The sequence below is a fragment of the Zophobas morio genome, unplaced genomic scaffold (assembly GCF_036711695.1).
Source record: "Zophobas morio isolate AGI-343-1 ecotype UQ-CSIRO unplaced genomic scaffold, CSIRO_AGI_Zmor_V1 ptg000017l, whole genome shotgun sequence".
Classification (NCBI taxonomy): domain Eukaryota; kingdom Metazoa; phylum Arthropoda; class Insecta; order Coleoptera; family Tenebrionidae; genus Zophobas; species Zophobas morio.
The window spans coordinates 15,079,666-15,187,525 of NW_026972122.1; the positions used below are offsets into that span (position 1 = coordinate 15,079,666).

General features: G+C 33.0%; 2 protein-coding genes and 3 long non-coding RNA genes across 5 annotated transcripts; 2 read left to right on the top strand and 3 right to left on the bottom strand.

Annotated features, from left to right (window-relative positions):
* The first annotated feature begins 1,858 nt into the window (after window positions 1–1,858).
* Window positions 1,859–87,403, top strand: LOC135130693 (leucine-rich repeat-containing protein 43-like). The gene is made up of 7 exons (XM_064058126.1): window positions 1,859–2,312; window positions 10,941–11,157; window positions 67,201–67,358; window positions 85,943–86,125; window positions 86,200–86,598; window positions 86,651–87,022; window positions 87,074–87,403. The coding sequence occupies exons 1-7, from the start codon at window positions 1,869–1,871 to the stop codon at window positions 87,401–87,403; spliced, it is 2,103 nt and encodes a 700-aa protein (XP_063914196.1). The 5' UTR covers window positions 1,859–1,868.
* On the bottom strand, window positions 51,994–52,479 carry LOC135129845 (uncharacterized). Its single transcript, XR_010280651.1, has 3 exons — window positions 52,421–52,479; window positions 52,146–52,309; window positions 51,994–52,093 (listed from the first exon to the last, which is right to left on the bottom strand). It is a non-coding gene; the product is annotated as an uncharacterized LOC135129845 (long non-coding RNA).
* On the bottom strand, window positions 58,057–58,774 carry LOC135130425 (uncharacterized). The gene is made up of 2 exons (XR_010280764.1): window positions 58,656–58,774; window positions 58,057–58,106 (listed from the first exon to the last, which is right to left on the bottom strand). It is a non-coding gene; the product is annotated as an uncharacterized LOC135130425 (long non-coding RNA).
* Window positions 59,100–59,556, bottom strand: LOC135130426 (uncharacterized). The gene is made up of 3 exons (XR_010280765.1): window positions 59,511–59,556; window positions 59,373–59,438; window positions 59,100–59,320 (listed from the first exon to the last, which is right to left on the bottom strand). It is a non-coding gene; the product is annotated as an uncharacterized LOC135130426 (long non-coding RNA).
* Window positions 87,404–87,641: 238 nt separating the features above from the next.
* On the top strand, window positions 87,642–101,603 carry LOC135130695 (sodium- and chloride-dependent glycine transporter 1-like). The gene is made up of 12 exons (XM_064058129.1): window positions 87,642–87,900; window positions 87,951–88,082; window positions 88,136–88,290; window positions 92,956–93,062; window positions 93,112–93,379; window positions 93,426–93,529; window positions 98,017–98,254; window positions 98,306–98,434; window positions 99,073–99,273; window positions 99,609–99,779; window positions 99,829–99,928; window positions 101,364–101,603. The coding sequence occupies exons 1-12, from the start codon at window positions 87,756–87,758 to the stop codon at window positions 101,432–101,434; spliced, it is 1,821 nt and encodes a 606-aa protein (XP_063914199.1). The 5' UTR covers window positions 87,642–87,755; the 3' UTR covers window positions 101,435–101,603.
* The last annotated feature ends 6,257 nt before the right edge of the window (window positions 101,604–107,860 follow it).

The following is a 107,860-nucleotide window of genomic DNA, read 5'->3' on the forward strand; positions in this document are numbered from 1 at the left end:
TAATTTCCAAAAAAAAAAATAGTCTAAAGTTATTTAGACAGAACATCTCTCACCCTTGAAATACAGACCAACAAAAAATACAAAAATATTTTTCGAAAAATTGTAACATTTAATTTTGCGAATTTAATTTTCTGTTAAAGTAAAGCTAAAGGAGCATGCTGTGCGTATGTTTCAGGTGAGTTTTTTCATAATAAAATTTTGTAATGACGTCATCAATGCTATATTAAGAACACATATCTATATCAATTTGGATAGATGCAGTGTAGTATCAATATTAACAGTCCTGTGTACTGAAATTTTCGAAAAAACGGGATGCGCCGTTCTTAATTTGATGAATAAAATAGATTGCCTCATTAACTATTTTTTTGATTCACCCTGTATGAGTAATTCTAAAAAATAGGAAAGCATTCATAAAGCACAAGTGTGGATTCATAATATATATTTTACGTATTTTAAATAGACAACGTCATCAATTTTTGATTAACGATTTACAATGCACACAACGCTTGCAAATTTCAGAGGTTTAACAGTTTCAAAGTTAAATTATAAAATGTTGTTACACAATTTTAATTTTTTTCCAAAACTGAATGTCTAGACCCACTTTTTCGCACTCTAAGGGAATTGTAGAGAAAACATGAAAGTAGCTATTTGTTGTATGGACCCTATTATTTACAATACTGCCTTAGCTTATGCTCGGGAAATAACAAACACACTTTGGGTATATAATTCAACCATTGATTTCATCATTAAATAAATTTGTATTGTTGTGTTAAATTTTATACAAGTATTTTTAAAACAATATGGCTTGATCCAACACGGTTGGATGACGTATATCTTCAGGTAGTAACGGAATACAGAGCTTAGTCTAGGGAAAATAAAATTTGTAATATTTAGTTTCGTTTGCTGACGTTATTTTTACGACATCGATTTTATCATCTGCGTTTAATGGGTTACTTTATCATTACTTTCCATTTTTTGCACGGACAGTAGATTAAGCAGCACCGGTCCTGCATACTACTGAATCACTATTTGTTACGACAAGATAAAGAAGTCTTCCAAAGATTGCAATCGGATGGGGGTCATGTGGAGTGACATTCGCGGCTGGATTAGCATAGGTTCAATGAAATCAGATAAAAATAACCACTGATACTGGCACTCAATACACCCGCCAGCCACAATTGATTGGGATACTCTATCACGCTGACGATACCTCCCTCTTTAGCGACTATTTTAAACCGATTGATGGTCCATCTAGAACACAGAAGGGACCTGAGATAACACTGACAATTTCCCGAAGATGATGAGTCATGGATCGACCGAACTCTTCGTCCAATCTCACACATTGTTAAATTAGGGGACGTAAAAAGTAGTGGCGGATCGTCTGCCAGAGATAAAATAAAGACATGTGGTTAGGATATTGGCCAATGGTGGAGCAGGCAGTAAGCCCACCCTGAAAAACCAAATTTCCCGATTCTTTTCAGCAGTGGTCATTATTAAACGCTTTGTTCAGCAAGAAAACCCAGTTAGACCCAATAGCTGCCGAAATCTCTTGTTATATGATCCCGACAATCGTCTCTAAAGCCAGAAGATGTCGCCAAGATAACAAATGAAACAAGCTTCCGGAGGAGGCGGAGACACCAAATGATTGAATTCAAAGTAGAATCGAACCGTTTCCTTTTATTGTAGCCAGTTTTTATAAGGCCACTATTTAAGTATCGCATGCAATAAAAATCTTCCGACGAACTGATTATTTCATCGAGAAAAACAAATTGTTAGTTTTTTTACTCGCTTCCTGCAGTTTATCAAAAATAATACATTTGACAGAAATAGAAATATTTATGTCAGTAGTTGTGACAGTTTAAAAAATCATGGACGAAATTAAAATTGAACAGCCTAAAGTACAAACCAGACTTATTATTCCGCAGGAAAAATATGATTTACTTGTGTGGACCGAACACGAAAAATTATTTCGCGAAAGAGCTGCGTTTAGAAACAAAATCTTGGCTGAAATTCTTGTACCGTTTACGATAGCTCTCCAAGTAAAGCTTCGCAGATCTCTCCTAGGAACTTACTTGGAACACATGAATGAAAATCAGTGGCAAAATGAATTTCTTAACATGAATAAATTAGCTGTTACGGATACGGTTATGGAAAATTTTAGTTCAAAGCAGTGGAAAAAATTTGAATATAATAACAATTATTTACTTGATGAAGTAATGGATGTTTTAAAAAGAACCGTTACAGAAAGTGGCAAAGTGGATTGCCGATTTATTTATGAACGTGCTACCTTTCTCAGATTAGACGATTACCACGTAAGTGTTTTGTTGTTACTTTTAAACTTGTTTCCCCAATTTTACGGTGGTTGTTAAAACATGTCAATACTATTGTATTTGTATTTTTTAAATATACTAATGATGGCATGGTAGTCTATCAGATAGTAATAAGTACCTGAAGCAAAAATCAGTCGGAACGTTATACTTTGCAAACAAATTCACAAGAAAGACATTTACGTCCCGAGCGCGTAAAAGTTAAGGGAGGTGTTGTAATAGAGTCAGAGTCAATTGCATTACTGTTTGCTTATTCGATGAAAATATATGCAGCAAAACACTGAAAGCCGAAACTACGAAAATGGGTTTTCTAAAATTTCTCCAGATTGTCCTGAAATTGCTAAAACACTAATGAAAGTTGGTTGGCTCTTGACATATAGCACATGATATATGTTTAGTTAAACGAAAAAAAGTTTGAAGCATAAAATTTTACAATTTATCCCAAACATTACCTAACAGATCTCTTCGAAATTTTGGTAAAACACCAACTTCGATTTAAATACTACAAAACATTGGCAAAATTATTTGCGCATAACTTCTCACCTCTGAAACAGAACCTTATGCATGTCGTGGTATCTTTTAAATAGGTGCATGTTTAATATGTATTTTAAGATGACTGAATCAGTACAGGTATACTACTAAGATTTAATAAATCTATTGTTTGATTTTTGGGATAGCTTATAAACTGTATGAAATAATTAGAGATCGGATTATATGCAGTTTGCACATCTCATATTTTTGATATGACAAATAAATGCTTTAGTGTATTGACGTAGATTAATTATTGCTTATTTTCCATATTTTGACGTTACCTTGCATTTTTTGTCGATTGGAGCATATTTATGCATATTTATGTATGTGTTACTTTGTCAGTTGAAAAAAAATCCAAACAACTTCTTTTCTTAAAATATTCAGAAAATCCGAAATTGGGTCTGCTATTGTCATAGTCAGCACTTTTTACAGGTCGACGTGAATTGTTTATTAGGAGGCCATAAAATTTTTTTATTTTTCACTCGTATATAATGTTTGTTTTATATCCATGATTTGATAAACGTAAAGCGGCATCTTATATCCGGGGCACAATGAGCGGGCATAAAGAGTTATTATGCCCTCTCATTATGCTCTATTTTGCTAAACCGAATTAAACAAAAATTAAAAAAAAATATTGTTTATTTTTAACTGCTTATTTATTTTTTGACAATTTATTTAATAACGAAGATACAAATTACAATTTACAAACTTGCTATTCATACCAAACTATTCAGGTAAACTTAAACTTTTCGGAGGTGCCTCTGTTGGAATTATTTCTGCCTCTGCTTCCATTCTGCTAGCACCGAATAAAGTATTATATAAAAATCTTGAATTGTGTTCACTCATTCTCCAACTACCTTTACTACATGAAACATTCGTATTTAAATTAATTACAATCATCAAAAAATAACTTAGTTTATCTTCTGAAGTAAATGTCTGTTGTCGGAAGCATCTTTTAGAAATTGCATGACTTGTTCGCCAGTCAAAACTCGGGATTTTTTTGGCACATAACCTTTTGGGTTTTTTATAGAAATATGTCAAACGATGATAATTAGAAATGTCTATGTTGTCGTTTACTCTTAAAGTTGTCTTGACCATCGAGTATTTTCACCATAAGGAACTGGGTGAATATTTTTCTGACTAAAAATGAAGAACACAGTTAAATAATTATTTTATAAACAGAATAACTCACCAATTCTTGGAAGTAAGCCACTTCTTAATCTTCCAATTAAGGAAAATTTTGTATTCTTTTTCATATATGGATCCTGATGTTCCAGGTAACACATTTTCATTGGCTTTTTGCGCTTTCTTCACAATGGTTTCTGGAATTTCACAATATGCACCACGGGCACAACTTGATGTTTATAAATCTCGGGCAACTTACAAAATCTCGGGCCAGAGGCCCTCGATTTTGTAAACGTTGCCCTCGAATATAAACATCTTCTTTGTGCCCTTGGTACATAAATAACCATTATGATTTCTTTTTGATAAAAGTCAAAGAACATCTGACTATCTGTTTGAGTTTTTCTGGTATTTTTGTAAATAAATGTACCTGAAGATTTGTTTGTTGCAGCTTACATCGGTTAGTTTGACTAATTAGAAGGGTGTTTTGTCTGAAGTTATACAAGTTTAGCTAGGTACATGTCGACTAAGCATACAATATCTTATACCTAATATTAGCAAGAAAGATGGGGAGAATCATTTGACAAAATATTTCTAATTCATTCATAAGTAGACATTGAAAAATACCGGTGATAGTAAATTTTGTGAAAAATGTCCAAAATGAAAACAGTTTTAATAAATTCATGGATAAAAGGTTATGATAAATAAACAACAAGTACTTAGTTCAAATTTATCTAAACCGATGCTTAGTGCCAATTGTTCTTCATAAAAAGTTACAAGAACCCTTGTTTCAAAGCGTTTTTAAAAAAATATTGTAAAAATATAATACCGGATGAAAGTAAGCTGGAAAAAAATTATGTACCAAATTTTTACAATGAGACAATTTGTAGTACAATTAAAGAAATTGTAAAAAAACAATTTATATATTTTGTAGTGGACGAAATGTTTGATACTCGCGGGCGTTATATTGCCAATCTACTGGTAGGTTATTTAAGTGGTAAAGAATCGAGTAAATCTTACTTATCTGCGACCTACATGATAATCACTTATTATGACGACTATTTGAGTTATATAATCTTCAATATTGTTTCACTAGTGGTGTAATGAAATTCATTACACAACTCATTTTGATCTTCAAAAATAAATTTATAAATATAGAGATGGAACATCATTTTTAAGTAGGTACATTACAAACAATAAAACAGTTTAGTCGCAACTTTTTTTATTTTCTTTTAATGTATTAATGTACTCCTCCTCCACTGTATTCGATTTCAAGCCTCCATGGTGTTTTACGGGTAAGAGGTCTAGTCCAGAGTCTGCAAGCATCGAAGTGAAAGAGCGTCTGAAGCAATACCCAGTGTACTCTTTAGGATCTGATAAATTAAAAAATGTAGCGATGTTTTTTAACGTATTATTGTACGTTGTATTGTACAAAAACCTTTCCTGTATCCAACAAAAAATCTTCCATGGTAGGTATGCTGAGGACGTAATGCGAAATACTTCCTAATTATTTCCACCATATCAAGCTCCTGGATGCCATCAAGCTTTACAAAAAATTCTCTGGAAATTTTGGTTTTGGTGTTCTGGATTTGTTTATCGAAAACCAATATTTTCTAGTAGCGAGTTAGTGAACTGTTCTTTTCTGCAAGCTCCTGCGATGCCTGTTATCAGTGCAACGTAAGAAAAATATGAATTAAAATAATTTGAGGACATTTTAGGCATATCCTACCTTAGTAAGCAACAACTGCTTATCGTCAGCTTCTTTCAGGAACCTTCCAGTCTCATTTTTCGTAAATATTTTTGACTTCTTGAGTCTGCACATTTCTGATTGCTTTTTAAAAATGCAATCAATTCCTTGCATTTGCTTATGTCAACATTGTTTTTCTTACAAATCGTCGCCTTCAGCATTGAATAGCCCAAATACTGAAGGATTTGTACTTTTTCCACAGATTGTCGAAGTACGCCAGCAAAACCTTCATACTGGTTACATTTTGCATTTGTTTCTAGTTACACCATTTCAAATACCGCTCCTAAATTTTTTCATACTTCAATTTTGATTTTGCTGGTAATAACGCAGATAGACCACTGGTCGCAGCTTCTCCTATATCTGAGGGAACACTCCGCGAGTCATCATAACGTTCGTCTCACGAAAAACGTAAAATTAAGCGTTGTTAAAAACATCCAACTAGTCACCATGGTATCAAAAAATTTATTGCACTTTAATGCCAAATTTAAATTTTTTATAAAATATTTATTTGTATTAGTTTTGTGACTTATCTAAACGGTCGCAGATAAAATGTTGTACATCACTCGTGGGCTAGCGCATATTATACTCTCGTGTGGTTACCACGACTGGTTCTACGCACTCGTAGCACTTGTAATGTAAATAACTAAGTATTATTTGCATGTAAACAATTAGAAAAAAACAACCACCTGACTGTATTAAGATTTATTAATGAATCTTTCATGAGTTTTTTCCTTCCTGATATTGTGCCGACGGAAGATTTTAGTTACCTTGTCCGATGCAGCGGCATACAGGTTTGATTAAGGCCGGTTTTAAACTTAAAATTCTATACCCTAATTTGATTCAAATTACTTGTTTGACGCACGAATTAAATAGAGTTACTGAGAAAATTCTGCAACAATTTTCAACTATAAATTCTCTAATAAGTAATGTTAAAAAAATATTTGTAAAGTCACCTTTGAAGGTGCAAATGTATAAAGAAAAGTTGCCAAGAACTCTACTGACAATCGGACCTGAATCCGTTGTTACCCGATAAGGTACTTGATTAATAAACGTCGAAATTTTTTACGCGGAATATTTCGAACAAATAAAAAATTTGATTTTAGAATTTTTATAAAACATTTTTTGCTGAAGGAATTAGCATTTATTTAAGTGATTATTAATTTCTTTCGGCGACGATTACAAAACTAGAAACATAGTACATGCCCTTGATTAAATCTGTGCAGTTAATTAAAAATTTTAGAACCATTAGTTTATATAAATATTTCAGAAAAATAGGCAAGAGGTAATTAATAAAAATACTGGTTACAAGCTCTTGGAAAACATCGTTTTAATCGAGTCATTAGATACTAATGTACAATTAGGTCCGAATATTATTAGTGCGTTAAAGTACACTACACATATCTGTTGATGTAGAAAGAAGTTTTTCTTCATACAAAATGTTATTGACAGATAGAAGACAAAATTTTACAATGGAAATTTTGAAAAAACATCTGACTATTTGTGTAGTTCTAGCGTATTTATGTTTTATGTAAAAATATGTTATAGGTAATAATTGTAATAATACACATTTTTCGTATTTTTTGTTTATAGTTTATTGTTTTTTTCTTTCCAGATTATCGGAGGTAAATTGCATATGTGCATAAAACCGTTCCTACTTAGTAAAAATTGTGTATATTTCGAAGAAATTGTGTGCATATATGTATATGCGCGTATTTGTGTTATAAATCCGCTCTTTATCAATAGTAGTTCGAAATTCTTAAGTCTGTTTTAGTCTAATACCTAAAACTAAATATAAATTGGCGATGGTTTGCCGTATCATTTGTTTTTGATTTAGTGTATGTTTAATTTTTTGTCATAACAAAACATCATCAATTTGTGTTTAATTAGAATAATTAGGAATACAACAGACTTAAAAATGAAACCATTAATATATAAATCATTCCAGTAGGTTTCTCCCTTAAACGTAATGTTGAAAATAAGGGTAACTTAATGGTACATACACCGCAAAATGAGTATGTCACGCTATATATTTCTAGTACGATATATACTTAAGACAACTCTGAGATGACGTCATAATTTTTTTGAAAAGAAAGAATGAATAGATTTTAATTAACTTTTTTATGTCCATGACAATTTTACTGTACATTGAAAATGTCACTTTTTTGTTTAACAACGAATTCAATAAAAAACAGACTATAAACGACAAAATAAATAAAATTGGAGGTACAAAGATACATTTTTTTTCTTATTTATTTTTAATTAATTTATTAATCTTTTCAAATAAATCTAAAATATTAAAAGGGAACATGTGAACACGGATGCCGTTATCTAAACATTTTAAAATGATGAAACTAAGTGACTAAATGAATTACATATCGAATGCTAGACCATCGACAATTAAAAAAATTGGTCTAAAGAGTTTAGACAGTACTTCCCTCGCTGTCGGAAACTTGACGACTGCATGCCTATTGTGTTTTTTTTCTCATTACATTTTTGTAGTGGGAATTTAAAAAAAAAATGCGATGACGTCATCAACATTTTTGCAAGGACACGTATATCAGTTGGGATAGATGTAGTGTAATACTAAGAATAAAATTATTATATTCTCAAATTTTCGGGAAAATGAATTGGGTCGTTTGAATATTGATTTGTAATAATCAATAAAATAACGAAACAATTTACTCACGTATACCTACGTATCAGAGGCAACTGAAAATCGTGTATATATAAACATTCTTAATTTAAGATGACAGGCGTAACAGCATACGTGAGAGCCAAACAGAGAAACTGTAAACAAAACGACCGTCGGTTTTATTGCTTCGACTTCCGCTTATTATATAAAACATTGGGTTTTATTTTAATTCTTGACGGTGAAATTCACAATTGGTTGATTATAAACATGTCTATTTCACATTCGCGGAATCAAGTGAACGCATAAAACAAATGCAGGTCTGTAATGTTAAAGTCGATGTAAATAAGCGTGCTACCCTTATGTTTCAACCGAGTTTTTCCTTTAACAAATTTTGTGTCTACCAAATTGGGTTGGTTGGGGTGTAATACTAATAATAAGTGTTGCCTTTAATTTAATCAATAAAATAAATTGACTTCATTAATTTTTTTGAACCACCTCTTAAGAAAATCTAAAAAATATGAATGGAATGATAAATCACAAGTACAAACTCATCATATTTTTTGCATTTTAGATAGGATTTATTCAGCAAAATTTAAGGGTGACGTCATCAATTTTTTTAGGAGGGATGAACAAATACATTTTGAACAAAAGTTTACCATGCTTATAATAACTTTAAAATATTCCCAAGATTTCAAAGCATTCGGTTTTGTAATTCCTGATTAAATCGATAAAATAAATTCACGCCTTCATTAATTTTTTTGAGTCACCCTGCATATGCAAATCCAAAAATATGAATGGAATGATAAATCACAAGTACAGACTCATCATATTTTGTACATTTTAGATACGATTTATTCGGCAAACTTTTGAGCTGACGTCATCAGTTTTTTGTAGAAGATAACCAAATATATTTTGACTAAAAATTTATTATGCTCTTTATAACCTTAAAATATCTGCAAGATTTCAAAGCATTCGGTTTTGTAGTTCCTGATTAAATCAATAAAATAAATTTACGCATTCATTAATTTTTTTGAGTCACCCTGTATATGCAAATCGAAAAAATTTGAATGGAATGATAAATCACAAGAAGAGATTCACCATATTTTGTACATTTTAGATATGATTTATTCGGCAAATTTTCGAGCTGACGTCATCAAGTTTTTGGAGGGGATAAGCAAATATATTTTGACTAAACATTTATTATGGCCCTTTATAACCTTAAAACATCTGCAAGATGTCAGAACATTCCGTTTTGTAGTTCCTGATTAAATCAATAAAATATATTTACGCATTCATTAATTTTTTTGAGTCACTCTGTATATGCAAATCCAAAAAATATGAATGGAGTGATAAATGACAAGTACAGGCTCATCATATTTTGTACATTTTAGATATGATTTATTCGGCAAACTTTCGAGCTGACGTCATCAAGTTTTTGGAGGGGATAAGCAAATATATTTTGACTAAACATTTATTATGCTCTTTATGACCTTAAAACATCTGCAAGATTTCAGAGCATTCGGTTTTGTAGTTCCTGATTAAATCAATAAAATATATTTACGCATTCATTAATTTTTTTGAGTCACCTTGTATATGCTAATCCAAAAAATATGAATGGAGTTATAGATCACAAGTACAGGCTCATCATATTTTGTACATTTTAGATATGATTTATTCCACAAACTTTTGAGCTGACGTCATCAAGTTTTTGGAGGGGATAAGCAAATATTTTTTGACTAAAGATTTATGATGCTCTTTATAGCCTTAAAACATCTGCAACATTTCAAAGCATTCTGGTTAGCAGATTAAAAATTAAATTTCAAAATGTTGTTTTATAATTTTGATTTTTTTTTTTCCAAAAATCTGGACGTTTCGGGTGAAAAGTCGATTCAGAGTTGTAAACTACATGTGTAGGACTATGTTATTTTATACAATTGAAAACCCATTTACTATGTACAATTTTGAAGTGACGTCATCGCATTAGTGGTGGGGACGATTAGACAAATTTTGGTTAGCGTTTTACCATCTACATGATATTCTTAATATAAGTACAAAATTTCACAACAATCGGTCGAGTACTTTCGGAGATTATCTGTCTAATAAAAATCCGGGACAACAGACGGACAGACGGACAGACGGACGGACAGACAGACGGAAATGGGAGACCTATTTCTTCGTCTTCTAGGGGTCATGAAAGATCGAGAAAACGTAAAAGTAGAGAGTCGGCCGACGGACTCGATTACAATACTTCCTTTGCTTACGCTCGGGAAGTAAAAATCTATTTAATGTACTTTAAAAACATACTGCACTCTATTTAAAAAGAAAAAGTTCGTTCCTTTCAAAAAATGTCAAATGCAATTTAGTATTATATATATATTCACTTCAAATTGCAAACTTACGTCTCTTCAATAACTGAAAATTTAACACTTTTCCGCTGAATGGGAAACTAGGACACCGGGTATATTATTATATAAATCGTCAAAACTTTACTTTTTTCATTTAAGAGATGCAGTTCTTTAGAAGAAATCATATTGTGTTATCTTTTATTGTATATTCACCAACGTGTAAACATTTTTTTCAGATAAACATGGTCGACGATGGTTTAAGAAGTTTTAAGAATCTTCAAGTGTTGGTAATTTGTGGTAATTGGATAAACGATATATACGGTGTTGTACTTCCTCGAAGCCTGAAATTTCTGGAACTCTACGTAAATGAAATCAACTCGATGGAAAATTTGGCCCCAAAAGCCCCTAAACGTCTGGAGTATCTAGGCTTAGCCAGAAACAGACTAACAAACAGTAAGTTTTTAAATACAAATACTTTAATATTAAAATTAAAAAACTGAAAGCTGCGATTTCTTTCACAGTTGTAAACTCTCAATTTATCGTTACTGAAATTAATGACTCATTAATTAATACATCAAATTCACAATAACTAACACGTTTTCCCCTTTATGTTATGTCATCATAAAAATTATACGATGATGTCGGGTGTCTTATTTTCATGGCGAACAGCGTTTTCGTTTCAAAATACCAATGATATATTCCTCCGTCATTACTCATCATTTCTCAATTAACCAAATTAGCCGCCGCCATCTCTCGTTTGGCCATTACACGGATCCGTAATATCATAGTTCTGTTACTGCTGAGGCATTATCGAGGGTTGGATCGGACCGTAAAAGTTAACCATGCATTAGCCGAGCTTTGTCACTTGCCATAATAGGAAATACGAAAAGTTTTCCCATACTTATTTAATGATTGTTGTATCTACTTGGTCTCTAATTTAGAAAATTTCTTAGCTGTGTTTTTACGTTAATACATCAGTTATAATATCATAATGAAAATGGTAGAAAATTTTTACTTGAGGTATATTTTATCATGCTATGTAGTAGGTAGAACTTTAGTGCTAAAACCAGGATATCTGCAATAATAAAGCTATATTTTTTTAAAAATGTAGTCCTTCGCAGCTCGTCAGTGCAGTCCGTTAATGTTTACCTTTCAATCGAAGATGTTTATTGATTAAAATTAATTTTAAGTCGAAATTTAGGAAAATTACGTTCAAGAATTTGAAATTTATACTAATTGTTAATTTAAGCTCAAGAGCAATAACTGTAAAACACTGTATGGGTGGCAGAAAGTGCGTTCATTCGTGCATTAATATCGTCGGTATAAAAGCCCTTTGCTCATTTATTTTTTATTTTGAAAATATCCACTTTGGTAAATATGACTGTGGTCTATTTCATTTTAACTGTTTTGAGTAATATTCTATATTTTTTAACAAAAATTAATCGTGGTCCACCCTTATTGTAGATTTCTTTACATAAAATTTATGATTCCAAATAAAATGGTTTCCACAGCCGCCATGGGTGTGGTTCTAAATACTTGCGTAATGCTAAAATTAATTCGCTATTTAAGGCTGATTTTACAGATTGACATACTATATGCATAGACGTAACAGTACAATTTTTCGTAATAAAACTCATATATAGTTGCAAAATGGATAATTTTCGCAAAAATATTTGCAAGGTTTAATAACATTATACAGGGTCATTATAAAATACTGTAGTCAACTCACCTATGAAAAACAATTGAAATTTTTCTCGTGCCGCTAATCACCAAAATGATTTCAACTCTTTTGAAATGTCACGAACGTCGAAACAAATCTATCAAATGTGTCAAAAATTGATATGCCAGGTTTGCGGTTTAATTTCATTTTAAATAGACACGAAAATACGCCAGGCCAGAGCATTAAGGGTTGCAGTGTTATCGAGCATTTGTGAACGCCACTGCAATACATTTCAGTTTCAAAAATTGTAAATTGTCAGAAAAACGTTTAAGGGCTTTGTCATGAATTACACCTTGGAAAGTCGATTGGAGTTGAACAGAATAAATCATCTGGTCTGTTTTGCAAAGAAGCAATAATTTTTCAAATAATGAAATCCAAAAAGTGAGGTTAAATTTGCCGAAACCAATGAACACGGTAATTAATTAAAAAATTACATTTTTATAGGTACCCTGAAGGTAAAAATTGTGAAAAATCACGTAATGGACAATGGCAGAGCAAGTCTTATCACAGTTAACGAACACTACCACTGTTTTAAAATGACAATGAGTACCTAATGCACCCCACACATGGGGTAGCTTCGTACAGAGTGTGGGGTACATTCGTACTTAGTGGGGAACCTTCGTACCCTGTGATAAAAATGTCTTTTATATGATAAATTAGCGTTTATTGTTTATTTATTAATCAGTCTTAAATATAAAAATAAAAGTTTCTTCTTTATCTTTATAGGAATTAACTAACATAAGAGATACTATTGCACGTTGTATATAGACAAATCTTTTGCGAAGCTGAAGATTTTAGCCGTTCTTGCTGTTAAAGCAGATTTGGGTTGCGGCAGTATACATACAATATCTGATATGTCAACACTTCCTTCATCTTTAGTATCGGGAAAAATAAATTTCCAGGTACCCGGTTTCTTTCTTAAGAATGAAATGCTATATTCAGTAAGGCTGTATTTTGTTACCACCTGCCCAACATAATGTAAAGCGGTCTTTTTTTTTTCGAACTTTACCAGCACAAAGCATTCTTCTTTTATATCTTCCGATATGACTGGAGTCTCAGTCTCAATATCAGATCCTTCAGATATCTCTTCGATGGGAGAACAAGAACTTTCTCTGAAACTTACGTCAGTCTCATCATCACTATCCGTCTCTATAGTTTTCTTCTGTCTTTTTGATTTAAGTGTTAGATTTGCATCTGATAGCAAATTTAATGCGCGCTTTATCTCCTTAGCTCTTTGTTTTCTCTCTTGCTCTTGTTTTTTCAATTCTTTGGCTTTTTCAATTTCTTCAAGTATATATTTTTCGGGCGTATCTGTGTATATCCGTGATTTTCCTGGCTGTTTTCCTTTCTTCGACCTTGTGATCGTTCTCGTATCTACTTTAGGGTAGGGTCGGATAATTTCTGGCGTTATTAGTCCTACAACTGATGTAGATGGTGAATCAAGCGGCTGTGACAGCAAAGAGGGTGATGTAGGTACTCCTCTCGATGCTAGATCTTGTTGACCAATATCTATATCTTCAGATATGGATTGTGACATATTCACATCTTGGCCTGTGGAAGTATCAGAATGGTAAACCTGCACGGGTGTAAAATCCTCGTCACTAAAAGCCAGTTTGTTAAATGGCCATATTCCAATCTTTTCAAAGCCACTTATAATATTTTTGCAATTGAATGATTCAAAATAAGCTATTTTGGCCAGTTTGGGAATGTTATATATACTTAGCGTTTTACTCGGGTTATTCACATGCCAATCATTAAACGCTGTCTTCAGTTTGGTCTTGAATGGCCCAAATACTGCCACATCCAATGGTTGGAGACGGTGTGTTGTGTGGGGTGGAAATGACAGATAAATAATGCCGTTATCACGGGCATACTCCACTGCTTGAATTGTGACGTGGCTTTCGTGGTTATCGACCAGAAGTAAAATCGGGTTATCTTTAGAGCAGGATGTATTCCTTTTCATATGTTTCAGTACTTCCAAAAATATACTGGAATTTATCCAGCCACTTTTAGTAGCAACTCCCAGGCTACCTTCCGGAGCACCAACCAGAAAATAATCTTTGAAATGAACTCTTGGAAAGATAAACAGCGGCGGAATTGTGTTACCACTTGCTGCAATAATTCCTCCAAATGTGACAAGTTCACCTCTTTCCGCCGAAACAAGTTGGCCAATTTGCTTTTGCCTTTTCTCAGCCAATACCTTTGGCACAGTCATCACAGTAGATATCCCTGATTGACCTGATTCATCGAAATTATAAATGCGATCTGCAGTAAATTCATATTTTACTAAAACTTTTTCTAAGTTCTTGAAGAAGTCATCTACGGCAGTTTTGTTAAAGCCATACGATCTTGCTGCACTGGTGTTTTCTGGTTTTCTCAAGCTTAAATTTTTGTTCCACCTGCGAAAACTGTCCAGCCAATCTTTGCCTGCCATTCTATTACGATTCCAGCTAGGTGGATAATGCAGTTGATTAGCTTTTGCAAATTCGTATGCCAGTTTTCTCACTTGTGCAATCGTCAGGCCATAGTGCATTTTGGAGCAGTCCGTGATGTACTTGTTCAAGAGAGTCTCTTCTTCTGTAGTGAACACTTGATTCGACGCAAACTTAGAACTAAAAATACGCGCTGGCATGCTATCTTCTTTTTGGAGAGTAACTTTTTTATGGAACTTCGATAAACGAGTTGCCAGGGTTGTCGGTTTCACACCATATTTTTGAGCGGATTTCCTAATAGATAAAGTTTTATCTAAAACTTCCTTCATCGCTGACTTCATTGTATCTTCATCTACCTCGCCCGTTCTAATCCGCTTTTTTTTATATATTCGTGGCATTATTCTGTAATAATAATATTCTCCTTGTACAAACTTTTCAAATGCATCAGGGGTACATTCGTACAGTACGAATCTACCCCACTGGTAACAGTACGAATGCACCCCAAACCAAATAATCAACAAATTAATTTAAAATAAAAATTACCTTTAAGCATATCCCAACATGAATGTTTATATAATAAGCTAAGACATCTGTCCATAAACCAGTGTAAATTACGTTTAAAATTAGAGGAAAACTGTAAGATATATACGCAGTCAAAGTTGAAAGCAAAAAAGTGTATCACATTGTCGGTATCTAATCGTTTTGCTTCTGGTCAAAACAACATTTTGTAATTTAACGAACGGCACCGTGGTAAGAAATTTGAAGCATGTTTAGTAGGTTCTCTATCTACTACTCTATGTTAAACAGTGTTTTTACAACGTCCTCACATTTCCATCATGAATATTTGCTCTGATATGTAGAATAATCTCAGTAGAAATATATAGATTCATGTACCTCTATATTAAATAAAACTTACAAGTTAAAATTTGTTACTTCTTTTAATTAAAATAACAATGAAAAAAAAATACAAAAACAAGCATGGTCATCGAATTTCTGTAACTCGAAATAATTAAGAAATGTTCCACAAACAATTAATTAAATTGCCGAAGAATACATGAGGTTGGATAGAACATGTTTATGTAAAGGTGGAGCGTTAGCAGCAAAATCAACATTCCTACTTTTGTTATTTGGGTTAACTATTGAATTTTGGAACTGCGTTTTTGTACTTTTGATTTTAATTTGTTTTGCAATTTTAGATAATGTGTCTCCGTGTGTGGAATTCCCAGTAAAATGATAACATACGATTTGCTTCCATCGTAAGCTTACTAGTGATGGGAAAAACTGCTACTTCTCTGGAACGGTGACTGACTGTTCCTGTGACACCACAGTAACAGTTACAAATAGCAGCTACTTTCTGTCACTGTTCTTCGACCAACAGCGCTCAGCCTTATTGTTCCAAACGTTATTCTGGGAATAACAACAGCACGAAACCTTTATGTATGAAGACTTGAGGCAGAGTTTTAATGTATAAATCCGTTTTATTTAAGTAAAGAAAGTATGTTATACACTTTATTTTTTTCTATAATCAACACAAAAAGTAAGGTATTTCATTTTGTTATAAAGTATTTTTTCCACAGCACTTTTTATATTTGTTAAAAATGTAACCAAACGAAAACCAAAAACGTTGTTTAAAAATGTTTTTCATGGGCATAATTTAACTTGATGACATACTTGACTTAGATACTGGTACATTAGCGGACATTGACTATTTTTTCTGATATGTAATATATATAATAAAGCACGTACTGAAAGTGTCGATTACCATCCACATGTGATATCAAATGTCTGCAATGGTTCCAAGCCGTCACTGAATTGCATATATACAGTTCCAGCAGGTTAGGTCCACGTATTTCTGTGATTCGACTCCGCTGTAATACAAGTGACTGTTCCTCAGAGTAACTGCTACTTTTAAACGTGTGTCACCACGAGGAACGGTGACATGTGAGGAACAGTGACAAAGTAGCAGACTGTTCCTTCACAACCCAACACTAAAGCTTACACCTCCTAACATAAAAAACAAAACATGGGTAGCGACTTCATTTAAATTTGTTAATGTTGTTTCCCAAAAGTAATGAGGAACGTCGACAGTATTCTTTACCTGGATTGATTGCTGCTTCGTCTAAAAATAAACAATAATCTCTTTCCTAATCATTAAAATTTTGAATTTTGATTGTTAAATAGGTAAAAAGTTCATGTAAAACTCCTGGTAAAAACAGTATGTGCTGAATTTTACGGCACATGGTTCTACTTGAAGGTAACGGAAAATTTATATTCAAAAGATATAGTTATGTCCTGACGTTCCACAGACAAATTTTTGTTTTAATGGCTTCTTCTGTTGTTTTATTGTTCCAGCGTTTTGGTAGTGTACATTTCACACTTAAATTTTGAATTTGCTTTTCGTTGAGAATCCCTTTTATAGTTCTGTTTTATGCATCTTCCTTATTTTTGAAATTTATTACTTGCCCTTCTAAACTAGAAATGTTTGCTTTCAAAACATTAATTTCTTTTTCAGCACCACGCGTTATTTTTTCTTGTAACTTTTTTTCATTTGCAGTTTTTTGATGAAGTTGTCTTTTTCGAAAATAGTCTGTTGAACTTCATCAATAACATTTTTTTTTTGCCAAGAACCGGTCATTTTGACGTAAATTCAGCCACATCATAAATTGTTGGAATTGCGTTCTCACATATTTTACATTCACTTGAAAATATAAATATAAAATTCTCTTTTTTGAAGTGAACCTGTTGACCAAGGATTAGATGGAAAATACAATTTTGGACAACAACCTCGCAAATGTAAGCCCTTTTGCGAATTTTTCAAGATGGATGTTGCATGTGTTCTTTCCATTTGTTATCTAATATCTTGTTTTTGGGGCCTTTAAACAATGAGAAACCATTTCCTTCTGTATTTCTACAATTTCGTACACAACAGACGACGACTATTCTCTTCCACGTCTATGTACTAAATGACAATTACAAACTGTCAAAACATGACTCAAAAAAGGCATCCGTAGCCAGCATAGTAAAATAAAATTTACCATTAATTTTGACGTTTCGTGTCACAACTCTTTTCAATTATAATATAACAAGTGATATGATTATTATCGATAATATTTCGAGTGAAACCGAGCTGCAGATTCAACGAGTGCGAAGCACGAGTTGAATGTGCTGCTTCGGTTTCACGAGCCATATCTTCGATTATTAATCATATCACGAGTTATATTCAACATGAGAATATAATAAATGAACACATTTTTTGATAATAGAATTGATTTCATCGTTTTGAGCTTGCCCCCAACGTTGGCAAGCCATAAAAGACAAAAAAATTTATGAAATTCTAAAATTTGTCAATTTGACAGTTTTTAAATTTAGGTAGCAACAGACCACAATAAGGCAATAAAATTATTATCGCTGTGATAGACATGTAACTAAGGGCATGAACAAATTCTATTGGAAGAAATGCGATCATGTGATACATGAATTATATTCTCCAAAGTATATCTAGGGTCTCTAATCCCTACAATAGGTGAAAACATTACCTTCAGCTTTGCAGTTTTTAGATATCTGAAACATGCCAGATCTGCATAACAGGAATGTCAAAGAGGTTCTACCCAAAACACCCCCACATGGCGATCCTAATATCAAGATTTTTCAAAATTTTTATAACAAAAGATGAAAAAACCAATAAAATTTTAGGAGCATAGTGTTAAGAGTTCTGTAGATGATTACGAGACCTCTTGAAACAACAGAATGTTTAATAAAGATTTTTAACCTTCCTAATAGTAAAATTACAATTATTACTAAACAGTAAGTTGAAATAAGTTTTAAAATAAGAGAATGCAACTAACACCGAAAGAAAAATGAAAGTTACTGAAAATAAAAAACTTTAATGCAGTACCTACATACACTTTCTACATTTAATTTTGTTTATTGATCACATTCATTTACTTGAAAACGTATTGGGCCTATGAATCGTCGTCTGGAAACAGCTAACCACACACCAACCTTCATTGCGTGTGATGGTGTTTCTTCAAAAGCGTGAGTATTTTCTATACACCAAATTCTGAAGTTCTGTCAGTTGACATAGCCTAACAGATGAAACCAGGCTTCATCAGAAAAAAACGACAAATCGAGAATCCCGTTATCGTCCATATCAGCTTGAAACCAACGACAATACCCAACGCGGCGAGGAAAATCAGCTGGTTGCAGCTCCTGAACCAACGAAATCTTGTATGGATGCATATGTAACTTCTCTTTTACGATTTTCTGACATGTGCTGTATGGTACTCCGGACAGTAAAGATTTTTGACAAAGCTTTATTCGGACTTTGTTCCATTCTCATCCTTAAATCTTCAACAACGTCTTCACTAACTTGAGGTCTCCCCGTCGGTTTTCACTTAGAAACGCTACCAGTGTCGTTAAATCTGGCCATAATTCGCCGTATAGCGTCTTCAAAGATTCTTCATCAATGACAACAGAACATTTCACCAGATACTCGTTTTTAGACGCCTCCACAGAGTACACTCCATCCCCATCCTCATTTAACACCCCATTACGGTAATAGGGCATGATGATTGCTCCAAAGAACTAAAAAAATCATTTGTAACACTGGCCATAGTTATTCCTTTGTGTTCATTACCTGAGATTATTCCACAATGATCTGCAGTTTTGATAAAAACTGTTTTTTGAGACATTTATTAAAGTTCTAACAAAGGGGAAGACAGCAAAAATGAAAACAAGACAAGTCAATTAACGCACAAAATGTGGGAAAACGTACCAGTAATCAGTACAAACGAAAAAATTATTGACATCTGACAGAATTTGATGAAGCGTTGAAACAGTACAACCGCTAATGTCATACTAATGTGGCGTTAAAAATAAAAATTCCAGTATTAGTGTAATTCTTTCCACAAAACTGAAAAAGGCGGCACACAATGTCACCAAAGTCATGGCCTTCTTCGACTACAATATTTTATAATGACCTTGTATTACTTACCATTGCCGGATGATATCAACCTTCGTGGCGCAATGGGTTTCTGGAGAAACGGCGATCCGTGGGTCATGGGTTCGGTGTCGAACCTTTCCTTTTCATTTCTTTCGCTTACGCTCGAAAAGTATTGTAATCGAGTCTGTCCGCCGACCCCCAACTTTTACGTTTTCTCGACCTTACATGAACTCCTAGAGTACGAAGAAATAACTCTCCCGTTTCCGTCTGTCTGTCCGGCTGTCCGTCTGTCTGTCTGTTCGTCTGTCTGTTCGTCTGGCTGTCCGTCTGTCTGTCCGTCTGTCTGTCTATCTGTCTGTCCGTCCGTCTGTCCGTCCGTCTGTCCGTCTGTCCATCCAAGTTAATATACATGTCCTTGTTTTTTATTGCACTGGTAATACGCTGTGACTACTTGTCTTTTGTGCTATGACTAGTATTATCTATGTTGATGACGTCGTCACAAATTTTTTATTGATCAAATTAAGAACCAGTCACCCCATTTTCTCAAAAATATGAAGAATACGCACGTCTTTATATAATAATGATAAAATAAGAATTATAATATTCAGAACATTTTGTTCGATTGTGGTTTAATTAATAGTTTTAGTCCCGTGTTTTGAGAAGACAAACTCATTCAAATCAAACTAATTTATACGTGACATTCTTTCGATGTATATACATAAATATAAACATTTGAGCGTCAGAGTGCTATTACCTAGTGTTGAAGTACAAGGGTTGTTAGAAATTTTAAGTTCAACATAGCGAGTCATCAGGATCTGACAACGGATCGTCAGTCAGTAGCGTAACATTCACACTTAAGAAAGGAGTGATTTTAAAATTTATTTATATTTCCCGAGCGTAAGCGAATCGATCCAAAACAAATTCACGAAAAGTTTCTGCAGGTGCAAAATCTTCCTCTGAGGACTTGTTAGGGTCGTATGGATATATGCCGGCTGCCCTGAATCCTGAAATTCCCTTGTCCATCGTTGCCACCTTTAGATATGTATGCTTGATTGAATAAGCTAAGAACATCATACACCATGATTTTTTGATGAACAGTTGCGATCATATGAGAATCGTAAACTGCAAAAAGCGCCTTTTTTAAGCGTTCAAAAAAAAAATTAAATCCAATGGTTGAAGGTGATTTGAGGTATGAAGTGGAAGTGAAAAGAGGACGATGTAATTCTCCTTGCAGTGGCAATATCTAAAGATATGTGGCTTCCATGATTATCTAATATCACCAAAATGGGATCATCTTTACTAGCTGTAACATATCCTTGAAAATGTTTAATATCCTTTATCAGAACAAGTATAAAGGCAGCCAACAGGTCCCCCTTTTGCCACTTGTGGAGACATACGTTTCCTGGGATATATTACGATTGGTGGAACGTTGTCACGGCTTCACTATTAAAAGACATTATACGATTAATGCTAGTGTCTCCTGGCTGACGAAGCGTTATTTGGCGATTTTTTTTCAAAAAATCGTACCCAATCTTTCCCAGCAAGTTTCAGATCTGCATTAAATTTATGAGGAAGATGATTGGCTTCAGCATACTCAAATACAATTTTCCTTAACTCACGTTCTACCACACCATAAAACAGATTTCCCAATTTTATAACATATTCTTGCTCTTTGGTAAAAACAGCACTTCTACCTAAACAGTAATCTTCTTATCAGTCTTACGCTTGTAGTTTCGAACTATTTGCAACGTTGAAAATAAAAAATAAAACATTTTACCGTTTGGAGTAGCTACGGGGTAATTTCAAGAATTTCTACGTGATATTACCCCATTCGGAGTTTCTATTATACCGGGTGTCTAGAAAATGGCGGATTAACTCTCCCTACGCTCCTAACAATCAACTGGTGAGTCTGGGAAAAATAGTAAAAAAAAATATTGAAACGATTCGTTTAAACGTAGATCCCACGTCGGGCCCTAAATGGTAGTATATGCACAATTCCAAAATTATAAGCGAGCACCGCGAAAAACATATGCCTGGAATTAACTCCATGCGTGGCATTACCCTGCTCTCCCCTACTTAGCTACACATATGCAATTCACACTGGTCATGGCACTGGTAATTAATTCTTATACAATTTAGGCTTCAATTCAATACACTCACCCGCTTTACGACCTTTTCAAGTATTCAGTATCTTACGTTTATGACCACCAGATTCCCAAAAAAAAAAAATTGAAAACGTATCATTTTGAAACCCTGATGTTATTACGAAATCTCTAATCTCCAATTACAAACGGATTAGGCGGCATGACTCTGGAAAGATGTACTATTAATCACTGAACTATTCTAGCCATGTAGATTTGTCTAATATGTTTTCGCAGAGGCGATGTTAAAAACAAGAATCGCGAAAGCAAGGAAATAATAATTGAGTTTTGATGTTGGATTGAAGTTGATCCGGCATTAAGTTTGATTAGTGTCATTGTCTGTTCGTTGCATTTGTAACTAAAAGTGGTGGAACGTCACCCTTCTAATAATGTAAGCTGGAGTATGGCGTTATTCAGTACAAAAATTCGCCCGATCTAATAAATAATAATTAAAAAATAAACGAGGCGTATTATATCAAATGTCACCTGGGTGTCGGAAATTTTTCACAGAACATTTGCACACATTTCATTTTATGCGAACGTAGTGGCTTTCGGACACAACCCGGTGGACCAACAAAGTCTGACAAAACGAGATAAAAGTTTATACAACCCCTTTACGAGGCCATAATAATTAATAATACGGACATGCGGGTCCGCATTCGCAACATTAAATCATAATATGTTTATATGACCGTTGTGTTAATAAGTGTTAGTCTGGCGCCCGAACGGCCAATTCGTCGGTTACGTTCATAGGTGAACTTGTGGGTGGCTAATAAATCTGCACACCTGCCGCTGCTTGACGACAAAATATTTCAATTTTTATGATAATGGCCAAACCAATATAACTACTTATATGTTCTACTTTTACAACTTGGCATGACAATTTTTTTAGGAAATTTCAGGAGTTTAGAACGTGTATAGATGGTAATATTTTACGCTACACGCAACAATCAGGAAAATAAGAATTGCCAGACATTTCCCTGAAGTAAATAGTAGTTTATTTTGTACAAGAAAGATAAACAAATATATTATTATTGCTACAACCGGGAGCAAGTACCTACATGAAAATACAACGAAGCCATGCCTCTGTTTCGAACAGAATTGTTTATTGTAATAGAAAGTTTAACAACAACTTTTTTTTCACAATCGGGGAATAATATGTACGTACATTGATGGTAGTAATGATGTAATGGAAAGACGCTCTAAATGTTAGATTTGTCTGCTACTGGTCATTAATCTCTTCCAAATTCTACAAAACTTAGTGACTACTGATACACATACTATTCTGATTATCTTATTGGAGTCAAATTATCTCAATTAACATGATCAGACTATTCAAGAAACATACAAACAACATATGGAAAATTAACGACTCAGTTAAATTGAAAAATTTTAGATTTTTAGGTGGCTGAAGTCAAAATGTTCAAATTTAATTTTTATTATTAATTTCGTAGACAACTGCACCATTTTTAAATTTTATTTGATATGTGTGAGTTAAATTATTTGTATCAGAAGTGACAGTGTCAATGCTTTTCATATCATCAAAATTATGTCTGCTGATTGTAAAATTGAACTTTGTGAGTAGGTACTGTTCAGTCCCAGTATAATTTCTAATCAAATGGCAATAACTCCGATTTTAATTAAATCATGATTTGAAGACTCTGAGTAACTATATGCCCTGATGAAGCAATAAAACAAGATTCGAGATTCCAGAATAGTACTTAATTGTTTTACTATTATTACTGGCCGTGCCTGACTACCTGTCGTTAAATTTGCATGAAGATCACCATCATCATCATTATTATTATTATTATTTTATTATTTTATTACAACTACAATTTGGGGGGCATTTCACGTAATTCACGCTAGGACAATGTGGTACACAAATAGGAGTTAGTCACCAGACACACGATGTTTGATATCTCAGTATTATTACAGATACAAAAATAGGTCGAAGTCTAGTTCGACAGAACTTCCCTCGCTTCTAAAGAACAAGTCCAACAAATCCCACTTCCTTGAAAATTTATAAAATTAGATTTTGCTATGTTTGTTTTGTGATAACCTCTATAAAGTAAAACCAACGGCATAAATAACACTCCCACAGCCCCTAGTATGGATTTCCTGTAGAAGGCTACCGCTGGACACTCACGAAGAATGTGCTCAGCTGTTTCCTCTTGTTCATTGCATCCACGACAGATTGGATCTGTTGCCGGGCCGAAAGGTTGCAGTTCGGTGAAATAAAACAACGTTCTTTTTTGGGAAAAGGAGGCCTCTGGACCTCAGCAGAGTCACCGGCAGCGCCGGCGACAGCCGAGTTCTTCTTGTGGATCTGCCTCGGGTTGGGATTTTGTTTCTATAACGATAAAATATCGGTATTTACCGATAAAATGTGGTCGTGTTTTTCTTTCGCATCTAAAATTTATATTTTCGTCCTTGTCATTTATCACTTCGTTATCGCTTCGTATCGTATCGATAGAAACAAAATCCCATCCTTGCTCTGTTTCTCGGTTCCGACTGCTGCAAGTCTTTTTTTTTTTTTAGTGGAGGGGAAATGTCTACGCAGACCACCGTAATGGTTCTTGGCCTCTTCTGCGGCCTACGGTGGTACTGGGGGAATGGTTACCGCCCTAAAACCCCTCCTTCTTCTGCTCGGGTACCAGGACATTGTCCGTTACACCCATGACGCGCATCTCGGTAGACACAGCGAGAGCTGCGCTACCGAGCTCGGTTGAGCTCTTGATTGCCTATGAGTTGGCCCGCATCGTCGGCTTTTCCTCGCGGTTCCTGTAGCCGGTGGAGATCTGCAACAGAAAAAGTGCGCTATGCGCTGACGTTAGTTGTGCAACACCTTGGAGGCGATGCGGTCGGGGAGTGGGGGAGGCTGGGGAAGGCCGGTCGGTGGAGACGGCAGGTGGCGTTACTTGCCGATTTGGTCTTCAAGCAGCGCCCTACGGGGCCGCTTGCGACTGGGGGGAGCTTCTTCGTCGAACTCGTAGTCGACGGCTTCTCGCACCAGGGGGTTGGTGTGTTCTTCAGCTTTTCTGAAGGATCGGAGGGCGATTTCGTGCAGGAACTCCTTCAGCGGTGGGAGGCTGGCCTCTCGGAGCAGTTGGGCGTTTCTGACGAACCAGGGGGCTTTGAAAATCTGTCGGAAGCTTTTCGTCTAGATGACATCCAGACGGTGGAACTCTGATTTGGACGGTTGGTAGCTCCAGGCCACTGAAGCATAGGACATGGTGGGGCGAATGATTGTGCGATACCGCAACAACTTGTTCCTGATCGATATCTTACTGCGCCTGCCGATTAACGCAGACAACGAACCCTTTATCCCGTTCGTTTTGGCTACGACGTAGTCAATGTGCGGGATAAAAGTCAGGCTTTGTCAATGATGATACCTAGGTATTTTGCTTGGCTCCGCCAAGGAATGACCCGGTTAAACATCGTGACATTTCCTGCTGGCCCAATACGTCTTTTCGAGATAAGAAGCGCCGTGCTCTTTTCTGGACTGACTGTAATGAGCCAACGTTTGCACCACTCCTCCAGCGCTTCGACGGCCCCCTATAAGTAGGAGGTTACGAGATGCGGCGATTTGGAGCGTGCAAAGATAGCCGTGTCGTCTGCGTAGATGTCGAGGCTAGTTCGAGGGGGATTGGGTATGTCCGCGGTAAAAACCGCGTACAGGAGCGGGGAGAGCGCCGAGCCCTGGGGGACTCCGGCGCTAATTGGATGATCCGCAGATAAAGCGTTACCAATGCGTGCTTTAAACGTGCGGTCATCCAAAAAGGACTGAATGAGCTGCATCATCGCCAGCGGCACGCCTGCCAGATGAAGCTTGTAAACAAGTCCATCATGCCAGACGGTATCGAAGGCTTTGGTAACGTCGAGAAAGACCGCACCAGTCAATTGTTTCCATTCAATTGATTTTGCGGCGAATTCTGCTACTCGGAGGAGTTGGTCGGAGGTGGAGTGTTGGGGGCGAAAGCCGAACTGTGCATCTGGGATGACGCCTAGATCGTTGACGATCTCGGCTAGTCGTTTCCGAATCACTCGCTCAGCGATTTTTCCCACGGACGAGAGGAGGCTGATGGGGCGGTGGTTTTCCGGAAAAATGTGATTTTTACCGGGTTTCGGGATGAAGATGCTGCTGCGAGTCGCAGCTCTGGCGCTCTTTTATCCGTGCTGCCGCACGTACAAGAGCTGAATCCAGGCCGCCGATTGGCTGGTACGACTCGCGACAACAACTCCAACTTATTTCGCGCTTTCTTCCTCCGGTAACATAACAAAGTTCTACATTATTCCTTCGCATTACATACCGTAGCGTTTGTCTGCACTCCCAGCCCAGCCTGGATCGAACCATGCAGCTGTCCAGAGCTAGTAGTGCCGATTTGCTATCAGTACTTAGCCGTATTGATTTGTTGCCGATTTCACATTCAGCAATTATTCTAGCTTCCAGCATTATTCCCATCAGTTCTGTTTGTAAGACAGACGTATCAGTGCCGAGTGATTTGTGCGTACAGTTCTTCGGAGTAGATACCGGCTCCTAAAGCACTATCTGTTTTGGGATCATCGACATAGATATCGATGTCGACTCCTCCTTCTGAATTATCATTCTTTGATATTCTATATGTTTTCTCATATATTAATTTTGTGCCCAATCGGTCACAGCCCGTCTTTAACAAAGGTATTCTGTTGAACGCCTCTGTCAAGATACGAGTGTGCTTTGTTATGCGGCCTTGCTTGTTCCATACTCCCAGAGAGTCAAGTCTTAGAAACGTCCTCATTGCCGCTTCCTCAGTGTAAAGGTTAAGAGGTGCTAAGCAAAGAAGTGTCTCCAGAGCAGCTGTGGGCTGTAATACTGAGATACGCTATTCTCCGAACGTGTTCAAGTTGCAGGGCTGTTATTTTTTGTTTGGCTCTGAGTCCCTAAACTAAAGCTCCGTAACACAGTATCAGTCTGACTATTGCCGTATTGATCCATAGGGCGATCTTCGGGTTTAAACCCCACGACTTTCCGAGCCGAGCGTGTTTTTTTCCACTTTATCATCTACATGCTTCTTCCAGTTCAGTCACCAGTACAATACAACTCCCAGGTATTTGACTTCGTTCGAAAGTTGAAGCGTTGAATTAAATATTTTTGGCATCTGAAGTGTGCCAATTTTCCTTCTCCTAGTAAGCAGGATTAGTTTCGTGTTCTCTCCATTTAAGAAGAGGTTGGTACACCAATACTCGCCTATTGCTTTTGCAGCCTGTATTATTTCACATAATGTCTCTGCGTTTTTTCCTGTCAGCAAAATGACTAGAAGCTGACAACGACAGTGTCCCACAGTACAGGGGAAATACTTCTCCCTGGGGACATACCCTGTCTACAACAACCTCGATCTTAGTGCCACCTACATTAATCCGTACTTCCCTATTCCTCAGCATACCGGTCACCCACCTACTCAGGATGGGGCTCACGTCGTACTCTTGTAAGGCTAGTCCCATGCTTGTGACAGTCGTTTTATCGGACGCCTCTTCAATAACCAAGAACATTCCTAAGGTGGAGAGTTTGTTCTCCATCGCCCACTCTATACGATTTACAACTCTGTGTAAGGACGTATCCGTAAATCTTCCTGGGATGTAAGCATGTTGGTTCCGATGTAGAGGTTGGTTGTTTAAGGCGGTCTCCCGAATCTCTTTTTCGCTTAGTCTTTCTAGTAGTCTTTCTAGCGTTTTCAGCAAGAATAGTGTTCAGCTAATTGGTCTGTAGGATTTAGCCAAGGTGCTATAACATCATAAACACAAATAACACACAACGCGAGAGAAAAAGAAAGAAAAAACAAATGGCTATGTTGGGCATCGAACGTGGGACCGCCGGTCCGCATTTCGAGTTCTAACGCACTGAGCCACAATCGGGATATCATACGCTACTGGTAAACTGTTATTATACTGTGCTAGTTTTTTTGTGAAAATTTAGACGGTTCGGAAAAACTCAAAGCGAATTCGTATAGGAGTATATTAAGGTACTGTATAACATTTAAATAATATAAACATAGAATTATTTGAAATGGCGTCATCAAATTGTTGGTGAGGATGAGTAGCCAAATTTTGCTTAGCTTTTTACCATCTACATGATATAAACAAAATTTGATAACAATCGGTGCTGCAGTTCTTTTGGTGGTTTTTTGCATGCGCCGTTAGTCTAGTTCAAAAATAAAAATCAATTTTGGTATGTCTGTGAACAAGGGGTTTTGAAAGATTTTTTGGGTGCTTTTGAAACAATTATGCTTGATTTTGGATTATTTTCAACGATTTTTTCGTATTCCTAACTTCTGGTGGTCTATAGATTCTTTGGCTGCTTTTGGGGTGAATAAAATGATGTGATTTTTGAAGAGTTTTATGTCTTCTTCTCTTCGGTTGTTTATGTTTGGAAAAACAGCAAAATTTTTAAGGCTATATCCTGTTTTTAAGGTGCCAAATACCCTAGTACCATTCCTGCTTAATTTGGTATTGTTTTCCTTTTTTTTGCATGCGCCAAATGGCTTGGTCCAGAAATAAAAACTATTTTGGGGTGTTTAAAAACAAGTTATTTTGTAAATTTTTTAGAGTGCTCTTGAGGTAATTTTGCATGATTTTAGGTGTTTTTCAACGGCGTCCAATTTTTGGAGGTCTAAAAATATTTGGGTACTTTTGGGGTGCATAAACATGTGTGCTTTTTAAGGATTTTAGCTCTTCTTAGGTTATTTACCGTTGGAAAAGCAGCTAAATTTTGGAAATTCTGTCTTGTTTTTTAAATGGCCAAATACCCTGGACCACAAGTAACATTTTATATACTACTGCTCTATATATGTAAAAAGACCTTACAAAAAAAACAAATAATTACAAACTTAGAAACAAACAACTAACATTGTAGGTCAGTAACCTTAAATAAACTTAGAAGAGACAGTAGTGGAAGTCACTGAACGTATTCTACAGGAAAATAATATCACAATTAAAGAACTTCCTGGACGATAGTATTATAACTAGAGAGCGGATTTTATGAAATTTGCATATCCGTTATTTTTTGCATATCCTCGTAAGTCCTGATGTTTAATATGTGAACGAATCACGCTAATTAAAAATGAATACAGCTATAAAAAGTGCATATTTGCATATATTTGCCTTCTGCTGCATATTTCACATAACGAGTGCATATTTTGTATTTTTATCAATTTTTGTGCTACTTTGAAAAAAAAAATGGTCTAAAGAGTTTAGACAGTACTTCCTTCGCTGTCTGAAACGTGACGACTGCAAGCCTATTATGTCTTTTTTCATATTACATTTTTGTAATTCTTGATTTAATCAATAAAATTAATAGACTCAGTCATTAATTTATTTCAGACACCCTGTATAAGCAAATCTAAAAAATATTAATGCAGTGATAAATCACAAGTATAGACTCATCATTCTTTACACATTTAAGTATTTTTTCAGCAAAATTTTGCGGTGGCGTCACCAAATTTTTTTTTTTTGGATATACAGGGTGACTCAAAAAATTTAATGAATGCGAAAATTTATTTTATTGATCTAATCAATTACTACAAAACCGAATGCTTTGAAATCTAATGCGAAAAAAAACATAATAGGCATGCAGTCGTCACGTTTCCGACACCGAGGGAAGTACTGGCTAAACTCTTTAGACCAATTTTTTAATTCGTTCTGTTTACCTATATTTATTTTTTAGTACAAGAATATTATCTTAAAAAATCTGATTTATTTGTCAGTGAGATCTAATTAAACACTTTGCAATGTGATTTATGTATTTTTTGTAATAAAAGATAAGGTGTTTTTGCAATTTGTAAATAAATTTAGTTCGGTTATTACGCTTTTTTTTAATTTTTGGAGCATATGCAACTATATATCTCTGCATATATTAAGAAAGTTATTGCATATTTGCATAAATTTGATGCATATCATATCATCATATTATTTCCCAAAATTTTGCTGAATATTTTCCGCTCTCTAATTATAACGATAAACGTAACCTAACGTCAAAAAAAAAGGAAGTAACACGACTCATTAAGCCCTTAATACTAGATAACCATTCCTTTCAAATCATTTCCATTAATCAACTTGGCAAATTCAACGAAACAATTTTATATTTTCATTTTGCTCGATTATTCCACATGCTGTCTGATGCACCACAAGCCTACATCTTATTGTTGGGTTCATAGTTTTGTGTATTGTTCTTTAATTCGTTTTCTATATTTATTGCTAGTTTCTCCTTCAATAAGTTTATAATGTCTTATTACCACTTTATTAATATTATTCATTTTCGCTGCGACATTCTTCTTAAGGCTGTCTTCTTTAATTTTAATTATGCTGAGTATATTTCAAGTGTTATTTTAACTCTTATAGGTATCTTTGATATTTTTTTAATTTTCTGTTCCACTTTTAGCTACTTTGGTGTATGTATGTTAATCTTTGTGTTGATAGAAAGTGTTTGCTATTGCTTATCCAGTAGTTATATAGTAGCTGTATACATTATTATTTCTAAACTTCTCTCCAAATTTGCCTAATACTTTATCTATTTCTTTTGTGTTTTTACCAGTTCGTGCATTAAAATCACCAACTAGGTAAGTGTTTTCGCTGTAATTTTCATTTACTTTTGTAAGTTTCTCCCAGAATAGATCATTATTAGCTGCTCCATCATCTTTGTTTGGTGTGTATCCTACAATCATTGCCAAGGTTTCCTTTCTTATTTTTATATATGTTACAGATAAATCGCGTTTTCTCTAGTGAAAACTAGCTTTTACTGAATGCCTTTGTTACAACTAGAATTTACTGCTGTCATCAATTAAAACTAGTTCTAACCAGACATAACGCGTTTTACTTTTTGTTTTATGTTTGTTTTCTGTTGATATTGAAGCTATTTTTGATGTTCCTTTATCTGATTATTTTAGTTACTTCAAATTAATACCTATTGTCGCCATGGCACTAGTCTTTTGTCTGGTAAGAACTAGTTTTAACTGATGATAGCAGTAAATTCTAGTTGTGACAAAGGCATTCAGTAAAAACTAGTTTTAAGAAGAGAAAACGCGATGTTTCCACATTATCCACATTCTCATATTTATTACCTTTTCCTCTTCCTGTTCGAATCATCTTTTTTAATTGTTCTTGAAGGGGAACTCTCTTTTGTCTTTCTCTTTTATTACCTATTTCTAAGTTGCACCACATGATCGAAAAAAAGTTCTAATGTTAAGACAGGTATGTTGGCAACAGCAACACACTGGTGGTTCAGTTTGGCACTTACGGTCAAATAACTATCAAATAAAAAGGCAAATTTCTTCATAATCTAACACTCTGCGCTGGTCGAGTTTAAAATCTTCAGTAATAAAATGAGCAACAACCTCGCTTCCTTCAAATTTCAGTATAGATTATTTTATATACCCCAAGATCGAAAAAGAAATTAGTCAAAGTTGGCCATGCATGACAAACCGTTAGTAGTAATTTAAATTTTTTATTAAATGTCAAATTGACACTACTTTTAAAACACATAAAAATGAATCAAAATCACCGTTTTCCCCTTTTGTCCCATTTCTGAAGTACGATTCGTTTAATAAAAAATTATTTTAAACTAAGACAAACGGCTTTTCGTGCATGGCGAACTTTGACTAATTTCTTTTTCGATCTCACGGTATTTATATAAATTAATATTATGAAAATCACATGCTATATACAGGGTGTCCCAGAATTCGCGCCATTCCCGTGAATGACATGTTCCCTGTCCCGAACTGTGCCGTAATTCGCAAAAAGAATTGTCCAGGCTTTAACCGTGTGAGAACTGGAAGGCGATTAAGTTGACCAATAGAGAGGCTGCTTTTATATCCGAACGTTTCTATGTTCAAAGTTACCTATGCCAAGAACAAAAAATCGGGTAATACTAAAGTTGAATGAATTTTTTCCGAATCCCCCTCCGTCAACAAAAGGAAACAGAAGTGTGGTTATAAATTTAATCATTTTGACAATTGTTTGTCATAAACTGTCACGAAGTTTATCACTGACCTGAAGAGACGCTTCTGCGCCAAAGATGACTGATTAATGTACACAGAGACGTCAAGGTTTACTTTAAGGCAAGTAGCATGGGACAGAAGTTATTTCTGCTGCCATTCTAGTTAAATTGTGTTTAACTGGGCTGTACATGTCATAAGAGAAGCTGTTTCATTTCATCGTAGGCAAATAATACATTTATTACTATTCTACATAGAGTAGCTACCGAAGAGCAGGTATTAGAAGTGATTTTCTTAGAGCCCCGTGAATAATGTGTTGTTCTTTTTAACGAAAATTAGTACATTTTCAGAATGCATCATATGCCTGATATTAAGTTTATCGTTATTTCTAAAAAAGAGTACCACATGTCCATTCAAAGAACGTTATTAAGTGTATTTAAACATAAATATCGCTTTTGATTAATCAGTGATTATGATTTTCAATAAACAGTATCAATTTTTACTGAACAGCTTTGTTGCTGATACCTAATCTAAGCAACGAAAAAATAGACGAGACTCCACTTCTCTGGTGTATTAAGATCATAGGTATCTGCTGTGGTGTCAATCATGTGGGGGAGATACTGAAAACTGAGACTTATTCAAGAATAATATTGATGTTGCACATGATGATTTAAGACAGTTTCTTTAAAGTTGTGAGTACATACTTTCTAGAGATTGAAAAGATACGAATAAAAATTATAACAATAGTTGCAATTTTTTTTAAGAACAATACAAACAATTTATGGAGAATGTACACGCTATGCAGCCACTGCTGTGCGCGAATATACAGGTCTTTTCCCCAATCATCGGCTCCTTGACCAGCATGTGTTTCGTCGTTTGTTGCATCCAGCAAAAGAAGATGGATCTTTTCAGCCTATGCGGAAAGCCGTGCTGGGGCTCCACGGATTATACGCATAGACGGTGAAGAACAAGTGGCACAAATGATTGGATGCTCAAGATCGATCATGCATCGTATCCTTACAGAGAAAAATCTGCATCCTTACTATTGACGAAAGTGCAGCATCTGCGACGAGCCGACTGCGCGACGAGTGCATGTTGCTCAATGGTTACTGCGACAAAATGAACTAAATCCTGATTTTTCACGGCACATTCTTTTCGCCGACGAATGTTGATTTTCCCGAAAAGGAATATTTAATGCGCACAATTCACTTCTGGGCAAACGAAAATCCACATTTCGCTAACGTGAGAGCATATCAAGAGCAATACTATTAATCTATGGGCTGGAATCGTTGTACTGTAACGTTATTAAACAATGTGCTCAAAATGACCACCATTAACTTCAATGCAAGTTCTAGCTCGTTGAATTATGTTGTGTTGTGTATTATGTAACATCTCAGGAGTAACTGTAGCGTAGGCTTCGTGCAGTCTCTCTTCCAGTTCTTCTAACATATCTAGGGGTTCTCTATATACTTAATTTTTAATTTGATTCCAAAAAAAAGTCCAAAGCAGAAAGGTCTAGAGATCTAGGAGGCCAGATATTAGTACTGCCACGCCCAATCCACCTATGACGATACTCTTTTCAATGTTCGTCGTACAAGTATCGAATTATGTGGAGGAGCGCCGTCGTGCTGATACCACATATTCCGCCGTACATTCAAAGGAACGTCTTCCAACAATGCCGGAAGCTCTAGTCGTAGAAAATTAGCATATGCATCCCCATTAAGGCGATCAGGTAATCTGATAATTTTATCAGATGCATTAAAATTTTTACCACAGTAGTACCAATGATTCCAGCCCATAGATTAATAGTAAATCGCTCCTGATATGCTCTCACCCTAGTGAGATGTGGATTTTCGTGTGCCCAGAAATGCCAATTGTGTGCATTAAACATTCCTTCTCGGGAAAATGAACATTCGTCGGTGAAAAGAATGCGCCGTGTAAAATCAGGATTTAGTTCATTTTGTCGCAGTAACCATTGAGCAAAATGTACTCGTCGCGGGTAGTCGGTTGGTCGCAGATGCTGCACTCTCGTGTAATGGTAAGGATGCAGTCTTCTCTCTTGAAGGATACGATGAGTGGTCGATCTTGAACATCCACTAATTTCCGCTACGTAGAGGACACTTCTCCTAGGATCCGCTTCCATGTTTCCTAACACTTGCTCTTCAGCACCTACACGTACATTCCGTGGAGCCCCAGCACGGCCTTTCCGACTAGGTTGAAAAGATCTTCTCTTGCTCGATGTAACAATCGGTGAAACACATGTTGGTCTGGGTGCCGACGATTATTCACGGGGCTCTAAGAAAATGACTTCTAATACCTGCTCTTCGGTAGCTACTCTATGTAGAATAGTAATAAATGTATTATTTGCCTACGATGAAATGAAACAGCTTCTCTTATGACATGTACAGCCCAGTTAAACACAATTTAACTAGAATGGCAGCAGAAATAACTTCTGTCCCATGCTACTTGCCTTAAAGTAAACCTTGACGTCTCTGTGTACATTAATCAGTCATCTTTGGCGCAGAAGCGTCTCTTCAGGTCAGTGATAAACTTCGTGACAGTTTATGACAAACAATTGTCAAAATGATTAAATTTATAACCACACTTCTGTTTCCTTTTGTTGACGGAGGGGGATTCGGAAAAAATTCATTCAACTTTAGTATTACCCGATTTTTTGTTCTTGGCATAGGTAACTTTGAACATAGAAACGTTCGGATATAAAAGCAGCCTCTCTATTGGTCAACTTAATCGCCTTCCAGTTCTCACACGGTTAAAGCCTGGACAATTCTTTTTGGGAATTACGGCACAGTTCGGGACAGGGAACATGTCATTCACGGGAATGGCGCGAATTCTGGGACACCCTGTATTCTAAAATTTAAAAATTTATTTTTCTTGTAGACATTTCTGATTTGACGGAAACGTTCAACAAACTGTGAAATAAATATATAATTTCACTCGAAAGCTACCAGAATATGTTAGTAGAATATATTATTAAACGACCTATTTAATCGGAACCTGTCTAAAATTTCAATTCTCAAAGGACACAGTTAGTGTGAACCTATTAAAAAATCAACTACCGTATTGTGAATATGGTTAATTTTTTATTTATCGTTGTTCCTGTCTCTAAACGGTAAACAGGGAACGATTGCAGGGACAAGAGGATTAGGTCAGAGACGCATAGTGGCTGAGTTAAATTTGCAAATATGCAAATTTATTTTAAAAAGTTTTACGTTTAATTTGTGCGAATGTTTTAAAAGCGAGCAAAATGTTATATGAAAATTATAAGAGGAACATGTGGCACCGGTAAAATTAGACTCTTAACAGACGGATGAACAAAACTAATTAGGAGTAATGGCAGACAGTGTATTCTAAAATAAGTAAATGGACTAATGAAACCCTCACATGAGAAAAAACTCATCAAAAATAATGGCCGGTAATTCTCCTAAAATTGTTAAGCTAAATGTAAATTTGTTTTTCCAACCACCACTCAGTGCCTTATCTAAACAGTAGATTTTATCTACATATAAAAAAATTAAACAACCCAAACAGAGATAAATTGTATAAATGTATAAACAATAGTTCAAAACCAGAGGTTCTGCTTCCTGAAATACGTAAACCACAATAAATGTTATATTTTTGGAAAACTAATTTTTAGGTTTTGAATAAAACTGATAATGAAACATTGTTTTTAGACTAAGTGAGATTCAGGCTATCATTGTCCTTTATTTTTCCATTTATCTTAAGTAAAAGATTCAAAGTCTTAACACACTTAATGGTATCGTAATTTTCAATACGATAGGGAGATACTTTCAACTCTCACCCACTACGTTAAGCATTCATTGTCTTTTGTGAATAATGACACAACATAAATCACATGTCATTCGATGTAAAACAAGATACGAGAAAACAATGTTGACAAAAGCGGAGAGTGAGCAAAATTTTTCCAAATTTAATTTCGCCGTGCTAGAATCTGCATTTATTGTCTGTATGAAAAGTAACATAAATTATACGAAAGTTAAGCCACGCACACGTTTCTTTCAGTTGACACTGACACAAAGACTGACGTTTGGTCGTGGTCGACCATTGTTGTCTAAAATGACAAGTTTCTCTTGATTAATGACACGTTTTATATTACGTTTTCACAGGAAGTTTCAATTGGATTCCATCTTTCCTGGTAAAACCTTAAATGTATTACAAATGTGATGAAAACAGAAAGCAGTCCGAACCCACAATCGTACTCCCTGACAGTTATAGATTTTTTTAATTAATTGATTTAAAAAAATTAAGTTGCACTTTAAAAGACTAATTTATTCAGTTAAAAGCGTTATTTACTTGAGAAGAGATGACATGAGAAGAGCTACATGAAAAATAATTGCTGTCGTCCAGATTTTTTTCTGTATTATGATTTAAATTTTTGCTGCAAGAATTAAGTTGTTAGCATCTAACTATTGTACCAATATGAAAGTAATGCAAATGTTTTTTCTTAATTTCGTAATAGCGATATTTTTTATTGAAATTCACAATTTATTAACTAATGTTACTCAATTTGAACAATAGCTATTTATTTAATTTTCAATAGCACTAATTACCTACCTTTGTCCCTGATTTCATTAGATAAAATAATAACCAGTTAATGAAATTAATAGAAATCATCGGAATGTGATTACAAAATAACATTGAACATATTACTGAAAACTACATACATATATTGGATTTAAAATGCCTACTGCAAGCTTATGAATTATTACTTCATATTCAGAGTTCCTACATAAATAACATGTAATTTTTAAAAATTTTCAAGCGACCACTATTAACTATGAATAGACCCTTTTTGTTGTTAATGATTCCATGATTCTACAAAAATGCTCTGGTTTTTTTTTTCCGAGCGTGAGCTAAGGAAGTTTTGGAATAGGCCAAATTCGGCAAAATGCTACTTTTATGATTTTCCGTATGTCTATCGTCTGTCATCTGCCTGTGTCGATTGTTATTAGACAAATAATCTCCGAAACCATATGTGTCGCTAACAATGTGATAACGTCAATTGAAAATGTTTCATAGTAAATTTTATAAAATAACACACTCCTACAGGTGTACTTTATGAACCTGCATTGTTTTTCTTTACCCTAGACATTTAGAATTTCGGAAAAAAGATCTAAATTGTATAACATTTTACAATTTAACTTTAAAACTTGCCCAAAATTTATCCGTTTGGCTCTTTCCACCCCAAACTGGTATCTCAAAAGATTGTTATGTATTCATATTTTTTAGAATTGCTTATATGGGGTCACTCAAAAAAAATGCATGGGGTAATTTATTTCATCGATCAAATCAAGCTCACCCTATTTTTCAGTAACTTTGGGAATACGGTACTGATATTATTAGTACTACACTGCATCTATTCAGATTGATGACGTTGTCACAAAATTTGTAGCGGAATAACTCACTTAAAATACACGCGTACCATGATTCTTCATCTTATCTCTAACGGTGCACACATCTCTTTATTTTAACTTATAAGGGTTACTATCAAAATAAAATTTTATAATTTTTCGATAAACCTTGACACTGTAATTTAGAGGCAAGGAAAGTTCTGTCTAAATAACCTTATACCATCTGATTCGGAATATATAGCCTGTTCTAAAACCACTTGCACGTGATTCGTCACTTTCATGCTCCATTTGGTAATATTGTTTCTCATTCCATTAATCGCATTGTAAGAACAGGATCATTATTTTTTTATTGTTTTACTGTACAGGTGTCCCCAGATAACATTCCCCAGCCTTTTATCATGAGAACCAATGGAAATATTGAATTAAAGATGTATGTGGATCCAATTACACCAAGTGGAGGTTGTAGAAATTAAGGATATAGATCGTAGTCTGTCTCCACACTTCTTCAAATTCAATTTTATTTAATAAGGGAACCACATGTTTCGAGGACTTCAGTCCTCATCTTCAGCCTATAAAGTAAAAAATACTAAAAGAGCAAATTAATTAAATTAATTAAGAAATATTGAAATTTTGTAAACGCCATTGTTTTTAACTTGAAGGGAAAATCCCAACTGAGTAGGTACATTGCAAAATGACGCATATGTGACCCACTTGCCGTATAAGTATTGCCATGAAAACAGACTTCTTGGATTACTGCAATATTTCTTGCTGCCTACAGAAAATGGTCTAAATTTTTATTCTGAAAAGTATTTATTATAAAAATTATAACGGCAATAAAGGCTCTCCTAGATGGCCAACTGGCAGCCCGCAAGTACAGACAGGCAAATTCAGCTTCTTCGAAAAGTTATAAAATTGAATTTTGAGAAATTTCTTTTTTATGATATTCTATATAAGTTAAAATAAAGGTATGTGTGGACTACAGGTAAACAAACAGGCTATGCGCACATTTCAAGTGAGTTTTCTCATCGCAAAATTTTTGGGACCTCATCAACATTTTAGCAAGGCAGACCAATTTGAAAAAATGCAGTGTAATGCTAAGAATAATAGTACTGTACACTGTAAACTGCAAAATAGACTGAACTGCTGTTCTTGATTTGATCAATAAAATAGATTGCATTATTCATTAATTTTTTGAGTCACCTTGTCTAAGTAATTCTAAAAACCATGAATGCATTGATAAACCACAAGTATAGTATAGAGTCATAATATTTTACATATTTTAGATGGGATTCATTGGAGAAAAGTTTGAGAATATGTCATCAGTTTTTTGGGAGAGCGTAAACGGATAAAGTTTTATTCATGATTTACCACACTCACGATAACCTTAAAACGTTTGTAAGATTCAGAGCATTTGGTTTCGCCATTTCAAAGTTAAATTGCAATACTTTTATACAATTTTGATTTTTTTGTCGTCAAATGTAAATGTCTAGGGTGTGGAAACCAACACCGATTCGGATAGCTTTTTACCGTCTACAGGATATTGCTAAAATTCATCTGTATATCACAAACGGGCTAGGCATGTTATGCTATATTACAATGACAATTATTAAAGAAAGGGATTGTGAGTTTAAGAACTGTGCGGATCAGCACATGCGAGCACATGAACACCGCGGTTAGTTGTCCGAGTGTATTGCATTGGGTCGAGTTATTACCGCTTGTTTTTCAGGTGCAATAAGCGCTTATACATAGGCGTCGAGCACCCATTGCTTATGTGGAACACTTGTCGTGTATGCAAACGTGCGACCTTGATTAGCATTCAAACAGAGTGGTGCACACCTATGAAATAAAACCGCCTCGCTGATCTTTAACAATTATATGCATAAATGAACAATAAATATTGCAAACAAAAAATAACCGTCATATAAACACATGCTAAGGACCTGATTGTGACTACAACTTTGCTGACGGACTAATGAATAGCATTAAAAGCAATTTCTTTTTGTAACACTATTCGTTGAAAATATTCCACACAAGCAAATCTAGGTGAGTGGTGACTCACACCTAGATTGGCTCGAGAGTCGCTGTTATTGAGGCAGACGATTTTAAGTTTCCAAAACGTTGAATTTCCTTTCAAAGATTTGGAAAATTGTAAAATACTAGTTCAACCAGTTATTTTAACACATACGTATTCAAACAAACCAAACAATAAACACACCCTAGTTATTACATTTTGATCGCCATTTTTCAAAAAAATGTCTATGAATGTGACTAGTAAGTATATGTGTAATATTATACTGTCTTTTTAAAATCCAGCGTCTTCTAAATTTTCAAGGTATGGTATTACAACAGCACCTATCCTGTGTAATTTTTAGCGTTTCATGAATTCTGAATGAGACCCAGAACAAAATTGCCCCCGCAAATAGCATAGAATTTGTATTTAATACTAGAATATTGTTACGAAATAAATCCATACGCCGCCCCGGTACGACAACTATGAGTTTCCTAGTATGTGCGGCGATAATTCTTCTTAATTTCTTTTCTTTGAATGTTATCTTACTTTAATTGTAATATATTGTCCTGTCATTGGATAATAATCTGTTGGGCAATAAAGTCTTATTATTATTATTATTATTATTATTATTAATGTAAAAGACTGTACGCGGAAGTCGCGATCGGTATTCGAGAAAGACCTCGATCACGGAACATCTAGAAGGAAAGTCTTAGTTTAAATAGAGGCAATTTGGAGTGGAAAGAGCCAAACGGATAAATTTTTGGTAAGTTTTAAAGTTAAATTGTTGAAAGAAGCCAGTCTAGTTGCGCCGGAATTAATATGCACATAATTGCTGTGTAATTAGTCGTGCAAATTCCAAGTACTAAGAAATAAATTGTTAAGTTTTACCCACGCCAATTTTAATTGCCGATCAACGTAAGAGTATCTTCCGTAAGATCTGCATGACATCAGAAATTCATTTGATACAAAATCAATCAATAGTTATTACTTACCCCTAACCTAGACTTTTATCCCTACTAAAATTATTTAAAGCTTAAACGTAGTCCATCCTGATACACTAGCATTAACAACAAAATAAGATTAATAAAAGCAATTGATGTTAATTCCAAATTCTATAAATTTTGAACATTGAACGAAAACCGAACAATGACTAGGTATCTATAATGTTCAAAAATAGAAACAGAATTTGAAATTAACATCAATTGTGTAGCATTAATGCTGCATAAATAGTGTATCGTTATCGAATATGTGTTAACTTGTAAATTTATAGACCTGACGAAGTTTATGCTGAAATAAACGAAACTAGTCGTCGATTTTTAATGTTGAGTTCACGTCTTTTCTCAGCAGTCTTGTTTTTCTTCCTGAGCATAAGCTAAAGAAGTGTAGTAGTCGAGTTCATCGGGCGACTTGCCACTTTCATGTTTTCTCGACGATTCATGAACCCTAGGGTACGAAAAAATTGGTATCCCGTTTGCGTCTGCCTGTTCGTGTGTCCGTCGGTTTGTCATCTGTGTCTATTTTTATTAGACAGAAAATCCTTGAAACTACCTCATCGATTATTGTCAAATTTTGTATGCATATTAGGACTAACATGTAGATGGTAAAACGCTAACCAAATTTGCCCACCACCAATGGGATCATACCTGCACTTGCGGTACATGAATTCGTATTAAGTTTTTACCACAGATTTTTGAAAAAAAAATCACAATTGTATAACAACATTTTGCAATTTTACTTTGAAACTGCAAAATTGAATGCTCTGAAATCTTGCAGACGTTTTAAAGTTTAGGTATAATTAAAATTAATTTTTTTATTCTTCTTGAAAAAAAAATGAATAAATCCTGTCTCAAATATGCAAAATATTATGACTCTATACTTAAGAGTTCTTCAATGCAATCACAGTTTTTAGAATTACTTATAAAGGGTGACATAAAAAGGGATGAAGCAATTTATTATATTAATTAAATCAAGACTCACTACAAACAAAGCTCTACACTACAATGCACCAAAATCATTGAGAAAGACTCAGCAACGAAAAAATCAATGCTAAATCACAACTCACTCCATTTGTATAAAATTTGAGAATACACTAAATTTTTATTAACAATTTACTGTAACCTTAAAACGTTTGCAAGGTCGCAGATCATTCGGCTTTGCAGTTCAAAGTTAAATTGTAACAATTTTACTTTTTTTTCAAAAAATTTCATCATCTAGGATAACACATCAAGACGGATTCATAACCAACAAGTATACGAGTATGTTATTTGAAAAAAATTAATATCATTTACTACGCAAACTTTTGAAGTGACATCATCACATTTATGGTAGGGATGATTATACAAATTTTGATAAGCGTTTTAGCATCTACATGATATCCTTAAAATACAACATCTAATTTGTTAACAATAAGTTCAGTAATTTCGGAGATTATCTGTCTAATAAATATCTTGTAATTCAAAAATCAACCTATGGTGGTTAACCCTTAATCCATAAAGCGCGTATTTATTCTAAATGGAGCTCCCACAACCAGAGTGATGGTTGATATTTCGTTAACGACATAAATTCCAAATTTTTGAGTCCAACTGATACAATTGATTGTCAAGCAGGCGGTTCAACGATAAAACGAATCAAACGAGTAGTTATTAATTAAAGCTCGGACATGTGTACCCAAGAATAAAAGGACACCAAACTTTATCAGAGTATGGCAGGCGTTCAGCGTATACGAGAAAGCAGGTGTGTCTCGTGATTAACGTGATGTCGCCACACGGTAATAAATCAGAAATCATTAGGTGACAAGCCAATTATACATCACAGAACTGCACGATGAGAACTAGTGACATTCGCGTATGATCTAAGTCGAGTGAATCCCCATTTATCACGGCTGGCTCTCCCTCTTACTTCAGAAGTCCGTTAATTACATGTCCTAGTCGAGCCTGGAGTGATAGGGCGGTTTTATTACGTGTAATTATTAATTAGCACTCTAGGAAGCAGCAGTGTAAATAGTAGAAAATAATAACATCCGGGAATATATTTTTAATGACATGAGTGAATCAAAACATTGGTGTAACAAATATAATAAAAACAGTTGTGAAGGAAGTGATATGATTAAAATCTGCTTGTGTTAATTTCCTAATTAAAAAAAATAAATAACATATATACAAACTTAAACTATACTTATATCATATTATCTATTCAATAATTTAGATGTAACATCTGCTGACAAAATTTAAAAACCACTTAACTCGGCAAATATACGTGGCAATGCTATTTAAAATCTTTGAAAAATGACTAAGCTAAATTATGTTTTGTGTTAGTCTCTGCCATAGTTCTAAAATGTTTATTGCAGTCCCGTGGGTTCTAATGTACAGATGATCCACCTATATATAAGTAAATATAAAAGAAATGTACCTATGAGTTCTAGAAATATGCTGAAAATAATAAATACCATTTATTTTACACATTTATCTGATGATGGTAGTCTGTACCAAAACGCGTACGGTCGTGGACAGTGAATTTCGTCCACCCAATTTCTTAGACAGAAAAAAACTCTAAATTAGCCCTTAGATCTTTCTAACCTTTTTTTGTCATTTTGACATAAAGGGGCAAACATTTTTTAATACGATAACTAACACTAGTCCGCGATAAGCCCAAAAGTGTAGCGACATCCCGTCTTGGAAAAGGGATATTAGTTTACCTTCATTAAAATAACTAATCGATGGCAGGTTCGAAGCTAAATTAAATTTGACAATACTTACGTCAGTGATCATGACAATAAAGCACCGACTACAGTGAATTTTTGTAAATTCGCGTGAATTGTGTGGACGAAATTCACTGTCCGCGACTGTACCTGTAGTAGGAATCTATAAATTAATAGTAATTTACATGCTAAGTGCGGGAACAGTTGTTTTGCAGACGAGTGTGTAGCTGATTTCACACAAGTCGAGCAAAACTGTTCCCACACGTAGCATGTACAAAATTTTTTACGACAATATTTAAAAATTGATTTGCTAGAAATTTGTGACATTTTATTTGTCAAGTAAATCAAGTCGTCGATGACCAAAATCTACTCACCTGAGCAGCAGAACTGTCAAAGCGCGTCCGTGAAAAAAGCTAATTTGTAGAAAATATCCTCTGATGGAAGTTGCGCCAGAAATTAGAGAAACGGAAAGCACAGAACAAGCCACTTGAAAGCTTGTCACTTTGTCATCTGTCGAATGATGTAAGATGCATGTAAAATTTCCAATAGATGGCACTGTCCTTTTTCAAAAATTTATTTATTTCAAACACTTGTTGTTTTCAACATAGAACAAGTTGAAAAGTAACATTCAAGCTTATAGTCTTTAACTTTGGTATGATAGTTTATTTTTTGACGTTCTTTTAAAGAAGAAAAGGAAAACACACACCAGACAAAAAATTATTTTCAGTCTTCTGTTTTTGAGACATGGTACACAATTTAGATTTTTTGAAATAGAATAAGTATATCCTGTATATTTTTTTCTATTCTTACTTGTCTCTTCCTAATAAGCTTTAATAACTATAGTCTATTTTTGAAATTCTGATGCGACGTTGCCACGTTCATCCAGCTTTCTTCAACTTTTTTAACAATGCAAGGGTTCACCAAAAAAATCGCAATATTGGTATTTTTAAGATCTGCATTGCAATATTTTATAGAGAAATAAACAGAGGTCTCTTGAGATAAGCTTTTCGTTCCTACAATCACCGTTGAACATCGTCGATGTAATTTTGAAATGCCGTTTGATTCTTAAATGTTGGTCAGTTGGAGATTCAAATAATGGTTTACTGGTCTTGTCGCATAAATAACACTTATTCATTTTTGACGTTCTATGTGTAATTGTCGTTCAAATTAGGAAAAACAAATCAATGTCAATACATTAAGAGATCTATAATTAAAAATTAATATACATAAAGACCACTAGAGTTCGCTCGTTTGCGGTCATTCCATAACATGAATACTTTCCGTACTAGCCAAAAAATACCGAATGAAACGGCCATATCTCTTTAGAGATTAATAGAGTTGGCCATGGTTCTACTACATATGATAAATTTTCCATTAATTTTTCAAATTCACTTGTGTCCTGTACAGAAAGTACTACCGCAAGCTTATTGCAAATTTTTTCTTCTTTTCTATATTTTTATTGAGAAGTTGTATATTCATTTCAGTTATGTTTATTCTTCCATTTTCTGTTTCTATTTCAGCAAAGTTGTTTCTCACGCATACTTTGCAATAGTTTTGTTTAGTAGGTATATCTTTCATTAACTAATCTCTTATCAAATAATGGTGTCCCTTTTAAATTTTTGTAGGCTAGAATGCTAGAAGGCAGGGCAATTGTTCTGTCTGTGAAGTACATATACACGTTCGCATTAATTTTCATTTACTTGCAAGAAGTTTCTCTTTCTTCTATAAATTCCACTTTCTGGGATTCTCGAAGAGCTTTTTCAACCTCCTTAAAAAGATAAGGAGTTCAAATTCTGAAATACAAATCGCCTCCTGAATTTATTGCAAAATTTGTTACTGGTTCAATAAGGAGATCGTCATAGAAAGAATTTGTTACTACACATATACCGGATTGGTAAAAAGTATATACTAAATATTTCAAGAACGGTGTATCAGAACTCATTGAAATTTGGTAAAGAGGTAAGAACTCTATCCTTTGAAATGTTATTGAAACATTTGTTTTGGAGATAGAAAGCCAACTTGATTACATGCTTTCTGAGTGTAAGCTAAGGAAGTATTGTAATCGAGTCCATCGAGCGACTGGCTACTTTCATATTTTCTCAAAGGGTCATTACCTTTGGAGTTCGAAGAAATGGGTCTCCCGTTTCCGTTTACCTGTCTGTCTATCTGTCCGTGCGTCATCTGTGTCCATTTTTGTTGACAAATAATCGCCGAAACTATCGACCCGATTGTTCTCATTCATATTTTTTAAATTTAGTTACACAGGTTGACTCAAAAAATTAATGATTAGGTCAATTTATTTTATTGATTAAATCACAAAAAGATATAAGTATTTTAAGTCTTCCTATACGTTTAGGTATAAGAGTACTATTCAAATATAGCTTTTCAACTGAGCACTCCATAAATTGAATAGAAGTACGTATATAAAATAAATGGTTTTGTTTTTCATAATTCTATCAAACATGATTACTGTCCTTTTGATGTTTTTTATTTAATTTTTTCAAATGAATATTATTAATAATAATAATAATAATACTTTATTACGGAATTTCTCCAATTTACACAAAATATAACTACAATATGTAAGCTATAGAAAGAAAAAAATATATATATAAAAATAAAAATAAAAAAAATTATAAATACAAATTGTCTTTACACTCAATTCAAATTAAATTTAAACCCAAATATGAAATAACTAATAAACTACATTATATTATTCATCAATTTTTTAAACACTCCAAGTTTTGTATCAAAGATTTGAAATTTCTCCTCTCCAGCTAGATTATTGGCAGATTCCATCATTCTCCGAAGTGGATGATTAACTGCGTTGTTGGTAGAAACAATAGCGGTTCTAAAGATGGTACAAGTTCTAGTTGATCTACTATTTGAAGTCGGGACTCTGAATTTCAACTGAGATAACAGATTGCTACTATCTATTCTACCGTTTAGTATAGCATGTAGAGTGCATAAATCAGCCAGGTTCCTTCGCGCCAATAAGGATTTCATATTAAGAAGATTCATTGCCATGATGATGTATGTGGTGTTCCTTAAATTCAATGATTCTAAGAATTTTTTTTTGAACGCGTTCTAAAAGACTGATGTCGTTTTTATATATTGAATACCATATATATTGTTTATTAGCAAAATATTTGTTGTTTTTACTTGTTTTGACAATCTTCATTTAAAATACCATACGGAGACTTCAAGAGTACTTTAGTTAGTCAAATTTGAGAGAGTCCAGATTTGGATACTGGACCTACAAGACATACAACAGTTTTTCAAGGGCCGTTTCTCCACTACCAAGCAGGTTATGGATCAATGATTTACTGAGGATGGAAGAAATTTTGGAATGAAATCCGTCGTATCCAACTTTTTGGATTACGGAGTTGCCACTTACACTCAGTGTTACCGTAGACTCTGAAGCACAAATAAACGTCAGCGTTTAGAATGTTGTAGAGAACGTCACCAGTGGAATGAAGAATGGAACAATGTCGTCTTCAAAAAGAAGAAAATATTGGCATTCGAAAGACATGTTGTAGACTGCACTGTGGTGTTAATGACATGGGGTACTATTGTCACCTTTAATATTTGCTACATTGACGTTTTTCTTCGACCATCTCTGTTACCATACATTCAAGAGCTTCCAAAAACCCTTTTGGAGCAGGACAACGCCCGTCCTCATATTGCCTGACGCCTGAGTAACACTGAACTTTTTTCAACTTTCCACATAAACCTCTTACCATGGTCTTCGGGATCTTCCTATCTTCCCCCTATTGAACATGTGTGGGATGTGATGGGTGTAAGAATATCCCAGTTAACTCCCTCTCGGTAAACTTTAGCTTCTGTACAAGATGTTATGCTGTTCACGTAGCATGAAATGCAATACCTCAGACTGATTTAGGCAATTTAATTTTATTAATGCCAAAGTGAGAGCTTGAGGACCAGAGGTACTGCGATTTTTATCGTTTACTTGTTATATGTGGTTTAATAGATCATTAAAAAATGATCTACTAAAAGATAAAAAAAAAATTAAAAAATTTGCATGGGAATCGCCACTTCGAATGAATTTGAATAGTTGGCGTTCCTGACGGACCTGTCGCCTGACTGACGTGTCATACAAAACTATTTCTTCCGTGCGATTATGAAAAGTATTATTGCATTTCAAATCGTTCTTTGTTTTTTCGTAAAAAAAACGTCGTTTATTTTAAGAAAAGTCTTTGTTAAAGTGAATTTAGTTACGCATTGCAAAAGTGTCTTATTAATTTTGATCTGCCATTCTATTTACCTATGTTCACTTTGTTGGTTTCGACAAAACTTCAAACTTTACCGTTATTCGAGGATTTAATTTGAAGTTTTCAATATTTTAAAATTCTCAAGACAAAATTTACAGATTTGATTGACTGTGAAAATAATTCTGTGTCGTTTTATGGAGTTCATTACAATGCCGAGAAGACGACAAGCTGACATAAGTCCACGAAGTCAATCAAATGTGCGACGAACTACCTAAGGTGCAAATCGCGATGATTTATTTCATGGGTAATTCGGATACGGAAGTTGATCAGCGTTGTGCTCATAATCAACATCATAGTCAAACATTGAAGCGAGACATTGGACGGTATGAGTAAAACTGAGTAGATACTCATATTCGAAGTACGAAGTACCTACTTCATTATTACTCTTATACACCTGAGCATCTACCCGATGTACTGTGTATCTACTTACAAACATTGTATCTCCCCGGACACAAATTGAACATTTACGCGTTTTGTGAGCATTTAATCTAAAAATGAGCATCGGCGTGGCAAATGACTATTTGTCCTTATAAATGATAAATTAAATGTATTTTTTTTTTCCTTAAGAATATAGAGTTAACAAAGTTAGTTGAGTTACAAAAGTCTCTTTCGCTCCACGTTGGCCACCAACGAGCGATTTTCATGATTTTTGTTAAACTTTGCTGGTTTTGAATTTGAATTTTCTGTCCTCGATAGTTGATGCTCAGCAAGAACCACGGGAAGGTCTGGAGCAGATCTCGCTAGGAAAGGAGAGGGCTAGGAATTGTTAATGAGGGATAGAACGTTATACACTACAATACAACGGAAACACAATACAGGTACCTACAATCTAGCTACAATACAGAATACGCTACAGATACAGATACAATTCAGATACAATACAAATGCAAAGTTAGTACCCAATACACCACCGGAAGAAATTGCACCAAAAATTGAGAATGTTGCAAAATGAAAACCCAAGAAAGCACACCGATGGAACTCGGGGCCAAATCTATTGGTCGCAGCGCTCACACGCCCAAGGGAGAACGCAGCCGCATAAATCCAAGGTCGTCTTACCTCATTCTCAAAGAACGATGCAACCCAGCGTCTAAGGGCCAAAAGAACCCCCCCAGGCCAAAGCGTCTGACGACATGGAGAATTCAGTCTCGGAACCAAAGAATGCACTGTTGCAAAATTAAAACCCAAGCAAATGCACCGTGAAAATAAAGCATTTGCACCACTGGAGCTAAATTGGCAAGACCCAAGTTAAGTTAGTAATACATACAATATACAGTACAAAATGCTTCAATTACAAAAGTTACAATATACAAATTTCTCCACGTTTGCCGCCAAAGAGCGATGACTGTGCTCGCTCGTTGCTGTTGCCCAGCAAGAACCAAACAATACGAGGAGGTCTGGAGTGCGTCTTGCCATTAAAAGAGAGGACTAGGGTTTGATAGCATGGGTGAAGGACACCGTATTTTGTAAAGTTGGACGCCGTAGTTTACAGTATTTTGTGAATTATGAACGCTGCACTTTGTATATTCCAAAGCCGTACTTTATCAGTCCTGAATGCATGTTATTAACAACATATTTTAAAAAAATCGGGCATTTTTGGAAAAATATCCACTTTCCTTCGTGTTCACAGGACGTAACACAAAACATTTTCGCTAATATTTATTAACAATAAATTAGAAATTCGCGAACACGTGCTACTTTTAAGCCAAAACGGAGCTCCAGTGTTGCTGCTACCAGACCGGAATCAAAACTAAACACAGAGGATGGAAAAATTGACCTTTTATCAGGTAGCTCACGTGACAGAGACGTCATCGTACGTCACGATGAGATTGCAAAAATGATTTTTCATATTTTAGATCAGAAATTTTACATTTTCGGGGTTAATTTAAAAATGTTTAAACAAACTAATTTGTTTTTGCTAACCTCGTGTTCTTATTAGGAAGATGGATTTCGGTTTAATTATCATATATTGATAGTTATCATATTTGAACATTATGAATTCTAATAATTATGTTTAAATTTTATTTAATTATATCGCGAAAATGTATAGCTTTGACCCACCAACTTCAATCGTTTCGAAAATTTATCCAAAATGTAAACATTGTCGACCAAACGAATCACGGAATCCGATAAATTAAAACTGAAGTCGTACTTCCCCTGTTTTTCGTCTTTTTCGGAAAAATATCCATTTTCGTTCGTGTTCACAGCACTAACACAACATATTTTCCGTAATATGTATTAATAATAAACTTGAAATTCACTAAAACGTTCCACTTTTACGCCAAAATGAAGCGACGATCTTGCCGCCATCAAACAGAAATTAATACTGAACACAAAGGACCGAAAAACGTGACGTTTATACAGGTAGCTCAGGTGACAGTGACGTCATGGTACGTCACGATGAGATTGCAAAATTTATTTTTCATATTTTGGCCGGGAAAATGCACATTTTCGGGGATAATTTAACATTGTTTAAACAAATTGATTTGTTTTTAATAATTTCGGGCTTGTAGGACAACGGGTTTCGGTTTAATTATCATACATTGATGCTTATCATATTTAGACATTATGAATGATATTAATTATGTTTAAAATTTATTTATTTATGTCGTGAAAATGTATAGCTTTGATCAACCGATTTCAATCGTTTAGAAAATTTTCCCAAAATTTAAATATTGTCGAGTGAACGAATCACGGAATCCGATAAATTAAAACTGAACTCGAACTTACCCTGTTTTCGGTCCTTTTCGAAAAAATATCCATTTTTGTTCGTGTTCACAGTACTAATACAACACATTTTCACTAATATTTAAATATATGAATTAGAAATTCGTGAAAAGAGCCCTACTTTTAAGTCAAAACGGACTCTGATGTTGCTGCCACCAAACCGAAATCAAAACTAAACGCAGAGGACCGAAAACTGTGACCTTTTATCAGGTGGCTCACGCGACAGTGGCGTCATCGTACGTCACGATGAGATTGCAAAAATTATTTTTCATATTTTCGCTCAGAAATTGTACATCTTCGGGGTTAATTTAACAATGTTTAAACAAACTAATTTGTTTTTGCTAACCTCGTGTTCTTAGGAAAATGGTTTTCGGTTTAATTATCACATATTAATAGTTATCATATTTAAACATTATGAATTATATTAATTATGTCATTTCTGCAACTCCTGAGTTATTTTCTAAAATAAATTGACTGATCCATACATTTTTTTGTCACTGTAAAAGCAAATCTAAAAAATATGAATGCAACGATAAATTTACGAAAATATACTGATGATATTTTGCACATTTTAGATAGGATTTATTCGGCAAAATCTTGAGATGACGTCATCAAGTTTTTGGGCTGGATAAACAGATATATTTTGATTAAAAACGTACCATGTCAGTAACTTCAAAACGTCTGCAATAAATCTAAAAATTTAGTTTTGCAATTCTTGATTCAATCAATAAAGTAAACTGACTCAGTGATTAATTTTTTTTGAGACAACCCCTATAAGCAAAACTAAAAAATATGAATGGAATGATAAATCACAAGTATAGTCTCATCTTATTTTGGATATTTTAAAAAGGATTCATTTGGCAAAATTTTGGGCTGACCTCATCAATTTTTTGGAGGAAGTAAGTATTATTTTGAATACAAATTTATTATGCTTATCAGATGTTTAAAACATCTGCAAGATTTCAAAGCATTCGATTTGCAGATTCAAAATTAAGTTGTAGGTGAAACGAAGTTCACGAGGTCAGCTAGTTACATATAATGAGCAACACTAGTGTCACTATTAGCAAAATCAAATCTGTTTAATTTTTAAAAACATCTAAAATTAATTTAGACGCAGATAAATCGATACTCTGTGAAATCAATTCTCTTAATGATGCTTTGGTTAAGGCATGAATCCGATACTTCCGTGCTGTAGTGTAGAATGTTGTAATCTTTGAAAAATATAGGTTTCAGATGGTAAATAAAATATTCATTGATGAATTGGGGCTATTAGTATCTCGGGCAGCCGCGTTTTTCCCATAGAAAATCACCTGCAAAGTACTCGCATTATATTTATTTTCCTGCCATATCATTATCTGGCCAGAACACGCGTCCATAAAATATTCATTGCTGGCATTCGTGTCAACTGAACATTTTCGTTTTTCTACCAACAGTCGAAAAAAAACTGATAATTTTAACACGAATCCTTTCATCTCGTTGTGTTATATCTGCAGTAATTGAAGCGGTGTTTATTGCAATTAATATAGACACTTCATCTGTAATAAAATGCGAAAACAGTTTAAATTAGTTACTACTAAATTATTTGTCTAATTAATGCACTTTTCCAATGATTACATCGAAGACCACTTTACAGCTTGAATTAAAAACGACTTCTGGGCATTGCTAATCATAATTCGTATATAATTTTAGGAAAACTGCACAAAAAATTTACTATAATTTATTACGTATTAACAAATAACGTATGAGTATACTGGTACCGAACTAAACCTAAAACTTATAAAAACAACAAAAATTAGTGGCTGCAATTCCAATAAAACATCACAAAAAATAGAAAGAAATAATACAATTAAAAAATGATATCACTGAAAAAAAAACTTAATTTAATCAATAATGCACATACATCTGTATTTTCCAGTTAGTCCCATAATAACTGCTGGGCGCTAAATCTATTTGTGCATAATAATTCCGCATCAGTTTTGAAACTAGATCCATTAGTTCAGTTCCGTATTACAGGGTTGCATCTAAATTTAATAATTATTGCGCAGAATATACCAAAGAGGCTTTTAAGTAACCTAAAATAATAACTTTTTTATCACAGACAAAAGTTAAAGAAAAAACACTTACTAAGCTTCAGTCAACTGAATGGGAGTAACAAACGAAGTGGAGAGTGAAATTTGGGTCCATCGTTAAAATGTTACATCACTGATTTATCATTTTGTGATTATGTCGTGTGTATTGTTAGGTTAATTAATGTAGTACTAATGCTGTTAAGTAACTTTGTATGAAATCTAAAAATACAGCTTCATTTAAATTGGTTAATATCCTAAAAATTTTGGGAACCCAAGAAAGCCGTTGACAGCTAAGGAAAAAACTATAAAATAAGCACACGTAAAACTTACCGTTTTTCGGGTTGCTTATTTTCTCAAGTTGTGGCCTGAACAGAATTCTGTTTCGCTGCAAAGTTGATCAATTAATTAGCCAGACTTCTTCCTGCATACACAAAACTAAACGACGTAAAATAAATTGGGTTTATTTTATTTTATTTCGCAAGTCAGCGTTGTTTAATTGATTGCAGATGTCAATAATTATAATTAGTGCAGTTCACAGATGTATAATTTATTAATTAGGGTTACTGGTGTTTCGTTGTTGTGTCTATCGTTATGTTTTAAAACATTTACCTCGTCATTAACCAATGGAGTAAAAAAACAAGTGAGGAAAATAAAATAACTCTCTTAGGAAACATTCAGAAAAAAAATTATTGAAGCTTATTGTGACATAATTTCCCTCGCCCTGAAGTTCGACAAATGCCGTTTCTTTAAAAAATTATGGAATATGATTTTGTGATTTTTCGTTTTGTGATAACTCTATAAAGTAAAAACCAGTGGCGAAATTAACATTTAAAGCCAGTAAAACCGGAAAAAATGTAGAGATTCTCAATTTTTCAGTACATGCTTAATTTAGACTGTATATGCTCATACTTTGAAAGAATTCGACTATTAGCACGTTCAGATTGCAAGCATCAACGTACGGTTAGAAAAAAAGAAATTTGATTGATTTGTCTCCTCAACGCAGATGATGTCTAATTAACCACATTCAGTTTTTTTCAATTTTAATTAATGATTTACCATGCTTCCAATATCCTTAAAATGTTTGCATTATTTGCAACTTCAAAGTTAATTTAAAATAATTTCGATTATTTTTCTCTAAAATCTGGAAGCCAAAGGTAGAAACTCAAGTGGACGCATAAATGACGCAGTAGCACGTAATTTTATAAAATTTAAAAGGCACTATTCGACAGAATTGTATGATGACGTCATCATTTTTTGGGAAGGTCATAAACGAATTAATTTTGATTAACCTAATTGATTGCAAGTTTTCAGAGCATTCGGTTTTGTAATTTCAAAGTTAAATTTTAAAATGTTGTTATCCAATTCAGATTTTTTTCGACAAAAATTTAGATGTATAGGGTAAAAACTCGATACCGATTCACAAATTATAGATACAGGAGTACGTATTTCTATAAAATTTAAAGAACATTTATTTGCCATTGACACAACTGACATAAACGAAAAAATGTTGATTAACGATTATGATGCCATGCTTATCATAACCTTAAAACGTTTTGCAAGATTTCAGAATATTCGGTTTTGGAGTCTCAAAATTAAATAGCAAAATGTTATATTTTATGTTTTATAAAATTTAAATAATATTTACTAATGTAAATTTTGGAGATAACGTCATTCTATTGTTGGTTAAAAATGATTAGCCAAATTTTGCTTAGCTACAGGATATTCCTAATATACATATAAAAATTAGGACAGTCGACAGACAGACAGAAACAAGGAACCTGTTTTTCATACTCTAGGGGCCATCAAAAGTCGATCACCATGAAGGATTACCAAAAATCGGTCCTTTTCAGGACCATCATTTGTTTCTATAAGGAATAATCTTTCGCACTGACCTTTAACGATGGATGAATGAATGCTTGAATGAACGAATAATATGCAGCAAAAAGTCGGTTTTACTTTTAATTGAAACTGAAAGTGTTTACATCTTTTTTATTCGAACGTTTTTGCACCTACTGTTTACAAGGTGGATCACTGACTTCGTATCGAGGGTGGTTCATGGGGGTTATGCCCCATTCGATTTTTAATTTGTTTTTCTATATTTACACACTACTACGGCACGTAATGCCGTGGTTAAAATTATTGCATATATTTCGAAATCAGCCTGTATAATGCAAAGGCAGTTTGTTAACAATTTATCATCTCCTTTTTAAAATTTTTGTGAAATTTTTCATCACGTATCTTTACAAATTAATATCTCAGTTAGTTATAGAAATTTCGTTCACCACCGTTGTCAGCTTACAAAACTCTGTAAATCGTAAGACAAAACATTGTCGATTTTTTTTATCGGAAACGATGAAGCTTGTGTCGTAGAAGCTTATTTTTACTGCATGTTATTTCCTACAAAAAAATCGACAATCCGTCTGATACGATGTCTAGAATTTTGTAAACTGGAGACGGTTTTGAAAGCCGCGTTCCGAGATTTCGATAAGTAAATGAGATATTTATTTTTAAACATACCTAATGCAAAAATTTTACTAAAATTAAAAAAAGTTGATAAAAAAAAAACGTATATTACACACTACATTATTTCATAAAAATAAGTAACAATAAAGGATTTATTTTAATATATTTCCTATTCTAATTTTACTTTCCTCCTTTTATAGTCCTCGTTTATCGATTTTCGGTCTTGATTCGATATTACTTGAGTCATTTTTACTTCCCGAGCATAAGCGAACAAGTATTGTAATCGAGTCTGTTGGCCAACTCTTTACTACTGAACCGATTGTTGTCAAATTTTATATGTGTATTAGGAGTATGGTATAGATGGTAAAACGCTAACCAAAATTTGGATAATCATCTCTACCAACGATTTGATAACGTCTGCTCATTACATTGTATAATTCACATTACCGATTTTGTGAATCAAAAAAATCACTACATAATATAAAACAAAGTCGCTTATCGCTGTCTGTCCCCATGTATGCTTAGCTCTTTAAAACTACGCAACGGATTTTGATGCGGTTTTTTTTTAATAGATAGAGTAATTCAAGAGGAAGGTTTATATGTATAATAACATCCATTATGTAATAGAGAAATACTGTAATTTTTGAGGTTTCTAATGTGATGTCGTAAATAATTACATTTTTTCCGCTTACATTGCAAACGCAGGCTGAACCCTACGAGATTTATCAAATTAATGTACCAAGTATTGTACACCTTGAAAAGGTCTACAGAAAACTCCGCGATGGTATATGTCTATTTCTTATGGATAATCCACAATAACAATTTTTTGTCATTTACTCCGAATTTAACGCGTGCGAAGCCGCGGGCAAAAGCTAGTAATATATATGTATATATATAATCCTGTACTTGTGGTTTACGAAAATATCTTGATTTTATTTATTATTATTACTATTTTTTCATTGTTTAGATCACCTTGTTTTTTACCAAGATAGAACGTGACGCTCATATAGCAGATTTAGCTCAGTGGTAGAGTCTGCGATCTTTTGTTTAGATACAATAAATTTATTAAAATGAATCACTCTCTAATTTTTTATTGATCAAATTAAGAACGAGTCACCCCATTTTCTCGAAAAAGTGAAAATACGAACGTCTTTATTTAGTAAAGATTAATTAATAACAATTGTAATGATAATATTTTTGCTCGATTGCAGCTTACTAATAATTTAATCCTCTGTTTTGAGGCGACAAACTCTTTAAAATCAAACTAATTTCTACGTGACATTTTTCCGATGTGTAAACATAAATACGTTATCGAGCGTAAGCTAAGGGAGTATTGTATTCGAGTCTATCTGATCCGATTTTGTACTTTGATATATTCTCGACTTTGCATGACCCCTAGACAAGACCATAACTAGGAAAGTGTTTGCCTCTCCTAGACCTAGACAAATTATAATTAACCAAAAATGTGAATTACAACATCGAAAATCAAAATAAAATGCAATATTTTATGTAATAAGCAGAAGTCAGAGCGATAAAAAAGACTGGACTATCGGCATTGTGATCAGGTTATTGCAATTCATAGAAAGTATCTTTTAGTATAGTTTCTCTGTTTCACTCTCACGTACACAGCCTCCTCAATCGTTATCGTTATTTGTCTTAAATTACAAATACTTCATTTGGACCTCTGCTATTACATGTGGCAGACGTGATTAACTTGTTTCGTTAATTTCGCATCTACACATGTTCACATCAAATGGAAATTGATTCATTCCAAAATTGACTCTCAGATAATTCCAAAGACAGACAACCGAAGAAGAGCAGTTATTACTTTAAAGTATAAACATGCTGATAAAACGTTCGAAGACATTTTTATTTGATTTTTTTTTTTTGTAGTAATTATTGTAAAAATTGAATTTTTTGTTATTTGATAGATAATTGTAATTTATTTTAATACATTGGTCACAAATATTTTTGTCCCTTTCAGAAAAAGATATATTCTGTTGGGCCAATATATATTATTATTATTATTATTACACTGCTTCTATCCTAACTGTCCTTGCAAAAATGTGGATGACATCGCAAAATTTTGCAATAGAAAAACTAGCTGGAAACAATCGCGTAGCACGTTCCTTTAGCTTTACTTGAACATTACATACATACCTATCTTTATTTTAACTTATAATGGTTGTCATAAAAAACATAAAATTCGCAAAATCAAATCTTTTAATTTTTCGAAAGAGATGGATTTGATATACTGTATACATCAACCAACTTTTTGGACTCGAAATTACATTTACAAAGTGTCTGAAATGTAACAATAATGAACCAAAATCGTATAACGAATGCTAAAAAATGTAGTTACCTCTATCTTGAGTCCCGCTTTTTTACTCATCAAAACACATTTACTGTTTGTACGGGGTTTCTACAGGGTCATTATAAAATATTGTAGTCAACTCACCTATGAAAAACAAATGAAATTTTTCTCGTGCCGCTAATCACCAAAATGATTTGAACTGTTTTGAAATGTCACGAACGTCCAAACAAATCTGTCAGATGTGTCAAAAATTGAAATGCCCGGTTCGCGGTTTAATTTCATTTTAAATAGACACGAAAAGACGCCAGGCCAGAGCATTAAGGGTTGCAGTGTTATCGAGCATTTGTGAACGCCACTGCAATACATTTCAGTTTCAAAAATTGTAAATTGTCAGAAAAACGTTTAAGGGCTTTGTCATGAATTACACCTTGGAAAGTCGATTGGAGTTGAACAGAATAAATCATCTGGTCTGTTTTGCAAAGAAGCAATAATTTTTCAAATAATGAAATCCAAAAAGTGAGGTTAAGTTTGTCGAAACCAATGAACACGGTAATTATTTAAAAAATTACATTTTTATAGGTACCCTGAAGGTAAAAATTGTGAAAAATCACGTAATGGACAATGGCAGAGCAAGTCTTATCACAGTTAACGAACACTATGAGTACCTAATGGGTTTTTGCAGTAAATAATTTTGCCAAAGTTGTGATCCCGCGAAAGTTCTGTTTGTAAATTGTAAGGAATCGTCAAAATATTGGTGTAGACATGGTTTGTGACCGGTGCTTTTCTCTTGAAAAAACACAACTGAAATCCTTGATCTTCATCCCTACAATAGGTGAAAATTGCTATGTCCAAACATTACCTTCAGCTTTGCAGTTTCTAGATATCTGAAACATGCCAGATCTGCATAACAGGAATGTCAAAGAGGTTCTACCCAAAACACGCCCACATGGCCATCCTAATATCAAGATTTTTCAAAATTTCTATAAGAAAAAAGATGAAAAAACCAATAAAATTTCAGGAGCATAGTGTTAAGAGTTCTGTAGCTGATTATGAGATCTCTTGAAACAACAGAATGTTTAATAAAGATTTTTAACTTTCCTAATAGTAAAATTACAATTATTACTAAACAGTAAGTTGAAGTAAGTTTTAAATTAAGAGAATGCAACTAACACCGAAAGAAAAATGAAAGTTACTGAAAATAAAAAACTTTATTGCAGTACCTACATACACTTTCTACATCTAATTTTGGGTAAAATTTTACAAAGAGCACTTCTCGATTTCGCACAAACTGTTTGCACAGAACTCTTCTACAGGACCCCCTGATCACGTTCCTCACCTTCAAATGTTGTGGAAATGCTTACTTTTGCCACAAAAAAATTATTAAATTTCCTATTTGCACACTCTTCAATGGCAAGTCGTTTCGAACATAACCTAACTTTTTATAGTCAACAACATGGGTAGGTGTAATATCGGGTTTTTAGTGGAGGCAGGGCGCTTCGCGCCCTGCACCCCATTACAAACATACCCCTAAACGTGGCACTTCTTGCTCCGTGGATCATTTAGTTATTGGAATTCGTGCGAGTTCAACTGTGTGTGTGTCGTTGGTTGCCTACATGCGGCGCAACTAATAGGGTGCAAACCATAGGGCGAACACTAAATATTTTTTTCTGACACAAGGAAGCATTTCCACAACTTTTGAAGGCAAGGAACGTAATCAGGGGGTCCTGTAAAAGAGTTCTGTGCAAACAGTTTGTGCGAAATCGAGAAGTGCTCTTTGTAAAATTTGACCTAATTTTGTTTATTGATCACATTCATTTACTTGAAAAAGTATCAGGCCTATGAATCGTCGTCTGCTAACCACACACCAACCTTCATTGCGTGTGATGGTGTTTCTCCAAAAGCGTGAGTATTTTCTATACACCAAATTCGGAAGTTCTGTCAGTTGACATAATAGCCTAACAGATGAAACCAGGCTTCATCAGAAAAGAACGACAAATCGAGAATCCCGTTATCGTCCATATCAGCTTGAAACCAACTACACTACCCAACGCGGCAAGGAAAATCAGCTGGTTGCAGCTCCTGAACCAACAAAATCTTGTATGGATGCATATGTAACTTCTCTTTTACGATTTTCTGACATGGGCTGTATGGTACTCCGGACAGTAAAGATTTTTGACAAAGCTTTATTCGGACTTTGTTCCATTCTCAGTCTTAAATCTTCAACACCGTCTTCACTAACTTGAGGTCTCCCCGTCGGTTTTCACTTAGAAATGCTACCAGTGTCGTTAAATCTGGCCATAATTCGCCATATAGCGTCTTCAAAGATTCTTCATCAATGACAACAGAACATTTCACTAGATACTCGTTTTTAGACGCCTCCACAGAGTACACTCCATCCCCATCCTCATTTAACACCCCATTACGGTAATAGGCATGATGATTGCGCCAAAGAACTAAAAAAATCATTTGTAACACTGACCATAGTTATTCCTCTCTGTTCATTACCTGAGATTATTCCACAATGATCTGTAGTTTTGATAAAAACTGTTTTTTGAGACACTTATTAAAGTTCTAACAAAGGGGAAGACAGCAAAATTGAAAACAAGACAAGTCAATTAACGCACAAAGTGAGGGAAAACGTACCAGTACAAACGAAAAAATTATTGACATCTGACAGAATTTGATGAAGCGTTGAAACAGTGCAGCCGCTAATGTCAACTAATGTGGCCGTGGCGCTAAAAATAAAAATTCCAATATTAGTGTAATCCTTTCCACAAAACTGAAAAAGGCGGCACAAAATGTCACCAAAATCATGGCCTTCTTCGACTACAATATTTTATAATGACCCTGTATAAATGATTATAGGGTTGAAGCAGGTCATATAAATGTACCGCCTCTCAGTTTTGGACTTTACTAAATACCCAACAACTCACGACAAATACCATACGTATTTGTATAATTGATTGCCTAAATGCTTCATATTTTATTAAAAAATTAAACTAGTTCATTAAACAAATTGTTGCGGTTAAACATCACAGCAACTATTGAAAATGTCCACCATTTTGTTCAAGGCAGAATATTTTCATTCTCTTTTTAATTTCAAAAATCTTCTGTAACATCCTTTTGTTAATACTTTGGACTCATTGTTCAATTTCATATTGCAACAAGAACTCCTGACTGCTGAGGAAATCTTATCAAGGATGTTTGCGAATTCTCCTCAAGTCGTCTCAAATCATTAAAAACGTCCTCAGATACTGGAGGTCTTCCAAGGGGATTTCGCTTTATCGATATTGACAATTCGAACAAATCTATTGATTGCATTTTTAATATAAGATTCTAACGATGTTTCTTAAATCATTATCAAATCACGGTATTTGTCCAGATATTCTTACTTACAATCGGTTACAGAATACACTCACTCTCCGTTTACGAATGTATCATTGCGATAATAAGACAACAATCCTTTTCACGCTCTTCGCTTCCTGACATAAGAACAAAAAATTTCGTACGCAGGCACCAAAAGTTTTGTAAACGAATATTTTGTTGTTCTGAGCTTGGATCAACAGGAATTACTGTAATTCACATTTGAAAAATGTTAAAACAATAAAACCGATGACTTTAAATGACAGGTTACAAATGACATTACTGACAAGTAAGCACAAGAAGAGAATAATGAGGCGCATAATTTCAGCGAAGCCAGATTTTTGAAATCCATTGCCAACCACGCCCTTAGAATCATTTTTCGAAACCCTGTCTATTCTTTATCACTCACTCTTTTGCGTTTATTTTCTTTAACTACACTTTCGGTGCCTTTTGGTCACATTTTCCGACTGTTATTACAAAACATTATTGCCTCGATTCATACAATAACAGTAACAACAACAACAAAAACAATAACAACAACGTGAAATGTCATATAAGTAACCAAAATGACAGCTGTTCATAGCCCCCTATGTTAATAAATGTAAAGCAATGATGTCCAATAAAAATTAACTTCCACAAACTCTCAAATTAGCAAATCATATCAATCTTTCTTTTACTATGCCTACCATTCATAAATCAACTTGGTCGTTCCTGCATTGGTACATATGTAATTCTTTTTAAATACACTTAAATGGCATTTATATAATTTTTTACCCTTTTACACTTTTTAATTTTTTTCATGTTAGCTGAATCAGGTCTATTCTCTACTAATTGTTGTAATTCTGTACTAAAAAGCTTATTTCAACATCCCTTTCTGAAAAATAAAACTTATTTGAAGTCAACACCAATAATATTAAATGTCCGACAAAAATATTAACACAAAATTTCAAAATAGATCTTATTATTATGATTACTTAAAATATGTTTGAATTTTAACTTGTTGTACATTTAAAAGGAAGCCGCTCCGAATATCTTTCAGTCATTAACTCAGTATATCTGATACTAGCACTTAGACGCTTTCAAATTTTGCAGTCCTCTTTATTCACCAACAATTAAGCATTATAAAATCATGAAATGATAAACCGTCTTGTGGACATTTTAAATAATGGATTCCTGCATTACGTGTACTAGCGTAGAAAGAGTTGCCTTGGTGTGATATTTATCTCACTCACAAAGGTGATGTTCAACACAAAGCTTTTTACCGATATTATTTGCCTCATATACTATTCAATAACTTATCCATGAAACTGTGTTTTCACTTATTCGAAAATAATTTTACCCTCAACTCAACTTCTAATACTAATAACGATGCGTGCACTCTCTTAGACCAAGTTTTGCCATTTTCAGGTCGAACTGAATAATGGATTAAAACAAGTTCAATTTCAGACAGGAGACGTGCATGATCATTGTCGACATTGAAAAATGGCACATAACCATTGCTGTCCTAACTAAAATATTCAGCACACTACATAAAAATTGAGAAGTTCATTTTCCTGAAACCATCAAGTCGAGTCGGACTGGACGTTTACATTATTAAGGCTCACCAGGGAATGGATGTATACCGGAGGGAAAAATTACCTCGCGTAAAACTTTTACGCTTTTCTATTGACGAAAACCATGCAATTTTCCGACGATTGGTACTAAAATAATAATATTATCTACTTCTAAGACTTTGTATTGTGTACGAATACACATAGGCTTAGTAAAAAATTACTTCGATTGATGTATAAATAAATATAATGATTCCCAATATTCACTGTAGACGATGTAAGATAATAAGGGTTTGATTGAATTTCTCAATTATTTTGTTTTTTAAGATCAGTCAATTTATTATCATAATTTAAAGCAAGCAACTGAATATTCTGCAAACATTGTACGGTCTGCTGACTACAAAAATCAAGCATCTAGTAACTGAACTTTCAGATCTTGAAAGCAATACTAAAAACTTCAAATTTTAATTGTTAAATATGGTATAGAACAACAACATTTAAAATAATTTTTAAAATGCAGACATGATGAGGGAAACTATTATAGAGGGCAATTTCTGTAGCGAATACTTTCAGATTTTTTACTCCCATGTCATCATCAAAAAATTATTAGTATATTCCGAAACATCACTGATACAATTGTAACAAAATTCAACGTTTTAAGTTCACTCTATGAGTGAGTTATTTGAAGTGCTATGAAGAAATGGAACTATTTGTAATTGGAATGATTTGTAATTTTGCAGTGGATGTCCACCGCTCTTTCGCTTAGGTTTCCAAAAGTGGTTTAATTTCACATATTGTATGACATTGACAACATTATAAATTGTACGCTGCTAAGATGAATATTGTTTACGTAAGGATTAATTGCACCGAATAATTTTCATCCAGTACAAACTTGTTTGTTTCCATAAGAAATGTATAAAGTTTAACGTTAATAATGTGCTTAAAAACTTGTCAGAATGAGGCATGAATTAAAAAGTGGAGTTTAGGCTAAAAAAAATCCCGCTTACTTAAAAAATTAAAGGCTTTGATTTTGCGAATTTGTATTCAAAAAAAGAAATGCATATAAGAGTATGCTATTTTATACAATTTGTTATAAAAATTTTTAAGATATCATTTGATAGGGAGATTGGGCAGATTTTGGTTAGCCTTTTAACATCTACACGATATTCCTAACATATATAAAATACAATCGTTCCGGTAGTTTTGGAGATTATCTGCCTAATCAAAATCTGAAAGGACGGTACACAGACTGAACCAGGAGACCTAGTTTTTCATACTCTAAGGGTGATGACATGTCGAGAAAACATAAAAGTAGCCAGTCGCCACCCGATAGACTCGATTACAAAACTTTCTTTGTTTACGCTCAGAAAGCAAAAATAAAACTCGCAAAATTAAATTTCATAATTTTCTGAACATTTTGTATTTTATAAAAGGTTTTATTCCCACAACACTGAAAACACACAAAATATTTGTCGACGTATTTCGCCAACCACGTTGGCATTATCTAGACAAAGCTAAACTATATATTTGTTCGACTGTATTTCAAGGACGAGTTGTGTATAAGTAACCCTAGACCACATTTTTGTTCAACATTCGGTGATGTAACACACTTTTCTTCGCTACAACATCCACATCACGCTTGTTTATATATTTGGACGAAATGTTCATATGTCTGGGCCCGACGGCGACGGTCACGCCGCCGATAATCAACTAATATAGTAAAGGTTATTCTTGTAGTTTCCGGGAGAGCCTTTTTTATGCATTCATTAATCAATCATACTTTAGTTTTGTTTATTACATCCAGTGCATTGAATGATGTATCATACCAACAATATTGGAAAAATAGGAATGCGTTGTAAAGCACATGAATAAACAATAGAGTAACAGTAACAGTTATTTATCTATTCTATTATTGTATTCTCACAATGTGAAAATGGGATGTGCTCTTTCTGATTTGAAGGAAAAAATAGTTGCAAACGCCAGGAATCGTATCCGGGTCTTCTGTTTCGTCTTTATCAAACACTTGTTATATAGATTTCGTCTTAAAGCACCATCATTTGGTTGCCGAAAACATCACACTTTTGTAGTTGAAACAGCGAAACATACATAATTCTCCTCTTCTCTCCAATACATTGCGTGCTAAAATATTTCATCATTTAAATAGGAGACAGATATACATATTTTCTACTACGTCATGATCATGAAGATTAAAATTCATAAGTTTTTTTAGCTGTAGTATGTAAAACTTGATTGATCAACTTCCATCCCAGTGTATCAGCCGCATTATTTAGTTAGCTTGTAATTGAGTAACCTATTAGCTAATTTACATTAATAATAGTATCAAAGTACAAATCTCCTGCTTCATATTGTACAAAAATTTGACTTTTTCTGACAATTTAAGTTCTCATACGTTTTACAAATTTACAAAGGGTTTAGATTATCGGCTTCGTTTCGGCATGGTTGATTTAGATTTTAATACTTGCTGTAAGTTGCAAAATTCTAACAAAATTCGCGCCACTTATTTTGTTCCAAATAGCAATAAACATCTTCATGAAATTTTTAACTTCGAAATTTTTTATAATAAACCTAGATGTAACTAAAGACTGGTAAGAAAAAAATAACATAGGATTAACGTATTTCCTCTCATAGATTGGAAAGGAGATTTTCAAAAAAATATTGAAGAATAAGTACCATAACAAACGTGAATTACAGTTTTTGATATTCTTATGCATTGTGAATTCGTCCTTCGGCTACTTTTGAGATTTTTAACCTCTCCTGTTGCTACACCAAATAGTGTAAACAAATACTCGGCTTTAATATCGATTAGTTTAATACCTACATTTTTAAAAATTCTAGAAAAAAATATATACGATATGAATGCATTGTATATACACTAAGTTACAAAAAAAAATGGCGTACTCTAGTTTTGCCATGCCTGTTATGTGGATAATTATGCTTTGTTTTTGAAGCCAGAAAGTATAGTAACCGAATCCCTCGGACGAATGGCCACTTTTATGTTTTCTCAACGTATCATGACCCCTACAGTACGAACAAAGTAGTCTCTCGTTTCCATCTGTCTGCCTGGCGTCTACATTCATCTATATTAGACAGGTAATCTCCGAAACTGCTGATTTTTGTCAAATTTTGTATGTGTATTAGAAATATCATGTAGATGGCTAAACGGTAACCAAAATTTTGCTAATCATTCCCACCAAAATTTAATCATTTTAAAGAATTCTATGTGATTTAAATGTTCTACAGCAATATACTCCTATAGGTGTACGAATCCGCTTTGAGTTTTTTCCCAAACCATCTAAATTTTCACAAAAACATTTGCACAGTATACCATTAGCGTACGATTACGATACCCCGATCGTGACTCAGTGCGTAAGAGCTCGGAACGCGGGCCGGCGCCGGCGGTCCGTTCGATGCCAAACTTGGCCTTTTTTTTTCTTTTTTTCTCGCGCTGTATATTATCTTTGTTTATGACGTCATAACAATTTTTTATTTAAGAACGAGTCACTCCACTTTCTTGAAAAGGTGAGAATACGTCTTTATCTAAATAATAATAATAATAATAATATTTAGAATATTCTGTTCGACTGTGGCTGAGGCAATAATTTTAGTTTCTTTTAAATCACAGAAATTTATACGTGACATTCTTTCCATGTATAAACAAACAATTTCTAGTGCTTGTTTATATATCGGTAGAAACCTTGTTATTACTGCTGAGAGGCCATTTTTCCCGCTTTAAATATATTATAACATTGTAAAATCTGTCGAAATAAACTTTGACCAACTTTTTTATTTCAAAAATATGTAAAAAATTATCTTTATTAGTTTCACTTCTTAATATTCCTAAACTATTGCAATTTTTCTTAAAAAAAACAAATTCATTTTCTGACTGACGTTGTTCGCAAGTGCAACTTGACCTAAAATTTGCCAAAATGTTGGATTGGATTGTATAGAAAAGCATGTTAAATGAAATAATCCAATGAGTCTCAAAAATAAATTCTTCGTTACTTACGTGAAAACGCCTTTTAGAAAACGAAGCACAGAAAATACTTTAAGAAAATATTATTTTTCAAAAGCAAATGAATATCAAAAATAATATTATATGGAACTTTGCAGAATATTTTTTGGTCACAATTTTATAGTGAAATAAAAATTCAGATAAATTAAAAAATAATTGTTATGAGGTTATGACGAATCTTTTTTTTTAATATTTTGCTTTCTATCAATTATTTCATGTTAATGAAGGAATGCATACATAAGTACAAGAGAACTCATTCGTATAGTGAAATAAAAATTCAGATAAATTAAAAAATACTCATAATTGTTATGATGAGGTTATGACGATTTTTTTTTATATTTTGCTTTCTATCAATTATTTCATGTTAATGAAGGAATGCATACATACGAGTAGAACTCATTCGTCTTTATTTATAACTAAATTTCGTTAAAGTGGTGGTAAATTTTTGTTCCTCTAAAATGTCAACCATGAAAGTACGGTCTCAATCCAACACCAAAACGTACCTACAATGGTTTATACATAGGAAACATTGCAAAGAACATAGTGTCTAAAAGTCACTATTTAAATAATCAAAATATCTAAACAAATGCTAAATACATATAATGGTAAAAGAAAACAAAATCACTCCCTAGATAAATAATCATTGTAAAACCAAGTTGAAAACCTGGTGGTGCAGTTTGTTATCTAATTCAGATGAAAGACAAGAACTTTGTTTTTGTATTCCACCTATATTTTAAAAATATTTTTGTACGATTCAGTACGAACATACTTCTATTTATTTATCTCTTTCATTATTCTTACAAAATAACGTAGACGATTTAAGTCCGGTATAAAAATGGGCTATCGTCTTCTACATTTTATCTACACATTTAAATGCAAATATTATTGTCAGGTGGATGTAAAAAAATTGAGAAAGCTTTTAAAATTAATAAGTTGCTGTAGGCAGGAAGATATTCAAAATATATTCTTATGTTTGGAAGTCGTTTTAATTGCAAATTATTAAGGCAGAATTTTTTGTAATTAATGCGACATAAAAACATGCTGTGTTGGTAATGAATGTAGCCCTAGGTTTCAATTTTATTTAATTAAACATTTTTTAACACAAATTAAATATCTGATCTCAATTAACAATTAGATTTTTAAACTTTCATAAAACGTGTCCATAAATGATCTGGAAAGCTCTGTCATGTTTTAATCACTGTAATAATAAGACAAACAAATATTTAAGAAAAAATCTTCCGACCCACCCTTGATACCAGAATCATTTATGGATCCGTAAAAGCGGTTGTAACGAAAAATAAATATCTCTATGCTAGATTCACTAATACACAGTTTTATTGAATTTTATCGAACTTTTCATCATTTTTAAATTAAAATTCGTTTCTAGACAGCGCTCTCCATCTGTTAGGAGAAGCCGAACGCTTCTTGAATTTAAGAACTCTGGATTTAGGGGAGTGCGACATCTACCGTCTAGTCAACATATTAGAGTCTCTCAAGCAACTGTACCAACTAGAAGGTTTGTGTCTACAGGGAAACCCTTGTTCGGTAAAGTTTCCTTTTTATAGAAATTGTTATGTTAAAATAGAATACTAGTTTAAACGATGTTACGATCAGTGACTATAATGATGCTAGACAGAAAACTGACGAAAACATCGCTTGAAACTGCTTGAACAGAGGAATACGTCTGAAACATATCCCTTGCAAAATGATCACCACTACACAATGAAACTTCTGAATTCCATGCAGAAGTCTGCAAAACACTTGCAGTTCCAGACTGCTCACCATTCAAAACTGTTTTTTGTGTATATATTTTAGTTTTTCCAGCACAATACCCAATTATTGACCCAACATTTCAGTGCAAAATAGTACTTTACACAATGAATTCACCTTTTAATTAAGAGCACAAAGCCTGTTCATAATGTCGTGAATAAATTCGCCGAAAAATTAAAGAACGAAACCTGACAAAAACGCTCGAATAAGTCGATTAAAATTTTGCAAGGGCCAAAGTCAAAAATAACTTTGAATTTTTACTTCCCAGACGTAAGCTAAGCAAGTATTTTTAATTGTAACAGGATCCCCATATTTTCTCGACGTTTCACCAGTTCATGACCCTTAAGAGAACGTGTCGATATTTATTAATTAGGTAGATAGACAATTTTCGAACCTACCGGACTGATTGTTGTCAAATTTTATAGGTGTTAGAAATATTGTATAGATGATAAAACGTTAACAATCAGCAGCTTCATTATCCGACGTTGTTATAGTTAGATTTCTTACTTATTTTTTTTTAAGTTTTCTAAACTCTTGATTTGAGGGAGTTCTTCTATTGGGATGTTGCCTGGCGTTGAGACGACCAGTGGGATCAAAATTTTTGTCACACTTTCCCAATATTAATAACATATCTGTGAACAGATAAAATGAACACCTGTATAATACAAAATTAAAAAATATATATAACATTTTTGCAAAAACAGTCGTCGATCTCTTATCATTTTTCAGATGAGCTGGAACATTTATAGGTAAATTCAACAATTAATTTATGAAAAAATATTTATAATCTAATTAAATTAAATAGATATTTTGCTTTGTATATACAGTCATATTGGGTAATTTTTAAAATTTCTCCTCCAGTTACCTATGACGCTTACGTCAGTAGTTTCAATTCTGTTGCTGATGTAAGGGTCATAGTTAACTAAGACAGAAATTCAAAAAATCATCTATTATAATTTAAAAATAAAACACACTTAACAATTAAGTCATGCAAAAACATCATAGCAGCATATTTACAATATAAAAAAAACAACACAATTTTTCGAGAAAGTTGATAAATCTAAACGAAAGTATTAAAATTTTTAAACAGTTATTTTGTTTGCAACTAACATAATCTCGATAGAATAACGAGTGATATCGGTTCGGAAGATGCGGCTGGCTCCTCTATGGATCTTCGTTTCCTAGGTTATGTGTATAAAAAAATATTAACCAGAGAGTATCGAACTCCAATGACATGACTAGGCGAGCATCGTCTTGTTAGAATCAAATGAAACATTCGGATGGATGGCTATCGAAAAAGGAACTTAAAAACTCCCACTATGTCAGTACAACTGATCAAAAATTAAAACACAATTTAACAGAGTCATAATTGGAAAAATGTGTGAGTTTTATCTTATCTTTTTTTAAGTTAATATTTTTTCAAAGTAATAATAATTATTGATACAAAGGAGTATTTATCATTTTTGTATATAGTTTTTCTCTTCATTTGAAATGTGCAACGAAGAACTGTGAGTTCTTGTGAATTTTCATACTTAAATTGTTTATCGAATTTATTTCTACTTTACAGATACACCGTATGTATAGGTATGATCTAATTAAAGGTGTGAGTCTTGTTCAAGATTTCTCACGTAAATGGCTAGATCGTATATAATTATTTGCAACTGAGTTTCATAATGACACCACAACTGCCTAATTATATCCTAATTGGGGACAACCTGGGACAATTGAATTCAGAATTTCAAATTCACTGCCGTCTCAGGAGTATGTTTAACTGCTTGTCATGCATGAGAGGTGATTTCAAAAAATATGTTACACTACTAATGAGACATCTTCAGCACAATACTTTTTTCAGGATTTCACACTATTTTTAAGAAATATAAAATTCGATTTCAATTAAAAAAATTCACCCTCGGAAAAGTAGTTCAAATTTAAGGATTCTACCCTATTTTCAAAGGTATATTGAAAAAGTAACATTTCAAAGATTTTGCCTTGTTTTTAAGGTGGTTTTTAAAGTTTTCAGAAAGTAACATTTTATAAAGTACCTATATTAAAAATGTTAAAATCACCTCCGGCTCCTGAAACTATGCTGAATTTCAAGGCTTTTTGACCTGTTTTTAAATTTGTACTATATGAATCTGTTCAGCACAACAATTTTAAGGATTATCCCTGTTTTAAGGAATATTAAATCTGCAAAACCGAATGTTTTGAAATCTTGCAGATGTTTTAAAGTTATGTTAAATTATGATAAATTTTTAATCAAAATATATTTGCTTATTCCCTCCAAAAAATTGATTACGTCAGCTAAAAATTTTGTCGAATAAATTCTATATAAAATATACAAAATATGATGAGTCTGTACTTGTCAATTATCATTCCATTCATGTTTTTTGGATTTGCTTATACAGGATGACTCAAAATATTAATAAATTAATTTATTTTATTGATTTAATCAGGAACTACAAAACTGAATGCTTTGAAATCCTGGAGATGTTTTAAAGTTATCATAAGCATGGTAAATTTTTGATCAATATGTATTTGCTCATAACCCTTAAAAATTGATGACGAACCTTAAAATTTTGGCAAATAAATCCTATCTAAAAAGTACAAAATATGATCAGTTTATACATGCAATTTATCATTCCATTCATATTTTTTAAAATTGCTTATACAGGATGACTCAAAAAACAATTAATTAATAATTCAATACATTTTATTGATTAAATCAAGAATTGCAAAATTGAATGTTTTGAAATCTTGCAGACGTTTTAAAGTTATTGTAAGCATGGTAAATTGTTAATACAATTACAATCTATTCTTTTTTATTTCCAACTTTGCAGTTTCTTTATTTGATTAGATGATAAATATACTCTATAATCACTCATCGTTTTTGACTCTGGATTGGCGTTGTCAGTCATTTATTTAATTAAAACCTCGACAAAGCTTTGTGAGCCAAAGGGGAACTCGACTTCATTTCCAAGTAAATCTTTTTATCTGTGATAGTCACATTTACAGTTCTTTGAGATTCAATTACAGTATATATGTAGTAATTAATATTTTGATAATCTCTTAATGTCCATTTAACTTCTAGTTCAGAAAATTTTGTTTTTCTAAATAAATTTTTATCATTTTGTTTGTAACACACGTGCCTTCGCCTAATTTTTTTATAATTACATAAAAAGAATGCGACATGCAAACGATGTAAATCCGCACCATTCACTTGATATTCATAAGCAAGATGTTGAGTACCCCTGATTTTAATATTTTTATTGTTTGTTTGTCTTGGCAAAATTATCGTTTCGTTCAGCTCTAGAAAAAAAACGAGAAAAATTCTAGATATACATTTTATTTTGACTAGGTATTTACAACGCGTCAGTTTCCATTTCCAGAGGACTACAAATTACTACCTACGGTAACAGTTATGTACATTACAACCACAAAGAAAGTTAGATTTGCTAACTAATAGTGAAAATTTTTTTTTCACTCGAATTTTACGTAATACAATGCGAACTTTCAATTCAAAACTTTGTTATAGTCTCGTATAATTAAAAAAAATTTAGATAAAGAGATTAATTTTGTAACAGTTTTTCATCTTTTGTTAATAACCACCTCTCCAAGTATTCTTTGTTGAATGCAAAATTATTTGTAATTTTTTAAACAACTGTTTTTATATCAACATCTAAATGTTTAAATTTTTCAGATTTATTTTGGGCATCATATTTGTATTGAGGTGTATATGAATCTGCTGTGTCTGCATACCAACATAATTGTGATGCTGAAGTATCAGATACATTGCCTGAGATTTCAATCAAATTTGAAGTTGACGTAGCAATACCCCAACACCCACATGATTTGTTTGTTCTATTAATATCTCTTCATAGAAAAACTCAAAAACTCAAACTAATTTTAGATTTAACAAAAATATAAAGCTTTCCAGCCACTTATGTTACTTTCAATACACCTATACTATTCAAGTTCGTTCACATTGATATTATTTTCTCTTCTTTCATTGTAAGTATAAGTTTTTGTTGATTCATCAGTTACAAGGATTTCATCAATACGACATAAATTATCTACATGTTCCACTTCCATTTAAGATTTATTATAAAAAACCTTTTAAGAAACGTTAGCAATTTTAGATCACGTGAGTAAAATCTATATTTATTAATGAATTGGGATTGTATACTTTGGTTATGAAATCCAAGTTGCCTCAGGCAATTGACTCTTTCAGGGACGCTTTACCAGATTTGATTTGATTTCAATAATATCTGTTGATTTTTTTGTTAATCGATTCTTTGGTGAACTTTTCTTTTTTAATCCGTCGCCTCACAGATGTTCATTCAACGATTTTTCTTTCATTTTGTTTAGAATAGAATATGTAGTATATGTAGAAAGCGGCGGTGATTTGACATATGTAGATGCTGTATTTTTAAAAGACCTGAATTTACACCTTGAATGATATCATTTTTATTATTTTCCCAAAAATGTTGTAGTACTCGTATATGGCGATATAAAAAGCCTAATTCTGGCATTCCAATTTTTTTATAGATTCAAAAATATTTCCCTCTGTGATATTTAAGACCAAACCCATATTGTTTTAGAAATTATTGTTTTCTATGAACAACAAGTACCATTTATCCTACAAAAACTGCTCCACAGGCTGGAGGCAAAGACGATTACTGAATATTCAGAACAAAATTTAAACACTCATTGATTTAGCTGATTTGCAACGGAAATGCGAATATTAAATATATAATCCGTACGATTAATCGGTAAATATTATGGATGTGTTGGTTGAACATTATTTAAAGATCTAGGTGAAATATTTGGAGTAATTGCCTATACTTATAACGTCACTTCTAAGATTATTTTGATAACTAGACGAAACTAAGGAGCACTCTATCAAAATTTGATCAATATCTTTGGTGATATTATCAATTTTTGTTGAAGAGTTTATTTTTTTTAATTCCAAATCCTAAAACTCATGTAACTTACCATGTGAAAAGTCAATTTCATAATCTATATCACGTATAATGTATAATTAACATAAAACGATTCGTTGCATAATTTACATCAAAATAAAACTGGGATCCTGAGGCAAAAATTATTCTTGGAAAAATTATTTCATTCATTCTTATCATACAGACCGTTTGGTAATTTCAATATTTTCCAGTCCTGTTCAGCCACATCTTCGCCTATGGCCTGTACAGCACTGGTCCCTTTCAGGGACGCTCTGGATCGATTCTGTCGGTCTTTCCTAATTTCATTCTGTTTATGACCATCACCAATTAATTCGCCTTGCATGCTACGCACTAGTCCACTTTGTGGATGGTCACGAGGGTTTTTAGACCTGTATTTTATTTCATTATTTTTATTTTCTTCGGTAATATTATTGTCCCAACTATACCAGAGACTTGCTGTTTTCAAAACAACGTCTCTTTTAATCCAGATAAATTAATATAGTTTTCAGAATAACTACTTATTTCAAAATCATTATCTTAAAAAAATGTTTCGAGAATATAATAATAATATTTTTTTTCCGAAAACCGTAATACACTGTAGGATATCGTCAAAACAACCATGTTACTACATATTACATCTATTCTAAAAAACAACAACAACAAAATTGCTTCTGATTTTTAAACAAATTAAAATATTCATCAAATGTGTAAACTGGTGTTTTTAAGAGGAATTTCTTCGTTTCTTTGTTAAAAGTTCTTACACCGAGTACTTTCGTCTCATGTGGTAGTTCATTATCAAATTTGATAGTCCAGTATTGCAGACTTTCTCGTGTGCGTTTTATTCTGTGAGCTGGAATGACGTAGTCTTCCCGCTTCCTAGTTCTATAATCGTGACACCCATCCATTCGTGGTGTGTTTATGTTAATTTACATGTAAGTACTTCAAACAGGCCCATATCTACTTTTGTACAGACTTCCCCCTAGCAATATTCCATACGAGACTGTACTTTGAAAAATACGTCATCCTGGCCGCCTCTAGTGAGCAGTACATTTTGACTTTTTTAATGCAGAAAATGATATAATACAATTTCTCGGCCAGATGTACAAGATGAGTATTCCACTTCAGCTCATTATCCAAGTGTACTCCCAGTAATTTTATGGATTTTTTCTGTAGCTGCTGTAGTAAATTGATTTCTTTCTGTTTTCTCCTGGTTGTTAATTAAATTTTTTTGGCTAAATCATTCTTCTGTTATGCATTGAGCATTTTGTCGAAGTGATTCCAAGTTTTGAGTACATGTACCTTTTGCTACCAACGCTGTATCGTCGGCATACATACAGTCAGAGCTGTTCAAAGTACTCAAAAAAAGTACTTGAAGTACCAAGTACAAAGTACTACTTGAAATAATGTTCAAGTAAAGTACCAAGTACTTACTTTCAGCAAGAGTATTTCAAGTATCAAGTACTTTTCAGATGTACTTGAAGTACAAGCCAAGTACATTACTTCAAGTACTTACAAATACTTGAAGTACTGAAAATGCTTCAAGTACTTTCTAATTATTTGAAATACTGTAGAATTAGATAACTTTTCCTGTTTTTTTAAAAAAGCTTAATATATTTTAGAACCGAATTTTTTAATATTCAGAATTTAAGTATACAATAATACATATTTCGCCACATAAAAAATTGCATAAGCATCAACTTAAATGCAGAATGGTAGCTCACTTATTAATAATACTATGTTATTTATAAACAATATTCTTTTGAAATACTTTTACATCTTTCTGTTGACACAATGCCTTCGACAAAATTAACGTCTATTTCTAATTTAAAATTTAAAATAAAATACATGACGGCGTTGTCTATGTATGTTTACTATTAATTTACAACAAAAACATCGGCGCTGTATGGTATTTTCTCAGGCTTCTGTTGCCTTTTTTTAATATTTTGAATTTTGGTTTACCACCAAAACGTTCTGATTTTTTAATAAAGTTGTGTTAAAAATAATTAATTTTATGAACCGGTTCCGTGTTTAAGTTTGTGGGTAGTTTACAGCACCCTTAATCATTACCCATTGTGAAAGTGCACAGGGCCTGATTTGTGAAACTGAAATTTTTCAGAAAAAAATTTTAAGAGCAGTGCGATAACATATAATAAGCATTCACGTTCGGTAGAAGTAACTGACAGAAACTTTTCTGTGGTTAAGTTGCAATCTTAAGATCACTAGAAATTTAAGATTGGCATCAACTGTCTAATTTTCTAATTCAAATGTCAAATCTGAATTGTGTGGAAAAAAACGAAGTTTTTCTAATTTCAACACGCTTCGTTTCTAGAAAATCCTTAAATACAGCGTGGAAACAGTTTCCATAAAAGTAATCACGAGAAAGCTCATTTTAAAGGAAAAGAAACAAGAAATATTTCGTGGTTTTAAAAAAATTGGGTAAAACGGAAACAGTTAAACTGGTGGCAGAAATATTCTCCGTAAAGTTCGCTAGTGTTGTCGAGTGTTTTTCGAATTTTAAAATAATACAGATACAGCGGCGCTTGTGCCGTTAATATTATAATCAGAATCAGAAAGACGACTGCGCATATTTATATACCTACATGCTTTGTTGGTTCCGTTCTACAATTGGTTTTTAAGTTTTATATAATCGTTATTGTTTTGTAACAGGTAAAACACTTGGCTTTGAAAATAATTGTACATAATACACGTATAAATTTAGGTTTCCGAAGGCGAAGTTTTTCACATTTTAAACACGTTATAGCTGCCAGAATCAAATTTCTAAGGCGGTACCTATCTCCAATTGCGTGATTGTGGTGAAGATTTACTTTTCATTTTCTTGAATGAGACATGGATATACCAGAACGGATCCATGGTGAAATTGTGGATCCATGATGATGACATCAAAGCTTGTCCTCCTAAAAAAAACTAGTGAAGGGAAAAGATTCAAAATTTTACATGCGGGTTGCTCTTTGGGCTTTTAGAGGGATGCGATTTTCTCCTTGGTTCAAAAATAGATTCACCAGATTACCACAAAACCATCACATTTTCGATATTTGACCTTTACTTACTTACATGTCACATTTTTGATAGCTACTTTCTGACATTCCAGTAATACATTATACACTAGAACAATTATGTCCGCAGTTACACAGCTTAAAAAAAAAAGTTACCAAATGTAGTTACATCTACCGAACGTGAATTCCTTATACATGCTCGTGACATAAAAGTCACTATGTTGCATTTTCAAAAAAAGCGTATGAATTTTTTAAATAAAAAATAAAATGCCTAAAACGAGAGACCATTTTCAGCGAAAACTATAACTCTTGAAAAATATCAAGGTGATCAAAGTAATTAGTCGTTTTTTACTTCTGCGGTTACCAAAAATGAATGCCCCATATTCCTGAATATATCTGTCTACCACTTAGGTACGTATTTACTATTCTAAGAATTATTAAATTAACCTAACTACTACAGTGACTAAATAGTAAACACATGTTTGTCTAACTAAGTATGTGACTTTACACTGACAAATCACAAATAATAGATTCGTAATGCTATTCCGTCCATTTATAGAAAATTTTGTTCCTCTAATGACACAATACTTTCAAAATTTTCCTTTACATTTTCGATTGGCTTATTTTTTATTTTTACCTGAAAACCCAAAGAAGATGACATTAGTAACGGATAACTACAATGACTTCAGGGAATGCCTAACAACGGCTTTTGCGAAAATTCAGGTAAATATGTACTAAATTTATTATTGTTAAAATATTTCGTAGGGGTGTATTTATCTAGGCAATTATACTAACTAATCGCGAATTTCATTAACTTTGGATTTTTTTTTAATGTGAATATGTATTTTGTTCCATTTACGGAAGCGGCCACTGACCCTTTTGGGTATCTTTACCTGATATTGTAAATACAAATGTAAATTCAGTACTTCTGTAACCGTCCTGTATTTAAACATCGAAACCGAACGCTGTCTATTATTTCGCACACAACAAAACAAAGGTCCTTCGAGCAATATCAAAGTACAATTCGGTACTCATCAAAACCATACAATCATGGTCATATCAACTGGATTACAAAAAACATTGGTACTACGAGCCGAGTTTCACAAAACATATTTCATTTTGAACAATATTGGGTTTATGTAATAAGCGATGCAATGTAATACGTAAAGTTGTTGTACGGTAATAAATAAAATCCGCACAGGAAAGATAAATGACACTAATTAGTGTGACTTTTAAAATCATTGTTTTTCTGCATTACGTCTTTTTAAATTGTTGGTGTTCAAATAATTCATACAATTTATCAGATTATTTGAAACTGTAATGTGAGAAAATATAAGTAGTAATAACAAACTAAGTTTATATGGCTGAACCATGTATAAACAAAAAAAGAAAATTTGGTAAAAAACGAGTGTCTAACATGATAAAGAAAATTAAACAGCAAAATATTTAACATAAAATTGTGTTTAAATTCTAGGAGGAAGAGGCGAATATGAAAGTCTGTACCTGCCATCAGCTATTGCTATTATAATAATAAAAGGGATAATCCCCTGCCGAGTTCTCCGCCCTGACCAGGCTTCTTACTGACAAATACATGGCGGGGTTAAGAAACTAATGAAAGAATAAATATCTTTTTGAACAAGTACTGAATCATTTCTCAAATATTTTCAAATCCGACCTTGCACTTTAGCAGGTACGTCAACAAACCCGATTCCCTTTGGGGTACCGGGAAGGTACTGAAAAACTACCCGCAAAGTTAAGTTCCAAACCAAAATACAAAAAAGACAAATTTCGTATATTCACAACTTTACATTGCTGAAAATTTTACACAGATCTCCGACCCTTCTGCTGTCGTCATCCACTCTCAAATGACATATTTATGACATTAATTTTCTTACTTACCTATCTATCGGCATTATGCAAGTACCTATGAAATGTATGTCATATTGTAGGTAAGATATCCACAATCACAGATCAAAATATAACCTCACAGGAAACAAACACGATTTTACTATAAAAATACATCTAATCAAATAATTGAATTAATAACTTCAAGTATTGAACAGACCCTATTTTGAGATGTGAAAGCTTCGTAAAATAGAGACTAAAGTATTTGAAATTTCCACTTTCATACTTCAAGTAATTCAAGAGTATTTAAAATACTGAGTGAAGTACTTGGAGTAAAGTACTTGGCAAAATCAAGTACTAAACTCAAGTACATTTTAGAAATACTCCAAGTACCAAGTACCAAGTACCTAAATATAAAAGTACTTCAAGTAAAGTACTTGAAGTACTTAAAGTACTTGAAGTATTACTTCAAGTACTTTTACTTGAAGTACTGAACAGCTCTGCATACAGTATTGTGAAACCAATCTAGAATAGACGGAAGATCTCTTATAAATATTGTGAAGACACGGGGCCCTAAGATAGAACCTTGCGGAACCCTCTTTTGTAATAGTTCTCTTCCCGATAATGTGTTATTCTATCGCATTTCCTGATATCTGTTCCCCAAGAACGATCGTAGTATTTCCAGTAGGCTTCCCACGAAAACTGTTCCAAGAGGATTTCATGGTCCACTAAGTCGAAGGCTCTGGATAAATTTAGTGTGGTTGGCGCTGTAAATCTATCGCCCCTGTTATGTTATTTATTACCTCTACCAGAGCTGTCATTGTAGATTTACCTCCCATGTATCCATGTTGGCTAGCATTCCACAGCTCTTTGCTTTGAAAGTATTTTATTATTCTTTCTTTCAAAAGGTTTTCGAATATTATGGAAGAAACTGGGAAAATAGAAATAGGTCTATAGCCAGACAGGTTCTCCAATTCCCCTTTTTTGTAGTTCGGTACTACCTTAGCTATTTTTAGTTGTTCCGGAAATAGTCCTTCCTCCAAACATTTGTTAACGACGTCAATCAAAGGTATGATTTTGTAAGGAATTATCTTCAAAAATAGATTTGTATTAAAGCCAAAAATATCAAATGTCTTTTTCTTTTGAATTTTCTTGTCATAGTTCAAGACCTCTTCTTCTGAAAAAGGAACTAAAACAAAAGACCCGTGGTGCTGTGATTTTATGGTTCTTCGTGCCCCAATAGTATTATCCATGTCATCACTGACTTGTAATGTTGCAACGATATTCACTCCGATATTAACGAAGTAATTATTTAATTGGTCGCTAGTATTAGAGCGACTTTTCGTTTTTATTCCTTTGATTTCGTTACTTATGGACCAGACAGCCTTTTGTTTGTTGACAGCTTCTGCTATTCTTCCAGTGTTATAAGCTTTGTTCGTAGCTGTTATTGAAGTTTTATATTTACATCTCAGTGTATTATGTTTTCCTTCCGAGCGGATCTTGCGGCCATTTAATAATTGTATGCAAACAATCCAGGTGGTGTTTTAGGGCTCTCAATTCGTTGCTGAACCATTTTTTGTCTACTTTAGATAGATAGTATAGTCTTTGCCATTTCTATTGAAACACCACCTGTTGATTTTCCCTAAACTTTAGCAATTGCTAACAGTTTTCGGTTGATTGACAACGGCTTTTAATTAGAAAATTGTGTGAATATGAACGTTGCCAAATTTACGATCAACAAGTGGTGTTTCAATAGAAATGGCAAAGACTATATATATATATTGTTACACAAAGAAAAATGAGCAACTTAAAATTAGAGGATCGCAGCGTTATAAAGTTCCTCACAAAAGAAGGCCAGCAGCCAAAGACAATTCGTGAGATGATGGTGGCAGTTTATAATAATATTAATAATAATAATAATAATAAGACTTTATTGCCCAACAGATTATTATCCAATGACAGGACAATATATTACAATTAAATTAAGATAACATTCAAAGAAAAGAAAAAAAATTATACATAATTAAAGAAATAATTACAAAAATTACAAAATACAGTGCAGTGCTCTCTAAATCTGAACCCTAAATGTAAAATAAAAATTTAGTAATATACTATCATATTGCTTTAAACAGTACAGTTCACATCACTAAAGTTGCGTAAAATTGCACTAATACTTGAAACAAATATATCACAACGGTTTGCTACTTGATTCATAGATTTGCACATCCTGTATACTGGTGAATTTAACCCTAAATTAGTCCTACAATGGGGTAATTTGAACGGATCTGGATTTCTACTTTCTGGCCTTGGGATGTTAAACGATAATTGACACAATAAGTCACTGCAGTCAATGGTGCCCGCTAAAAGTTTTTTCAAAAAAATTACACCAGCAGTATTACGTCTGGAGCGAAGGGACTCAATATGATATTCCGCGAGCAACAGTTGTTGTGAATATCCATTTGGTGGATACACAGCGTGAGTTCGAAAATACAAATACTTTAAAAAGCGTCGCTGCACAGATTCTAAATTGAATGACTGATAATTGTAGAATGGCGACCATATAATAGATGCGTATTCAAGTTTGGAGCGAACCAATGAATAAAATAATGACATAAGAGCTTTAGGATCAGTGAATGATTTTGTATTTCGAATTAAGAAACCTAATACTTTAAGAGACGATGTAACAACATGATTCATATGGTCATTAAAACTTAGTTTCATGTCAAATATTACTCCAAGATCCCTTGCAAAGTCAGACCTATTGAGGTTTGCGTCACATATTAAGTAATCAAAATGTAGTACGTTGAGTTTGCGAGAATACGAAACTATATGACATTTATCTGTGTTTAATAGAAGATCATTATTATCACCCCATCTACTAACTCTGTTAAGATCTTCCTGCAATAGTCGACAATCTTCTTCACAATTAATAACTCTGTAAAGCTTTAAATCATCTGCGTATAAAAGACAGTGAGAGTTAGAGATATGAGCAGTAATATCATCTACGTAAAGAAGGAAGAGAAGTGGACCCAAGTTTGAACCCTGGGGCACACCTGATGATTGTAAATAATTAGTAGATTTACAGTTATTATAGACAACACTCAACTTTCTGTCATGTAAGTACGAAGTAAATAAAGATAACAGAGGAGTAGAAAAACCAAATTGATGTAGTTTACACAGAAGATTAATGTGATTTATGCGGTCAAATGCCTTTGAAATATCGGTGTAAATTACATCGACCTGTAAATTATTATCTAAACAATTTGATAAATACTGTGTGATGCAAGTGAGGTTACTGATTGTTGAACGGCCACGGATAAAGCCATGCTGTTTGACTGACAATAAGTTTTTTACGCAAGGATATATGGAACTGTAAATTACACTTTCAAAAATTTTTGCAAAATTTGACAATATTGAGATGGGCCTGTAATTACGTATATTCGATGATTCACCCGACTTAAGAACTGGACAAATTCTTGCAAGTTTCCAAACATCCGGAAATGTGCTAGTTTGAATACACTTGTTGAAAATAAGGGTTAGAGGCGCAAGTAGCGCATTGGAGCAGTCACTAATAAGAAATGCAGGAATACAGTCCAAGCCAGCACTCATGTTGGGTTTTAATTTTTTTATAGCTGAGTTAACTTCTTTATCAGATATAGTAGTAAGATTTATAGATGGCCAATTAGTTGATGTTGCAAAAGGATCAGTAGTAGGAATAGACGATGAAATGAAAACGCTGGAGAAGAAGTCTTTGAATGCTTCGACAATTTGTTTGGGGGTCGACAGATCTGTTTCATCAAACTGCATTCTACAGGGAATGCGTGTTCGCCCTTTTTTGTCATGAAAGTATTTCCAAAATTCCTTAGGATTATGTGTTAAAGAAGACTGCACCTGATTCAGATAAGATTTATAGTCTCTATTAACCAAAACTTTAACATTTCTACGAATGTTAGAGAACTCATAATAATGAAACTGAGATTTAGTTATTTTAAATTTACGATGAATTATGGTTTTTTGTTTAATTTGTCGTTTAAGTTTAGGTGAGTACCATTTGGGAAAACAATGTCGACCAGGTTTAAGTTTAGGAACGTGTTTATCAAATAATGAATGTATATATTTATAGAGTTGTTCACATAACACGTTGACATTTTGTGTTTCATCTAAAAAATCCCAGTTAGTGAAATGTATATCACGATAAAGGGAGATGAAGTCTGCTTTTTTAAAATTGTACATCTTGGTGTCAGATAAAAATGGATAGTTTGGAGGAGCTACATGGTCAATTAACAGTGAGATATTTAATGCAGGGTGATATGGATCTGGATGTACTAGTGGATTATTATCTTTTGTAACGATGCATTTATTTAAGGCAGGGTCGTGAAAAACTAGGTCTAGACATCGGTTGTCACAATTTTTTATGTTATTAACTTGGCTTAAATTTAAGAATGACATACTCTGTCTCAATAATCTACTTTTCATATCATTCAATGATTGCTCTAGAAAATGCGGAATGTTAAAATCACCAACTATGATTGAATTCTTATTTACTGAAAGGAATTGCTCAAAAATTTCCAGAAATAGCTGGAACATATCTGACTTAATTTTTGGAGGGATATACAAATTTACAATAATCAAAGATCGATTGAAGCACAGAACTTTGCAACAAACTATGTCAACATTTGGAACAGTAGTAAAAATGGTCATGTCCATACTATAAGCAGAAAACTTTGCATTGACGGCTATGAGAACACCTCCACCTTTGGAACAATTTGTTAAACTTTTGTTTCTATCACTCCTGAACACTGTGAAAAAATCTGGAAATAATTCACTCGAGAGAACAGAATCATCAAGCCATGTTTCCACTAAACATACAACATCATACTCAGAGATACAAATATTAGGAAAGAATAAATGGATTTTAGATTTCATACCACGCGTATTTTGATAATAAATTTTGATATCATTGGATTTGTTGGGCAAGGTTAGTTTAAATCACTGTTATCATTAGAAGAAGATTTAGGAGTATCTTGAACAATTCTGGGGATACCATTTAAATATTTAATTGTTAAATCGCTTTCACCACTGTTTATCCGGTTTTGAAGTTCAGATCTTAGTTCCTTTAGAAACAAATTTTGAGCATAGGTTTTGTCATCACGGATAACAACTTTTCGAAATTCTGTATTTTTCAGAACTTTTTGTTTTATCAAAGCAGACTTAGCAAGATCTGGAGAATTAAGTTTTACTCTTAACAACCGAGGACGACCTGGGAATGACTTACCTATACGTGAGACTCTGCCATCCACAACACTAATTAAGGGGTCTACCAAGGATAAAATATTGTTAGTCATAACAGTGTCTGACACTTCCGGATTCTCTGGAACATTTGAGAGAATAACATTAGCGGCACGTAAAGAACGCTCTACTGATTCATGTATTATTGTCTCCCTTGTAAAGGGCGAAATAGAGAGGTTATTAAAACAGCGTGTTCAAGTTTCGAAAAACGCTGATCTACAGAGGCTTTTACATCGGAAATAAGTTTTTAACTTCATTAAATCCTGAAAGTGTGACGTTGCATCTATTACAAACAATTTTGATGTTATCAGAATGAATGGTTCGTATGGTAGATACTTGATTGCGTGATAATCCGAGGCAGACATAATGTAAAGATAGTTTACAGCTACTACATTTGATTAAATCTGTATCATTGACTTCTTTAAAGCAATGACAGCAGGTTTCGTTGTTATCCATTTTGCAATAATAAGAATTAGTTGCATGAAATAAAGGAGGTAGATATCAATAAGTGGGTGTTTTTATGCTGCAAAAACTCAATAAGATGGCGTTGGCACGAGTTACTGCACAGGTACTGAATGCAAACTTACAGCTACAATTACTGCTGACTCATTCGAGTTGCATTAAGCAGAATGTCACTCCGATAATTTATATTCTTAACTAAGTTACACAATAATTAGATCAAATATAACTTGATAAATCGTTAAAGAAAGAGAGACACGAGAGAGCACTACACCTGTTCACGCACGCACGCTCAAGCGAAGCTTAAGTTTATGGAAATGATGCACCGTCTTATTACCTAATAAAATTTTGGTCTAAACAATTTCGGTAGAGACGTGAATCCATTGTAGTCCCGCCAGAAATGGAAGACCAAAAACAGCAACAGATGCAGAAATGACTCAAGAAGTTGAAGCTATGGTCCTCGAGGATCGGTGTTTTAAGGTCTACACAATTAGCAGGACATTAAAAATATCCGAATCTAGTGTAATAACCATATTGCATGAAAATTTGAACATGAGTAAAGTCTCTGCCTGATGGGTTCCACGATTACTAATATCCGAACAAAAACTGCGCAGAATGGAAATTTTACGAAATCATTTGGAAACTTTTGAAGAGAATTGCGATTTATTGTCTCAAATTATAACCGATGACGAGAATTGGGTACACCACTGGAACCCTTAAACAAAATCTGAATCAAAGCAATGGGTTCACAAAGGATCTCCACCACAAAAGAGGCACGGACGGAACCATCTGCCCAAAAACTGATGGCAATCGTTTTTTGGGATATTAGAGGCATACTTCTTATTGAATACATACCTAAAGGCATAACAATAAAAGTAGACAACTATGCTATCACTTTCAAAAATTTGCGTAAGGCAATTAATGAGTAACGGCCCATGCTGACCAACAGAGAAGTGTTTCTGCTTCACGACAATGCGAGGGTGCCTAAGGCGGCTAGAATTCAGCACGTTGTGCATGAATTCAGGTTCATTGGAGTGGATGATTTCCCCTATATTTCTGATCTAGCTGCGTCTAACTTTTATTTATTCAGATTGTTAAAAAAACACCTCCGCGGACCTCGTTTTAAGTCTGATGAATGCCTAAAAGAAGCAATTAAACATTTTTTCGACGATCAGGAACAAATATTTTTTTTCAAGGGCATAAATTCATTGGAGAGTAAATGGCGCAAGTGCGTTGATGTAGGGGGTGATTATATGGAAAAATAAAATTATCACCAAAATCGTACGTCTTTTGTTTCATAGTCAGGTAGAAAATATATTTAGTGGCCCTCGTACATTGGACGTTAACATTTAACAATTTAAAAAATACGTCGTGTTTTTTCATTCACCTTGCTTTTATTTGTGTACCTTCAAAAAAAGTGATACCTTTTTACCACAAGATTTCTCGACCACATATCTGGTCTTGTTTCTAATAAATCGAAATCTATTCTAAGTTTATAAGCCTTCGTTGCTGCTAGATTTAGTTTTATGACAAATGAGTTATTCTAGAAAACTTTGATACAGTCCTACCATTTGGCTATTAATTAGATAAAAATGAGGTGTCACCCAAAAGGGTTGATATCTGAAAAAAAAAGAAGAAAAACTTAAGTTGCTACGAAGACTGGTCATAATCTTAATTGCAAAGTCTGTCAAGACCAGTGCAGGGACAAAAATATTCAGGGAAGCGTGTGAGATACTAGTTAAAGAAACTTCTATTATGAAAGTCCAGAAATTCGTCACATTATCGTTTTATATTTTTTCTGTTGGTTTTTCACATTGATACCTGTTTGTTCTGTCTGTGATTGTTGCATTATTAAATAATTCCTTTCTTAAATTATAAATCGAAAAATAATGAACCTAATTTATTAGCAGGTAATGAAACAACTTTGGTATCCAGAGCACTTTATCCCACTTTGTGTCTTGTGTGTTCTTTATTTAGTTAGTTAATTTTTACAAACAGGCCGAAATGCTTTGAAATTCAGTACAATGTCGTGAGCATCCACCAAGTGGACTAGTGCTTCGCATGCCGAAGGCGAATTTTAAGTTTTTGATAAATACTCTTGACATTTTAACTTTTCAATATACCTTTAAAAAGGGGTAAAATTTCTGAAAATGTTACTTTTTAAATAAAAAGAGCAGAATCCTTAAAATTTGAACTTAAAAATAGAGCAAAATCGTTAAAAGGGTTAAAGGGATTTTTAAACCTTTGAAATATTAGGGCAAACTTCTTAAAAAAGTGTTGTATGCCGAAGGGGCCTTACTAGTAGTTGTTACATATCTAAGCCTACGACAATTAAACGAAATCTCTGTCAGTTTGAGATCCGCATAAAATACGATTTTATAGTTGAATTGTACTGGATACGATTGTCCAGTAAATTATCACCTAAAAAAATGTAGTCAAGATTTCTGAAATCAAAAGACTTAGTAACTGTATTAACGCAAAATTAGGCTGCTAAATCCATTCATAACCACTGATAAAATATATCACATTTTATAGATCTAGTCGATGATGCGATTAAAACTTTTTTCGAAAAACAGAACAAACGTTGCATGCTAAATTATGGAAAGAATGAGACAATTTAAAATTGTATTTTAAAAAATCTAACGCGTACATTTGTTTTCACGTTTTTGTTACATTTTTATACTATTAATTTATTACAACACATTTACTTATCCCATATTGAGAAATACAACTTATAATACCTCATGTCAACTGTAACTCTAAAATATCACTTCTTTACAAAAGATAATTGCAGATGGTAATGGGTTACAAAGATATCGTTTTAAGTTATTTCCCTTACTTAATCTTTTTGGATGGAGTTGAAATACTGAAAGAAGATCGAAAACTTTCCGACGAATTTATGAATGGTTCCGAAAATGCAGAATTAATATTAATGTGCTCGAAGCTTACGGGGCTACCAAAACCACCTAAAGCCGATGTAAGATAAGACTTTAATACCGAATACTAGAAACTTGAATTATCTGCTAGATAATTCAAAACTACTTTTTGTAGAAACAAGTAAAACAAACTATTCATATTGAATTCGTAATGCCTTTGTTTCAAGAAAGTACAATAGAAGACGTAGAAGCTGACGAAAGTGATAAAGATGATGATGACCAAAAAAAGAAAGGAGGTAAAGGAAAATCAGGAAAAAAGGATAAAAAAGATAAGAAAAAAACGAAAGGCTCCAAAAAGGGAAAAGGTTCGAAGAAAAGTTCAAAGAAGTCACCTTACGAAAAAGAAAACGAATACAATCCTCAAAAAAAGAATAACTCTTTTCAAACCGTGAGAAAACCTTGGAATAACAATATGAAATTTCCACCTATTATTCTTCAGTCGCCCGAAAATAATTTAGAAGCTTATAGGGATAGTTTTCGAAGTTGCGTTAACGTTCGTGTGGTATATTTAATGGTAATTACATCTAAACGTAAACGTCTAGAATATATAATTAGTTGTATTGAAGTTTCTTCCACCGAAAAATGATAAAAAAGGCAAAAAAGGTAAGAAAGGTTCGAAGGAAGGTAAAAAAAAGAAAAGCAAATCGTCTAAAAATTCCAAGAAGACTGACAGTAAAAAAGGCAAAAAATCAAAAAAAGGAAAAGAAAAAACATCGAGTGAGCATAATAAATCCAATAAATCAGAAACAAGTGAACGAAGCGAAAAAATTGTACAGAAAGAACCAAAACCACCAACAGAAAAAATTTTGAAACGAGTCACCGTAGCAGAATTTAACTGCAATCTATTTAGTATTACCTGGAAAGACGACATACATTTTTATTGGGCTGACCAGTCACCATTTGGAAATAAAGCTGTCGAACTTTATAGTTATCTAGAAGTATGTCTCAACTGCCAATAATATTAAATTTTATATACTCCACATTTTTAGCGTTTAAAGAAAGAAGCCGAAGAACAAGCACGAATTGAAGCTGAAAAGAAAAACGAGAAGTTAGCCGAAAAACTTGATAAAAAACATGATAAAAAGTCGAAATCCGATAAAAGTGAGAAAAGTAAAAACAGTAAAAGCTCTAAAAAATCCGAAAAGAAGTCTAAGAAATCTAAAAAGAAAAAGAAATCGAAAGCTGAACCTGTAGTGTCTTGCCAGGTGAGTTTTGGTTTGTCACGTCTGGGTCAAGAACTGAAAGATGTCAAAAGTACGACCGACGTTAAGGAAAAAACAAATAAAGGGAAAAACAAGAAGAAGAAGAACGCAAAATAAGCAATAAAACTATTATATTCAGATTTAAACTAAAGTAAAGAAATAAACTTTATTTCTTACAAAATGCATTTTTATCATCATACAATTTTGTATATTTATTTGCATTAGGCGTCGCATTTTTAATGTATTCAAAGCCAATGATAAGAAATGTAATATTTGTTGAAAGTAAACCAGCTTTATAAGTAGAATGGATTTAACTTGGTAAGTACAGTAGCAGTTACGTCGATTATTATTGTTCTGATAAAATAATTGGCTTAACTTGGGGACATGCTATCTATGATTGTTAGATCTGAGGCAGCAGAGAGAACGTTTGCATATTTTGTTACTTGTTAAGTATTTCTTTCAAAATTAAATGCCAACGGACAAAAATAAACAAGACAATGTCGATCGAGGAAATTGGGCCAATAAATATGAATTTCTTCTCTCATGTTTGGGGTATGCTATAGGAATAGGTAATGTTTGGCGATTTCCCTATTTATGCTACCGAAATGGAGGCGGTAAGTCATTTGTTTTAAACATGCGTCGCGCCTAATTTTCCTTATTTTAGGTGCATTTTTAGTCCCATATTTACTGATGTTACTTTTCTGCGGTATTCCTTTATTTTTTCTGGAAAGTTCACTGGGCCAGTTTGCTAGCACTGGGTGTATAACACTATTTAGGATTTCGCCTTTATTCAAAGGTATCAAATGTGCAGTATGCGGATAGTAATAACAAACAGAACTTTAATTTTAGGGGCTGGTTTTGCTATCGTTATTGTAAATATAATTTGCACTGCTTATTATAATGTTATTATCGCTTATCCTCTGCTATTCCTGGCAAACTGTTTCCGAACTAAATTACCATGGATTGACTGCGACAACCCGTGGAATACTGATCACTGCGTTAAGGTATGTGTTTACTTCTATAAACATGTGCATGTGTAAAAAATAGAAATAAAAACAAATACACAAATAACTATTTCACCTGTATTGTAAAAAGAAATCGCGTACGCTTTAAAAGAGGGTTGTTAAAAAAATATTGCGCACTACACACAGAGAAAAAACTTTTTAAATTCATACTTCACCAGAGTTCAGTCACTTTCCGAATCGGCAGCGAAATATCTGAAATAATCACTAAAACGGTAAAATAAACACATACATGTTTTTTGTACGATGTATAATATTAATTACTGCAATACCTATACTTATAAAATATTTTCAAACTTTCAACAATAGCATTTATAAACATTTTACTCGTTTAAGAATATTTTATAATGCGTAATTTCACAATTCCAAGGGGAAATTATTGATGTTTAACTTATATTAGGACAAAAGCCAAGTTAGGTAAACTCTTACTATCAAACAGTTGTCAAAGATATAGAGATATTTTAGTACAAAGAAAACTAATCTGTTTACTGCTGTAAACCAGAAAATTTCATTGTTTCCTCAACAGTGTATTAAATTTGATTATATTCTTGATACGCTTATGTCAATTGATGACACATCAATTGTCTGGTTGGGTTTTTCGTGTTTTTTTTTTATTTTAAATATTTTCGTAAAGAAAAAAGAATTAAGCACACATGACACCTCGCAATTTATGTTTATTTCTCTCCATACTGAAATACATCGACTCGAAAAGGACTTATTCCTCAAATTAGTCTTCTTTACTAAGATTGTGTTATTTCATGTAAAAAATAGCAACATTTTCTAATATTAAGTATTTAAATAATTTTTTTAGAAGGATTGAACTATGTATTAAAAATTAGTTTTACACAGTATTAAGCAACTGTGGCAGCTATATGTTGATAACAATTATTTATTAAGTAATAAGTATCGGTCTCATTATTTTGAAATACCACAAAGTTTTACATGCCAAATACATGGTACGTAAGCAAACATTGTTTAGCAATTCAAAAAGAGATGATTGGGGTGACAGCACACAAAAGATATTCTACTCATGTTTCAAATTCACATCAAAAAAGAAAATTCAATGCATAATAAATTATTTAATATTTGTGACTTTTATGCTACAGTTATTGCAATTGTTTTAAATTTTAACTGCTTGAATCTGAGCAACATCTTTGTAAATTATTTGCATTTGAATTCACTACTCACTAAAATAAGGTAAGGGCGTCAGCAAACAGAATAAATTTTGTACTATCTGACACGTCATTTCCAACTTATGTACCGGTAGGTGTTAGATTTAATTATGGTAAAATCAATAACTATTATTCAGAAAAAAATCTAGTCAGAACTATATGTTATAGGGAATGCTGAACGCAAATTAGATCTTACTAATAACATGAACAGTTTTGACTAGAAAATGTTAGCTTTCTCTAGGAAATGTAACATTTTACTGATTCTTGATTGGCGTCTAGAGATTGTGGTTTCAAGAGGTAAAAATTGAAAAACAGAAATAGAACAAAAAAACACAACTTTAATTGCAGTAAATTATCAAAAAGGTAAAAAACATTTTAACATGCATAAACTATTCACAAGAAATAAAGAGATAAAAGAACTCATGATAAATACATATATGTTTTTGAGGTAATGTTCACTGACTACTCAAGTAATCACTGTCAACATCATAGAGAAGAAAGATACACATTTCCTAACGTTCGGTGGTACCTAAATGTTAGCATTAACTAGGAAAAATAACTTCATATTCTCATTTCCTACTTTCAGGGCACGTTTTAGTAAAAGCTAATTTTAACTAGCGAATCCTAACCATCACTAATTTCTGGCTTTCACTGTAATAAATATACATAAATTTGTAAATAGTTTAAAGTTTATCCTACTTAATTCTATACACACACTGCGATTAAATAAATCGTTTTAATACATATAAGGCTGGTTCAAAACATTCAGATGTACTTTTACCTTCAAAGCGATACTCTTCAAATCGTCGTAACAAAATATTATGCTATTATTATTAAGCCGATATGTATAGTATGCACGTATTCTTTGTTACTAAAAACACCTAACGCAATAATGAATCATCTGTTCAAAACCGTTTATGAATCAGCCTTGATTAAGCATTCAAATTTTCGCAAAAAAATCTGAATGCTTAATGGAATCGCAATGCATCACCACATTTTATACCAGTGTAAGAGTACTGACGTATAGAATCTCCATAAAAATGTTGAATTACTAACGCGAAGATTACTGGTTCGAGTGACTCTCGGGGGTCACAATTTTTTTTAAGTCAAGGTGTTACTTATGCTACTGCATATCATGTTTTTTTCTGTACTTTAACAATTTACACATAACTGTATTTATTCGACTGTACTACTGTACGAGGCGAGGGAAGTTCTATTTAAATAATTTTAGACCAGTTTACGAAGTGCATTAATTAAGTTCGCGGAAGTCACTTCAGGCAGTGTTTTATATCGTACATCGCAACATCGCTTTGTGTTTATTTTCATTTCTTGAAACAAAGTTAGTATAATGTTGCTGTTACAAATTCATTTATGGGATATAAAGTCTAACAACAATATTACGAAATCATTTATTTATTATTTGGTTGAGTTATTTTTAATTGTTGTGTTAAAGGGGAGAAATTTTAAAACTGCTTTAATTAGAATAATGCCAAAATATTGAATTTCCGTAATTAATCTGCATGATATGTTTTTTGTTATAACAAATCTCTTTGCAACCAAAATAATAATCAAAATTATCTTTACTTGATTACCTAAACACTAATCGGCCATTTAGTTTGTTTGATGATGTGACTGATATGCTACATTATATACTAAGTGACAAAACTAACAGAACACCATAAAGGAATGACAATTTTGCAATGAAATTTTATATACAGTGCGTCTTTTTTAAAAGTGGGCATAGGGATTCCCATGTTAAATTTTAGAGCCCATGTTAACTTTTGTTAGGGTGAAAACTCAGAAGAATTTTTACGGAGCAAATAGCCTTAAAGTTCTACTTTCATTTTCACTACCACTTTTTGCAGTAATTGGCTAATTTGTGCTTTAAAAAATAAAAATTATTTTGATTAAAAACGTTTGGTATATCATAGACGGTTTTGACTTAACATTTTAACTTGTCACTTGTCATAATTTTGATTTAATCATTAAATAGCTTTATTGCAGTTTTTAGAAAAGAAACAGAATGATGGAATTCAAACATAAATGAAGATAATAAAAGATAATTTCACTGAAATTGCGTTTTTAATGTCCACGGTCGAAAAAATCTGTGTTTATAAATCTGCCGTAAAACTTCTAAAATTTTCAAGGATTGATTAGAATTTGAATGGTGTCGGTCCAGTAGTTTTAAGAAAAATTAGTATATTATTAACCAAGGTTGTGAAGACAATCATTCTAGACCGAGCGCAAATTAGAACCCGAGACGCACAACGTCGAGGGCTCTTATAAAGCGCGAGGTCTAGAATTACCTTCACAAACGTGGTCAATATACTATTTTTCTCACTAATAGAAACCGTAAAACAATAAATAGGAAAATTAGACCTTCAATTTTTTGACGCAAAATGATTTTGTTATCATTTTTAATCAAACCTAAAATAAAAATAATTTTATCTTCCACCGTGTACCAACTACCATGCATATACTCAAGTAATGTTAGTTGCATGCATTTATTCATTTTAAGAAATAATTACATCAAGTAATTGACAATTACATGCTTTAATAATTAGACCTGGACCCAAACTATTATCAACCTTTCGCGGTTTTCGAGTCCACGAGAGTATAAAATTAACTTGGTTTGCACTCACACCAGACAAACAACAAGTGACGCATCAAAACCAAAAACGAGTCTACCTTTCATCCATTAGTTATCATTACGAAGCCTCTCACCAACTTAAAAATTGACATTCATTAATTCCATAGACGAGCTACCAAACTGAAGTTGCACATGGTTGCCTATGTTTAACGATTTTCTTAATTTATTTTTCAAATTCAAGTTATTCAAATGCAGTTTCGAGACGTTGATTTTCTCACAGCTCGAAGTTTGAATTCAAACTGGGACACCACATTATGGAGACATTTATTAAGATCTATGGAACGATATTAGGGCAAAGGCTGGAAAAAGAAGAAATAGAGATTAAATTTATATTAAAGCATAGTTTGACTAGTAACTTATTAGACTTAGGCATGTTTTACGGCAGACAGTCTAAGTTCAATAAAACAATTACTAGTCCACATTTAGCTTAAAAATTAAAACTCCGTGATTAGAAAAAATCCAGTAAAGTATTAGTAACCACAAAATATTGTAATAAAAAACATTATTAAAAGTTTGAAGTATAACGAGAAATTTTATAAAAAAATAAGTGAACAGACATATTAGCAGGTTCCTTTGAATTTTTATATAAATAAATTTGATGTTTTTTGCTACAAAGATATTTGTGCCCATCGTATCACGATCGTGAAACATTTTTTGCTGAAAGACTTGTGTACTCTGACACCACGCTAATTCAAGTGTCCTCTGAGAAAATTAGTATTTATTACCAAAAAACTTACATCATTTAAAATCCTCAAACGAAATTCGTCTAGCACGAACTTTTCTACGCTGTCACAAAACACCCATAAAATATAATGTAATTTCCAGCTAGGTGGTCAGAACGCTGCGAAGAATCACGCAAACGATACGTTTCTCCTGCACCAAAATGAAACATTTGAAAATAGGATGAAAACTCCAGCGGACGAATTTTTCCAGTAAACAAACACACTTGATAAAATGACATAATAAGTTACAATGTTTCAGTTATCATATTTTGCAGATCTCTGATAGTATCGAAGATCAAGGTACAATCGTTTGGCCTCTACTTTTATGTAATGTGTTAGCTTGGGTCATAACTTACCTCTGCATAATGAAAGGCGTGAAAAGTGTCGGAAAAGTTGTTTACTTTACAGCCACTTTTCCGTTTTTTGTTTTATTTGTTCTTTTAATAAGAGGTTTAACGTTACCTGGAGCATGGGATGGCGTTTCCTTTTATATATACCCCCAGTGGCATCAACTTACGAATTTAAAGGTCAGTACACATTATTTATCTTACAAATATGTCAAGAAAATTTTAGGTGTGGGCTGACGCAGCGTGTCAGATATTTTTTTCTTTAGGACCAGGTTGGGGAGGAATAGTTAATATGGCTAGTTATAACAACTTCAGAAATAATAATCAGTTGTAAGTTTTTTTTAATTCCGTATAAAGCATGTCGAATTTTATAAACATTGACGAAAAATTTCTACATATAATGATAATGATAAAGAATGATTATTCAAAGGAGTAAAAGCTAGATGGGATTCAAATAATTTTATTGTATGAAGCATTGAAACATTTATTGCTTTTTGCGAAAACGCTGAACATCTTAGTGAAAATAAATAATATGTTATGTAACATGTAGTTTGCTACAAATTTACAGAATACTTTTAGTTTTTACGACGATATTTATGGCTGAATCTAGCTTATAATAAGGAAACATTTCTCGTGACCTTCTCCTTGCTTGTTCGACAAGTAAAATCTAAATTCGTTTGTGAACAGAACATGCTTTACTTCAGTCTGTATGCCACAGGGCAAATTTTGCTCGGCTTTTCTTACCTCAAATATGACTTCATCAAAAAGCTGTTGATAAATTTTCTCTTCAACTTTGCATGACTGTTTGTTTAGTAACGGTCGTAGTTTTTTTGCAAGTTCTTTTTAACATTGTAAACTACAAGTCTTAGCAAAATTAAACACAGGACTTAATATACAATAAATAAAACAAAATGAAAATTATACTGTTTTTATTTTTGAAATCTATAAAATGTATAAAATTAGTGAAAGAAACATATTCATCTCTGACTGATACATCAATATTCTTGAAGCTTTGGTTCCGATACCGTATATTATTATATTATTCGATTGCGCAAAGTTTATTAATCAGTTACTTTTCACAAGACAATATGTCCGTAAAATTACTGAAAATGACTACATCAATAGAATTACAAATTTTAATCTACCAAAATTCAGGGAAGAATTATCTAATTTGTATGATTTGAACGAAAATTTAAATTAATGTTATATTATATATAGGAAAAGAGATATGCCGAGAGCTTTAGAAAGAAGACAAATTGAAAGAGAAACAATAGGAATTTAGGTACAACAATTGGTCGCACACAATTGATCATGCGACAATTGATCGCAAACAAACTTGTGGCGACGTCAGTTGATTACAATAAATTTGAAATAGAGGTTGGATGTAAACACCGAATTAAAAAACAAAATTGTAGTTTGTTAAGAAACGTAATTGGTAGTTGTGTTTTAAAAATTAAAAAAAAATAGGAGCTTATACCACCTAGGTAATTGTTAATGAAGGTTTTTTTTTTAATTATCATTTAGAATAAAATTATTACCATTTTGCCGTTAGTTCATTATAATAAGTAGGCACTCATCACAACAAGTATTTATTGTACTTAACTAGATTTGATAAAAAAACCTATACAAGGTTATTCAGCTAAGATGACCAATCTGAGCTTTTTTGGAGCGGCAACCCAAAATACGGATTATAGTTATTTCTGGATTTCGATAAATATTTGAAAATTAATTTGGATACCAGTGTGTGAACCCGGTAGAATTGTTGCCGTGAACATAGTAGGTAATTGGAAGAATTGCCAGTTGCTCGGTGGAGAAGTTATTATTATTACAATACTCCCCTAGCTTACGCTCGGTATGTAAAAAGATGTCTTGGCCGTCCAGTCCTTACCAGAAAACGATTTTTGTTGATCCGACTTCATTACGACTATTATCTTTAAAAACAGTACTTCCTCTGGATTCATTGTGCTGGCATAATAAGTACAAAATCGCCATTTTTATAAATTAAATTGAATTTCTTCAAGTAACAAATAATATGTCCACATTTTAAAATATTGACTAAAACCGCAATCAAAAAATACTTTTCAATAATAAAAAGGTAAAAAAGTTTTAAAAACCTCTAGCATATAAACATAAGCCGGTCAGGATGTTTTTAGACAAAAGTGAGCCATGAAACTTTTTCTTTACGTTTAGATACACTGATTCATTGACAAAACAGTTTTTCTGTCAGTGCATAAAACTGACGTTCACTTGAGGTTGATTTACTATATTTATTGTCTTTTAGAAATGAACATTATACTTACTAGAATGGAAAATACAAAGTGTGAAATTACTGACAATAGTGTTGCAGTTTTTGATAGATTTTCTAACTTTACATTAAAAACAACTTAAAATACTAATCTGATAAATTTCATTTTTCATTAGGGATCTTTACATATACGAAATTGGTTGCCAACCAAATTACTAGATTTACATGGCCTACTTTTGTCTAAAACATTGTGAATGGTATATACAATATACATACTAGATAATTACTTTTGTACACATAAGAAAGCTAAATTTCGTTGTTTTCATCGCATTATATTTTATTCGATCTTGTTTTTGATGAGCTTACGTGATACGATGGCAATTAAACTGGTAGAATGCCACAAATCACTTAGGAGATTTAATACAAAAACAACATAAATCAACAGGTAAACGAATCTTTAATATGTGGTACCAGCATTAAAGTTTAGCAGAAAAAAAAAGATGAGTGTCAGTATTGTGTTTCCTGAATGATAAACGACGCAATAAGTCTGAAATATTTTTTTTTATGATTCTCTTTGAATAATCTGCAGCTAGCCCAACAAAGAAATTTGTTGCACATATTTTGTTCAAATTATTTTTTAAATCTATTTTTAAATTAAGTAACGGTAATTACGCCATTCGTAACTGCTATGAATAATTTAATAGTGAAATTCTCCCATATAAAAATATAATCTTTAATATCTATATTATGTATTTACAACTGCATAATGCGACTTTCTATCACAATACTGTCTATTTATAAAAATTTATGAAATAGTATTGTACACTATAGCACTATATTGAATTTTTTTTTAACATTTACTGCTGATCAATTTTTCTTAATTTACGTAAATGCAGAACAATTTATTTTAAAAATGACATCTTGGCATTTATAAAATACGTAAAAAGGACGTCAAAAAGATATTGTTGCTTCGTGAGTCATCTCAATACAACCGTTACTTTTTTTTATTTTGAAAACCTTTCTGGTGAACTTGTCCGTGCACTTCACTTTTAGTTTTAAGTTTAATTTAAAATGATTCTCGTTTTTTTGCGTGTAATTTTAATATTAAATTTTGTTATTTTTTAGTATTTCTTTTGTCGGTCGGTTTCGGTAAAATCCTATGTCTAAAGTAACATAAGTATAATTTTGATTTCAGTACTTTGTAATGATACTGGTTTTTACCAAAATTCCAGCAGTTGCACTGGAGTGAGCTACAAAATAGAGTACGATTTTGTTTCCAATGAAAAAATTTTTGCTTGTCCCATTTGCGTAAAACAGTTTGAAAAGATCCATTTAAGTAGATAATAGAGGTAAGAAATACAAAATTATGCAGTTTTCAATATGTTAAATAATGTCGAAACTTTAATCTAATAATTTTTGTGATGAGAACGGTGGTGATTTTTCTTATTTTTTTTTACCACATACTAATTTGAAGAGGTTCTTAAAATGTAGTTTTGTACCTACAATATTTTAAAATACATCTCATTTAAAAGTAAAAGATTATCAAAAAAATATATCTAAAAAAACTAACCAACAATAAAAATCAAATACAATCTTATGACACAAATTCACAGCTTGCAGAATTAGATTTATTATGTGTGTAGGTACTGTAAAAGTGTTGTCATTTTTTATTGTAACTACAGAAATTTTGTTTCCTTAATTCAACACAGTCACTGATCTCATTCGTGCTAGGCAGACTAGAGTATCCATCACAAGTATTTCGAAAAAAAAACACTATTACTACAATTACAATTTTTGTGAGTATTATGCTTTTTAGTTTCGTTTAAGCGTTACAATAAAAAAAATAAATTTAGAGGTAGTCTTAATCTATCATAAAAAAAAAGATCTAACGAAATGGCAAGACTTGTAATATTCAGTTTAGTCGTTAGTGCTGCACATCTTGAGCATTCAACATTATGTATCAAGACTAATTATCACAATTTCATGTTCTTCATATTCGATTTGTTCAGGAGGTCTAATACTTTCTTCGTCGTCAAAATTGAAGCAATGTTAAATAATTCAAGGATGTATAATAAATAATCATCAAATGTTGTGGTAATAAATTTTTACGTCCCGAGCGTAAGCTAAGGAAGTACAACAATCGAGTCCATCAGACGAATTGCCACTTTCATATTTTCTCGACGTTTCATAACCCCTAGACTACGAAAAATGTGATCACCGTTTCCCACTGCAGCTACCGTTTGCGCTCCCACAGCACGGTAGCTACAGGGGTGTTATTTATACCTTCGGCCAATTTTTTATTCACAAAATCTGCAGCTGGTAGTAATTCTAAAGAAGCTCATAACTGTGATATAGTTTTTATATTATTTGAACATTATGAAGAAATTATGAGTTTCATGTTTTATTGATTGCTGCTGTGCTCATTCTATAGTGAGTAAACATTTCTCTCTGAAAAATAGTAAAATTTTGAACTAAAATGTTTTATAAATCAGAATCCAATCTCCGAGTGTAGCGAACCAACATCGACTTTATTTAAAACACAAACACAGCTAACTTTGTTACTGATTTGCAGAGATTCAATTCTTGTCCCAATTCTCAATTGCGGCACAAGTATTTTTGCTGGGTTCGTTGTGTTTTCTGTAATCGGTTTTATGTCTCACGAGACTGGTTTGCCGGTATCAACAGTTGCAACAGGCGGACCCGGACTGGCTTTCGTCACATATCCGGAAGCAATCACAATGCTACCTTGGCCTCACATTTGGGCGATACTGTTTTTTCTTATGCTTTTCTTCCTTGGTCTAGACAGCTGTGTAAGTAGCAGGATTTCATTGACTTTGAACTTTAATTGTTGTTTGTTGTAGTTTGTACAAATTGAAGCAATCATTTCCAGTGTGATTGATGAATACCCGAGCCTCAGAAAACACAAAATGATGGTTACTTTTGGATCGTGTGCAGTTACCATGCTCATCTCTACTATGTTTGTTAGAAATGTAAGTTTGTTGTTGGTAATTTAACTGTAAAATCAAAGAAAAGGAAGTCAGCAAATTACCTGAAAATTTTCAATTATACCATACTGTAACAAAATAACTCATAATGAGTATTTTTGAAATTTGCAGACTTAAAGATGAAAAAAAAACCCTGTACTTACTCCTTGCGCCCAAAATTAATTTGCTATAACCGTTATATAGTTTAATCGCGATGTTACGACGTCTTTAGCTGCCGTTTTAAATATATATGTACAAGTGGATCAAAATTAAGAAATGGGACTAAGATCATAAGATCTCAAAGGCCATATATGCTCCATATTTCAACTAACGATTCGATTGTTAAAAAATGCTCGTAATATGACTGTTGTGGTCCCAGCTGAATGCGCTGTAGCCCCGTCTTGTTAAAAATAAATTATTCTAATTCCCCCAAAATTAACTTCCACCCTAACGAAAACTTCCATGTCGTTGTCAAATATGGTTTTATTAAATACATGCTTGTGTAACAAATGTGAATTTCAACACAATATTTCATTAAGACAGAGCTAAACCTGGACTTCTACAACTTCAGTTTAACGGTTTTTTCAACACTTATCGCATATTTAGAATTTAGTGTAAAGACATTATATTTATATTTTTTACAGGGTGGAATGTATCTTTTACAACTTTTCGACTGGTATGCAGCATCAATATCTGTTATTCTCATTTGTTTTGTCGAAGTATTTGTTGTTGGATGGACGTACGGTATTAAAAATTTTATAAGAGATTTAGAGTTTATGATCCAAAAGAAAATACACTGGCTGTGGATTCTGTTATGGAAGATAGTTAACCCCATCATTCTCGCTGTAAGTATTCATTTACTATCATTATTATTACAAAATATTTAATAACAATTTCTACAAACAATTTTAATTACTTTTAACTGTAGAGGAGATCCAACAAATATGTAATTTGATAATAAATTTACATTCTCGAATTCTAATAACGGTAAATTTTATTAAAAAAAAAACTAGATTAATTTTATGCCCTATTCCATATTAATACATTTACATGAACACGATATAATTATGAAAAGTAGTAGGCTGTTTACTAATTTCGTAAACATCAGTTTCAGAATGAAATTTGCAATTTACATTTAAAGTGAAGTTAATTAATACATATATTTACTGAACTGTTTTAGTCAATATTTATTACCACAATTGCCTTTAACACAAGAATTACATACCGAGGCATCACTTATCCCGATTGGTCTATCACATTAGGGTGGTGTTCATGTGGAATTTCCATCATATGTATTCCTCTTTATATGGGATATAGACTTTTATATCTAGAAGAAGGTGACCTTGTAGATGTAAGTTTTTTGTCACCTTTTTTTACGTCATTTATATACCTGTTTTTAGAGAATCAAATCTGCTATTAAACCGACTCTAGAATGGGGGCCCGCTGACAATGAACACAGAAAAGAATGGTTCAAATTGGTTCATTACGATAATATTAGAAGTAAGTATTTAAACTGTAATTACTATATTAAATCTACATAAATTTTCAAGATGAATCTCACAAACTAAATATTTTGTTGATACCTGATATATTACTGTTGCAACAATAATTTTTAAAATTTTGTGAAAAGCATGGTATGAAAACAAAAAAAAATATATCGAAAATGGTGAGACAATTTTTTTGGTTTCCATTCATTCTAAATTAAAACTTTTGTGTTGTGTCAATCAGGCTGGTACTCGTTTTTCTTAACCGTACGAATATAAAACAAACATGGTTGCAGCAACGATTACTTGCTCTTTGAAACTGACCCTTTCCTGGCAGCTATAGTTTGTGTAGTACCTCGCAGCTAATAGTTTTTGTCTCATTTACTTATAACCAAATAATTACTAGTTACTATGCCATCTACATATATAATCATAATCGTTATATTTTTAGTATGTTGTTTATTGTTACTGCTGGAAAATGCTTTTATAATATCATAATTAAGCAAATGAAAAAGCGATGTTTAATTTAAACACACTCACCTTGAGCCATTAAGTGATCTTTTTTTTTCTGTTTTTATGTAGACTTAATTCTCTTGTAGAAGTGTTGGAATGAAACAATATACCCCTGTATTAACTTTCTCATTTGAACTAACAAGCTAAGCACGATTAATATACACTTGCAATATTTTATGTAGGTCAGTTTCCCCAATTTTTTAATAACTATAATAAATAATAAAAATAACTCATATCTATTAATTTGTCCTACAAAGAAGATGAGAACATGAAAAATGTCCGTCAGTGTATAATAGAACTACATACTTAGAATAAAAAATTGGAAACTGGTTTCGACTTTTAAATAAAGTTAGTTAGTGTACGAAAAAATAACAGAAAAGGTCTGGCAAATTCCGTTAGTCACTACATTATGATAAATTTAACTGTTTTGATTTAAGAGTTTTAGATCTGGTTTGCAGAAGCTTAATTAAATATTTGATTGCGATTAAATTTTCATCGGTCACGTGCTACTTTAATGGCGTATTAAAAAACCACGTGACGGACTCTAGGCCAATCAGACGTCGCTAAACGCCTCGTTTAATTCGTGATTAACTTAATCTCAATTAAAATATTCTATATAAGGGCCCTTAAAGTTACAAATTTATTTAATTTTTAACTATTCCTTAAAATCGGTTGACATTTTATTTTGTAAAATGGACATTAAAACTGTGCTTTATAACACAGTTATAAAGCACAGATCATATATGATATCGCGATAATGTTGTATTTCTGTAGAATGCGAATGCAAATCCGCAAGATCCAACCGCATTTTTGCAAATTTTATAGTAAAGTGAAGCTACTGTTTATACGTGCAGGTTATTTTACACTTCACTACTTCGACACCCGAACAACCGTTCATTAAGGAAAATTGTTCTTACAGATTTATTTTCTTTTTCCAGACTCCAGCGCCGATGCAAGCAAAGATCCCTACCACGAACAGTTTGTTCAACTGGTTACATTAAACACCTAAACCTCCGTTTCTAGTAAATTATTATGTAAAACAGAACACCTTTACACAAATCTCGTTTCTGTTGTAATAAAACGACCCCTAAATTAGAATAATTATATTATACTGAAACTCTTGCAAACATAATTGTATTTTCCTTGCGCTTCTAACTTTATATAACCACTAATATTTATCCGTCAAATGTGTTGTTTATTTAAACCATTGTTCCTAGACAAAGAAGAACAAGTGACTGCCATTTTGTTATCACCAATTTTTAATTTTGGTAAGGGTAAAGTAAATAAATATAACAGTTTCAAATAAATTTTTAAAGTAATGATTGTGAGACTACTTACTAGATAATATGACTTCAGTGAGCACATTTGGTTTCTTGACATAACGCATTACCTTGTCTGTTTTTAACTTGTTCCCTTTTTATGCATAGGTACGTACGTATTACGTATTGATAATAAATAAATAGACCGCTTTGTTTTAATGTACACACGGGATGATTCACAAGACCACGATAACGACGTAATTTTAATGCAACCCAAAATACATTTGCAACCAATCACTGGATCCTACAAAATTACAAAAGTTAAATACAGAACCATGTTACCAAAAAATAATTAAAACTTCTAATTATTTTACTTTAATTTATTAATTAAAAATACAACTAATACAACAATGGTCATTTACTAAACATTGCTGGACTCGACTGCCGAAAGATTATGTAACCTGAGTTAAAATTTCTGAATTTACCGAAATGCCGGCAATTACAATTCTCTCCAAAAGATATCAACTGCGAATCGGCTTTTTGTATAAGTACTCAACTTTTAATCATTGCTCACAAAAAGAATTCCAGAAGTCAGGACTCCACGCTGGCTAATAACAAGCATTTCCTCTTCCTATCCACATATGTAGGTATCACCAAATGTTTGGTTAAGTAATTTCGTACATTTAACAGATAATATGGTGGAGCAAATTTTCACAATTCAAGGAATGTACTAATTTCAGTGATACTGATACAAAGTACTCGAAAAATATCTTTGTCGGGGTATCACTGAGCATACAATTTAGACGGTGCTAACCCATTTCATCGACGTTCACCAAAATTTTAATCACGTTCACTTGTTCGTCAGTGGAGTAGTGCATGACTTTTTTCTGTTTTTTCATAACAAAATGTAAAAAGTTCAAGAGGAAGTCATATTTTTCATGCACGATTTTTGTTATAATAAGTACGAGTATATCGCTAAAAATTCATCCCTACAAACTTAATTACAAATCCCAAACAAAATGAAACTGAAAAAGGGTGGTTTATAAAAAGTGTATGTGTATGACGTCAAAAGTTCTTCAAGGTATTACTACTATGTAAATGGGCCTGTATATATACCTACATTATACAGATAGAGAGTTATTTAGCTAAGATGACCCATCTGAGTCGTTTAGAGCGGCAACCCAAAATACCGATTTGACTTGTTTGTGGATTTCAACAAATATTTTTAAATTTATTTAGGGTCCGAGTGTGTGACGCTGGTAGAAATGTAAATCTGAAACTGTTGTAATTTAATCAAATTAATTTTAAAATATTTATTGAAATCCAGCAGCAACTGTAATCGCTATTTTGGGTTGCCTCACTAAAAGGCTCAGTTGAGTCATCTTAGCTGAATAACCATGTATATTTGTTCTGAATTCATATAGGTATACATGATGATTCAGTGTAAATGACGAATTTGATCTGTCTTGAAAGGTATCCCAAAATACATTATTTTTTTATTCCTTGAGTCATCGTAGATTTTAAAAAAATATCATAAATCCTAGTTGCATTCCTATGTCATTGTCAGTTTTGAGCAGTTCAAAATTATCTACAAAATTGCCAATACCTACAAAAAGAACATGATCTTAATTTATGGAGAATGTCAAAACGCTCTAGTGGCAGGATCTCAAACGTAGACATCCAAAGATAAAATTTTTAAAAGGTATGAAATGAAACCAAACCAAGGAGTGTTTTAACCGCTACAGATTTGAACTGGTTTAGAAAATCTTTACATTGGGCAACGCGCAATTGAGAGAGAAATTGGTATAATCAATTTTCTGTTTGTTGAATATTAAAAACTAACAAGTTCTAGTGTTCTACGTTAGTTCTTGAACTATGAGAGATTGAGAGATTACCTTTCCACGAAGATTGGCATTTGCAATTTTGTTCGAGAATAACTGCTTGATGATCCCAATTTTATCAGGATCATTTTATTTAGTGATGGGGCCAACTTTTCTAACAATGGCAATGTAAACAAACACAATTTACATTATTATGCTTCAGAAAATCCACGCCGGATGCGTGGAATTCATTTTCGGAATTTTTATCAAAGTGTGGTGTGGCATAACATGCGCAATAGACCTTATTTTTACGAAGAAATTGAATGGAACAATTATTTACATTAAGAACCTATTTAGAATCACGAATAGGAAATTTACCATTAGAAATTTGTAGAAATTTTTGGTTCCAACACAACAGAGCGCCGCCCCACAATCACCATAAAACCGTTGGTTATAAAACGAATTCGACAATAATTGGATTGGTAGAGATTCAATTCACTCTTGATCTGCCCAGAGTCCAGCTCTAATGGGACAAGACTACTTATTGTACTGCCATTTTGAAAATTACTATCACCTTAGAGTTTGAAGCTTAAAAGACTTTTCATGTCGCGACCAATGTCTGTATGCCAGCATTGTCAAAAATAACGAAACTAAAAAAATAAGATTGCAATACTTAAAGGTACAAAGTGATCAACAATTGCTGTTTCAGTTGGTGTCAATATGAATTTTGCTTGCAATTGGTAGGCCTGTCACTCTACCGTACTTCCTGTTGTCAAAACTGGTATAGTTGACAGTGACATTTAATTAACAGCAACGTTTGTTTAATTAGTAATAAAATACATATCCAAACTTTCATGAGCGCTTAAAAGTAACGTAGCGCCAAACATTTGAATCATGTTTGACAACAGCAGCGCAAGAAAAGCTTCTCAGAATTGGTTAATTCTATTGCCAACTCAACCAGTATTTGTTCATCATGCGATTTTCACACTTTATTACAATGGAATGGCATTAACGTTCAAGTTTATTTGGCCGAGACTGTGTATTTGTCTTTTCCGTGGATTCGTAAAAAATATTCCACTAAATCAAGATCGAGTTGTGGAAGGCAATTAACTAACGTGTGTTATAGTTTTTCTTAATAATTAAAAAAATGTTGTTAATATATTACGAATGTTTAATAAATCGCGAAAATTATCATACATTAAGGATTCTGTTTTTTGGGTCTAGGAATATAAGTACAGTTTCACCTTGACAAACTGAACTGTCACCACTTAGATTAAAATGTTAATGTCAAAACCACAAGATTGAAGTAAAATTATTCTTGTGTTTCTGATAATGTATTTTCACCGTTAAATTTCCAATGAATATCACTATGTTTTTGTTCCAGTGTTTTACCTTGTCGTCAGCTTTTAAATTGATATTGCAAACACTTGTTTTATATTTATTTCTAAAGTAATAGTAATTTTGAAAGGTCCTAAATAGTTATCTCTACGATTTTTTGCATATAGTATTTTTAGATTTTAGTGTATAAACTAGGGACTCTGATTTAAATGGAAGATTTTGACAAAATAAAGCATATCACATTCATTAAACAATTAACCGCTTACTGCATGTCTAGTTGTCTTGTAAATTGTCTTAACGATTATGCACGTAATACAACTTACTCAAGAAGTTAAATTAAACACTTTTAAAATATCGGTACATACCTGTAGGCGTCGTGCAGAAACCTATATTGGGTCGGTTTCTATTTTCTACATATGTCACTGATGTTGAAACAAAAACTTTACATGCCTTTTTAACAGATTTGCAGGGATAATCTTAAAATTTAGGGATTAGTGTTATGTCATTAACTTCAGTTCTGAATTAATGCCACTCTCTTCGAGTTACTTTATCGACAATAAAATTCTGAAAACAATGGTTAACGACTTACGCGTCAATTTAGATAGTAAATTATCTTTTGTCTCCCACTACGATTGTATATATAGTTGCAAAAGCAAATAAAACACTGGATTGTATTAAAACATTTGTCAAAGATTTTAAAAATCTATAGACTTTCTTTACTGTGTTGGTTTGGTCCGCCATGGAAAATACATGTATAATTAGATCTTCAAATAATGAGAGCAGAATAGAATTAGTGCAGAACAAACTTTAAATTTGCAGGTATCACCTTACCTTCCCAATAATGTTAAAATAGTATACCTGCTGCAGTCAGGATTCGAATTCAGATCGACTTTTAAATTTAGAGTCCATTCCAAACATACGTATGATGTATGTAAATATATTCGGATTCAGATTTCGAATTTTACAAAGTTCGGATAGCATTCGAACTTGATCCGGAATCTATATTTTGATCACAGTATCCGATAGTAATTCTGAACTTTGATGTTTTTAAACTATTTAATGCGAATTCATTATTATTAAGTTTAAACAATGAACGACAAACTTAAAATATTTAAAAAGAAAGATATGTGTATTTCATGATTTCATGTTGTTAACACAGCAAAGAATGCAGGTAGTTTTGTTATCACTTATCACAAAACGAATAAAATATTATATTATTATTGTGTACTAGAAGCCACATACTTTAGATATTTTGTAGGGGAACTAGGGGCTTGTTGTAACAGGGGTAAGTTGTAACACTACATTTTTACCCTCAATTTAAACTCTTTAACGTCAGGTATTTTACTGTATTTAATTCTTGCACCATAAGACATCATGTCATCACAACCACTGTTCCTTGAGCCAGCGCAGTGAGTGGATCTGTGCACGTGTTTCGTTTTGGCCAAGTAATGTAAAATATTGCTTTAGTAAAATTTGGTTTTTCGTATCACTTATTAATTAATTTAAAACTTTTAGTTTGGCATGTAGCTCAAAAATTACTCAGCTTTGATATTCCTTACACATTTTGATGCTAAGCCACATAATTTTGTCGAAATCTAATTAAATGTAGAAAATTGTGCTACGGGGTATGTTGTAACAATAGCTTTAGGGCAAGTTGTAACATGTTACAACTTATCCCAAATTCACTTCTACAAATCTTGTACCTAGCATACGAAAAGCGAGCCAAAATTTTGACCTATGCCATATATCGCTTTCCAGATATATTAAGAAAAAGGAAGACAAAACTCAAATCTTTAATGTTGACTCTTTTTCTAAAAGTTTATTTCAGTTTTACTGAAAAAAAATTGTATGTAATGAAGTGTTGTGTTGATTTTTGAAAAATAAAGTCTAAATATGTATCAACATCAGCTTTATTTTTACTGGTACTACCTGTCTCATAGCTGTTACAACTAGCCCCAACCACGGGGCAAGTTGTAACAATGCACTTTTTTTAAGAAAATGCCTGGTGTGAAGTGAAGATGAACAGTTTTGACCTTTTGCCTGTTCAGTCCAATAGCGGAATAGTTAGACTACCGATAAATACTTTTATAATGGTCAAACAGCTAATAGATAGAAAATTATATTCGTTTTCCTAAAAACTGTTACAACAAGCCCCTCGTTCCCCTACTTTTGCTTATAAAAATGTATCTAATTAATTTTAGGCATCTCTATAGTACCAGTTTTAAAATATAACCACCATAAAAGACACTTAATTCTAAAACTACCATACCTACCTAAAAAAATAATATTTGTACTGCCCTTAAACTCCATTGTATTCCCAAATGTCCTGAATTAAATTAGATGACAAAAATAGTTTGTTAAATTTATAATAAAACATAATGTTTAAACAAACTGGAGATTTATATTAACTAAATATGTTTTAGAAAAAATTATCAGTGCCAGTAAGTGTCATATGAACCCAAGTGAAGTAGTTTGAGTTACTTGTACGAGTACCTAATTGAAAATCGTACAGTTCGTGATTTAAGAAATGTTTACATTATTTTTTAAAGTATTGAAACAGGTAAATTATTTCTACATATCGGCATCTGCAGTTATATAGCTCCTATCTTTTTAAACGATTAAAAATAGAATTGCAATTACAATTATTAATGTAGGCACCATTATGTATTTACTTAAACATTTTGTTAACGTTGGTATGTCGATCTATCAGTTTTTACAATCTTGTGTATCTCATTAGCAATTAATATTGATTTTATTTTTTACAAAAGATCCCGTTACTGTTATACCCACATAATAAATTATCACTGGCAACCTTGCCCTTGGCCATAGATTTTTACGAAAATACTCTACTTCTGAAAATAAAAGCATAATGATTTATCAATGAAATTTTTATTGTTCTGGCCACAATCGGATTTAAAATGGCTACAAAAAGACTAACGGGTTTTAAATGGGTAATTACCATCTCATTAATATTACAGCAGACGAGTATTAATTGATGTGAATCAACTTGTTACACAT

What these genes read in the sequence shown, in the direction of transcription:
- LOC135130693 (XM_064058126.1), top strand. Translation starts at nt 1,869, where the DNA reads ATGGACGAAATTAAAATTGAACAGCCTAAAGTACAAACCAGACTTATT. An exon ending in CAAAACCACCTAAAGCCGAT is followed by an intron (nt 86,126 to 86,199) that starts GTAAGATAAGAC and finishes TACTTTTTGTAG; the next exon opens with AAACAAGTAAAACAAACTAT. An exon ending in AACTTTATAGTTATCTAGAA is followed by an intron (nt 87,023 to 87,073) that starts GTATGTCTCAAC and finishes CCACATTTTTAG; the next exon opens with CGTTTAAAGAAAGAAGCCGA.
- LOC135130695 (XM_064058129.1), top strand. Translation starts at nt 87,756, where the DNA reads ATGCCAACGGACAAAAATAAACAAGACAATGTCGATCGAGGAAATTGG. An exon ending in ATCAACTTACGAATTTAAAG is followed by an intron (nt 93,380 to 93,425) that starts GTCAGTACACAT and finishes AGAAAATTTTAG; the next exon opens with GTGTGGGCTGACGCAGCGTG. An exon ending in TTCAGAAATAATAATCAGTT is followed by an intron (nt 93,530 to 98,016) that starts GTAAGTTTTTTT and finishes ACTGATTTGCAG; the next exon opens with AGATTCAATTCTTGTCCCAA.